This window comes from Rhamphochromis sp. 'chilingali', assembly GCF_963969265.1.
Source record: "Rhamphochromis sp. 'chilingali' genome assembly, chromosome: 3".
In the NCBI taxonomy this organism is placed as follows: domain Eukaryota; kingdom Metazoa; phylum Chordata; class Actinopteri; order Cichliformes; family Cichlidae; genus Rhamphochromis; species Rhamphochromis sp. 'chilingali'.
Genome location: NC_137931.1, coordinates 26,674,939 through 26,819,117, shown reverse-complemented (window position 1 = coordinate 26,819,117; position 144,179 = coordinate 26,674,939). Strand labels below are relative to the sequence as shown.

The window sequence follows — 144,179 nt, the reverse complement described above, 5'->3', positions numbered from 1 at the left end:
TTGGGAGGCCAGGGTGGCGTGGGATGATGGGGTGAATGACAGATTTTAAACTGTTTTTGCTGCAACTGCTGATGTAATAAATTCCCATGATTCTGACGAAACATGCAGAGTTTTCGGTTCATGTGTGCCACAAACACTAAAGATACAAATCTGTCTATATGGAAGTCTGCTGATGCCAAAATAAAGTAATTAAAAATAATTATTAGAATTAAAAATACTGTTGTTTTCCTTTCAAAATGATGCTGTATTGTTTGCAGAACATTCTTAATATAAGTGTACAAGTTTGATACGTGGGACTTTTCTGATCGTATATTCTAACTAATGGTTAAAAAGTTGCATGAAGGCTGGTGTACATCCTACTTCAGTGGTCTTTATCTTGGAGTGGACGCTTAATTAGTACCAGTGGTGTCGGAACTAACTCAGTGCTAGCTAACTAAAAGCAGCTGATCTTTATCAGGTATTGAAATTATTGTTGCACTGTTTTGTGTTTTATGTGTGATTGTTTTCACTGTAGATGGTGACTTATTAGCCTCACAAGTGGTCAGAGGATTGAATGGTTGAAAACATTTACAATCTTGTGCTGCTAGCCAAGCAGTCACATTTCCAGTGAGTTACTGAGGGTTTATGCTTCAGCAGGAAATGTACATTGTAGCGATGTCATAACTGGGAACCCCTCTGAAACCTCATGGTATAACCTGATGTGCACCTTCCTGAAAATGTAACTATACACCTGTTCAGTGCCGTCTGTCTTCTTTGCATTTCCTTTTTTTTTTTTTTTACTGCAGTTTTTGAATTGATCAGTGAGAGGATCAATCATTCTCCAGCATATAGAGTAACAATTATAGCATCAAAATAAGGATTCAAAACTGTCAAATTCCTGGAGAGCAATTGCTGAAACTTGAAATGAAGGTGAGGGAATGAAAATAAAAATATCTACCTCTGAAGGAAAAACTGACCATAACAAAGACAAAGCACCCAGGAGGGGAAAAAAGTCCCTGCATTTTATTTGTTTCAGCTGCCACCGCATATAAAACACCCAGAGATGACCAAAAGAATTAACACATAATGAACCAATGGAAGCATGAATGCTTGTAACAGGGCAGGCCACCATGTCTAAATCAGGGCTCGTCCTGTTCAATTAAAACACTTCTAATGTTGTACTCTTAAACAAGTAAGTGTGCTAATGAAAGAATCAAAATTAATGTTTACAATCTATTTATAATAGGCACACACAGACACAAACATCCATTCCCACCCTCATGCTCCGCAGCAGCAGGGAGGCCCCACACTCCAGACCGCAGTCGGACGGCCAACTCCTCCTCCTAGCCCCCCCGCTCCAGCAGGTCGCAGAGAATGGGGGTGAGAGAAGACTCCAAACCTCCCTCCACCCGCTCATTGTAATGTTGATGCATGTGTGTTCTAAGGTGCATTTAAAACCCAGGAGGGCATGGAGCTACCTGCCAGAGAGCAGCAGGTAAGCGCATGGTCCCTCCTGCTAGCCCTCAATGTCTACGTGTATTTAAAATTGAGAGGTGGGCAACGATGCCAGGGGTGGGGTGTACACCCTGATGGTAATTTGGACTCCGTGTATCGTGCCCACCCCCAAGATCTTATATGTATGTGTAATGAGAGTGTGAGTAATGTGAATGTCTAAGTTGTGGGATAAAATTGAGGCAGAGGCAGCCAGAAGGGGACAGGGGGGGGGGGGGGTAGCCTCCTCTGCACCCTGGTGACATACCCCTACTCCAAGGTCCTGCATGTGTGGGTGGTTGTGGTGGAGCGGGAAGAGGGAGGCAGCTGGAGATGGGGAGGGAAGGAAGGGAGGGGCAAGTGACCCCTCCCTGGGGCCAGCTCCCCTCCCTTCCTTCCCTGACCCCAGTAGGCACCCCCATACTCCGCGACCCGCCAGGGAAAGGGGGCCCAGGCCCATCCAGACCGGGAAAACTGGAAAAACTGTTGCCTGCTCTGATGAGACACGCTGCTGTGAGATTCAGATGGCAGGGTTAGAATTTGAGCAATATGGAAGCATGGATCCGTCCTTCCTTATATCAAAGGTTCAGACTGGTGGTGGTATAATGGCATGGGGTTATTTCCTTGGCACTTTTCCTAAACACCACAGCCTACGTGAATATTTTTTGCTGACCATCCCTGTATGGCTTCTTCCAGCATGATAGCACAAAGCTCAAATCATCTCAAACTGGTTTCTTGAACACGACAAGGACTTCATTCTACTTAAATGGCCTCTACAACCATCAGAGCATCTTTGGGATGTGTTGGAACGGGAGATTTGCATCATGGATGAACAGCTGAAAAAAATCTGCAGCAACTGCAGTACACCAAGTAGGGGAGAGCGGGGTAAGTTGTCACACTTTTCACACTGACTAACTCTTACTGAGCACCATACATCACAACGTAATAAATGTTTCACCAAATGAAAGAAGGAAGTCTCGGGCACATATGATGTATTCATTACATTTTCATATCTTATCTCATTACGGAGTTGTAGACTGTTGAATGGAGAATGTGTACTTGTGACAATTTGCCCCATCGGCAGGTAAGTTGTCACACTAGATTATCTTAAAATAAGAACACAAATACTTAATTGTGATTATTGATTTTAATTGTTAAATTCAAACCAAAACTGGAAATTTGAACAATTATGCCAAGAGAATTTGGAAAAAAACAATTATTTCAATCCAATACACATTTTAATCAAAACATTAAGTAGAAAGAAAACTTTAGTTTGAACTTTAAACTCAAATGTTCTCTGGCTTGCACATAAATCCATCATAAATGAATGGAATGCTGCAAATAACTTGCTTTACTTAACATGTTTATCCTCTGAACAAAACAGATGCCCTATTTCTGATTAATCAGACTCAACTTCAGAGTCACAATTCTGGCACACATAAATTGCCTGGCCTGAGGTGCAAGCATCATGGGCCCATTAGTTGCATTTTACGCATTTTACCCAGGTCTCTTTTGGACAACTGTTTGAAAATGGCTCCACACAGACAAGGCAGAAGCACTCTTCATCATCTGATGATGACTCTTGAATTATTTTTCTTCTTTTAGCTGCGTTGTTCTTCATAGGTCCAGATGTTTTCCCCCCTCGCGTCCCTCTCTTTTGAAACAGCTTTTTGCTAGATTCAGCCTTATTCTTTTCTTTTTCTAGTTGCTGCTTCACTGGCGTGTCGGTTAGAATTGCTGATTTGCGTTGTTTTCTTCCTTTGCTGGATGGTTTTCGGCGGCCAGCTTTTGGATATGGCCGGATGTCCTCTGGAGTTGGTAGTCCGCTGTCAGTAATTGCAGTGCTGGGTAAGGGTGAGCTCGTGATAGAGATGGTGCTGGAGCTTGGCAGTTCAGAGTTGGTGCTGGGGCCTAGCAGTGCAGAGTTGGTGCTGGGGCCTGGCAGTGCAGAGGTAGTGCTGGGGCCTGGCAGTGCAGAGGTAGTGCTGGGGCCTGGCAGGTCAGAGTTGGTGCTGGGGCCTGGCAGTGCAGAGTTGGTGCTGGAGCCTGGCAGGGCAGGGTCCGGAATAGGGCGATCTGTGATGTAGGATGGTGCAAACTCGGCTGTTCATTGAAATGTTGCAGGAAGTCAACAAAGTGTGTGTCTTTCATCCATCCAGAGGAATTTGCCCCTCCTTTGCTGCCGGGTGGCCCGTTGATCAGGAAATGGTCATGGAAGTGGACACGTGGGAAAATAAAGTATGGAGGTAAACTATTCCCTATGGCTGAGACAGCACAGGCCAGTGTGACAAGGGTTCCCCTTTCAGCAGAGGTCAATGACCCTACTTGTTTGAATCCACGTCTGGCCAACACTTTGTCTGGTTTATGTACAGTGGTGACCCCAGTTTCATCAACATTCCAAATGTCTCCTGGTCCAAACTCATATTTGCATAACACTTTCTCTAAGTTGTCAAAGAAAGCATTGACATTCTCTCTGTTGAAGCTACTTGCCCTGGCAAGGCTAGTTGCTTCTGGCTTTCTCAGTGACAATGTTGTATGCTGCTTTAAAAAGCCTGTAAACCACTCTTTGCTGGCCTTTTCTTTTTCTGCCCACAAAGGCACAAACTTCAGTTCGTGTGCCACAGCAAACTGGTAGGCAAGCTTTCTGACCTCACTTGGTGACAGACCAAAATAAATGTCAGCTGACCTAGTAATATATTCAACAAGCTGCTTTTCCAAATCAGGGGAAAAAATCTTCCTTGGCGTTGTATAACCAACCATTGTTGTTGGCATGGCTGTCTGACTTTCAATTTCTTCTCTGGTAATCTTTTGACAATACCGAGTTAGAGTACGGTAATTTATGTCAAAATCCTTTGCTGTACTTCTGATTGATTTGTTCTGCATCTTTACCTGCCTGACTGCCTTTAACATAATGTCAGGTGGTGTTCTGCCACGCTCTGTCTTTCGTTGATAATTTCGAACCATCTTACTTTCTTCCTTCCTTCCTTAATTCCTGCCTCTCCTTCCTTTCTTCAAAAACCTTATTACAAATACAAATGAATTACAATATCAATTTTTTGGAGCATTTATTTGTACTGGGGCAAGTTGTCACATGTGACGACTTGCCCCAAAGTTAATGAGACAACTTGCCCCAAACTGACATTTATGCTAATTTTGGCTAAATGTCAGGGTTAGCTCAACATAGCACATCAGCTGAAGTATCAAAAGACACGTTAATGTCTCCTCTATTTTGTGTAAAATAATAATTTGTAACATCTATACCTAACAAAGTTGTACTGACGAAAATTTAAAGTGATTTATTTTTCCTTTTAGGTCAAAAAAATAAAAAAGATGTGCTCACCTCAGATTAGAGCAGTCTTGACTACATGTGAACAGGAGGTTGACTATAGAAGAAGAAGTCACACAAAGTGGCTATTTCATTTTTGAGATAGAGCCTCTAGTGTTGGAGTTATGAACAGTGTGACAACTTACCCGTGTGACAACTTACCCCGCTCTCCCCTAAAGTGATCGTTGGATATAAACTATAGTAAAACTCTCTTTATATTCAGGCAGTACCACAAAATGTCAAAGTCACTAAATAGTCCATTATATAGTGAATAGTGAGTAATTTAGTTCTTATGTCAAACTCAAGGATGAATCCGTTCTACCATCCTTGATATCAATCTGCACCATAACTCAGGAGCTGATTTCTCTACCAGTTTGAAATTGTGCCGAGCTCCTGACTGGAATTTTGTTTGAAGCATCTCTATTGTACAGTTCACCACATTATCAATAAATGAAGCATCAGGTGCTGTTGTGACTATAATATCAAAATATGGTCATGCATAAATAATATGGAAACACAGCAGAAGGAAAAAAAGACAAAATAACTTACATTTAAGTCAGATTAGTTTATTTATATAGCTCTGTATCACAAAATACAAATCTGTACAGCCAACAAAAGCCTCCATCCTTAGACTCTTGATTTCGACGAAGAATAGGAAATAACACCTCAAAAGGAAACATGGAGGAAAACTTGACTGATTGGTGGGGGCACCCAACCACAGGGCAATATTTGGGGTCTGACGAGTATCTCGTGTTGGTTCATTTGGGACATCATAACAACATAACACACAGTAGCCATTTTCTCTTGAGACCCCTCAGGTCATTAGGTTTTAAATTAGGGCAGCAAACAGTAAGTTTGTTGTTTGCATGAGAAGACATATCTCAGTCTAAAAGTTGAGTAGTTAGAGCTTTTATGTATTAAAGTAATTGTGTTTTATGCTTAATTTCTCAACATTTTTATGTTACAAAATAAAATCTCTGGAAATAAAAAGAAATGTTAACTTACCATAAAAGTTTCTACACGTGACTGAGGTGGAAACTTTGTGCAGCTATAATGAGATTTTCAAACATTGCTGATCTCACTTCATTTGCATTTTTAATGCTATACATTCCCCTAAACCTGTCTTTTAAAGTGCTTTAAGATTAGCAAAGGTAAAGCGAGTAACAGTAGATTTTTTGTGTCCACTGTTAACACTGGACATTGCTTAAAAGGTTTTTTAAAAATAAGTTTGACTTCATTGTCTACTTTACTTAAAAGATTCAATTCTATGATGAATCAGCAGCGGGAATGAAAAGTCCGTGGAGGTCCATGTGGACAGTGGTGGGGATGGAGGCTCGGGCGATCTCCTTAAACGTTTTGGCATCGAGCACGAGCATGAACGGAGAAATGCTGGGATCCGCAGAAACAATGGATGACAGGATGACTCCTGGATAAGGAAAAGATACAATGGAAATACACATTTTGCTCTATGCACATCAACCATTATTGTGGTTTCTAAATATATAAGTTTGTGTGCTTGACAGCGTAGCTCTCACCATCATCTTCCTCCACAGCTCCGGGAGATGCGACGAACACTGGCTCTGAAGGATAGCAGTCTTTCTGCACCCATTCAACGTGTTTCCTTTCAACAATGTCAAACTTGGCGATCTGTTGGGTCATAGTGTTAAAGTAGCAGACCTCAACAACCTTAGAATAGATCATCCTAATTTTGGTTCAGGCATTCACTGTCCTCACAGATTTGAGTATTCAGCACCATACTAGGCCAACAGTAACTGACGTTTTCACTTTATTTGTTTGAAAATGCTGACTGAATGATTTAGCTTGATTAGTCTAAGATTAAGATTAAGATTGTTCATCCTCATATGTGCATCTGTGGAAGTTATAGTGCATAAAATACAGCCAGCGTCGTAGTTGTTTCTAGCACTTGAAGATACCTATTGTCGTTTTCATGTAAAGAAACAGAATTTGCGTTACTGACTGATATTCAATTCAATTTTCCTACAAAACTTACAAAACTTTACCCAAAGCTGCCCCCACCCCCATCCCCCTGTTTCCGATGTTGAAATGGAGGCCTGGACCATAATTAATCCATGAAATTGGGTACATTTAAATTGGAGGGACCTTGCTTTAATTCATTTGAATGCTTATTAAAATGTTTTGCTTGTCTTGTCCTGCTTGCATATAGGTCATTTAAGGCTGGAAGAAGGAGCTGGTTAATGCTTTGTCTCTGGCTTTGCATTTTACGCAAGTTGATCTTAAGGGAATCCTACTTAAAAACAAAATCCAGACCATTATTTTTTCAGGCGTAAAACTGGTCAAACTCAGGACTTTGGGGTTCATGTCTTAGACTAGCTGCTTCATTATTACCATGAAATTTCATTTTCAGATGCTTTATGGATGCATTTTGACAATTTAAAAGCTTGATTATTTGAAATGAGCTTCCTCCAAGTGACAACTGAGCTCACCTCCAGAAAGAGTGGGGAGCTTGGATGCCCACATTAAAAGGAACTAATTGAGGTGGTTTAGTCATGCATCCTGGGCAAAAAAGCTTCTAGGTGCATGCCCAACTTGGAATAGACCAGCAGGCAGAACCAGGTCGTGCTGGAGAGAATATTTCTCTCAGCTGGTGTGGAAAAAGCTTGATATTCCCCCTAGGAAGGATGAAGGTAGTGGCCAGTAGAGCGAGAGCTCAACTGCTTAGACTCCTACCCTTATGACCCAGGCCCCAATAAGAAGCAGAAGATAGAAGGATAAATGTTTAGGAAAAAAATCACATTTGGTGTCCAATGTTAACTACATGGAAATGTGGTTCATGTATGTATAATTGTTCACCCCAAAAGCAATCAAAAGCGATTTAATAAATCGATAATCAATAATGTTGCTTCACCTTGTTGGGATGAGGAGACCACTCTAGCCTGGACCCATAGAAATATCTGTACTTTTTAGCGTTGAATTTGTAGTTGATCCCAGGCAGCTCCAAACCTTCAAGAGGAATCAGACTCGTTAGGTGGATCAGACAGCGTTTAATGACAGTCACTTTGTGGATGACTAACCTATAAAAAGGGTGTCTGGCTGACAATAGATTGATCCGTCCTCCTGCAAAATTGCCTGAGCCGTTGTGTCAGTCAGAGTCACCAGATTAGATCCCCTGGGAGACTCCTGAAGAACAGGTACATTGTTATTTATTGATGAAATAGAATGTAAGTGTGAGTGAATCTTCACTAAATACTAACTATACCTTGTTGATGTTGAGCGGAATAACAAATCTTTGGCAGGATGGTGGGGAGAAGCTCTTATGGCTCTGGATGAAGTTGCTAGTCTCTTTTTTGATGTTCTCCAGGTAGAACATGTTGTACAGGTTGCTGTCCTTGTAGCTGATCAGGTCAAACACCACATGGCCGTCATCCTCATAGGCGTTGATGTGGTGAAAAACCACCAGGGCATCGGCATGAAAACATGTGGAGATTTCCTTTCCTGTTTTTCTATTGATGATATGAAAAAAAGTCTGGAAAAGAAAACAGGTAACAGTATTACGGAAAACCTCAAATACCTGTTATAACCAGAAATGTACTAATCCATTGTTTTTTGGTTTCTTGGGAGACTTCAAATCAGCAATGAGCAATTTCTTGTTGTGGAAAATTTAAATCAGAGTCTAGTTTTACATAATAAGTAAATCCAGCAAAATAGAAAATGACAAACTCGGTATTTGCAGTATCGCTTCTATTCTGTGTTATTTCATATCTTAAGATGATTTAAATTTGTATAAATAATTTTATACTATGTTAGTGGTGCTTTTGTGCAGTGTACTTTTGTAGTACACTGTTGCCTGTTCTATTTTTGATGGCAGTGCATGCAATTATTTGGTTGGTTTCCTGGCATTTGTTCAGGCTAGAATAGATCTGCAAAAAGAAGATCTGCAATTTTTGGTACTTCACCACTGGCTTCATTTTTCAGCCCAGACGTTTCTGCTTGGTTTTAAGGAGGCAGCATGCTTTAACAGAGTGATGGTATGTAACATTTCATGTTTTTCAATTTGTTCTGGTGCCCACAGTGGCACAGAGAACCAACATTGCACCTTAAACTACAAATGTGAAGGGCCAAGGAGAGAGCCAGGTGGAATCCCACAAATAATCAGTATATACTGTCGGTGTAGTTTTTCTCCAATGTTCCTCTAAGCTGCGCGCATTCGCAATTGCGCACTGCTGACACGGTCTCTGCGCACAGAAAATCTGCATTGCGCACCAAAAAAAAAAAAATCTACCTGAATTGAAATTAAAATTAAGACTTTAACAATTCTGTTTTGCAGTGTTAGTCAGTGAGTGACTGGCTGCTCCCGTTTGGGATTACAACAATGCCACCTTATCCCATAGTCCAGCCAATAATGCGATTTACATTCATATGCAGCTAATCAACGTTGTTGACAGGCTATGACAGCGTCCTTATGTGCGACACCGGTGTTTTAGCGAGCAAAGCGGCGTGGCTGATGTGGAGTGAAGCCACGTTAATGACAACATGTACAACAATTGGAGATGTGAGCAGGACACCTTGACGGAGAAAGTGTGGACTTTACACCAGTTTTTAAATCGTGTTGATAGGCCACGTAAAATCAGAGTTATGATAAAAGTATATGCAATGTTTGGTTTTCTTCCTGAATACTGTCGTTGTTTATATTTACTGTGGGAAGAAACAGTAAAAACAGCGTTTTATAAGTAAAACGCTCGAAAGCACTCTCCGCCTGTGAGCAAAAACAAAACCAAAAAATCCCCACCCTTTCCTGTTGGTGGAAAAATGTACCATGTCACCAATCAAAAAAATAATATGGCAACATGGCATTTATTGTTTAGGAAGGGGGAAGTTTTAGGAGTGACGGCGGTGTTTTGATATGTGAGATATTTGTGACGTTTAGCGCAAATCTTGTGTAGTTAGTGTGTAGTGTAGTTTTTGTTGTGTGTGTCAGAACAATGAGGCGACTGCTGAATGTTACAGGTGATACAGGAGTGATACATCTCCTGTTGTCAGGCCTGCAGGTATCAGGCTGTTTTTCTCCTTTAGCTCATAGTGGACAGAAATTATTTTTGGAGTGGCACAAATAATTTGTGTGGCATCAAATTTGATGCAGAACAGCTGATTGTTCTGTAAATAGTTTGAAATGTTTATTTAAAAAACCGCCTTGGCTGCTTTTTTAGGTAAACAGCTGCAAAAACCTTTGTTGTTTGCAAAACTCAGTTACTTTTTTGAAAACAACTATATAATTAATTGCCCAACATTGGTCATTATACACTGTATTTTGCAGACAGAGTTACAGGACTACCTCCCAGACCACAGACTCATACTTATAATACACAAGTCAGAGCTTTATAAAGAAAAGAAAGTTGTATTTTCAAAATTGGAGTTCAAGTTATTTTTAACTAGTGGTGTAACGGATCACGGTTGATCCATAATCCGAACCGATCCCACTCCACGGTTCGACACGCACGTGATATGAAGATTCGAAAAAGAAGGAAAAAAAGTATGTGTATAGTGTGGGTGGTCAGTCTGTCAAGCCATAGTTATGATCAGTGCTAGCGGTCCAGGTGGAGGAGCAGAGGAGTTTGCGGCATTTAAGCAGCCCTTTGCTGCCCAATCCGACCAGGCTAAAGCTATTACAAAAGCTACTGGGGTGTTTAGCTGCAGACGGGAGGTCATATTCCCTTGTGCAAAACAAGGGGTTTAAACTATGATGAACATGCTTGAGCCACGCTATGATGTCCCGTTGCGCGTCCACTTCAGTGACAAGATCGTACCGTAATTATTTTAATAAACCATGTGTGACCACAGTGCACACGTCTGCTGTTGCTCACAGTGGTCCAAGGGACCGCTCAGGGAGTTAGTGTGTTCGTTTAGACACATGAAAAATTAGAGGGAACATTGTTTTTCTCTGAGTAGATTTTTTCTTAATAGCTTAAATGACAACTTATATATAATTTCACTATTAGGAGTTGATAAAAATGTGGAAGACTTACCATATCATCTTGATCAAATTTGAGGCAGCCTCCCCAGTTGACCCCCCTGAAGTAGGCAGTGGCAAGTTTGACAATATCCAGTTTGAAAGGTTGCTCCACAAACACAATGTAGTTCTCAGTCATGCCAAAGCTGTGGAAGTAGCTTGGAAAAAGTGAGGAGCGAAAAGGGACTGAACAGATCTGCTGCACTTTCCTCAGCGCTGACTTTTTGTGATTTTTATCTGAAACAGTCAACACAGTGTTGTAAGCTTCACTTTAATTGCTTGTTACTCTGTTCACTTGTCTTCATTTCTTGATTTTAAAAAGGGAGAACCAATAATTTAAAAATCATTAATGAAGTAAATGAAAGTAAATGAAGCAAATGAAAATAAAGTGAGCTACTGTGACACACACTTTGTAAATGATAGTGTAACAGTTCATATCAACTGTCATCTTTGAGAGGTCTGATTGTGGTGTCATAAATCAATTAAACCTAAGTTGTAATCAAATGAATACGTGGCTCATGGAGCACACAATGGCAAATAAGTAACTTTACTGCTGTGCGTAGGTTTACTATATTCTCAGAATGATATCTAATTACTGCTAAATAATTTATCTTGAGGATTTAAAGTTTAGGAACAGAAATAAACAGGACAGAATGAATTACTGCAGACACCTGAGGCATCAGCTGGGACTTTGAAGATCATATATTTTGGCTGGCCAAAACCAATAATAGCAGTTCCCATATTGTACGTATTGCCCTCCTCATCGTAGTGTGGATGAGCCGTTGCTAGGTTCAAGGCAATGTGGTTCCTGTAGTTTTTCTGAAATTAATACAGGGCAGTACATTTGAGGAAGGACAAATCTTTCACAGAGATGCTTGTTGCCATTATATCCAACTGTGGTGCTAAACGAAACTCATATAGTTACTCTTTACCTTTGGGTATTCAACAGTGGACCATTTAACGAAAACCTGAACCTTTTTAAAATGTTCCCAGGCAGAATGTGCAGACTAACTTACCCTGCCGATAGTTTCCAGGGTGTTAGGGTCAATCTGATTTATGTAGTTGACCTCGGAGGAAGCGTAGTAGTCCTGACCATAACGAATTATGTTGATCAAGTTGTTGTCAGTAAAGTCAGAAATGACATTCTGGAGGTGTGTGAATGCCCTGGTGAGAGAGCGTGGAAGGGTTTTTTGGGGCACACAGCTGAAATAATTCAGTATTGGTATACATTCCTAAGAAAACAAATATCCAATCAACCAAACGTCTTTAGGTAATGGTTATGCAAGTAAACCTCTTACTAACCCAGAGAATTGCATTTTGCACTTTCATGAACTGATGAATTGAAGCAGATATTCTGATTAAAAAAAATAAACATCAGAAAAACCTCAAGTGTCTTGGTTAGTCTGTCCCAGTTTACTTAAAGTGGTCTGTACATATCTGAAATCATCAAACCCCAAATGGACCAATAACACAAGACTTGTAAGGTTTGATTCAGATTTCTATTTTCATCCATCCGTCCATCAGTCCATCCATCCATTTAGCTCTTGTTGTATGCTAGGTAAACTAACACAGAACTGTGATATCCATCCATGATAAATTGAAGCAGAGACTTTAGATGTACTACACTATTCGGTTCCAGATTTAAAATCTCTTATGTCTACTAAACATAGAAAGCTAGAGTGGACAAAAGCTGAATGGGCTGAACTTGAGCTTTTTAAGTCTGTTCTGGACTGAAACTAGAAAGATCTGAAATCTGGGTATTATATATTCTGTAAGATCATGATCTGGATGGGCTTTACCTGGAGAAGATGTTTTTGCAAGGATCAGGGTAGATCATGGTGCCAAACTCAGAGACAACAATCTTGTTTGCCTTGATGTTTCTCTTATAGGTGTCGCTCTTCAGAAACTTACTTCTGTAAGTCACCTCACCTGAAATAGCAATATCAGAACATTGAACATATTCAGCAGTTACATGGACAACTGACAGTCAACAGTTAAATGATGCTGAAGGTTTATCAAAGTCTGACCATTGCTGAAGGTGAAGCTGTGGATGAGCGACAAGCCGTCAAACCAGTGGTTGTACTCAGAGTTACCTACAGAGAAAAGCCCAGGCCCGTTCCTCAGCAGGGTGCCCTGCAGCCAGGAAGGGACAGATCCTGCAGGTCAAAGGTTACAAACACCACTGTTAATGGGCTTTAAATCCATTCTTAACACAGAAGCTTTGTGACAGCAATCTAACCAAAAGGTCCATTGTGGAGTTGTGGAACTTTTTTATCTTACTACACATTTGGGGTTTGGATTACTGTGAAGTGATCAAAAGGTTGTAAACTCCTAACTTGAAATTTTAATGGACGTTAGGCTAAGAAAGAACTGTTAACCTGAAGAGCTCAGTAAAAATAAGTGATAGAGGGCCACAATCCTAATTTCAGTGATAACTGAAGCAAAGTCAGATCCACCAGAAATTAATTTATGCAAAATTAAAGCCCCATGTGTCCTTTAAATATCTCCATAAATCCATGTTTTAAAGATACCACAGTCATGATTCTTATATATAAAATGGGAAAATGGTTCTGGTTAAGGTATTGATATAAAGGAACATTTGTATTGAAGAATTTTCACTGTGAGGTAATTTTGGAGGATAATGAAATGTAACTACTAATAAACTACTCCATGATTATAATCATTAAATGGTCAGCAACTCCAGTGCCACACAACAGGTAAATAATAATAATAATAATAATAATAATAATAATAATAATAATAATAATAATAATAATAATAAATACAGAGCTTATGACTTGAGTCATCCATTCAGTCTGACACATGCAAAGCACATACAACAAACATCTACTCAGGATTTCCTCTATATGACCAATAAAAGCTGCAAAGTTTCTAATTTAACATAAACAAAACATAACAACAAATGAACATTATAACTCTGGAGGCAGATGCTAGAAAATACTTTATTCTACAGAGACTTAAACCTACACTTGCAACAAGTGGAGGTTCAAGTCTTCAGAGTTTGGCACTGCTCCCTGTTTGCTATGCATTTATCGGTGTCACATTCTACTTGCTGCAATAGAATATGTTGGTAATGTCAGCAGACAGTCTATTTAAGCCTATTCTAACCTTTTGAGCTGTGTGTTTTCTTTTTGTTTGTTCAGGTGGAAACCTTCCAAAAGAGCAAGCTGAATTTATTAATGACTCTTTAAACCAACAGACTCAACATTTTACAAACTCTTTAATGGTTCAAACTCACCTTTCACTTCGGTTTTCACTGGCTCTGGAGTTTCACATCCATTTCTTGAAATAATTGACTGCATGCTTTTCTTCCTGAGCTACAAGCCTCCCAGAGTGCACTGCTCCGATTGAGTCCCACCTCTGATTGAAAACACAGACAGCAGCTGACTACGTGATACTTGCAGGCTTCAGGAAACATAAGTGCAGCTGATTATGTAAGTAAGCTGGAATGGACTTTACTCGGCTTTTCATAATAAAAGTCTGCCTGTTGGCTTACTTCAAGCACCATTTAGATGTTAATAACTGGGCTTATGTTGTCCACAGCTACATTACATTCATCAAATCAGACAAATCAAAAGAACTAAAACATAATTTTTAACTATATTTTACATTTTTATTTAATTTGATCTATAGGCTCTGTCACTTTTTTGTTTTTACACAAAATTCAATTGAAACAACATATTTTTTTTAATTTAAAAATCCAAACTTATTTGAATGTTTTATACTATCACTGCATCTCTAAACTGTCTTATTGCCAATTTTTCTTTTGCATTGTAGCTGGATGAATCTTTAAGCTCAGGTCTGATTGATAATCTGTAAGCCAGTGATAAGAATTCTCATTATCTAAATATGAACTGTAAATTGCTGTGTTGTTCAATAGTTATGTCTAGCTTTATAGCTAGAAATATATATTTCACTTTTACAGTTTACTAAGAGGCATGACTTTGACTAACAGCAAACATTTGGATCTTTTTGGTTTAGAAACAATAATTGTTTACAGTTGATTACAGCATTGGGTGCTAATTAAATCATTGCAGCACTAATCATCATAATCCAGCTGAAACACATTTTGACTTTGTACACTATAAAAAGTCCAACACATCCTGTTTATCACCTCCACCTGCGTGTAATGTAAAGTAACAGATGTGGGCGATCGTGGCTCAAGAGTTGGGAGTTCGCCTTGTAATCGGAAGGTTGCCGGTTCGAGCCCCAGCTTGGACAGTCTCGGTTGTTGTGTCCTTGGGCAAGACACTTCACCCGTTGCCTACTGATGGTGGCCAGAGGGCCCGGTGGCGCCAGTGTCCGGCAGCCTCGCCTCTGTCAGTGCGCCCCAGGGTGGCTGTAGCTACAATGTAGCTGCCATCACCAGTGTGTGAATGTGTGCGTGAATGGGTGGATGACTGATTGTGTAAAGCGCTTTGGGGTCCTTAGGGACTAGTAAAAGCGCTATACAAATACAGGCCATTTACCATTTAAATCAGTTTACAACTTTACAAATGCTCTTATCGGGATATTTCTCCAGGTCAGAGTGTGTCCTGGCACTGTGTCCTAGAAATTACTCAACCTAGAATAATACATCATAGTCTAACACCTATTAGAAGCTTTGACTCAGCATTTGATTGTTATATAATGAATGACAGTCTTTCGAATGAAGGTTCATCTCTTTGGCGCTGCTTCTTCTCCTGGCTGTGCCAACTTTGGGTTAAAACATCTAGCCACGCAAGGTGAGGGAAAGTTCACTCCAAACACTGTAAGGTTCATTCAAAGGAACTTTTATGTAGATGATGGACTTGTTAGTGTTATGTCAGAGTCAGAAGCCATAAAACTAGTCCAAGAGGCAAGAGAACTGTGTAGCACAGGTAAACTAAGATTACACAAGTTCATATCAAACAGTGAAAATGTGATAAAGTCATTGCCGAGAGAAGAGTGTGCAGAAAGTATTAAGGATTTAGATTTGGCACTTGGAGAGCCATTAATGGAAAGGGCTCTTGGTGTTCAGTGGTGCGTTTCTGCTGATGAATTTCAGTTCAGAATAACTGTAAAAGAGCACCCAATGACAAGAAGAGGAATTCTGCGCACAATAGCATCAGTGTATGACCCACTGGGATTTGTGGCACCGTTCATCCTAAGAGGAAAGCAAATCCTGCAACAGTTATGTCAAGAGAAAGTTGGATGGGACGAGCCACTCTCAAATGATCTCAGCACACAGTGGGAATCCTGGCTCCTAGATCTTCAAACCCTGTCAAAGGTGAAAGTTCAAAGACATGTCTTACCTGCAAACACAGACATTGCACAGTGTGAATTACACCATTTTTCAGACGCTAGTGTGACAGGCTACGGAGAGTGTAGTTATTTAAGAACAGTAACATCAAAGGGTGATGTTCATTGTGCCCTAGTCCTGGGAAAGGCACGTGTAGCCCCAACCAAGGTCACTACTGTCCCTAGACTTGAATTAACGGCTGCAGTAGTTGCCGCAAGAACAAGTGCAATGTTAAGAAATGAACTGGAGATAAGTGATCTTGAAGAACACTTCTGGACAGATTCCAAGGTAGTGTTGGGATACGTGAATAATGATGCAAAGAGATTTCACGTGTTTGTGGCAAATAGGATTCAAAGGATACGGTCACTCACAGACCCACGACAGTGGCATCATGTACCATCTGAAAGTAATCCTGCAGACCATGCATCAAGAGGACTCAGTGTCCAACAGCTACTCAACTCTAACTGGTTTAAAGGTCCAGAGTTTTTGTGGCAAAGCGAGCTACCTGTTGAAAATGGCAAGTTTACGGAAGTCAAGCCCAATGATCCAGAGCTAAAAACAGTACATGTGTTCAACACCAAAGTAGAAGAAAGGAGAACAATACTAGACCGTCTCACCAAATTCTCAGACTGGAGAAGAGCGGTTAAAGCTATTGCTCGTCTACAGAAATTTGTGAAGGATTTTAAAGGACTCACCCAAACAAAGGGTGAAAACACAAGTGTTGAGGACAGACAAAGGGCAGAACTGTTCATAATAAAACTTGCACAAGAAAACACATTCAGCAAAGAAATCAAGGACTTAACTAGAGGAAAGGACATTCAACTGAAGGATAAGACACACAAGCTGTACAGCCTAAGTCCATTTGTTGATGAGCAGGGAGTGCTCAGGGTGGGAGGACGTTTAACAAGAGCAACTCTGCACCCATATATCAAACATCCTGCCATTATTCCCAAATCAAGTCATGTGTCGTCTTTACTTATTAAACACTACCACGAAAAGGTGCAACATCAAGGAAGAGGAATAACTGTCAACGAGCTGCGCTCCAATGGACTATGGATCACAGGATGCAGCAATGCAGTTGCTTCTCACATCTACAAGTGCACAACCTGCAGAAAGTACAGGAGACATACTCAAGATCAACGGATGTCCGATCTGCCAGAGGATAGAATGGAAGCAACACCCCCATTCTCCTACTGTGGCATTGACTGTTTTGGACCTTTTTATGTAAAAGAGGGTAGAAAAGAACTTAAAAGGTATGGTCTTCTTTTTACATGTATGTGTTCTAGGGCAATACATATTGAAATGCTGGATGACCTTACCACTGATGCCTTTATGAATGCATTACGTTGTTTTATTTCTATTCGTGGACATGTAAGACAAATTAGGTGTGACCAAGGTACTAATTTTGTTGGTGCTAAGGGAGAGTTTTTGAATGCACTAAAGGATTTTGACAAAGAACAGTTGAAACAATATGGATGTGAGTTTGTTCTGAACACCCCCTCTTCAAGTCACATGGGAGGTGTTTGGGAGAGGCAAATTAGAACTATTAGAAGTGTTTTAACTTCTATTTTGGATCACACTTCTAAGAGACTTGACAATTCCTCACTCAGAACATTTCTTTATGAAGTCATGGCTATTGTGAATAGCAGGCCATTAACAGTAGAGAACCTAAATGATCCAAATTTAGAGCCTCTTACACCGAATCATATTCTCATGATGAAGTCCAGTGTTATTCTACCTCCTCCTGGTGAATTTGTGAGCCAGGACCTGTACCTAAGAAGGAGATGGCGCCAAGTTCAGTTTTTGGCCAATGAATTCTGGACTAGGTGGAAAAAGGAATACCTTCTCAATCTTCAACAGAGACAAATCTGGCAAAGAGATAAAAGGAATGCAAAGGTGAATGACATTGTTATTCTCCAAGAGGACAATTCTCCAAGGAACAAGTGGAAATTGGCAAGAGTAACAGAGATATATCCAAGTGCAGATGGAAGAATTAGAAAGGTTAAGCTTTTGCTCAGTGATTCAACCTTGGATAAGGATGGCAAAAGGACTGTCAAACCAGTGTACCTTGATAGGCCAGTACACAAAACTGTGTTATTGCTAGAAGCAGAATAAATGCTAAATTGTAAACATGTTCCTATTATAATGTTTAAGTAGAAATCACAATAGTTTTGTGATTTGGTGGGAGTTTTACTGCCTTACTTTCAGTTAATGTATTTTGTTTTGCACTATGCATATTTTATATGCCATTAGGTCATTTATTGTGAAAATTCTCATGTAGGAACTATTGTACTGCATTTTGGTTCCACTGGTGCACCTGAGGGAGATGCACGCCCATGTTGATGTGTGAGCATGGCAAGTTGAAGCAAGAGAAGCCAATTTAATTCAGAGAAAGTTGTTTCTTAAAAGTATCTGTAAAGTGCTCATTTCTGCCTCAAAGCATGGGTCAGCCAGCGAGGTATGTTTGTATGTTATATAGATCATTTTATGTCTTTAATTCACTTGTCTTACTATCTCATTGGATTTTATGTTATGTTTTAGTTCGACGGTGGCGTAGTTTGTGATCAAGGTGAAGCTGTAACAACCCCAAGATCTTACAACTAACATTAAAGCCAACTTCATGCCATCAGTAAAAGAACTCTTTATTGACTTTAAGAAGAGGTAGAAGTGATAACACGATTTAATCCAATCTACTTAGATTCTTTATTTACCTTTTTTTTCTCCTTTACATCTGTTAAATAGCTACTTTGCAGATTAAAATATTCATTCAAAATCAGAACCTCATCTTTTGGTATATAAACATCATTACAGTGATGTAATGTAGAAATGTTTTGCATATAGACCCTACTTTCACAGATGCATCAGCTGTGGACCAATACCTAGATTTGAATAAACAATTTGGCTGAAATTGATGGCAAGTCATCGGTTAGTTGAACCTCAGATTCAGGGGTTCCTGCAGGACCATTGGGTATCTGGCTTGCTGTTGTAAGCTTTGGTCTCTGTACAACTGCAATGAAAGCTTCATCTCCATCGCTTGCTATAAGGCCTATTTGTTCCTGGTAGACAGTGAACAGTCAAGGTATGGAGGGTGTCACATTTTCAGATTCTTATCTTTGCGTTTTGTGGAGGATGTAGGTCTGCTGTCTTCAACAAACAACGACTTCCACTGGGTCGATGTACTGGGATGGTAGCAGCTGACTGTAAAGTTGTTGAGTTACGAATCAGCACCTCCAACTCTGAATTCATTGTTTTCAACTGGAAAAGAGTGCAGTGTCTCTTCAAGTTGTGAGTGAGAAGTATCTCAGGTCTGTTCATGAGTGAGAGGAGAGCGCAGTGAGATATTGACAGACTGGTTACTGTACCAGTCTGTTGTGGTAAAGAGACCAAGATACCTCTTATGTGATTTTTATTTTAGCATGTCCAACTGGGAGTAGACCACAGGTAAGACCAAAGACATACTGTAGAGATTACATCTCTCAGAGGGTGGCTGGAGAAAGTCTGAGATAGGCCACCATCCATTTTCTGCCAAAGCAGATGCTGATACTTTGGTCCTGCTTTTTTAATTTATTATTTGTTGTTAGTTATTCAGCCTTTGCATCAGAACAAGAAATTAAAAATAATATTTATAATTACTTACAATGTAAATAGAGAGTAACTTCTCACTCACACACCAATGTCTGACTTTCTTATGGCTACATCAGGGGTGTCCAAACTTTTTTTCACTGAGGGCCACATACATAAAAATATAGGAGGGGCTGGGCCACTTAATAGAAATTAGGTATATAACCTTAACTTTAGTGTTAGAAAGTTAGAATAATCACTTAAAAGTGGTCAAATGTTATATTGTTGAATATAATTAAAGACAAAACTGCCTTCACCACAGCTTTCCATAAATGGATCTTTATTGATTTATTCATAAAAAGCTTTGGTAGCTCATTCTCAGAACAGCAGCCTCAGATTTCTTCTTAGACAGAAGATTTACAGAACAGAGAAAAAACAAGGGGAAAATTGTCACAGATTTGCAAACCCCAAAAAAACGTTGAAGCTGTTTGCGGTTTGGGGGTGTGGGCCACTCCAAAACCGCTTTGACCTTTCCAGGATCCGGTCTCAAGTTCCCCTGCTCAATTATGAATCCAAGGAAAGAAACAGTGGTTACATGAAACTCACACTTCTCTGCTTTGACAAAAAGGCGGTTTTGCAACAATCTTTGTAACACCAGTTTGACATGTCTTTCGTGCTCTGACACTGACCTGGAGAAGATGAATAGAATAGCCTTTATTGTCATTGTACAGAGTACAACTAAATTGGAGTGCCACTCCCTTGGTGCAAGTTTCAATAATAAATATAAATGTAAAATATACAAAGTACAAAAAAAAAAAACAATCGTAAGTACTCAAACAATAGTATGTACAATATATACAGGATAGCAGCATTAATATAATGACAGTGACGGTATGGAATAGGTTCAATTGTTTTTGTGCTTATTTACTACGATGATAGCTCTGGGAAAGAAGCTATCCCTGAATCTGTTTGTCCTGGTTTTATGTGACCTGTACCATTGGCCTGACGGTAATAGTTCAAACAGTTGGTTGCTGGGGTGAGAGTAGTCCTTGATGATATTGCCAGCTCTGCTGAGGTACCGAGAGTTTGCAGTGACCTCCAGGCTGGGCAGAGAGCAGCCAGTGATCTTCTGGGCTGTGTTGATGACCCTCTGCAGTACTTTCCTGTCCGCAGCTGAGCACCCTGCATACCATGTTGTTATGCCGTACGTTAGGATGCTCTCTATTGTGGCTCTGTAAAATGTCACCAGCAGCCTCTCCTCCAGGTTGTTCCTCCTGAGCACTCTCAGAAAGTGGAGACGCTGCTGGGCCTTTTTAACCACCGCCGTAGTATTTGCAGTCCAGGAGAGGTCATCAGATATCTGCACGCCCAGAAACCTCATGGAGTGTACCCTCTCCACACAGCTCCCGTGAATGTAAAGTGGGGCCGGGTCTGCTCTGCCCTTCCTGAAGTCCAAGATAAGTTCTTTAGTTTTTGTGGTGTTCAGTTGGAGGTTGTTAACTGAACACCACTCAGTCAGTCTGTTGACCTCATCTCTGTAGTCCGACTCATCCCCCCTTGAGATGAGTCCAACCACTGTGGTGTCATCCGCGAACTTTATGATGGTGTTTGAGAGATGGGTAGGGGAGCAGTCGGATGTGTAGAGCGTAAACAGGAGGGGACTCAAAACACATCCTTGTGGAGACCCGGTGCTGAGTGTGATGGTGCTGGACAGGTGGGGGCCGAGTCTGACAGACTGTGGTCTATTTGTCAGGAAGACCTTGATCCAGAGGCAGATGGGGGTGGAGAGTCCCAGGTGAGACAGTTTCTGGACCAGGATCTCCGGGATGATATGATTGAATGCTGAGCTGAAGTCCAGAAAGAGCATTCTCACATAGCTTCCTCGGTGCTCCAGGTGACTCAGCGCAGTGTGGAGCGCTATGGTGATAGCGTCCTCGGTGGATCGATTTGTCCTGTAGGCAAATTGGTGGGGGTCCAGCGTGGGAGGCAGACCGGCCCTGATGTGCTGACAGACCAGTCTCTCAAAACACTTCATCACTACAGGCGTAAGTGCAACAGGCCTGTAGTCATTTGGGCTGACCACAGCTGTCTTCTTGGCGATGGGGATGATGGTGGAGGTTTTGAGGCAGGGCGGGACGGTGTTTGATGACAAGGAAAGGTTGAAGATTTTAGTGAAGACTCCGGTCAGTTCGTCAGCACATGCTCTGAGAACCTTTCCATGTATTCCATCAGGACCTGCCGCCTTCCTGGGATTCACTGACCTTAGAACACACCTCACTTGATGCTCCCTGAGTGTTAGTGTGCCAGTGCTGGGGGCGGGTGGAAGTGGTGTGGCAGCTGAGGGCCTGGTCGTCTCAAAGCGGGCGAAGAAACTGTTTAGATCCTCAGCCAGTGAGGCATCAGTCCTAGATGTTGCCTGGTTATTGCTTCTGTAGTTGGTAATGTGATTGATCCCCTGCCACATTTTTTTGGGGTCGTTGTCAGCAAAGTGATCTTCAATCCTCCTCCTATAGGCAGCCTTAGCTTTCCTGATGCCTCTACTCAGGTCTGCCCTGGCCGCCCTATACGCAGCCCTGTCCCCTGACTTGAAGGCAGTGTTGCGGCTTTTTAGGAGGGATTGCACTTGGGATGAGTATATCGTCTAGGTAGACGAAAATAAAGTGGTTGAGGAAGTCTCTGAGGACGTCATTCACGAGGGCTTGGAAGACTGCCGGTGCATTTGTTAATCTAAAAGGCATGGCAAGATATTCAAAATGTCCCAGATGGGTGTTGAAGGCAGTCTTCCACTCATCCCGTGCCCTAATGCGAACCAAATGGTAAGCACTCCGGAGGTCAAGTTTACTGAACATTTTCATCCCGTGGAGAAGCTCAAACGCCGAGGTCAGCAGGGGCAGCGGGTATTTATTCTTGACAGTGATTGCATTCAAGCCCTGATAGTCAACGCATGGCCGGAGGGACTTGTCCTTCTTGTCCACGAAGAAAAATCCCGATGCCAAGGGAGAGGTCGATGGCCGAATGATTCCTGCAGCCAGTGCGTCAGTAATGTACTCCTCCATGGCTTCTCTTTCTGGCTGTGACAGGCTATAGAGTCGGCTAGTAGGCAACGGAGCTCCTGGTAACAAGTCAATGGCACAATCATAAGGCCGGTGTGGGGGAAGAGAACGGGCGCGATCCTTACTAAACACCTCCGTTAGACACACAGCCCGCCTGCCAATCAATCAGTGGGTTATGCTGCAACAGCCATGGATAGCCCAGAACCAGAGGCGTCAGCGGAGCTTTGAAAACAAACAGACTGATTAATTCAGTGTGATTTCCAGACAAACACAGGGTGACTGGTTCAGAAACATGGGTGACATCAGGCAAACGCTGTCCGTTCAGAGATGAGGCTCAAAGAGCATGGGGCAGAGGTTCAATAGTTAGGCCCAGTTTCTTAGCGAGTGATGCATCAATAAAACTCTGTTCGGCCCCTGAGTCTATCAAAGCCTTGAGTGAGTGAGTAGTGGTGTGAGCAGTGAGCTTAGCTGGTAACAAAAGATGAGGAGGGGAATGAGAGATGTTTATTTCGCCCACCAGTACCCCCGTTTCTACTGGCGGGCACGCCCTTTTGCTCGTGCGGGGCAAACGGCGATGAAATGTCCGTGACGGCCACAGTATAAACACTCACCAGCCATGAAACGGCGCTGCGTTTCCGTTGGTGTAAGCCGGGCACGTCCAATGTGCATCGGCTCCGCCTCGCCGGGGCTCACATCCATCGAGGCCGGCTGTTGTGGTGAAGCAGCACTACCGGCAAAAATCCCAACACTGGGAGCACTCTGGGAAACTGAGTGTCACGTCCCACGGCGCATTCGCAGGCGCTCGTCAACATGAATGCACAGGGACATTAATGAGCTGAGAGATGATGGTAATTCCCTCGTCATGAGCTCATCCTTCAAATCCTCCGCAATATTGTTGAGCAGAACCTCCTTTACTGCCTCTTCTCTCCACCCGGTTTCTACAGCGAGAATGCGGAAGTCAACTGAGAAGTCAGCCATAGTGCGTTTACCTTGTTTCAGATTTAGTAGACGCTGTGCAGCAGCAGAGGGCCCGCCATCCCTTTCAAACACGCTTTTGAATTCAGTCAGGAAGTCGAGGTAGGAGATATTCGGCAGGGTTTTCAATAGTGCCTGAGCCCACTGGAGCGCGCGGTCTCGTAACAGCTGAACAAAGAAAGCAATCCAGGCACCGTCGCTGGCATACGTCCTGTTCTGCTGGCGGAAAAACAGGGAGACTTGGGCAAGAAAACCCGAACATTTCTCCAGCTCACCTGTAAACGGCTCGGGGCTTGGCATCGTCCTCCCCGGGGCCTCTAGCCAGGCAGCGGGAGGGTCGGGGGGTGCAGCAGCGGCCTGGGGACTCGGAGATGGAGAGGTACTTACACGCGGAGATGGGTTTACGCTCGGAGAGGGCGAGCTTACCAGGGGTGTGCGCTGGGCGAGAGCCTGTGTAAGGGCAGAGAGCTCTTTATTGATATGGTGGAGCATCTTCTCGTGCCGCTTCCTGAGTGAGGAGAGCCCGTTGAACAGGGTCAGAATCCGCTGAGTCCATAGTGGCTGGATCGTTCTGTCACAGATTAGTAGGCAGAGGACTCACTCGCAGGACTCTGAAGTTTAGAGAGAAGGTGAGGGTTTATTTGCAATGTGACACCAAGTGAGAATATATACATATATTCAGTGGAACAGATAACACGGGGCTCCAGGGAGTAGGGCGGGGTCCGAAGGGAAGGTCCAAGACGGGGGTACACACACGCTCTTCTTCCACTTGATCCGTAACTCACTCAAAATGTCCACACCAAAAAGCTCACTCACACACATCCACAGAAATCCAGACGGCAGGGAAGACGGGCAGGGAGTCTAGAAGGCCTGTACACAGAGAAAAAAAAAAAACAATGTCAGGAGGAAACTCTAGGAGATCAGAGGAACACTTTCATAGGCTAAGCTACACTGACGCTTGGTAGCGTGACGATCCAGCGAGGAAGCAGCCTCTCTTGCCATCTTAAGTAGTCTGCCAGGATCAGTGTGAATGAGCCACAGGTGTGTGTTCAGGGTGGGTTCAGAGGCGGGGAATCAAGGTCCAGTTCCGCCCTGGTGGGAGAGGTTAAGATAAAAAATACACACACACCACGACCTCTCCAGATCTTGAGAACCATGACAAAAATGGGACGGGTACATTTCAAGCTTGTTATTTTAGTTATTAGACTTAGCAACACACCTATTAACGTTCGTTTGAAACGATTATCAACATTAACAGACTGAATTGGACCTAATAACAGGAGTCCATATAATTTTAGTAAATTATTCTGGTGAGTATCAGCTGCGCTGGGTATGTAAATCAGGCCATCCAGCTGCGGTGCTGATCGTACGCCACTTGTGCCAAAAATCCGGACAAATGTCACTTGATCAAGGAGCAGATCTGCATCAGATGAGATCAGCTGACTCTGCGTGTGCGTGCGCTGTGCACAGCGGTGTGTTAACAAGAAAAACGCATATAAGAAAGTGGTGTGCATTATTGATATTTGAAGCATGTGTACCTGCACGTGCATGCTTATTAACACATGGGTACTGTTGAATATATTTTTTTACTCACCTAAAGCGCTCGTGCTCTCGTCCACTCCCCGCAAAAAAAGTTAGCAGCTGTGCGGTGTCTGTGGCATTGGTGCTCTCATTGCATGCGATGGAGTAAAAATCAAAAGCACAGCTTTATCAGACAGTTGCAGTTTAATGTTGGCTGACGAGTCTTCGATGCGTCGCACAACTGGATTTCTGGACACGCTGACGTTGTTCAAGTCCTGCACTTTTTCCGCGCACATTATTTCGGTGACTTTAACGAGGCCGTGTTTTATGAGGTCTCCATCTGAAAAAGGCTTGCCATGTCTTGCCATGAGTTGGGCGACCTCATAGCTGGCTATTGTAGCCTTTTCCTGGACAATTTGAGCACGAAAAAGATACTGTTGCTGACCCTGCAGGAGAGATACCCTTTGCTTTAATTTCTGCTCTCTCCAGTGTCGGATGCATAGGCCTGATGTTTGGTTTCATAATGAGCTCGTACATTATACTCTTTCATAACTGCCACAGTTTCAGATCAAACAGACACACGTCCCCTTGAATTCTTTGAAGAAATATTCACTCTCCCACCGTGTCTGAAATTTTCTGCATTCACTTTCTACCTTTCGCTTCTTTGGTTCTGCTATGTTTAGTAACTTGGGGGTAAATTTCTTCTGTGATTGTCCTTTTTGGTGGAGCACCTGCCTTGATCAACAGAAGCTCCCCCTGGTGTTAAAACTAAGAAGTGCAATACACTCCAGCAAAAGTTGAAGTGCAGCCATATTCTATTCTATTTATAAAATTACTTGCGGGCAAGGGCGTAGATTTGGTTTTGGCATTGGTGGGGACGGATGATTCAACCACCGAACCCTGCCCTGTTTCTCCCCCCCCCCTTTTTTTTGTCTTTGCTTCTTGATAATAAAAAAAAGGAGAAATATACTTGCCTACATATGCTATTCTACATGCTTTTAAACCATTTAAAATTACAATTCATAGTTTTATATGTGAATTGTATAATGTTAAATTGCTTAAGTATTTTAGACTTTAGTTTACTTCAGCCATATTCCATATAAATCAGGTATCATACAAAAATAAAAATAGAGTCATGACAATAAAAGAATATGACTTAAGAAATTAACAACATTAGTTCAGTTACAGTACACCAACATCTCTTATACATTAGCACTAAGGGAACACTGAATGACCTGGTGGTTTTTGTCCATAAAACTACTCATCTAAGATTACCACAAAGTAAAAGATCTCTCAGCAAAATTATGCAACATTTTAGGCACTATTGCTCCTATCAACTCAGTGAGCTGGGATTTTTTATTCTAAACATGAACTACTGTTACAGCAACAGACACAGACTATTGGTGTCAACTCAATGTCCGCTATGTGAAGGAGCCAAACACATGCCTGCTCCTCTCACTAACTGAGATAAACTGCTGGCATATTGGTTTTACATCTATACTGTCCAGTGTCTCCTGGTGGACATACAGCAGCATTGTTTAGTCTCATTTGAGTCACTGTTGACCTTACCCATGTTTTTAGTCTTCTGAGAGCACTGAAGCTTCTTCCAGCATCAGTACATGCGTTTTATCCTCAGATTAAAATTATTACTATGTGCTTGATGTGCCTCACCTTTGGCCCTGGCTCTTCCCCTCTGACTGCACTAGGACATATTGCCACATGATAAAATAACACATTGATTCGTGCCATATAAAAAGTGAGACGTGTCAATTCAGATTCTTTGTCAAACAAACACTAATGAATCAATTTACACCAGCAGCCTAACAATTGTTAATAATTATTTAGTTGTTGTAGAGACCCACCCTTTGGCACATCCCAGCACACCCACTCACTTCACCAGATGCACCTTGTTTAGTTCTCTCACCTTTGATTGGGTGTGGTGCTTGTCCTCGATTGCACTCACCTGTCACACATTATATGTCACACATTATATAAGGACTGCATTCACTTTTGGCTCACTCTTTCTTCACTTCCACACGGGGCGGCAGCTGAGCTGTGGCAGTCCATGTGTGTCTTTGTTTCCTTCCTTCTTTGCCTTATTTATTTGAGAATAAAAGGAGAACCCTGAGAATAATTCTGAATTAGATGGCTGCTTATTCTTATTCTAACCGGATGAGCCCATGATGCTGATTGCTTAAGCCCTGAATCTTCCTTCCTTCAAAACATGGTCCTCCGAGCTGGAGCAGTGTTAGCGTCATGGATTCAAAGCAGCCATTGACTGAAGGTTTGAGAAGATCCAGTCGTGATAGTCGACCTCCTGCCTACCTGCAGCAGTATGACGTTCAGTATCCTGGAGATAGAAGAGCTACATGTGAGACAGAGAGCCAAACCGAATGCCAGCATAGTGACAAAGACACACATGGGCCGCAGGATCCTGTCGGAGAGTCAGAAAGACAACCAGAGACATCCCCTGTTCCTTTACCCACCAACCAAGATGAGGTCATGAAGGAACTCCTGACGACAATGAGGGTGATTAGGCAATTTATGGTTCAATCATCTCCTTCCCATTCTCGTAGCTCCAGATCTTCAATTCGCACAGTCTCATCTGATGGAATCAAATCTTCTGTATGCAGTTTACGAGCCAGTCCTCAAACACATCAACAACATGAGCAGCTCCCAGTGATTGATACAGCAACCTGTCAATCACCCTTCCAGCCCCCGCAGATTAGCCGTCAGTCTGGCATAGTTACAGCTGCCAGCCCTCCTTTACCTAATTCAACAATACTAGATGCTGCTATCCCTTCAACTGGTTTGCCTAGACCAGTCCTTGCTACAGAAGATGAGACTCCCTTTGATTTCCTGGCCTTATCACGGCAGGATCCCCACCAGATCTCATGTGTTCAACCTGCTGTTCCTTTAGCTGAAGACCCTGTTCAACCTCTCATCCGCATATCTGACCACAAGCATTGCCCTCCTCTAGAGCAGCAACCAGCTACATCCAATGCCTCATATGAACAGAAACCTTTGATACCCGGTACTGCTAGCTCGGGTCACTCCTCTAGCACGAGAACACATGTATATAAGCTTGAAGGTCCTTCGTTTCCAGACCTTAGTAGAGAAGACGAAATGCAATACAGGATGTTACGGATGGCCCTTACAAACCTTCTTGATCCTCATGAGACAGAGCACTTCAAATATCATGTCCTTCTTGATCACCTCAAAGTAGACCAAGCTAAATGATTAGCTCTTGCCTTTTCCTACACTCCTGACCCATACACTCAAGCCATCAAAGCCCTTGATGAGCGTTATGGGCAACCAAGACAGCTGACATTGAAAAAGCTAAAGAATATACTGGAACTGCCTCCTATCAGAGCAGGTGATGGTCAGAGTCTTGATAATTTTGCTCTTCGTGTACAGGCTTTAGTTGGGTTGCTTAGCACTATGGGAGAACAAGGACGTGCAGAACTAGATTGTGGCTCCCATGTCGATCGCTTGTTAGCGAAGTTGTCTGCAGAGCATTTCAGTCGCTTCAAACGGCATGTTTACAGGGAACAGGGAGAAATGACGTATACCTTACCTTTGTTCTCATCCTGGTTGCAAATGGAATCCAAGTGTCAACCAAGGAAGGCCAGTCCTGTTTCATCCTTCAACCAGCCACGACCTGCCCGTAAGTACACCTCTCCACTTACAACAATATTACATGGGGCAAATACATCTGATGATCCTGTGCAGGCAGCACAACCGATCATAACTAAGGCAACATGTGCATATTGCCGCTCACCTGAACACCACATTAGTAAGTGTCCCGAGTTCATTCAGAAGACAAAGGATGAGAAAATAAACTGGATAAAAGCAAACAAACGGTGTTGACCAAGATACAGCCAGAGGTTGGCCATAAGATAGACTTCTCCTCTTCAGCTGCCCAAAAAAAGGCTCTCAATCAAAACACAAACAGACCATCTGTAGTGACAGGGAAAAGGAGCCGTCCTCAAAACAGAAAACTCCCACCTGCTACTGTGGAGGAGTTGTCACTGCTATTGGATACTTTGCTGGAACACAGTAAAGCTGTGGGTCGTGGGAATGACCCATAATGTTTTATCTAGGGGTCTAGATTTATGCCTGTAGTGCACTGCTGTGTAAATAATTTGCATTTACTGAATATGTACTGACTGAGTCCCACTGTTCAAAAGTTGAATAAAGAAACAAACTAATTTTTGCCTCTTTTTTTAAATTTATTTTTTATTAAAACCACCTTATAGAACATCACATCAGTTACAGTGTAGAATCCATATCATTTATAGTTTACAAATGACAAAATGTTTACATAAAATCATGACAGTGTTTACATGATATCACCCACTACTAACATTACTTTATTTACTGTATCTTTTGAAAAAATACAGCAATTTTAACAGCACAAGACTTAAGAATATTTAACAGGAGCAGGTTTCATTTTTCCCTGGTTTTATTATCACACTGTTCACCAAACGCAGCAAACCTTCACCATCTTATCCAGGAGGGTCACCTCTTCACCCTCACATGGAAGAAGTAATCTGATTGGCATGGTGGTATGTTTGAAGCAGGTCCCTTGTGTAGCGCTGGAACCCAGTCACGATGTTTCATCCATTTCATAGGCCTGGTTTGCTGCAATAATGCCAAATAATTAGCAACTCTATAAATAGAAGGTAGTTCTGCAAAATTACTCAGTAGGATGTTTGTTCTAATTTGCTATGACCTCAGAGCGCATAGAAAATAAAACTAATAGGCTATAAAGAGTGATATGAACATATTTAGAACTTACCGGAATGAAAATGTCTGGAGCACCAACAGATATCTGGAGATGGAAGAGAACTGGATATCAGCTCGTCTCACAGCTGCTATCCAGACTCAATGCTGGGCTCAGATCTACCCCCCGGCCCAATCCCTTTTTGTCCCCCATAAACCCCCCACCAGAGCGGCCAAAGGTTCGCTATCGAGCCCTGTGGTGATGTGTGGGTGTTCATGTGCTAATGGGGTTTTGCCAGTAGGGGGCGCTGTATTTGAGAGGGCTCATGAATGCCTCTATAAAAGAAGACTGATTTGTGAATGAGATAATAAAAATGTTTGGAGCAGACGCTCGCAAAACACAAGTGGATACTGTGTAATTATTCAAAGCTATACGAAGACAACACATGGTACCAGGAGTAAAAGTGGGAGAGCGGAAGCGATAGTAGCTCAAAGTTCTGTTTGAGATGGAAAGTTTGAAGCCTCCGGAAGGACTGAAACTGGTGGGGAATGTGGACAGCAACTGGCGGTGTTTTAAGCAGCAGTTTGAGCTGTACATGGCTGCCATGGGACTGGACTCTAACCCGATGCCAGGAAAATTGCATTGCTGCTCACGGTAGCTGGTCCTCAAGCCATTGAAGTCTTCAACACGTTTGAGTTTGAGGAAGTTGGTGACAGGAATAAGTATGACAGAGTGATTGAAAAGTTTGATGCACACTGTTCACCACAGAAGAACACAGTATATGAAAGGTATGTTTTCCGATCTCGGATGCAGCAACCAGAAGAGACTTTTGATTGCTTTGTGACTGATTTGAAGCTGAAGGCACAGTCATGTGATTTTGGAGAGCTGAAAGATTCTATGTGAAGGAAAAAATGTCCATCCCGGTTTTCCCTCCAAGGCACGAGCGATAAGCAGAGTTCTGTCCTTTCCTTCTAAGATTCCTAATTATTTAAAGTAACACTCAGGTATGCCATTCAGCTGGGTTAGTTACGACGTCGGGAGCAGCTTGGGAGAACAAGGAAACACAGACTGCTTCAGGTTGTCTTCCCAAATCGACTCAAAGGTTTATTTAGTACATAACAGCTTATATAGAGGAAAAAAAGGTTCGTGTGTCAGCAAGTTCTCAGTTCAAACCGGTACAGACCAAATAAGGAAACGTCTTCCTGCCTTGTGAGCAGAGAAGTATCCTGTGTGTAGTTTATCAGTTCAGCTACAATTTATGATCATCCCAGCAAAATACACTCCTAGACATAGAATACAGAGTTCTTTCATTAGTGAATTCTGAAACAAACCACCTGGCCTTTAACGAGCCTTTTTCTAAGAGATAAAGAAAAAGGGAGGATGGGAGTAAGGAAGTGGTCTCGTCTCTGTGGTATTTTCGACCTTGGGGTACCAGCCTGTGAGTCTTACACATTAATTCTTGGGTCACAGAGAAAGAGAAAAACAACTATTAAATGGGCCTTATTGAGTAACTCTTTTCTGTATAATATCACAATAAAACAATATCCTGTAAATGCTACCATGGTATCAAAATATCACAACAGTTCTCTCCTTTTATCATGAAATGATAACATAGTATAAAGACAGAATGTAATAACATAATATAAAGACAAATCATAACTGTAACTGGTCCTTCGAGCAAGCTTAATATCAAAAATTCTGAGAGCGTATACATGGTATCACACAACAGACAATAATCATCGAAAACAAAATAATACATGCTGCAACGGTTACAAAGGCTACAATTAGTTCCTTCCATCTTCCAAACGTGTCCTGCAGTCACTTGTCTAGCCACTGACCGTGGCCTGTATCGGCAATTAGTTCTATCTGCAATGCTTCAAGTTTATTCATAGCTTGTGTGAATGAACCGTTAGGAGCGGTGTTATTGGGAATGAAAGTACAGCATACATCAACGGTCACTAGACCACAGGTACCGGTCCAATTAACAGGTAAAGCTAATCTAAGGGTATTATTGCACAACCAATAAGCGTTAGGGATTGCTCTAGTTAGGCGCGTGACCATATGTGATTTAACTAACTCCCCCCAGTCAGTATCATTTAAGACACCCTCTGGGGGAACAATGATCGATTCTCCGCTCGAACTTGAACTGTGTGTGTGTTCCTCCAGATATGATACAACTTCAGCCACAGAGACAGCTAGCCATGTCTCATTACAGCGTGCACCTGGGGAGTCAGAGAAGAATGTGTAGTTATCCTTTGTATAATCTATGTGTGTGTCTGGGCCAGTTAACTTTAGTCTGCGCAGACATATCATACTAGTATTAAAATGGAGAGGGATCTGTCCTAAGGGCAGTGAGGGCTTTAACCTATTCTTGGGGCGTTTCATTGGGGCGCAGGTCCCTGCGGTGTCATTAGATAACTTCAATAATTCGCCTAATGGAGTCTCAGGGTTAGTTGGTGTGTGTGTGTGTCTAAGTAAGCAGTCGAGAGGGCTCAGAGTCAACTGTAAAGCGTCTTTAAAGAGAGCATTATCTCCGCCGATTTTCTCTAGTCCCTCAGTGAGGGGGAAACCGGATATGGGGTATCCTACTATTACCTGTTCTGGATTAGCCTTTGAACAGACATAACAGTTACTGTTTCCTAAATCACGAGCGGCTGTTCTGGCATTTTCATACCAGGCGTTAGCTCCTGCTCTAGAGGGTGCATAAAATGGTTTATTAGTGGCGTCTATGTTGTCATTTACTGATTTTAGGGAACGTGAGGAGTGCATTAAGTAGGTGTCTTGCAAAATGGAGCATGAGGTATCGTCAGCAAAATATGACCTGCAGAAATGTGAACATGGTTGCAGTCTACAATACAAAATAGCAAAGAGAAATCCTAAGGTTAATGCGATAGATATGATAAATAACCTAAATATATAAGAAAGACAGTTCTTCAGTCGTCTTCTGGCCTGGTCCCAGGTTCGAGAGACACAGAATAAGCGTCGTATGATGACAATGGGCATTTCATTTTCTCCATTATCAGGATGGAATGAGTCTAGCTTTATCAGGTTAGACATCATGTGGTACTTCCGGCTTTCTGTTCCTGCTGGATGTTTGAGTACCTTGTTGTTGTTCTTTCAGGCGTTGTGTGTTAATCAGTGATTGTGTGTGTGTATGTACATTGGATCCTGGCGCTGGCTCGCCGGAGATGTCGTCTACCCGTGTGTTTATTTGCTCTGGTTCCGGGCGTTGGCCCGCCGGAGATGTCATCTGCTTGATCCGACGCCTGAGATGGTCCGATTGGGCTGGTCTTAACCCTGCTGGCATGAATCCACTGAGGTTGTCCGTCTGTGAGGATGCTGGTTCTTCGTCACTGCCAGTACAGTCTGGGGCTGGAACACGCGCGGCCTCCCAGAGTGTCCTTGGTTTTAGCAACTTCTCCAACACGCATCTCCTTGTCTCCACTGGTGGAACTGTGGAGGGGAAAGGCTGGGAGAGACAAACTTTCTGATAGTTATTATTCAGTGTTTCTACCAGGTTGTGAACATCAGTGGACAATGCAATATACATCACCTTCTACTAGCGGTGCCCCTCTGGAAGCTGACCATGGTGTTGGAAATAGTCTTATTTCAAATGGAAATAATTTGGTTACTGCAGATGGAGTCATAATGTATGAAATGGAAAATCTGGTTGTGGTAAATGCTGATGTTTTGCTTTTGAGCTACCTACATTAGTTCGCGCACATGTTAGACAGGTTGCTAATATGCTTTTTACTGCATGTGATGTTTTCTCAATTACAAATCTTGATTTTATTGCCCCTATTACCCCTCTTTGTCCGACATGACTCACACAGTGAAAATGTCGGGCAAGGACTGGCATCAGGGAATATGCGAGGGCAATCAAACCCTTAAGATTTTGTATAAGCCATCTCTGTCATCTAAGTTACAGTCATTATTCTCCCAATAGGTGTAATCACATGCAGAGGCTTGCTCTTGTATGAATTTTAAATCAACATTTGTGTCTAAATAGTCTGGGAGTGTAACAAGTGGCAGCTGTAGGGGCACAGATAATACTTCCTGCGGAGGTGGGAGCTGTGATGCAGCTGCAGCCTTGGCTGTCACGTCTGCTAAGGCATTACCTGTTGCTTCGTCTGTGTCAGCTGTACTGTGTCCTTTCGTTTTTTACAACTGCAACGGCCGATGGTAGCTGTATAGCCTGAAAAAGTCTTTGAACAAAATCAGAATTTAGCAATTTATTTTCCATCAGCAGATCTAAATCCTCTTTGTCTCCACAATGTGCCAAAGTCATGCACAACGCCAAATGCATAGCGGCTGTCTGCGTAAATTGTCACATGCTTATCCAAATGTAGCTCACAGGCGCGTATTAAAGCCATGAGCTCTGCTTTTTGTGCTGAGTGAAATGGTAATGAGTGAGCCTCTAGTATGATGTCAGGCAATGTCACCACTGAATAGCCACAAAGAAATGAGTTGTCATTCGGCCTTGAACAGGACCCGTCCACATAAACCGTGGCTGAGTCTGGGATAGGTGTTTGCTCTAAATCTGGACATGGTGCTGTGGATTCCTGTATACGTGTCATGCAGTCATGATCGTCAAGCCTGTCTGAGCCATCCTGTCGGTCAGAAGAACACAGCATAGGATCAATAAATGTGCTGGCGAATTGGGTGTGCTGCTCGCTTTTATGGTGAGATTTGCATATGTTGTGTAGTTATGTTTGCTAGAATGGTCGTGACCTGGTGATTGGTGTGTAGAATAGTGTCATGTGAGAGTGTGAGCTTCTCGCAGTCCCTTATCATGATAGAGCAAGCTGCTACTGCCCTCAGGCAGGCCGGCATTCCCTGAACAATTCAGGCAGCACCTTTGAGTGGCGGAGGTCAGCACTCCCTTTAATGCATTGAAAGAGGCAGTCATTTCTGTGGACCACAGTATTCGAGGAGGCTTGTCTTTTTTACAACAGTCACGCAGAATGTGGTCATGAAAAGAACAGTCTGGTATCCACTGTCTGCAATAGTTCACCATGCCCAGGAAGGACAACATTTCCCTCTGTGTAGTGGGACGAGGGACGGAGGTCACAGCTTTGACCCTGTCTGCAGTCATGGAACGTTTTCCGTGAGACAGTGTGAATCCCAAATATTGAACAGAAGTCTGACAGTACTGCATTTTCTTTGCTGATGCTTTGTGGCCAGTCTTTTGGAGGTGCTGGAGAAGCATGTGTGTAGCAGTTTGACATAGTTTTTCACTTTCAGCACAGAGGAGGAGGTCATCCACATGTGGATCAGGGTGCAGCCCTGGAGGAGTGAAGCTGTCCAGGGTAGCACAGACCACCATTGAGAAAGCAGCAGGGCTGTCTACCATGCCTTGGGGCAAACGAGTCCAAGTGTACTGCTTATTTCTATGTGTGAATGCAAATAACGGCTGTGTGTCTTCATGCACAGGTACTGAGAAAAAGGAGCGGAGCATAAATCCACCACGGTAAAATGTGTATGCAATGCATGTCAATATGCTGTGAACATCTGAAACGAGAGGTGGCAGAGGAATGTTGACTGCATTAATTTGCCTTAAGTCTTGTATGAAACGCCATACGCCAGGTTTGTTAGGCTTTGGCACAGGATTGACAGGAGTGTGGGCTTTATTACTCCTGTAGTCAATAAATCTCCTATCATGACATCTAGGGCTGCGGCTTTTTCGGCAGAAATGGGATGTTGCTTGACATATACTGGCTTGTTGTGTTTTAATAGGTGTACGTGATAAAGTGTACAGTCAATAAATCCTATATCATTCTCACTTTTAGACCACAATGTCATATTCTGGTATTCAGCTGGCAACGTAAGTGCAGAAATAGTACAGTCGATAGGGTAGGTTAGATCTATGTGACGACATGGTGTAGTTATGTCATAAACTATGTCTGAGTTATGTGACAAAATCACTGTTTGACCGTCACTTGTGTGAGCAGTTATCATGTTGTTGAACAGTGTGAGAGAAACAAAAGTGTGGCTTGTTGTATTTGTACACGTTTTTTTGGCACAGTGTGTGACATAGAGTACCGGACAAAAAGGATGTTGAGTTCATTCTCTGCTGAGGGTCCAGCTGACACAGAGGATGTTCCTTCTCCATCATGTCGGTACATAGGGCAGAGAAAACATAAGCTGTTATCAGTGTCAGCAAACATTTCACACTTTGTGTTAAATTAAATACACAAATTCATTTTTGCTTTGGGTGTCTGCGGCTGCTGGAAAACTGAGCTAAATTTGCACCTGTGGGGCCATTATTGCATGCTTCCCTTTGTTGCCAGTTACCTTGTCTGGAAGAGCTCCGCTGACGCCTAGTGGCAGGAACTTGTACTGCGTTCTGTGGTCGAGGCGCGTGTGCCCTGTTGGTGGCTGCAAAGCGACATTCTCTGGACCAGTGTCCTACCATTCCACAGCAAAAACACACATCTCTACTCTTATCCTTCCGTCCTCTGAAACTTCCTTGCTGTGCTGGAGCGGGTAATCCTGCATACATTAGTTTCTCACTTTCCTCTGAGCCTTCTACATCAAAATTCACCTTTATCTTAACACTTTTAGCTTTCGTGGTAGTATCTGCACTGGCCTTCAGTTTTACTGACCTGTTTTCTGGCGATAATCGTTCGGGATAGGGCTCCGGAAATAAATTAGAATGCATTGAACTTACAGTCCGTAAGTTGTAAACAAAGTCAGTCACATAAGCACTTCCGCATGTTCTGGATACGTGATCATGGACGTCTTCACCGATTCGCGGACGTAGGTTACACGTAACCGGAAATGGGAGTTGTACTGAGCCGTTATTTGAGACTTTATTTTGTATTTTATTAATTTTTGGTTTTACAGGTACTTTAGATTTTTTATCGGACCTGTCTGTGGTCTTTGAATTATTCTGACCCATGTTCAGTGATTTCCAGAGGGGTTTACACGCTAGGAGGATTTAGGTTAGTATTTTCGCTGCGGCACAGCTGAGGTCACTTTAAATTTATTGCTAGCAATTTTTGTTTGGGTGAGCAACTCTCACTTAACGAGCAACTTCTCGCAAAACAACAGGCAACTCCCTGTGTCTTTCTGCTTTTAATTTACTGCTTTTAACCCTTGAGACCCGTGTTTTTTTTTTTTTTTCAAAAGAAAAATTAAACAATTAATTATTATTATTATTATTTTTTTTTTTACGTATAAATGTGTTGTGTCTTTCCACTTGATTATAACTGATTTATTTATAACATTTTATATAAAAGAAAAACGAGAAGCACATTAATTCATAGTAATTTAACATAAAATTTTTGATAGTGTTAATTTGGAAAGCCACAACTCTAGCGGGTCCACCAACACCACACAAGGGTTAATTTACTTTATTCGGGGACTGAGGAAGTCGTCAGTGTATCTCTCTGGATCACTAAGTGAAACTTCGTCAGCATATCCCGTTTTTTTATGGATCGATCACTGAGAGAGGTATAATACGGTCTTTATATAAATATGAAAGAGGCATATTTACCTTCTGTCAGGTAATCCCACTTCTGACGCCAAATTGAAGGAAAAAATGTCCATCCCGGTTTTCCCTCCAAGGCACGAGCGATAAGCAGAGTTCTGTCCTTTCCTTCTAAGATTCCTAATTATTTAAAGTAACACTCAGGTATGCCATTCAGCTGGGTTAGTTACGACGTCGGGAGCAGCTTGGGAGAACAAGGAAACACAGACTGCTTCAGGTTGTCTTCCCAAATCGACTCAAAGGTTTATTTAGTACATAACAGCTTATATAGAGGAAAAAAAGGTTCGTGTGTCAGCAAGTTCTCAGTTCAAACCGGTACAGACCAAATAAGGAAACGTCTTCCTGCCTTGTGAGCAGAGAAGTATCCTGTGTGTAGTTTATCAGTTCAGCTACAATTTATGATCATCCCAGCAAAATACACTCCTAGACATAGAATACAGAGTTCTTTCATTAGTGAATTCTGAAACAAACCACCTGGCCTTTAACGAGCCTTTTTCTAAGAGATAAAGAAAAAGGGAGGATGGGAGTAAGGAAGTGGTCTCGTCTCTGTGGTATTTTCGACCTTGGGGTACCAGCCTGTGAGTCTTACACATTAATTCTTGGGTCACAGAGAAAGAGAAAAACAACTATTAAATGGGCCTTATTGAGTAACTCTTTTCTGTATAATATCACAATAAAACAATATCCTGTAAATGCTACCATGGTATCAAAATATCACAACACTATGGTTCGTGATCAAATTGTGTATGGGATCCATGATAAACGGACTAGAGAACGGCTGCTCAGAGATTCCAAGTTAACTCTGGATGAAGCAGAAAGACTGTGTCATGCAAGTGAGTTAGCCCTGCAGCATGCAAAGACATTTAATGAGACGAGCGTCGCTGCAGTACATGATAGTGCAAGAATAGCTGTGGTTAAGAAGAAAATGAGGACGAATATGTCACAGAAGCCCAGCAAAGAGGATACAGTGTACTCCTGTAAGCGATGTGGTAGCAGACATGAACCTAGACAGTGTCCAGCTTATGGCAAAAGATGTTTGAAATGCGATGGAAAAAATCATTTTGCCAAACATTGTCTGTCGAAAGCCAAACCCAAATCAGTGCATGTAGTTGAAGAGACTGACTTAAGCGAGACTTTCTTTGTGGGCATGGTGTCACTTGAGGATGTAAAAAGTGAGCATAACGAAGCAGAGGACAGTGAGCGATGCTCAGATTATGAAGACACATGGATTGTTTCACTCCCAATACAAGGAGCTTTGGTGGCACTAAGGATTGATACAGGTGCGCAGGCGAACCTAATCAGCATGACAGAGATCCATGCCATGAAACCAAAGCCCAAAATAATAAAGAAAAGAGTACCTCTAAAAGACTACAATGGAAAGTATATTGAGAGCAGTGGTCAATGCAGGCTTAAAGTGACAATAAAACATAAAGATTATGATGTATTGTTTAATGTTGTTCCAGAAGGTCGTGAATCACTGCTGGGTGGCGTGACATCCAAAAGATTGAACCTAGTAGAAAGAGTGTATCACATCAGCTGTCCAGAAACAGAAAGTGGACAGCGAGGAGCAGTTGACTCCATTGTACAGCATTATGAGGATATCTTCAAAGGTTTGGGATGTCTACCATGCAATTACAGTATCCAGCTGAAAGAGGATGCAAAGCCAGTGATCCATGCACCACGTAGAGTCCCAGCTCCACTGAAGGACCGTTTAAAGAAAGAACTTAACAGGATGTTACAGTTGCAGGTCATTACAAAAGTGGAAGAACCGACTGCGTGGGTAAACTCAATGGTGTGTGTGGATAAAAGGAATAAAAACAATGATTTGAGAATATGCATGGACCCTGGCGATTTAAATCAAGCCATAAAACGTGAGCACTACCAGATACCAAAGCGTGAAGAGGTTGCAAGTGAAATGGCAGGCGCCAAATACTTTTCAAAGCTAGATGCAGCACAGGGTTTTTGGCAAATAAAGCTGGATGAGAAAAGTTCAAAATACTGTACTTTCAATACACCTTTTGGCAGGTATAGATTCCTCAGAATGCCATTTGGCATAATCTCAGCATCTGAGATTTTTCATCGTGCCATGGACAACATGTTAGAGGGTTTACAAGGTGTTCGCTGTTATGTTGATGATGTGGTTATATGGGGCTCCACCCTACAGGAACATAATGAAAGACTGGTGAAGGTGCTGCAGCGGATGAGGGAGAATGGATTAAAGTTAAATCGTGACAAGTGTAATTTTGGTGTGAAGGAAATAACATTTCTGGGAGACAAATTCTCTGCTGGAGGTATTGAGCCAGATGAAAGAAAAGTGAAAGCCATCGCAACAATGCCACGCCCGACAGATAAGAGAGGTGTGCTCAGAGTGATGGGAATGATAAACTTTGTAGGAAAATTCATACCTAACTTGTCAGTGAGAACATCAGCACTAAGGGAGTTACTTCGTGATTCCATAGAATTTAAATGGTCAGCGAGGCATGAACAAGAATGGAATGATTTAAAAACCACACTGACAACGCGCCCAGTGCTTGCATATTATGATCCAACTAAGAGTCTGAAAATCTCAACAGATGCCTCAAAGGATGGGCTTGGAGCTGTTTTACTTCAAGCTGAAGAGGGGAGTTGGAAACCAGTTGCTTATGCTTCTAGATCCATGACTAAGTCTGAAACCAGATATGCTCAGATTGAGAAAGAATGTCTCGGACTGGCATATGGACTTGATATTTTTCACTGTTATGTTTATGGTCTTCCTACCTTTACAGTTGAGACAGATCATCGTCCTTTGGTGTCAATCATTAAGAAACATCTGAACGAGATGTCGCCGAGGATTCAACGTCTCATGATGAAACTGCAAAGGTACAGCTTTGACTTGATATACACACCAGGAAAGCATTTAGCTTTAGCGGATGCACTGTCGCGAGCATCAGAGGTGTGTCACGCAAGCTCCACTGAGAAAGAAGTAGACGATCATGTTAATATGATAGTGGAGTCTCTGCCAGTGTCTGACGCAAAGATAAAACAAATATGCGAGGAGACAGCTGCAGACAGGGAGCTGCAAACGGTGATGGAAAATATCCAAGGAGACTGGCCCAAAGGGTCTTGTTCAAAGTATTATCATGTTAGATCGGAGCTCAATGTGGTAGATGGACTGCTGTTGAGAGGCAATAGGATTGTGATACCACATAGTCTGAGACAGCTGATACTTCAAAGAATACATGAGGGACATCTGGGAATAGAAAAGTGTAAAAGGAGAGCTAGAGACACTGTGTACTGGCCTGGCATTAATAAAGACATTGAGACCATGGTCGGAAAGTGTGAAACATGTAACAAGTTTCAGAGCGGACAGGCAAGAGAACCCATGATGATTCCTGAACTTCCTACAGCGCCTTGGAGGAAAGTCGGAACAGATTTATTTCATTTTAATGGGAAAGACTATCTGTTGGTGATAGATTATTACTCTAACTTTCCTGAGATTGCTCTGCTTACAAGTACAACTGCTAATAATGTGATCACACATGTGAAGTCTATCTTTTCCAGGCACGGAATACCTGAAACTGTCATTAGTGACAATGGTCCTTGCTATAATTGCAAAGAATGGCAGAATTTCGCAAGAGAATACGGCTTTAAACATGTCACATCAAGTCCTCAACATCCACAGGCAAATGGCAAGGCTGAAAAAGGAGTGCATATCATCAAGCAGCTTCTGAAGAAGGCTACAGACAGTCGATCAGATCCTTATTTAGCTATGCTGAGCTACAGGACTGCTCCTCTTGACTGTGGTTTATCCCCTGCAGAATTGCTGATGAATCGTAAGCTACACACAACTTTGCCCTGCTATGCAGAAAGCAAGCAGAGTGAAGAAATTATAAAAAAAGCAGGAGCATCTGAAATGGAAGCAAAAACTGCAATATGACAAGGGAACAAGAGCACTTGGATTGCTTGCAAAGGATGATGTAGTGAGAATCCAAGATCAGAATGCATGGAGCAGGAAAGCCATTGTTCTTCAGGAAGCAGGTCCGAGATCATATGACGTAAGAACTGAAGAAGGTCATGTGTTCAGAAGGAACCGTCGTAACTTGCTGAAGACTAAAGAGACATTTCAGGAGGAACAATATGGTGAGGAAGATGAAAATGTTGATGTGTCACATGCAGAGATAGTGTCTGGTTTAAAACCACTGGATGGACATGAGCATGTGGAGAAAAGTGCAGTTGTTTCAGAACCTGTATTGAGGAGGTCAGAGCGTAAGGTCAAAAGACCAGTTAGGCTTAATCTGTAAAGCTACGACTGGATTTGTTTTTATCTTATATTCTGATGGTGTTGAAAAAAAATATATTGATGTAAAACAATTATGTGTATATGTTGATTCGTGGGACCTATGTTGTCAGAGAAAAGGGGATGTGGTGATGTGTGGGTGTTCATGTGCTAATGGGGTTTTGCCAGTAGGGGGCGCTGTATTTGAGAGGGCTCATGAATGCCTCTATAAAAGAAGACTGATTTGTGAATGAGATAATAAAAATGTTTGGAGCAGACGCTCGCAAAACACAAGTGGATACTGTGTAATTATTCAAAGCTATACGAAGACAACACAAGCCCCACCCTCAACAGAGCAATCGAAGTCACATTGCTCAGCCTCGCCCCCCTTAGTTCCTCCTTACCACCTTCATGCTCTGTCTCCGAAGTCTGATGTGTGATGTGTGGAGGGTCCGGGCTGCGAGGATTATGGCAGTGGTGACTTTTCCCAGGAGAAGCTGGGACCCTGTTTACTAGAAGGTTTTAAAATTTCTGTACTTTTAGGTGACAGAAGGAGACATGTGGCCTGGTCAAAACACAGAGAGCTGCACTCTAAAAGATCTTTAAATATAGTAAACATACCTTGTGTGCCACAGACTGCTCCCAAACACGAGGGGACAAGTAATGCCTCTAAAACACTTAAGTTGGCTTTATTAAACGTTAGATCTTTAGCTGGGAAAACATTTTTAATTAATGATTTAATCACTGAGCACAGCCTTGATTTTATGTTTTTAACTGAAACTTGGTTGGACCAAAATAACAGTGGAGCTGTTCTCATCGAGACGACCCCTCCTAACTACAGTTTTATCAGTGAGGCCAGGGTGAGCAGGAGAGGAGGAGGGGTTGCTGTCCTATTTAATGAATCATTTCAATGTAAGCAGCTATCCCCTGGAAGTTTTCAGTCTTTTGAATATGTGGCTTTACAGCTGAAGGCCCCATCCAAAGTTGTTTCTTAATGTTTACAGGCCTCCCAAATACTGCACAGACTTTTTTAATGACCTCAGTGAACTGCTGTCTGTGATCTGTGTTGATTTCGACTGTGTAATTATTGTTGGGGATTTTAACATCCATGTGGACAACCCTCAGGACAAAGGGACTAAAGACCTGAGTAACACTCTGGGCAACTTTGGGCTGACTCAGCATGTAACAGAGGCCACACATAATAGAGGACACACTCTTGACCTACTGATCTCCAAGAGCCTGAGCATTTCAAACCTTACTGTGTCTGATGTGGGCCTGTCTGATCATTACTGTTTTCTTTGAAAGTAAAATCTCAGCCCACACAAATATATCAACAGCAGTGATCACAAAACGGTGTATAACTGAAGACAGTAGTGAGATCTTTAACCAGGTCTTCCCATTAACACCTGACCTGTCCAGAGGTTCAGTCAATGAGCTCGTCAATAGTTTCAATTTAAAAATGTTAAATGTAATGGACACTATTGCTCCCATTAAGGTGAAGGTTATCTCTGGAAGGAAAAAGTCTCCATGGAGAAACTCCACACTAGTTTAAAATGAAAAAAGAGATTGTAGGAAAGCTGAGCGCAGATGGAGAAAAACAAACCTCCAGGTTCACTATGACATCTATAAAGAGAAACTTCACAATTATAATTTACAACTGAGGAGTGCAAGGAGGTCCTACTTCTCTGACATCATCACTAAAAACAGCCATAATGCTCGGGTCTTATTTTCTACAGTTGACAGGCTAACAAACCCTCCTGTGCCAGTGGCAGCTGAACTTCATTCAACCATGGCCTGCAATGACTTTGCCAAATTCTTCACAGAAAAAATCCAAAAGATTAGACAAGCAATTGGTACATCAACAGCAGATCCAGGATATGTACTGTGTCCACCGAAAAACAGTTTAAACACCATAAAACAGTTTCACCCTATTAACAGCAAAGACCTGGATGACATCTTAGGTCAACTGAACTCCTCCTCCTGCTGTTTAGATGTCCTGCCAACAAGTTTTTTCAAAAAGGTCTCAAAGACTTTGGAGTCAGACCTGTTACAGATCGTCAACTTTTCTTTAATGTCAAGTGTGTTTCCAGAATCACTAAAAACTGCTGTAATAAAACCTATACTGAACAAGGACAATCTTGACAAGACACAAATGAACAACTACAGGCCGATCTCAAATCTCCCATTTTTAAGTAAGATCATTGAAAAAGCAGTTTCTCAACAGCTCAATTACTTCTTAAAACAGAATAACTGCTATGATGCCTTCCAGTCAGGTTGTAGACAGAACCACAGCACTGAAACTGCTCTGACCAAAGTGTTCAATGACATATGTCTGAATACAGACAGTGGAAAAATGTCAGTCTTAGTTTTACTGGATCTCAGTGCAGCATTTGATACAGTTGACCATAACATATTACTCAAACGACTGGAGAACTGGGCAGGTCTTTCAGGAACTGTACTAAACTGGTTCAAAACATACGTAGAAAACAGGAAATACTTTGTATCAATAGGTAACTTCACATCCGAGCAGACAAGTATCACATGTGGAGTTCCCCAAGGTTCCATCTTGGGACCCCCTCTGTTTAACATCTACATGCTCCCACTGGCACAGATTATAAAGAACAACAAAATAAACTATCATAGCTATGCAGATGACACACAAATATATATCACAATGTCACCAGGAGACCGAGGCCCTGTACAGGCTCTTGGTAAATGCATTGAGGAAATCAATGACTGGTTGTGCCACAATTTTCTCCAGCTAAACAAAAACAAAACTGAGGTAATAGTCTTTGGCGCCAAAGAAAAACGATTACAGGTCACCAGAGAACTTCAATCTATACATCTAAAAACCACAAACCAGGCGAGAAATTTGGGTGTACTGATGGATGCAGACCTAAACTTAGAAAAACACATTAAGACAATAACAAAATCAGCTTACTATCACCTCAAAAATATTTCGAGGATAAAAGATCTGATGTCTCAACAGGACCTGGAAAAACTAGTCCATGCATTCATCTTTAGTAGGCTTGATTACTGTAACAGCATCTTTACAGGTCTACCTAAAAAAAAATCAGTCAGACAACTACAGCTCATTCAGAACTCTGCTGCTCGAGTCCTCACTAAGATCAAAAAAGTGGACCACATCAGTCCAGCTCTGAGGTCTTTACACTGGCTGCCTGTCCGTCAGAGGATAGACTTTAAAGTTCTGATGCTGGTCTATAAAGCTCTGAATGGTTTAGGACCAAAATACATCAGTGACCTCCTGACCCAGTATGAACCTTCCAGATCCCTCAGGTCATCTGGATCCGGTCTTTTATCAGTTCCCAGAGTCAGAACCAGACACGGAGAAGCTGCATTCAGCTTTTATGCTCCTTATATCTGGAACAAACTCCCAGAAAGCCTCAGATCAGCTGAAACACTCAGTTTATTTAAATCCAGGTTGAAGACTCACCTGTTCTCAGCTGCATTTGAATAAAGCACCAAATCCACACTTTTAAGCTTAAACTTCAAAACTTACATTTTAACTACTGATTTTATCTATTGTTCTGATTTTATCTGTTTTGATTTTTTTTTTTTTTTACATACTGTTATGTTTGTTTGTTTGCTTGTTTGTTATTTAGTTTGTTTGTTTGTTTGCTTGTTTTAATCAATTTTAAATCATGCTTTTTATTTGTTTTTGTTTCCAATGTCTCTGTAAACCACTTTGAACCACCTTGTTGTTGAATTGTGCTATACAAATAAACTTGCCTTGCCTTGCCTAGACGCCTTTGTTTGGTAACATCGATACACGAGCTGCTCATGTTGCTTCCAGGTTGGGAAAGAATGAAAAGATAAACCATTTTCAAGCTTATTCTCTTGCCGGTCGTGTGATCGAACATTGCAGCCGACCACACAGCAAATACGAACCATGGCTGTTGTGTGTGACTTCGCTCCCTTTTCACTTGCGCTAGACCCCCAAAATGGCGGATCGGGCCAAAATCCTTTCCACGCCCACCCCCGTGACATCACGCTCCAAAGCCCTATAGCGAGCCGGAGGCAAGGCTCACTAGAGCCCGTGAGAACACCGGACTCCCGGCAAATCGTTTTCAAACCCACCGCTGTCTTTCGCTGACTGTAGAAAACAGTCAATGGTCAGTACCACTAGGATGAAATTATTGTGTCACTAACATTTTAACGTTAGACATATAATTTTAACAGCCTCTGTAAACTAATATCCTGGCTTGCTCGAGGCTGCCGTTTTCTCTGATAGTTTCAATCAAAATTAGAAATGCTACTCTGGGAGACTGAGATAACTAATAGTGCTGCCTGTTGTGCAGTTAGTTTCCAAAACACGTTATTCATGGTTGCATACAGTTTTAGACTGATGTGGGCCAAAGCCTAGCATAGCCTGTAACGTTATTGTGACGGACACATTTTATGAGTGAACTTGACTTTAAGCGACTGACAGGTTTCTTTGAAAAAAACTTTCTTATATCCAGGATCTTCCTTTTTGCTGCCATCCTCCTCTCCTCCTCACAGCGCAGGTTTGCCGCTGCTAAAACTAAACAGAGCTCCCTGAAAGGCACAGCCAATCACATTGGCCAGATTTGTCACATGACGTAGGACTCCAGTAGAGAACGTAATTTAACTCTTTCTGCACCGCTGGGTGAATGAGACGTTGACAGTTGTTTTTCTTTACTCGCAGAGATCAAATTATTGGTGGGGACAATTCAATAATCGCTGGATATTGATGGGGACACGTCCCTTCCGTCTATGCCAAATCTACGCCCTTGCTTGCGGGCCAATTAAAAATGGACCGCGGCCGGAGTTTGGACACCCCTGGGCTACATCCATTTTTTATATGCAAAATATAAATGGTTATAATGTATAAATGTAGTAATTGATCCATGTATTTAAAAAAAAAAAAAGAAGTCCAGATGAAGAAGCCACATACAGACTGTTTTGGATGAAAAATGACGTTTATTACAAACACAGAGAGCTGTTAGCAGTCAGTTAGCAGCTGTTAGTTCTGTACAAATAACACTGGTTGATTGGTTAGTTGAGTTTGCCAGTCGGCAACAAGGCTGGGTCTCAAACAGCACCCTATGCCTTTGTAGTGTACTATTTTTCATCCTAAACCTTAGTACACTACCTTTCACCTCAAACCATTCATAGTGCACTGATTTCTAAGCTGTGTGCTATTTCCAAACTTATAACACCTCTATAGTGCACAGTTATCCATCTTAAACCTTTAATCATGGTCCACATTTTATTTTAAGCTTTACTTTGTAGCACCTTCATTGTGAAATACTTTTAACTTTCAAACTCTTCATAATGCACAGCTTTCCACCTGTTGGAGTTCCTTTTGAAATGCTCGGCAATCAAATCGAAACCCTTCTGGTGCACTCCGAGTTCCAAAGTTGTGACCTTGCTCATGTTTTAAGCATTTTGAACACTATAATAATTTTTTTTTTTTTTTTTTTTTTTGCATTGACAGTTATCACACTGACACAAAATCCTTTGCCAGCTCTGTAAAAGGACCAAAGTGGCATCTGTTTTTAAGGGTCATTCACCTGACGAATGTCATGTTGATGTTAAGTAGCTTGAAGGTCTTTAAGGACTCGATATTAACTTATATTTTAGACAGTCATAATTTGTATTTGCATGTTTATGTGAAGAAGTGGATGTTGGTATTTATAATGACTATTACAAGACATTAACACTGTCTTTTTCTGCTTTTTCACTACAAACTTGGACATTTGTGTAATTTGTTTCCAGTTTCCTGAAAAGGCCTGCTGCTGTTTAGCTGCAAATTAACAAGTATTTTGAAGAAACCAGTTTATCCCCAATTATAAAGGAAAAAGAGTAACTAATCATCATATTCAACATTTTAATAATAATAATAGTAAAAGAAAATTCAGTATCAGGGAGTATGAGAAATAGTTTGTATACTGACATCTGTTTCCTTAAAAAGATGAGAAACAGTAGATTGGTCACACTATACTGTTTTGTTTTACTGTTTCTCTTGTGAGAAATCAGCACTATAGTGTTTTATCAGTCTAAAATACTAAAGAAAAGAATTTACACTGCTGAACGGAAGCTCAGATACAGCAGGGATAACCGCTAGCAAGGATGTTTGTTTTTTTTAGAGAACAGTTTATTAACTATTTATTAATAAACAGTTTATTAACTATTTTTCAGCCAGTATACAACAAGCAGACAGGAACGCTTCCCCTCATAATTACAGCCACGAATTACAAACTGTTCAACAAATGTGATAAAATGTTGTGTAATTTGCAGCTAAACGTTAGATTTTTAATATAATATTTAAGAGATTTAACACAAAATTACCCAGTAAAGTAAATGTTGCCAAACAGCGTAATATTTAACCCAAAGTACCATCTTGAACCAGAAAGTTATGGACAATCTGATGTCCACCATTCAGCTTAGAAAAATATTTGAAACAGACTGAATCAAAGCTATGCTGCCAAACATAGTTTGACATTTAGTAGAAAGCCAGGTTTGCAGTAGCTGGGACAAAAAGTCTAATGAATGTCATAGTCAAGTGCCATCGGTGTGTGTTGCCCTTTAAGAAAACATTAGGTTTCCTTCAAGTCTGTCTTAATATACTAGTCCCAATCACATTCCATATGCACATTAAGAGAAGCTTTAGTAACATATTTTCCTTTGAAACCTGCACAGGAATCAGGTGTTTCTTGGTTTCTGTTGTAGCTTTTTTTTTTTTTTTTTTTTTTTTTTTTTTTTTTAAACCAAAAAAGTTCCCAAACAAATTTAATAATCTGGAAATGCTACAAGCTACCTATTTCATTGGGCATTTATTGTTTACAAATGCAAATACAGTTTAAACAGCTAAATCATAGATGGTTAATAGTTTTGAGATTTGTATTCTGTATTTGATTTCTTGATCCTTAAAAAATGATCCAGAAAGGACAGACTGAGCTTAAGCTATATGCGTATATCACCATATGTTGATGATGTGATTCTGTTTTATTACCAAATTACACAAATCACTTCAAACCCACCCTAAAGGTCCAGCTAAGTGACTTCAAAATAACTAAGGTGAAACCTTGCAGACAGCTACACTATAGTCACCTGTCACTCAACAAGGCCCCACCCCTAATAACGCAAACATTAAGCCTTAATGCAGTTTAAACATGTGAGTTATGAACTAAATTCAGCCCCATACAGTTGTTACAAAGGGGGAAACTAGACCAAAACTGTTTTCTGTAGCAGGCTGAAGTTGGACATTTTAACATGGGAGACTAAGTATAGGGACTCATTTTTGCAGCATCAAGTGGACATTAGAGGAACTGAAAGTTTTGTTAATGTTATTATAATTCTGCTAACAGAAACCAGAAAGCTGTTGCCAACAGGTTGTACATTTTTAGATCAGTTTAAAGAAGTTATATTAAGATAGACTTGAAAGAACTCAAACTTTTCCTTTAACACCAGTTAAATCATTCATAGTTTGCTTCATAGCTCACTATCCTCCACCCTAACCGCTCTTTAGTGCACCTGACAGGCTGCGCAGCTCCTTAAGGACCGGGGTGTTGTCTGAGAATGGCACCAGAGAAACAGAGAGAGAGAGAGAGGTAGAGAGAGAGACAGATAGAGAGAGACAGGTAGAGAGTGTGCTGAAGGTTACAGCTTCGGTTTTAGTAGAAACAGACAGTCACAGTAGGTTGGGCTGCTGAGAGACAGACCGGTTCAGTGTCCACAGTACATAGAGTAGCAGTTGGACGTCTGGTCTATATACAGGAACGAGAAATGCATAATCAGAATATCAAACTAACCAAAGCTGAGGCCACCTTGTTGACTGGAGAAAGACAGAGAAGGGGCGGGGCAGGAGGAGGGCGGCAGCAGCTCTGGTTTGCTATAAAAACCAACCAAACGAATAAACAAACAAAAAATGGTGTCACCGCAAACACAACGATTCGTCATGGCAACGCTACACCGGGACACCACCTAACTGTCGGTGGAAAAACACACACACACATAGGACGGCGTTACTAACACACGCACACACACGCTCTCCCTCGCTCTCATGCACACGCACGCAGTTATTAATATGACAAACATTTTCTCTCATTTTTTTTCTCTCTATTAAGGTGAAAAACAGATTCTATTATTCTTAATTATCTTCATAGTAATCTTCATCTGCATCTTCATCATAGCATTGGTGTGTGTATGAAGTGTGTGTGTGTGTGTGTCCTCAGTCTCTTTATACACACTATTAACAGAACGACGCGTAGAGAACTCAGTTCTGATTGGCTGATAGGTCTTTTTGCCTCTTCTCGTCCAGGAGGCTTTCATTTATTTATTTTTTTGACTGTCTTTTCTTCCTGGAGTCCCCGTCTGGATGGTGGTGATGATGACTGTAATGATGGTCATATGACCTCCCTTCCACTGACCCACGGAGAACAGTTTGTGAAGTCATAAGAGTGGGTTATTGGTTGCTTGGACCCTGACGGCAGCGTCTGATAGAACGAGGTGAAGAGCTGTGTTCTGGCTGAATGTTAAAGCACCAGGAATGAGGGAGGATACTAACAGTACCTGCTGCTGGGAGAGTGTATGTGTGTGTGTGTTTAAAGTCTAAAATGCTGAACAGTAATCAGGGTCTGAAACATGTCAGGAAACCTTCAGAGCATAAATGATGGCAGTGTCTACCTCTCCAGTTCCTAACCCTCTGATGGGTCATAGCACTGTTACATAAAGAGACAACAATGGAAAAAAATGTTAAGGTAGAGATTACTTTGTGAAAGAGAAAACTCTGAGCTGGTCCTGAAATCTGAGCAGGATGCCTGTTGAACTCCTCACCTTTGGGTTTTTTTTTAAGCCTAACTGAGGATGGACACCAAACTCTCTGGAGAGATTTGTTGTCTGTCGTAGGAAAACCTCAGGAGGCCCCCAATAAGAACTGGACCAGCCGAGATTAGTCCATTGACTCTGGAGTCTCTTGACACCATTGACAGTCAAAATGGAGGGAAATGTTACTACTGCTATTTGTGCTGTTTTGCTGAATCGATATGGTTCAACTTTATTACTGAAGAAAGTGATGGAGTCGGTTATGCTTTGGAAGGAAACAGTTTTCCTTATAGTTTCAAACACCGCAATCCACTCACTGTATTTGCATGAGAAACACGAGGCAAATCTTTGCTTTCCATTTGGATTGAGTTCACCACAAAGACCCACTTATATCCCCCACATGTTAACAAGATCCTGAGATTCTACATCAATCAACTACAACTCAAACACTATCTGTCCTTTTCTATTCATAGCCAACTGTGAATAGTGACCAAAGAGAGACCAAGGACCAATATTGGATACGAGGATTCAAGCAGAAGAAATTATAATAGCCCGAAGGGTCTGGACTGGATCAGGATCTTGGTCTTTTGGGACAGGCTCAAAGTAGAGCATCTATTCCACAATAAAAGGATCCACTTGTGGTTCATACATCCAACTAGGATCCCTGTTAAACACCTTCTAGGTGAGGTGTTTAGCAAGTTCAACCTTGCTACCTCTCTGGAGGTGATGCCTGAGGATATTAAGGTCTAGTTTATTCTGCTTAGTCTACTGCTATTGACTGAGAACAATCTTTAGGCATAATCACACCATTCTGGACTTCAAATAAGCTGCAATCAACTTTTTACAAAGATTGTTAGAAATTTTGAGTTAAAACCAAACAACCAACTAGAACACTAATTACACTTTAATTTGTTGATGTCAGGCAAGTATGCTCCAGCTCCACTGTTACACACTTTGAGGATCCATGAAGTTGCTATGGAGGGTTGCCCCTTGGACCCAGATGTAATATTAAGGATATTCTGCAATGCTTAAAACTTTCACATAATTCCTAATGATTGTTTCTGAAAAATCTCATCAGGTGAGAAAATGAGAAAGTGGAGGAGACATATTTTTGTCCAAAGTGTCAGACACGCAGACATTGCCATCGTCATGTTTACCTTTTTGCTGCACAAATATTTCCCAACATGCTTTTGACCCATTTTGCATTTAGTATTTGGAGTGCTGTCATTGTGTTTGTGTATGTACTAATAGTAAACCAGATTCTGACCCTGCTGCCAGTGTGTGTTTGTTCATGTGTAAATGTCAGTGTGTGTTGAGCACGCTGCGTGGCACCCAGCCCTCGGCGGCTGGCGAATCGCTGTTGGCCGGCCGATAGACCAGACTCTGACCCTGCTGGTTGGACGCCAGAATCTGAACCTTCTCCCCCCGAAACACAGAGATCTCATCCTCCCGCACCGCCACGAAGTCCTGCAGCACCAGAACCAGTTCCTGAAGGGTCAAAGGTCATATGGTCTGATGTAAGAAAGTTTTTCAAGAACTTATGGTACACAAGGAAAGTGAAAGGAGGGATTCAAACCTGATCTTCCTGTTCACTGTCAGGAGGGGGCTGAGTTGCGTGACCGTTGGGAGTTGGCGGTGCAGATGGCGGCCTTCCTGATGACAGTGGCCGTGTCACAGAGATCACGCCCTCCTTCCTCTGATACTCAATAGGAGACTGGAGAGCTGTGGGCACAGATTAGATGCAGCATGGATATGCATGAGCTGTTTCAGTGAGATTTAAGGTGATTCATAGAGATCTAGGAATGTTGGAGGGTTGTTCACAAAAATGATACTTTTGATTGATTCAAGGAGTTTTCAAGGAGGTTGTAAGGAAGACATTTTTGGGAAATTTGGAAATTGGATTCATTTGGCATTAAACAAAGATTGAACAGCTTGCAGAGGATTTGAGACTTCGAAAGGTATTCTAAGATTTCAAGGGTGACTTAAGGGGGGTTTACGTTAACACAAGCCCAACGTTACTAACATAACAGAGATGTTTAAGGGTGGTTTGGGGAAATTAAGGCTATTTAAATATGGTTTAAAGATATTTAGGGTAAAACAAAAAGTATTTGAGGAATATGAGAAAGATAATAAAAGATGTTCCATTGAGATTCAGTAGCATTTCAGTTGAATAAGAGATTTCAAAATCAGTGGTGATCCAATGACAATGAAAGGGAATTTTCCAAGGAGAATTAAGGATATTTTAGGACAGGTAACATAATGGATATTTCAGATATTTCAGGAATGTTTTTGACAAGGTTTTTACCTGACAGGAAGTTGTTCTGGGCATCCAGCAGGGAAGCAATGGTCTCTACCCAGGTCATCTTTATGCTGGCAGAAGATGCTTGGAGCGTGAAGCGCTCCGCCGACCCACGAGACCACAACACAAACTTACAGGGATCACCGTCCACGCTGTCCTGCATTGCCAGATAACTCACCTGAACACAAACAATAACACAATTACTCCTAATTCAGACCTCAAGACGGTGTCGAGTCTAAACAGTGCTGACCAGTCTGACCTTTATGCTGTTCTTGAACTGGTATCCTGGGTTGTTGGAGCCTTTGCGCAGCAGTTCGCTAAAGATGATGATCTGCTCGAACAGAAAAACTCTGCGCTCTTTGCTGCGAGACAGAACGCCTCCGTCCTGCTCCCAAACACAGAAAGTCTCCTGCTGCAGCAGCTTCCCCTGAGACGTTAGCTTTCCCTGGAAAGCACGAGGAGGTGAGTGAAGAAAGAAAGACCGATGGATAAGAGTCCAGGTACCCTGCAGCAAACTTTACATTTCCAGGAAATCAGCAAAAGTAAATTGTGTACATGCCTCATATATGTCATTGTTAATTGTTTGTATTGTGCTTTCTACACACATTTCTAATTTTTTTGAATTAATATGTGCCTGAAACAGGTAAATTGCACACAAACTACTTGAGAAGCTGTTGTTGTAGAGCTCGGTAGCAGCACCCACAACAACATTATTATGCCGTGTGTGCTGTTATCAATGTAATATGGTGTTCCTCTGGGTTCTGTTCATTGTCCTTCATCTCTGCGTGGCTCAGTTCTGCTTTTTGTCCATTTTGTGTTAGTAGACCAAAATGGAAACTTAAAATTTGAAATATTATCAAATTTCTTTCAGAGCTTTCAGTGTTAATTAGCATGAAATCAATTATGTTACTATGTTGTCCTAGTGACATGAAATTGCTAACAAAACAAATCAGCCGGACAGGTGGACAGACAGGTGTACCTCGTATCCCTGCAGGCGTCCCAGGTTCATCATGTCATTGCAGCGTTTTGGAACCAATGACATCAGCTCCACCGCTTTCTGTACACAGACCACACACACAGTTACTAAATATTACAAAAGTTTGTGTTAGTCCTCAGGGTGATGATTCACCATCTCGTGTAAATCATTTATAACGATCTTCACTATGCCAGAAGCAGCAGCAGCTCTTTGCTGTCTCCTGCTAGTTGGTTATGAGACAGAAACAGCTGTCTGCTGAAGAACAAAACTCATGTGTTTGTTGTCTTTTAGAGTTTTTTTTTTACAACTCTTAGCAAAGCTTAAAAAATAAATATCTATTTTTTACAAAAAATTTAACAAAGTTTAAAGGTCACAAGAATTTGAATGAAAATATAATAAATTCAGTAAATAAACTGTTTCCCAGAATGCAGATCCTTTGTGCCTTTGTGTATTATCAGAACAGTTTGTGGCACAACACAACTGTTTTTATATTATCAAACTAAAACTGATCAATAACAAAAAACACGAACAAAGCTGTGGTTCAGTTGTTTGATGTTTCTGAAAGTTTATGAGATGATTTACAGAAAAGGAAAGCAAAGAAAAAACTTACCTCAATCTCCTCACAGTCCAGCCCTGCCTTCGACGTATACTTGAGGAAATCCTGATGAACAAACAGAAAAAATATAAGTGTTTGAATTTCAGCCAAAGTCATAGTGTGTCCTTAAAGTGTAACATCAGAAAATATCTTAAAATACACGCTGGTATGATGAACTGATGAGTTTATCTCTGATTTCTCACAAAAAGCTCTACCCAAAAGTACAAAATTTATGCCATTACAAGGAAGGCTGTCATTGTAAACCAATCAGAGCGCACAGGTAATAACTGTTAAGGGAGTTAATAAAACAACCCACACATTTCTTGCCTGAGTTGAGTCCGAAATAATTTCTGAGTCTAATACTAAACCATGTCAAATCGTGGCTAATTTCAAAGACAACATTAGAATGAGTCAATTCAAGTCTTGAGGTCAGCTCCAACTCAAAAACAACAAATCCCAAGTTGCATCCCGAGTTGTGTCCTGAATCAAGTCCCTCAATAAAAGTTAAAAACTCCACCTGACCGAAGTTCTAATCCAAGCCTGGAGCAAGAGCCAATAGGTCTGTGCGATATGATCAAAATCTCGTATCCCGATAGAAGACATTTCTCATCCCGATAACGATATAATTCACAAAATAGTGCATTTTCTGTAAATTCTGTGAATCTCTGGCACTCGACGCGTTTTCAGCTGGGCGTCCTGTACCTGGAGTGGAGTGTTTTGACCGATGCATGAAACTATATTTATTTTTAGTTGTATTTTAAGTTGTATAAGTTGTATTACATGACATGTTGCGAGGAAAAGCCTTTTCTAACGTTTGAGTCTAAGGTTTATTTTGAGCACCTGACGGCTCTTTTTTGCTTCTCATCTGTAAACTCTCTTCATACTTTTTCATGTAATTCTTGCACTGGTAGAAGAAAAAATTCACACTAGTGAAATTTAATTTCTTCATCCGATATATTTTGCCCTGAGAGCCAACCAGTCTATAATCAAGATCAGCAGCACCGGTCAAATTCCAAATTTAGCTTGGTTTTTAGTTTTATGCCATATTTGTCAGGGAAAATACACAAACCCTAATAACCCTAATAATAAAAGAACCTCTGTACCACATTTAGCTACTGGGTAATTGTCTTCTATGGTCTCTGGGCAGATGCATTTTTAAGCAGGATATAAAATACCCAAACTTACTCCACAGATACCAGCAATTCCATTGTAACATTCAGGTTCCACCAAAAATGCATTAAATATATTTTAAAATCAATGTTTCATTTAAGCAGTTAGTGTAAACACAAATCATGTTGACAGGTTCTTCACAGACCTTGAGCAGCAGCTGGTATTTGGTGATTCTCTGGATTGGTTTGATCAGATAATCACTGATGGACATCCTGCAGCTGATCTCATGCTGGATTTCCTACAGACAGACAGGCAGAGACAGAGATAGAAGGTCTGGTTCAGTTTCAGTTTTTGGCAGATTTTTACTATTGTAAGGTCCATTCAAGAACGTGCATTTTAGGAAAGCCTGCTCTTTCGATTTTTTTCCCCCTTTTTTAACTTTTAAGATAGTAATGTTTAAAAAAATCAGGAAAGGAAAAATAAAAGAAACTATTACGGGTTGATTTGATTATTTGTTTATGGCTTGGTGAACTGAAAACAACTTTCCATTGATGTGGATAATAAAGTTATTCGATTCTATTCTATAAGATAATCATTTAAAAAAAAACAACAGAAAAGAATAGCCAAGTATAGAAATGAGAAAAAAAAAGAAAAGCGACGCATTACCTCGAAATAGGTCTCGTACTCAATGACGATGAACTCTGACCTCGGCTTATTCTGACAGTAAACCACATACATGTGTAGACGACGCTCCTGTAAAAAACAAGAAAGTAAAAAAGAAATAGTTGTATTAGGTCTTCAACACATCCTGAGTCAAGTCCCAAGCAAATAACAAGAAGTCCTGAGTTCTGTGATAACTCAAATCCTATGTGCAGACAACAACTCGAGCCAAGTTCAACCTCAGGAGCAAGTCATGAATTTAGAATTGAGCCCCATGTTGTTGTAGCTTCTGAGTTATTCAGCTCATGCTAGACCTTGACTCTCACCAGGTACTGGAACACAAACTTGTTTGGGACCAGCGAGGAGGTTCCCTCTAAGGCAGAAGGGAACAGGAACACACAGACGTAAACAAAGCTCTTAGAACATGTGGTTATCCTAACTGGGCCTTCATCAAATCAGTGAAAATGCAGAGGAAAGAATGCCAGACACCAACTAGGGAGAAACAGAACGACAACAACTTTTTCTGTTCCTGTATCATGTTTATTGGAAATTTTCTCCAAGCATGGCATCCCAGTGCACTTCAGACGTAGTAAATCTAGCAGACAAAAACTGGCTCATTGCAAGGACAAAACTCCTAAAAGCAAGATGAACATCATGGTATGCAGTGCAGTGCAGCGAGGAGGGCCTGGACCCTTTTATAGAAGAAACCAAACAGCCACTCTATAAATGTATGGTACAACATGGAGGAGTCATCTCAACAGGAAAAGACTCACCTGCATTTATAAAACATTGGTCACTCTTTCCAGGAAACCACTTTGGACTAGGAAGACATGTTCCCAGGCACGTCAACCCCCCGCTCACTTCAGTAGGTCACTGATGGTTTGAGGCAAGGTCTCACAGTGGTTTCAGTGGTAACCCCAGATCATGGTAATGATCCACATCTTTGTTCACATCTTAGATCATGTGAATATTCAAATAATCAATTGTGGGTCTAAGCCAGGACAAACAAGTCAAGTCCTAATGCAGGGACAAGCTGAGTCTTAAGTTGACAATTGAGTGAAACTTTGAACAAAGTTCTAAGCTAAGCCATAAAAAGTAATGAGCCAAGTCCTATTTGAATCCTGATTCCTATATCTTGAGACAAAAATAAATAAATTGAGCCCTGAATCTAGTTCTAAATGAAGCCCAAAGTCAAGACAAATGAGTTCTGAGTTGAGTCCCTGAGGTCTCAGGTCAGAGCCATGCTATATATTCTGTTTTGAACAAGTCATTTTGTTTGTAGAACTCACATGTCTGATGAAGAGGTCTGCGAGCAGGTCGTGATTCTGAATACAACGCTCTAACTCCACCAGGAAGAAGCTGAAACAGAAAAACACCCAGTGAGCATCTTTGTGTATATAATGAAGTGTGTTTGTTCACGTGTGCATTTGTGGCACGGACTCGCGGTGCCAGTCGTAGATCTGCTGGATATTGCCGAAGACAATCTTGTCTTTTCCTCTCATCTCCTCTGGAATCCCTCTGACCTCCAGCCGGGACATGAAGCCCTGAGAAACGTCAGCAGAGAACATGTCGTACGTTTAGATTGACATTTGTAGAGTCTTTTGGGTGGAGCGTCAGTAGGTCCTTTCTTTCAGTGTGATGTTTGTGTCTCACCTCAACTATCACTCCCAGATCTTTTACATAGTCCTTCTCTGATTGGACCATCTCATTAACGACAAACCTGCACACAGAACCACAAAATTCATGTCTCCTTAAAAATGCATTCAAAACTTGGACTTTGTAATAAATTTGGGTTTGTCTTACATGCGTCCTCTTAGTGCTTTGTTTCTCTGCTCCGTGTCTGATTCATTTGATCCCTGATCTGAGTCTAGAGCCTGAAGAAATAGAAAAGGCTGAAATTAAAAGAGTTCTGTGTAACCTCAGAAAACTGTAATCTTTTATTGATGACAAGAAAACAGCGTGAATACTGTACACAGTTTGAAAGCTGAAGGCACCGCCTTGTACTTTTAAATACACTAGGAATCACAAGCAAGCCAGTAATCTGATAGTGTTCTATTGAGGCAATACGTTACTATGAGATCTTTCAGATAAGATGGGGCCTGATCAGTCAAGACCTTATATGTGACGAGAAAGATTTTTAAATATAATTGTGGATACAACAGAGAGCCAATGAAGAGAAGCCATTACAGGAGAAATATGGTCTCACAGTTTTCTTGCTGCAACATTGTGGATAAAATGAAGTCTTTTCAGGGATCTTTTAGGACAGCCTGATAATAATTGCAATAGTCCATCATAGAGGTAACACATATTGAACTAGTTGTTCAGCATCACTCTGAGACAGGATGTTTAGAAATGTAGAAATACAGCAAGAAAAAAACAGTCCGACATCTCTTACAGTGTGCCTTTACGGACATATCGGGTCAAGATTCCTAACAGGAAGCCATGGTAATGCCATCCAGAGTCAGTATCTGCTTAGACACCATGCTTCCAAGGTTTTTAAGACCAAGTTCAGTAACCTCCATTTTTCCAAATTTGGATAAAGGAATTATATGCCATGGAGGCTTTCAGGCCTTGAAGACATGCCTGTAGTTTAATTAATTGATTTGTGTCAACTAGTTTCATAGGTACCTACAGCTGGGTATCAACTCCAACAACGAAAATGTATGCTGTTTCCTAATAATATTACCTGTATGTATACAATGAAAAGTACTGATCCCAACACAAGAACCTACAGAACTCCATGAGTAACTCTCTTTAGTAACACGAAGAAACTGAAATGTACCAGATAGATATGACTCAAACCAGTGCAGGGTATTTATGTAACTATGAGGTCCACTGGCAGGAGACATATGAGGATCACTAGTATCTTCCACTAGTGCTCTATCTGTGCTGCATGCAACTCTGAATCAGGACTGAAAACTCTTCAAATAAACCACTCTTCTGTATAAAAACATTTAGTTTATTTTTGTAGTTATTCAAAAAGTTTTCTGAAGAGGTTTTTTACCTCGTGACTAAAGCAGCAAATACAATATTAAGAAATTTATGCCACATTCATCTTCAGCCATTAAACATTTCTAGCTTTAAACAGAGCCACTCTTACCTCAGGATTGTTAGGGTCTTTGATGATCTGCATTGGGGGTGGTAGAGGGGTGTGGCTTTCTTCCTCTGGCTCCTCCTCCCCACCACTATGCCCTGCGTCCTCCTTCCTCGCCTTCTACATAATTTAAGAAGCAATTAGTTTATGTTATCATTATTACTATTTTGTGTCTTTAACCCATCATTTGGATGGGTGTCTACACACCATTTGCGCATTTCCTGTGAGGGGTGTGGTCATCTCTGTCCTGTTGTCCCGCCTCCTCGTCCTGATTGGCGGTTTCTTCTGTCCATCGGCTTTTCCCTGACTCAGCCTCCGCACCGGACTAGTCAACCAGCGCTGCAGCAACAGTTAATGTAGTTACCGTTATTGATGCCACTGAGTATTGTATCACCAAGGCTACGGTTCATACAGCTGGTACAAATGGGACTAAAAACTCAGGAGTCCAGAGTTACCTGTGATACGAGCTTCATCAATGTCACCCAGCACGTTACAAATGTGGTCATCTGGTTTTAAACTACATTTTAGTTCATAGTGTGCTGATAGGATGTGCTGAGAACTGCATGAATCCAGTCCAAGTTTAAAATATGAAGAGCAATTTGTGGAGATTTTCTTGATCTACAGAAGGTTTTCCACTATCTGTTTTTTAAAAGAGCTTCTCTTAACTATTTAAAACACAACCTTAAAATAAATTTTGGCTCTTCACCAACAATTTTACTTTTCTTTTATATATTTTTTAACACTCATTTATGCACAAAACAAGATTCAGCTATGATTACACATCAACACTCATACAATTTAGACACAATGATAAAAACTGAGGAAACATTTCCTGTGAGCTAATGCTTCCAACTTTAATAATCCATTACATTTAAAGGGGAGCTATTTAAAGTTACAGTATCAAATGCTCATTTTAACCAAAGTTTCAGATTTCATGTAATGATGTGAACATATGCAAAAGTAAATATTATGAACCCAGAGCTCAATTCTTATGACTGCTCTGAATGCTGTGTTTCCAAAATGACACCTTGGCAGCTCTGGATGCTGCCCCCTCAGCAAGTTTTCAGAAAGACGCCCAAGTAGAAGTAAAAAAGTTTGTGGACTGATGGGAGACAGAAGCTAAAGCAGACTGTCTGAGACACAAATGAACTGCTTTTCTAAGACAAAGAAGGATTATTTTTAGCTGTGAATAATGCAAAGCCACTGGAGTGGAGTCCTAGAATAAAAACAAACACAATAACTCCTCTTTAGTATTTTTGACCATAAACCACAGCATTAACAAATCACAACAAACACACAAAGTGCATATCTGCATTTCCCTTTGAGAATACCAGAGAACCCATAATTAAGATAACTAAAGCCCTCCTCAAGCCGCTTTATGTTAACACATTTGACCCAAATTCTCCCATTTCAGTTCACAGCGAGCTGTTACCTTTAGAGTGTTCCCGGTTCCAGAGCCGCTCCGCTTCGCCCCCGGTGAGCCCACAGCGCCTCCTGCTGGAGCCCCTCCCACTCCAAACACTGTGGGAGAGGTGGCACCTGAGAGAAGAAAAGGCAGGGAGGGGTCAGAGGTGAGTTTTAGTGCTGTCTTTTCTGAGTGCAATGGGTGCTCAGAGTTATTACTGTGGTCTCACTTTGGCTAGTAGTCTGAGTCTGGAGGCCTGAACTTTCAGAGCTGTACAAACTCGACTCTGCAGACACAAAGAAAAACAGATTATCAGTCGAGCAGGGCGATATGACCAAAAATATTTATCACGATATACATTTGAAAATTTGTGATAATGATATAACTGACGATATAATTGACACTAGACAAAATACTTTACAACTCCACAACTTTATTAGTGGAAAAAAAAATCAATGTATTTTCACTAAACCAAGCAGCTGTTTTTTATGTGCATTAAAGTTATATATAAAAAACAATCAGTGAAAATGCAAATTCCTTGCTGACAGTTTAACCAAAAGGCGTTTTACCCATATTCTATCGCAATATTTCATTTTCTTATCGTAGCCCAACATTATACCAGTATTACCGTGAACGGTGTGCTATAGCCCAGCCCTAATTATCAGACTGTTAACAAGAAAAAACTGGACTGGAAATACCAGAAGGTGTGAGGTTAAATGAGAAAAACAGAAACTACTGTGAAGCCCGAAAGACACAAATAACACAGTTTCTTCTTCTTCTTTAGCAGAAGACTAAAAATTGTTGTATTAAGTTATATGAACACTTCTGGAAATCTAATTTCATGCTTTTTAAGCCCTCAACAAGGAAAATTTAACAACCTTAACTCAGCAAAAAAGCATGCACACCAGTCATGAAAGATAGTTGGTTTCTTTGAAGTAAGGAGGTATGAGGGACTTACTGATAGCTAGTTACCCTAGCTTAATTTAATTTTAATAGAATCTTTCGTTTAAACCTGAAGTTTAAAGTGATTCACAAGTAAAACCCTAAACCACACAGAAAAGTGAGCAAAATAACAAAAAGGCACAGAGACAGGACTCACAAAGAACCTGACGAATGAATGAATAAACTATTAGCATAAAACTACAAACACAAACAAAAAAATCCCAAAAATTACAACTACAGGCTGTAAAAAAAATCAAGTGCATTACAATATGATTTTGAAAACAGATCAATAAAATAATATTACATGTAAATATATGTGAGCATCTATGACTTAAAAGTTAATGCTTAACTTGTGAAAGTACAAAAACCTGCAAAATAAACAATAAATAAATATACAAACTGAGATTAAAAGAATCCAGTATGTTCAGCACACATGAAATAATGAATAAAAGTGATTAAAGATAACTCCATTAATAACAATTAATACATGCAGACACACTGATTATGATAGATTAGAACTGATATTTATTTTAATGACTTAAAATCAGCCGTAGAGTAGGTGTGTGGTATATTTAGATATACGCTGCCTTATTTGACCTCAGACAAGTTGTTACAACACTTTGCAGCCAGCAGAGCCCACTGACGGCAGCGTTTTACCTCAGAACAATTGAACTCCTGCTGCCTCCGCTTCGGTGAACCACTAAATAACAGTATTTAGTGCAAGTAGTTCTGACACATGAGATCTACTGGAATCAATATTTTACTGTAGAAAGAAGAGTTTGGGCACAAAGACTTCTTTGAGGGTGTTGTTTGAAGTTTTTCCTTTAGTTTATGTTTGAATGAGAATAATTAAATATTCAAAACGACCCTGGTGGAATTTTCCTTTCATAACTAAGAAGCAGCTTCATGTAGTTATCTTGCATTGTGTCTAAGACTAAAGTTTATTTAATTCTTACGTAATGGGACAATGTTCACTACATTTACTGTACCCCAAACTAAAGTCAATAGTTAATTATTTCTTTTTTATGGCCGTCACTGAGAGCAGACAACCTTCTGATGACATTTTTCAAGACTTCCCGTCAGTGTTTCCATGTTCTGATTCATGCACGTGTATCAGATAATAACAGCAGCCAACAACTGCTCACACTGTCAAGGCAATACACCAGACAATTACATTCACGCTCTTTGGTTCTGTCCACCAGTGCAAAAGTTTTGGCGCGAGATATGTGAAGACTTATCAAAGTGTCTGAAATGTAACATTCCAACTTCCCCCTTAGTGTGTCTACTGGGCAGCTTAGATAATGTCACTTCAGAAAAGAATATAGCCCATATGATCTTCACTGCCCTATGCATAGCCAAGAAAACAGTCCTCATGAACTGGAAAAATAAAAATAATCTTAATTCTAACCAATATAGAAATTATCTATTAGATTACATTAGTCTTGACACAGCCTCTGCCACCACATTAGATCAATTGCTCTGGGCCCCTTTTATCAGCTCCATCACCTAGTGGGGGTGGGGGGTCATAGTTTGGTCCCGCCTTCACTGTTGTGATTGGTGAGGGGGTAGGGACAGGCTTAGGGCGTCGGGGGGTTCCCCGGAGGCATCTTCCTTGGGGGGCTCAACCCGGGGTAGCGGTCACGTCCGGTTGGGGGCTCTGTTGGCTCTCAGGTGACTGTTTCCTCGCGGCTGCGTGCAGCGGGGCTAGGGGAGGGTCTGTGCTGACGGACGTGGGCTACTGACCTGGCAACCTGGCTGCCCCTGGGTGGGTCCGGGATGGGCGTGAGGTTTTGGGGGCGCTCCGTCTCTGGGCTGGGGCCCGGGCCGGGCCTCGGGGGCTTGGGTCCTGGTTGGTGTGTTGCCGGGGTTGTGGGCGGGTGGGTGCATGGGGGCCCGGCCCTGGAGCAGGGTGCCGCCGGTGCGTCGAGCCGCCTGGGGGGCTCTTCAACTGGTGGGGGGGATGGTCACATCTTGCAGGAGCTTTCTTCTCTTCAGGAACTCTCTGCAGGAGGGGGAGATACAGGAGAGGTGGAGGAAGATCTCAGCCTGGGCGTTTACCGTCTTATGTAGTCTGGAAGATGTGTGGATGGTGGGGTGGGTGCAGTTTTCTCTGTGGTAGGGTTGGGTGGACTGTCCAGGGCTCTGTGGAGCCGGGGGGCGCTACTGCACTGGGCCCCGGTCTGATGGGCCTGGGCCCCCCTTCCCTGGCGGGTCGCGGAGGGTGGGAGTGCCTACTGGGGTCAGCGGGGGAGCTGGCCCCAGGGAGGGGTTACCTGCCCCTCCCTTCCTTCCCTCCCCATCTCCAGCTGCCTCCCTCTTCCCGCTCCTCCACAACCACCCACACATGCAGGGCCTTGGAGTGGGGGTATGTCACCAGGGTGCAGAGGAGGCACAAAAAAAAACCCCACTTGTTTGGGCTAAAATACAACTTCCAGATCTTTAAAGCTTTATTTCTTTGTTGCCGTGGTGATGCTTACCCGCTCTTTCTGGACAAAATCCACGCTTTTGACATTAAACTAGGTTTCTTATTGAAAGGTGACAATCGTCTCCATGCACACAAAATAAAAGACTTGAATCTGACAAATGGTTGAATGTTGCCCCTCGGCAAGCTTCCAGAAGTCCACCAATCAGAAGAAAGTGTGGAAGGGCGACATCAAAGATATAGGAACAGAAACATCTTGTTCTGGCACATCCTGATCAACAGTTTTGACCATACATTAGGAAACTTTGCTCAGTCAAAATTATATTAACCTGGCAGGTGTGGATGGAAACAGGCATTCATTTGCTTTTTCTCTCAAATTTGGTTTTATGTTGATGAAACTCTGCTGATTTCCTAACATTCATGTGGATTTAGTCTCAGTGTAAAATCATGCTTTACAAACTGTGACTGTCTGACATTTTTGTTGTTTGCCAGCTGAAAACAACAGCAAGAGATTCTTATTACGGACAGACCTCTGCTGATTATTGTGGATATGAATATGGCTGCTTAAAACTCAAACAAATCCACCAGTTAGTCAGTCTGATTATTGTAAAATAATCACTGAAGGACACACACACACGCACACCTACTGTCTGCACTGTGTTACTTTGTGTGTGTGTGAGGTCTTTCATACAAAAAAGGAAAACCTGCGTGTCCTGTTCACAACACACACACACACGCATATTCACACATCGTTCACATTCTTGCAGCGCTGTTTGCTGTAAAGGCGCGCACACACACACACACACACACACACACACACACACACACACACACACACACACACACACACACCTATTACTTATTAACCATTGCACACCCATATATTTTCTCCAACACCCGTCACTCTCTCTCTCTTTCTGTCTCTCTCTCACTCTCTCAGTGTGAACCCACCTCGCTCGTCCTCTCGCTCGGGCACAATCCATTCCCAAATGCCCGAACAATCCCAGCATGCACCTCTGCCCCGCCGCATGCTTCCACATCAGTCCATTCAGAGAGATATTAAGAAAGAGGCAGACTGACTGACAGAGGTGTTTCTCTGCTCTCAGCTGAATGACACTAAACAAGAGTCAGAGGTCTGGGGGGTGGAGCCACAGCATCTAAACCCACAGAGGGTGGGTTTAGATGCTGTGGGGGAGTGGCTTATAGAGTAATAGTAATAATAAACTAACACAATTCAATTACAATGATAAATGTAATAAAATAAATAACCTATGAATGAAAAGAAAAAAACCTTAAAATAATTTAAAATAATAAGCGAAGTAATAATAAAATGGTAGAGTAATAAAAGTACTACATAAAATCAAGTGAAGTATAAACAAAGTGAGAAAAAACACTACATAAAATGAATAAAATATAATAATAATAAAACCAAATTAAAAAATTATAAAAAATGTTTTTTTACAATAGGTAAAATGATATGAAAAATAAAACAAGTTTATTTGGAACAAAATATAAAATAAAACTCCATAAAACACAAAACAAAGCATGAATAAAAATAAACACGACTGCTAAAAAGGAGTTTATTTTTAACTAAAGCTTCTATTGTTTGTAACGAGGAAGAACACCCAGCGGGTCGCCACACACACACACACACACACACACACACACACACACACACACACACACACACACACACACACACACAGTCAGGATGATAAACTGTAGATTCCTGTCTGTGTGAAACTCCTTCAGGTCAATGTTTAACCGTGTGGGTGTGTGTGTGGGTGTGTGTGTGTGTGTGTGTGTGTGTGCGCATTTCAAACACCTTGCCAAACCAGATTACAGATTAAAGTTGGGAAAAAGTTGCCACACAGGTCGAGGCCACACTCAGTGCTGTGGTCACTTTTCTGTTTCCACTGAAACTACATAGGCATTTTTGTTCTGTGTCATGTTACTCATAGTAAAAACGATTAAAAAGGCCATACGTGTTACTCGACATGACAAGTCTGTTTCTTGTTTTGTTATGTATCGAAACTTGTGTGAAGTATGATAGCTGCTTGGATTCATTTATTTTCCTTCTGTGGAGTACTACTTATGTTGAGAGAGTTGAAGACACACATATTTCTGTAATACACCTTCTTCCAGCTGTTTATTAGATTTATAGTGTGCAAATTACATATTAATGCAATTTGCACTGCTCTCTGGCACAATGACAGTTTTACTTTTTATTAATTTTTAACTTAAACTAATTTTATTTTGTTGTTTTCTTTGGGTTTTTTTTTTTTTTTTGGTATCTGTAAAACAGTAAAAGGCCCCACTATGCATCTGTGGTACTTTTATTTTTATTCATTGTAGACTCCATCAATAAAGCTACAATAGATGACTAGTCACTCCTGTTACAATGAAGTCTGTGTGTTGGCTAATCGTAAAAAATCTACACAGCCTGTGTTTGTTGTCTGATGACAAAATTCACGAAATTATAACACACTTATTAGAGAATACAGTGAATTTTCAAAATAAAATGTTCAGTACAGTGTCCCCTAGAGACAAAGCACGTATAAACTCCAAAACACGTACAAACTCCAAAGCACGTATAAACTCCAAAGCACATACAAACTCCAAAACACGTACAAACTCCAAAACACAACGGAAGTGCTCCAGGACGCTAGGGGCAGTGTTTTGGAGTTTTGCAAAAAAAAGGCAAGTTTGTTGCAAACACATGGAGTTGGATACCGGCAGAAAACACCAGCAAGGATAGAACAACCACGCTTTATAAGAAAGGTAATGTGAAAACTGTTGTTTGTTTCATTTGTTTTTAATTACTATGAACTAGAGATGGCACGATACCACTTTTGTATGTCCGATACCGATACCGATATCATAAATTTGGATATCTGCCGATTCCGATATGAATCCGATACAGTGTATTTTTTTAATCAATAAAACAGTTTTTTTTAATATCTTTCAGCTTTTTGTATAGGTTCATACTCAAGTTAAAAAAAACAAAACACTAAAGTTATTCTGTTATACCTGTATGCAAAAAATACACTGCACCCAAAATATTTCATAGTCAGGTTAATGTTCATATTTGCAATTTAGGTAAAAATGTTCTTTAAATATTTACATTTAAAAGAAAAAGGGGCTAATCAAACATCCTAAATTTGTCTTATTTAGATCAAAAAGATGGAAATATTTCATTGCAGACTTGTGTGATGATCAGAGTTATGATTAACAGTTCAGTTTCCCAGAAGCTTATAGCCAAAGCTGCATTTTGAGATGTTTCCTCATTACTGTGGACCATCTCCTTGAAGCTCATAAAGCTGTGATGTTAATGTGAAGCGGCAGAGTCTGACAGACACAAAGCGCATTTAATTTTTCATGCTCAGCTATGGGACAAGCACTCAAGGACTCAAGTGTGTTTACAACTTTACAAACATGGATTTAAATATTTAGGTGGCACAGAGAGAGAGCGAGGATGTGGGACACATACAGCGTGAGGATGTTTAAAATTGCCTCTGGCTAAACAGGAAGTGACATCGAGCAAACAAGGGATGTGCTGCAGCAGTTTAAAAATGACCACGCTGTTGTTTTAGAAGGTATGTTTTCTCAGGAATCACTTTTTTAGATTTTTTTCCTGCAAATAGCAGTCAGAGCATCTTTAATATCTGTGATTACAGTCAGGTCCCTTTGGGGCTGATGGGAACACAGGCAATAAGTTCTCTGGGTACTCACCCCTCCCGGCGCTCACAGTGGAGGAGTTAGAGGTGGAGGTGATGGTGGTAGAGGATGAGTTGCAGGAGGAGGAGGTGGTGGTGCTTGTAGAAGAGGTGCTGGAGGATGTGGTGGAGGCTGGGAGCAGTCCCTCCATATCGGCTGCACTGTGGGAGTGCGACAGGCAGAGGGTGCTCATGGGCAGTAGACCCTCCTGTGAGGAAACACAGCAGCGATGTTAGAGGGATGGTTGAGCATCAGAAAAACAAGGAAACCCTCTCACACACTTTAACGGTACTTATGGCTATAAGTTCTTGCCTTTGTTACATGTGGGGACCTTCATTGTATTTGTCACTTATGGGGATATTTGTTGCTAATCTGCTTAACAGCCCCCTTTGACTCAGTGAGTGTGTCACTGGTTTTAATGGTTAGATAGAAATCTGAGGTTCTTGTGTCTGAGGTCATTCATTACATCAGTTGTCCAACCCATCATATAAAATAATCTGCTAATTTTCTAAGCTCAACCGGTTTGTTTCTTTCATCTAAAGTCCCTCAGTAAAAATCTGACTTTTACTGGCACACGATACTTTGGATCTATTAGTAGACCCTTTAGTGCTTTTCTCATTCCCTCAGCTGCTCTGGACCACAGCAGGGAACTTAATCCGGAAACTTTAAAGCTTTCTTACCAACTTCCTTTAATCCAAAAGGGACATTAAAAAGATCAGAACTTCTTAATGTATAACTTGAAGTAGAAAGAATTTTTTTAAAAAAAGAAAAGAAAAATGTTTCAGACCACAAGGACAGTCAAAGTTAATATGTTTAAAGATAAATTGGCATCATAGAAACAGATATCTTCTATCAGGAAGTCAAGTTTGCCAAACGCTGTGAAACAATGTGTAAGAAAAAAGTATGAATATAATTCTGCAGAGATAAATATTTTAATTCTGTTTTATTTATATAGCACCAAATCACAGCAACAGTTGCCTCAAGGTGCTTAATATTGCAAGGCAAAGACAATAATACAGGGAAAATCCCAATAATCAGACAACTCCCTATGAGTAAGCACTTGGCAACAGTGGGAAGGAAAAACTCTGTTTTAACAGGAAGAAACCTCCAGCAGAACGAGGCTCAGGGAGGGGTGGCCATCTGTCACAACTGGTGGGGGTTGATGGGGCAAGACAGGAAGTTTTGCTACATGTGGGGACATTTAGTTTGTTTATTATTTGCTGGGATGTTTTGTTTTGTCTTCTGGATGCTAATTACCTGTTGAGGTGTTTGATCTGTGGTTCTGACCAGACACCACCCGGGCCGATCTGCTGAGCGCTCCACCAGCTCCACCGTCTGACCGCAGCGAACACTGATCTCTCCCGGTCCTCCGGCAGAGAAATCCAACAACACCACGACTAACTCGCAGCCTCCTGACAGCTGCACGCAGACAGGTAGGACAGATTATTTACAGGCGGAAGGTGTCACCGCCGTGTTGTTAAACGATAATAACAGCATCATTAGCATCAGTGCTCCAAGCTCTGAGAGAAGCAGACATTCATTCTCACTCAGTATACAGAGAGGTGTCTCCTGGAGTCCATGACCTCACTCCCATGCAGCTCACTGGGAGCGTACAACCTCTATTTCTCCAAATGATAAAACCAGGAAAATTCAGAATAAAGTGAGGGAGCAGTCTGAGATATGACTTTATTCCCTGCAGACGGCTAAAAATAAGACTTAACGTGTTTCAAGCTGCAAGGCAGGAATGAGTTCCAGATTACAAAGACACTAAATACAATATAAACTATTAATAAAGAACAAAGTCTCAGATAACTTCAAGACTATGAGCTATGCCTATAAAGTTCAACAGTGTGGAGATGTTTGTCTTGATGCATGCTCAAACATCCAGGTGAGGAAATCCCAGAATGCTGATTCTGTTCATCTGAAAAAGGGTCAACTTTCTTTTCTCCTGAGAGCTAATAAGCTGCTTCTATATCTACGTAACCTATGGTCAATATGCAAACATATAGAAACATGGATCAAGCTTTTCTGGCTTCTCAGCCAACCAAAAAGCCGTCTGTTGGGTTTAAATGACTCGAACTGAGAGCTGATGAGTGAAAGTCACTTCAATTCAGCAGAAACATGACCAAACCACAAACCATGAAAGCCTCTCATATCATCCAAAAACAGCCTTTCTCTGATTGGCCCAGAGAGCAGCATAAAACATCATGTGATCTGGTCACCGTGGTTACCGCTGACTGTGAGCTCCAACACGTGGGCTGCAGCTGGAAGAGAAAACACTTGTAGCGTCCGCAGGGAATGAGACGGGTGTTCCCCAAAAAATCCAACACAGATGTGAATAGATGTGTGCGTTCAGGGAGGAAGCAAAGGTCTGTCAGAAAGGTCAGAGGTCGCTGTGTCAACTGTCACAGTGATCTCAAAGACTGACAGAGAGCCCAAAAAGTTGGACAGGACAGACGGATATATTTCCAATAAGGAACTAGGTTGCAGTACTCATATTATTTTATTCACACGTATACTGGTATTTATTAATTAATTAATTAATTTACATTCATTTAATTAGCTATAAAACAGGGATTTTTCAGAAATTTTCTAAATACTTTTATGTTATTTTATCTTTAAACATGAAAAAAAACTTTTCAGATAATTAATTTTTATATTTAATTTTTATTTTGTAAAAATTTAATTTTTAATTTTATCTTTTCTAAAACTGTAAAATTGTATTTTTTTATCCAAAGATTTATTTTAAAATAAAAGGTTTATTTAAAATACTAATTTAAAAGTAGTGTTTTCAATGTTAACTTTGTGTATAACATAATATTTTGATTATAATTTACATTTTTTATCTTTATTGAAATAGTTGTATATAATTGTTTTAATATATCTAAAATGTTTATTTTGCATTTTTTTTCTGACATCTTATTAAGATTTACCTTTTTGGTGGATTTTATTTTTCATAAACATTTAATTTTTTTCTAGTAATCTTCTGAATACTCATATTCAGCACGATATATCATATCGTGCTGAACATTGTAAGGATAAATTCATGAAAATGCAGAAATGTTCCTTATTTAAATGTTTTCTTGCTCTGATGGATCAATTTAGACTCGTTATTATTGTCGCCACTTACATGCTGTCCCTTTAACTCCTCACAGTGACAAAAAAAGTGTATTTTTTCTTTTTCACCGTGTTATAGTCACCAACGCAGTAAAAAATAAAGTCGTCCACCTTCCTCTCTTAACTGTCTCACAAATCAGAGCACAAGCCAGCAGGGTCAGAGTTTCCAAGGTCAGAGGTCACTGCCACTGGCCCCACTAATGAGAAGCGGGTAAAATAAATGAAACGTACCTCATCAGGAGAGCAGAGCAGTGAAAGTTTCTTGAAGGAGTCCGACCATGAATAGTGGAAACTCCCTCAAGCACACCAAAAACACACACCCAGCCAGCTGCAGCAGCAGTGAGGTCATACGACTGCTCGACACACCCTCTCACAGCGTGTCTGTGAGTGTGCGTGCGACTGTGTGTGTGTGTGTGTTACCTTGTCGCTGTCTGCGGTGTTTTGTGACGTTCGGGAGGCGATGGAGACGGTGTCGGGTTGACTGCTGGCATCACCCAGACTGTCTGCGTCCTCGCTCGTCTCCCTGAAACAAACAAAAACATTCGGGTTGTGTTCTAGGGTTCAAAATACTCTCACAGGTCAAAAGTATGTGGACGCTACGTGCGATCTTTTAATCTAGTTTGTTTTCCTCGTCAGTCTGCGCTTCTTATTTCTTCTACTATAAGTCTGAAGCACTTTTTCCTTTATTGACTAAGACATCAACTATTTTCTTCCTCTTGGGTAGGAAAAGTCAGGAAATGATATAAAAGGTCTGTTAACATTTCTAAAAGCTTAAGAGGTTGTCCATAACTTTCCTGATTTATCCAACCAACAGCTCAAACCCAGGAGTAATAAAGGTTTCAGATTTAACTGGCTATGTTTAAAACGTTCGGTCACTTTTATGTATGGGCTCCTGTAATTTTAAAGTAATAAGGACATTCATAAACACAATTGGAAAAAACCTTTGACCCGATCCAACATGAGAAACTTATGAATATCCTTCATGAGCTGGGACTTCGTGGATGCCACATTCGATTGATTGGAAACCTGTAATGGTTTCAGAGACCAGGTGTACTCCAAGTGGAAGTAAACTTAAGTCTGACACAAACAGTTTTTATATATTAAGCACATAAATCTTAATAGCAGAAATAAAATAAGTGCTTTCTCACTGGAGTTTGGAGTTCAAATATTAGCAGCACTGAGAATTAGGGCTGTCGATATAACAGGTCAGGAGTCAGTATTACTGTTTAAAGGCCATCTGTGTGAGCTGACCTGCGGTTGATGCTGCGCTGTCGCCCCAGCGTGGGGTTGGGGGTCTTGGGGAGGGGGATGGGCTCCCTAAGTGCCCCCCGCAAGTGACCCCGCCTCTCCTGGATCACCTGCCGAATGCTACGAACCCACTCCTGCTTCAGCTCCAAAGATGATGCCTAAAAGTAAACAAAAAGAAGGATTATTCCTTAGATCGAACCATCACTGTATGAATGTTTACTCACTCATTCATTGACAGGAGCACACACCTTTAGGACTGTCTTGTTGTCTGAGGTTGGCGTTCGTCCAACCCACAGTGCAAACTTACAGGGGTCGCCCTCTATGTGCTCTGTTACACCGAGCTCAGAGGTCTGAGACAGAGACAAGAAGTAAGAGAAACTTTGTACAATATCTTCAGCCAAATTAGTTCCATTTGTACTTTTTTGATTTGAACGGAGCAAAGCTGGACGTTGTCCTTACCCTCAGCCTGCTCTTGTAGATGTATTTGGTCCGTCCAGATGAGTCTTTGATCTCCTTGCTGAAGATGAGTGACAACTCGAACAGGAAGAGGTGTCGGTCCCGCCCCTTTCTGATCAAAGACTTCGGCTCCCAAACCAGGAAGGAGTCCTGCAGCAGGAGCTCGCCCTGAACATCCAGACCATCCTCCACACCTGCAAGATACAAGACAGTGAGGAGCCTCCAAGACATTTCTGTCAAGTTTTGCTTTTAGTTTTAACCTTTTAAAGTTTATACATTACTTTACAAAAGTCTTGAGCGACTCCCCGTTGCTTTTTACTTACTAAAATGTGAAATAGGTGCAGTGATTTATTTGAACATGTCGAAACACACATGCAAATACAGCTTTTACTATTTTAACGAGCTTGAAAGTCAATATTTGGTGTGACCACCTTTATTCTCCAGCACAGACTGAACTCTCTTAGGCAGCTTTCTTGTCATTTCTTTAAGTCGTCTTCAGGAATAGGCTTCTTGAAGGACATTCAAAGCTCTTCTTTGGATGTTTCAGCCTTTCGTTCTGTTCTCTGTCAACATGATCCCACACTACTTCAATAATGTTGAAGTCCAGGCTCTGGGGAGGCCAATCTATTAATTAATTATTAATTAATTTCCTATCTGGGTCAGAATCTGATGGTATTTTCTGTGTTGATAATTTATCAATTTTAGCACTATCTCCAACACCACTGGCTCCAAACCATGACAGAGCCTCTACCGTGTTTTACAGATGACTGTAAACTGTTTTACCTCTCTGCTGCCAAACCGTGTTATCTTTTGGTGTTTTTCACAGATTCAGCTAAAGAAATGAGAGCAGATGTGGTTTTTTAACAAAGTGTTTAAAGACATAATTTAAAATTGGCTCTCTGCTAAGTTGTCACATGAGTTTGGTGCATTTTATGCTTGAATGATTCAAAGGTCACTGTTAAGTGTCTTAGCAAAGAAGAAATTCTTCTGAAAAGCCAGGTGAGACCTTCAGAAAGCCTGGAAAACTATTGATTAAGACCACTTAAAAATAACACAAGAAAGCTTCACTTCCTGGAAGCAGAATATAAAGAAATGAGGGGTGGCTCCTTGACAGTACTGTATGAAGTTCTTCATTAGATAACGACCGGAACAATTCATAATATGTCCTGACTTCATGTGAAAAATATTCTGTGTCACCTTCCAGCATGCTAACGTGCATAGCATCGTTTGCTCTCTTTGGGACGCTCAGCATCACATCCAGGCCTTCCTTTATCTCGCCTTTTCCCTCCTCACAGCACGCTAGCAGCTCCTGCATCACATTAACACATATACAGGTTCATCAGTGTTTTCCCTGGAAAATGAAGTGCTGAACTCTGTGAGAAATCTTCACAGTGATAAAAAGATGTTTGAGTTTTATATTATAATGGTTTGTGGGTGATTTTAATTTTTTTTAAAAAGCTGCAAAGGAAGTTGTATAAAAGAGTAGCGCATTTCTCCATGTTTAAAATATATGATTGCAGATATTTTAGAGAATTAAGCCCAAACCTGCCCCCCAAAAAAGCCAGATATTCCCACAAACCTGCCAAAAAACAAAGAGCATGTCGCCATAAATACGCTAAGAAATAAACAAAATATCTCCTTATAACTGCCAAAAAACAAACAAACAACCAAGATGTCCTCATATGCCTGCCAGAAACAGTCATATGTCCCAATAAAGGCACCAAAAACAGGCCAAATATCCCCAGAAACCCGCCAGCAAGATGTTCTCCAAAGCTCACCAAAAAACAAGCAAGATGTTGCCATAAACCCACCAAACAAACAAGCCAAATATCTCAATAAACCTGTTCAAAAAGAAAAACACAATGTCCCCATAATCCCCCCCCTCCCCCCCCCCCCAAACACACACACACACACACACTGAGACAATTAGAGGTCAAGTGAGGAGTCATTTCCTCATAGACTTCCATAGAATCAGCCTTAGTTTTACAACAGAAGTCACCTCCCTCATGGCCATCAGCAAAAAATAGGGCAACCCTGCAGAAGCTTCACTTTGTATATTTCTTCACTGCTCTGGTTTGAAGTATTAAAGAGTTTGAAAAACAGTTAAAACATCACCCTGAACAGACAAAGTGGCAACATAAAGAAATGAAGCTCAGTCTAAAGGGGGTTACATGTTCGGCACCTTCAGCCTCCTGCTGCTGCTGAGTTACAACAAAGTTTTCAAACTGACACGAAGCGCTTTTCATTCATTATTCCAGGCACACACGCTGTGTCCTCTGGGCTCCATATAAAGTATTCGGGATTGAAAGCTGTGCTCAGAAAAAATCCTCTGAGGCGCCGTGTTTTCCAAACAGCCAGAGGGATGAAACATTTCCGAGGCTTCCTCTAAATTTAACAGCCTTCTAAACAAAAACAGTTTGGAGCTCTGTGGGAAACACTTCGTTCTCGTGTGTTTTGAATGTGGGGGAAACGTAAAAGAAATTCAGGGCGTACCTTGAGCAGCAGCTGGTATTTGGTGATCCTCTGAACAGGCTTGATGAGAGCCGAAGAGATGGAGTTTGCTAGACCGTGTCTTCTCTGGACCTCCTGTACACACAAAATAAAATGTTAGAGATCATATAAAAGATCATTAATCAAGCTTTAAAGCAGTCCAATAAAATTCAAACCACATTTGTTGGTGACTCACACTTTGTTTTATGGTCCCATAAGCTCTTTTTTATCTTCTTGGTTATGTTTCCTATGGTTGCACTTATTTTTATTTATTTCTCTTATATTAGTATTACAGGGGAAACTGAACCAAGTAAATAGTAAACTGTACTGTAAACTCAAGAACTGATGTTTTGGGAGCTTGAAAAGTGGATTTGTTAAATTCCAAACACATCATGAAATAGCACAAACTTGGCCTATTTTTGCAGTTTTCTTTGGACCACAGTTAGCCTTGACTGGTGACCAGTTCAAGGTGAGTCTGGTTGTCTCAGTTCAACCACAGGTCCATGTTATTTGGGCCAGAAGTCACATGTGTTGTGGCATTTGGACGATAGATGGCTAAAAAACATTTAGCAGTGCTGTAATTTAGCCACAAATAGCCCAATGTGTATGCTATCTGTGATTTAAACATGGTTTCTAACAGTGTGTTACAGATGTGGCCTATGTTCATCCATCAATATCAGAATAAAGAACCAGACAAAAGTTGTAATGCTGTTTTATTTGTTCAACTCTTACAGTTTACAGTAGGCTAGATCACTCAAAGATGCTGAGGTTGATGACTTTTGTGGTGGAAACCCAGATATGCTAAACCAAATTTCCAGTTCCTTGTTTATTCGTTACTTAATTTAAGCCTCTAATTAGTCACTGGAGACTGGAAGTCCATAAACTGAATTCATGTCAGGCTGTCGAGATGGTTCTCTGGATAGTGAAAATCTTGGATAATTTGCGTGTCCTTCCATCTGTGTTAATCTATTAACTTCCACCAGCTTGCTGGTGAACATTTTAGCAGTAGTGCTGGGTTGTGTTTTAGAAACATGCTCGAAGGTGTTAAATGTCAAATCAAGTCTCTTACAGGCATTTTGGCCTTGGAGTTCTTCTATTGTAAGATTTCCATTCAGCAAGAAGGAATTCTTCATAAAGAAGGGTAGATGTGAAACTAACTCTAAAGACACCGCCTGGATAATATTAGGAGGTTAACAAATGCTTTTACCAACATTTTTCCAAGATCTTTTTCTGTGATCCGACTTTTCACGGGAAACTGTATCTAGGGAAATCTAGACCATTTAGCTTTTCTTCTTTCTGTTGGCTCAGTGTCTAAACCTCATAGTCAAACATGGTGACTGACTGATGGAGTGTACTTCTGGTGTGATGGAACTAATCTCTGGGTTGGTTGATACTTTGTTTTGTCTCTTGGGGAACGGTAATGACAAAACTGCTAGAATCACAGATATCTGAATGTTGGGCTCTAAATGAGACAACTGATCCCAGGTAGATCTTATTTTTTTCCACAGTGAATTGAGGGACCTTGGTTTCGCCAGCTTAGTTTACATTTCTGTGGCATTAGGTGTCACATTCACAAATTTCCAACCTCAAAGTTTCAAAGTCTGCTGAAGAAGATGAAGCTGCCAGGTTTTGCTTGACATGAGTCCAGAAAACACAGGAAAGCCGTAAACATAGCTGTGTTTTAGTGAAATCCAAACTTTCATTGATGAAACTCTTATATATTTAAAAAATAATATTTGGAATGAAGATAAATAAAGTGCTACCCAACTAAACTACTGGCTAATATTAAGTTGTTAAGTTGATGTTTGTGGTGTTTGAAAAAGACCTCAAAGAACGCCACGCCATGTTGTTGGATGAGTAAACTGGAGTCTGGTTTGTTCCTGCAGTACGTCACGTACATGTGGAACTTATCAGCCTGATAGGGAAATAAACACAGATTAATCATTAGCTCTGTAGGTTTAAAATAAATAATCAACCTGACATCTAAAAAAAAAGAATTATACCCAGGTGACAAAGCAGTGTCCAACATCCTCAGGAAGCTGTTCATAGTTTTCCAGCTCCTTCAGGAAAATACTGCAAAAACACAGAGAAAATATTAATTTTCTCTAAATGCATTTTAATATTCTTTTAATCACAGTTATGGACCTATGATATCTAAACATGTAGTTTGGAGATGTTTAAAACTCATAGATGTCCTGGATGTTTCCTAATGTAATACATCCATTAGAATATTGCAGTGTTATCGCACATTTAGCAGGATATTTAGTGGTACCTGTTGTGGAACTCGTAGATATCCTGGATGTTTCCAAACACAATATCGTCCTTGTTTACAAGGCCAGGCGGGACGTCCTCTGAGCCGCTCGTCATCTCCCACAGGTATGTCTGCAGCAGGTAATCGTATTAACAGCAGAAAGTACAATTTAGTATTATGTAGTACTGTGTTGCGTCACATCCAGTAATCAGAACCCACGAATTCTGAAAATATACCTCAATACACTCCTGCAGATCTCTGACATAGACTCTTTCTGTCTGAAGGAGCTCAGCCATGATGTACCTGAGGACACACACAGGTGTTATCAGAGTACTGCAGTAGTACTGCTACCAGTAATATCTATACTAATATCAGTAATATCAGAGTACTCACTCTTTCTTGCGGGCGGAACGTCTCTTCTCATCACTGACTTGGTGGCTCGGATCGGACAGGTTGACTTCGGGGTCGGAGTCTGACAGACTGTTGGGGATCAGCTCGAGCTCCAAGTCCTTATTATCCTGAGAGGAAAACTATACAAAGTAAACTCACTAAAACACACATACATTTATATTTATTTTTAATATACATTTTCTAAATCTGAATAATCATAGAAGTACAGCAACAGATCTGCCTTCTAATTTCACACATTTGCAGCTTGTATGTTGCTAATAATTCAAAAAGCTGCATTTGTATCATATAGTCCTTCAAATTATTCAATCATAACCTGTTTTACATGGAAATAAACTTTAAATGCAAAGGTTCACACATAAGTAAATGTTGATGTGTTTATTGCAAAAACACTAAGAATCACATCTCACTCACTCACATGTTTTCGCTTTCAAATGTGGAGAGTTCCTGCTCCACAGTCAGTACTTGTGTCGTTTACCTGCGAGCAGCCTCCCAGTGCCGTCTCCAGCAGGTGCCGGTACTGCCCCATCCTGACGGTGAAGTCCCGGTAGCGTTTGTCAACCGTAGAAACACAACGACGGAGCTCAGTGCGGTGGGCGTGGCCTTTAGCCAGCATGCTCTCGGCCAGCTGTATTAGCAGGTGAACCTTTTCCTGCGTATGCTGACAGAAACAAGGTCATAGTTTAGTTAAATTCAACCTCACAACAACATGTGGCTTGCTAGCACTTTTCCTGATTTTAATCATATTCAGGACACAAAATGGAGCTGGGAAATACTTTAATATCCATAAAAATGGTTTGATTTTCTGAATTTTGTTGGGTTGTTCTACATCTCTCGTGGTCTCTTTGTAGATGTTCAGTATCTCCTTGATCACAATACGTCTCTTAGCGTTTGTTTTGCATCTCATAATGGCCTTTTGTTTCTCTTTAAGGGATTTTCTGGCATCTTTCTCTGTGCACAAACAATCAACACTGAAGAGTAAAGTGCTCACCTATTAAGACTTAGTCTGCATTATGAGAGCATACGGTTTCTTTGACTGACAGGTGGACTGGTACACAGATGGCCTTAGTTCATAGCTGTTTGCTGCTCTGCTTTTGTGAGTATCAAACAAAATATTAACAGTCTTTTCAAACAGATGCTTTGGCTAGAGGGTCATTGGCCCCTCAGCGTGTGCATCATAAGGCTGCTGAGCAATCCAAACATGAGCTCAGACTACATTAACTAATTAATTATCTTACTAGGAAGTACTGTTCATAGAAAGTGATAAAATATGATATACATTTCAATAAACTATGGAAAAAAACACACCTTGGCAGAAATGCAGAACTCCCTGTGTTGGATCTGCAGTTCTTGCGTCTCAGCCAATGTCGCCCCAGGTGATGTGTGTGTGGCCAGGTAGTGGTCCCCTGACTGTTGTAGCCAATCCAGAGCCTACAACAAAAGGACACATTAGACAGATGTCCGTTAATAACTCAAAGTCAGCATTTCCAAAATATGATGCGAACACCCAGAGAGTATGCGAGACTTTTCATGCAACACAATTACTGTGTTAACTGATTAGTATTTTGACCTACTCAACAGAAAACTGAAAAATGTATCATGCTGGACAAAACAACAGCACAATGTTTCAAATGACAAAATATTTAATTTACTATCATGTAAGATTGAAAAAGGAAGCAACTTTGTATGCTTGAGAATCCAAGTTGTTTGATACAGTAGCTTGTCTGTTGGAACAGACCACATGAGCCAGCTGTCAGTGGTCATAATGTTATGTTACACCCGATCAGTGTATATGATTTGCTGATTTTGTTGTTAATGAGCATGAATAACAGTGCTAATAATTTAGCAGACCGCATCTACCTGCTGAGCGTGACTCTGGAACATCAGATACTGCTGGCATTGATCCAGTCTACGTTTCTTTAAAGTCCAGAAATGAAGAACTCTGTTTTCTCTCTGGAGGAGCTCACTGAGGATACCTGAGTGCACAGACACATCTGGGTAAGTCAAATTACCACTATAGTTTGCCATTAAGTGTGGTGTTCCTCAAGAAGTGATCCCAGCTCCACTGTAATTCTGTATTTACACCAACAAATGCTTGAATATTTCTCATGTATATATTTTTGTTCACCTTTGACCTGTTGCTCGGGCACCCTGGAGTGCCCAGTGACCTCTGCAACCCCTGTTACCCCGGAGACGGTGACACTGTGGCCAGAGATGGTCGCCATGGTGACACTGTTACGGTGAATGTACTTGAGGAAAACTTCGGCGTTCCGTCTGGCCAGAGTGCAGGCCTGTCGATGACCAACACCACAGACATTATGAGAAAAAGACATGGCACTCGAATAAGCCCGAATATATCTATGATCGATCATTACTGCCGACAGTTTCAGCATTGTGGGAGGCTTGGCTCACTCCATCCAAAATCAAACTTTATTACCAGGTTTAGTAAAGTTTAACTTGCCATTTTCTCCACAAGCACTTACAAATAATTGCTCAAATAGTTACCAAGATGCATGCCAAGTAGAAAGACTTGATTAGGGAAGTACTTTGATAACACTTGTACGATTGGCCCAGATCATACAACTTTCATAAATGCTCTGGTCAAAATAAACAAACTCATGCTGGATGTTTTGGGACTGCTAAATTTAATACAATGAGAACTTTCCATGACCATTGAACAAGAAAACTGTTCAAAATAAATAAATGTATTCAACTTTATTCAAGTATCCTATTAATAGGATATGTCACTAAAGCCTGACCATGACCGATTACAGCAGCTGATTGGACTCGTTTTCAGCGTAAAATATTAGCAATGCTCAGCTTCTATTTTGGAGTTTGTGGTGGTTTTCCAGAGCTCCTCACCTTCAGAAACGCCTCCTTCTGTTCCATGTGTTTGCTGATGAGTGGCACCAGTTGCTCTGGCTGTCTTTCTCCTCCTGCACACCAGTCCTCCTCCCTGCGGTACTCCTGCTCCAGACTCTCCAGGACACCACACACCTGGAAACAGGCAGGTACACACTTGAAAAAACACAGTATACTACGAATTTCCGGCTGACTGTAGTTTAAATTTTAAATATTTGCACAACCTAAAAAGTAAGTTTGTAAAAACAATGTGTTCTATAGTTAAAGTATTACAATTATTTTTCATTTAAGATAATTATAATATATTACGAGTTTGCTAACCACTCAGTTAAGTGCTTGGCACCGTTTATTTATCAGACGCAGTTACAGTCTCTCGTTACCTGCTGTGACGTCCTGTAGAAGGCAGCAGATGCGTTAACTAATTTAAGTCTGTCTTCAATCCTCAGCATCAGAGTCTGCCAGTGTAGCGCCACCGTCTGGGCACAAGACCTCACTGCATCTGGGTCATAATGACCTGACCTAAGGAGGAAAGCGCAGATGTCAGTTGTTAAACAGACTAATGGCTGGCCTTCCTGAAGAAATGTAACATTTTCATCATTTAACGTTAAATAATGAAAATGAATATTATAAAAATGATTCTTTTACAGTTTGGGAAATGTGAGCTCTCTCTAACACAGAACACCAGAAGGTGACAGATGATCAAAGCTTTTGCTTTGATTGATTCATTTCCGGAAATTTTGTGAAGTATAATATAATTGTATGAATTACAATAACAGTTATGGGGTTATGTAACTTTTTCATCTGCCGTCCATGACCTTCCATCTATCCACTGCTCCTCAACCCCTCATGAACTCGTTTGTCATTATAATGTCAACCTTCATAACCTTCTTAACATATTTGCTCCCCTTAAACATCGAACTGTCTCATTTTCCCGTTCAGCTCCATGGTTTACCTCCGACCTGCGTCACCTTAAAGCTAAAGGACGCCAACTCGAACGTCTATTCAAGAAAACTGGACTTACTGTACATAAAGAAATGCACAATGATCATGTTTTGTTCTATAAGGACTGCATTGCCTCAGCCAAATCTGCTTACTACTCTGGTTTAATTAGTTCTAATGAAGGTAACTCCAGGTCCCTCTATTCATTGTTCAGTAAAATTACAAAACCTCCAGACACATTCCCCTCCCAGATGTATTCTGTTGATTTTTGCAATTCTCTTATCTCTTTTTTCACTTGTAAAATCTCAGACATTCACCGTCAACTTAACTCTTTAGGAGCTCCTGACTCTGAAGTAGACTTCCTGGTTACCCCACTGTCTTCCTGTCAGCTATTTTCAAGCTTTACTCTTCCCTCCATAACTGATGTATCTAATCTCATTAAAAAATCTAAGCCATCCACCTGTCAACTTGACCCTCTCCCTACTGTGTTAGTTAAAGCCTGTCTTCCCTCTTTAGCACCTCTCATAACCAATATCATTCATTCCTCCCTGAACACTGGGATTGTTCCTGAAGCACTGAAAAAGGCTTCTGTTATTCCAACTCTCAAAAAGCCTGGTGCAGACCCCAATAACTTTGATAATCTTCGCCCTATATCAAATCTCCCCTTTATTTCAAAAATTCTTGAAAAAGTTGTCGCCGCCCAGCTTCATTCACATCTCAATGACCATAATCTCTATGAACAATTTCAATCTGGTTTCCGCCCCAATCATAGCACAGAAACTGCTCTGTTAAGGATTACCAATGACCTTCTGATGGCAGCTGATTCTGGTCTCCTATCCATTCTCATCCTTCTTGATCTTAGTGCGGCGTTTGATACCATTTCTCACAATATTCTCCTGAACCGGTTAGCTTCCATTGGTATTAGTCATACCCCACTTACCTGGTTTACCTCCTATCTCTCAGACCGCACTCAGTTTATCCAACCTAAATCCCATTCTTCAGCTCTCTATCCTGTTTCTGCTGGTGTGCCCCAGGGTTCAGTATTGGGGCCTCTTTTATTCATTATTTATATGCTTCCTCTTGGTTATATATTCCGAAAATATAATATAAATTTTCACTGTTATGCCGATGACACCCAGCTCTACCTTTCTTCTAAACCCAATTCATCCCTCCCACCTACCTCCCTCTCAGACTGTCTTATTGAGATTAGATCCTGGTTCTCCTCCAATTTCCTCAAACTTAACAGTAATAAAACTGAAGTTTTACTTGTTGGTACACCATCTGTCTTAACCAAATCCCACAGCTTTTCCATTAACGTTGAAAATTCTCCCACCCTTCCCTCCCCTCAGGTTAAGAGTTTGGGTGTCATACTTGATAATACTCTTTCATTCCAGTCTCACATTAATTACATAACACGGTCTGCTTACTTCCATTTACGTAATATTCACCGACTCCGTCCCTTCCTTACTCCCCATGCTGCTGCCATCCTTGTCCATAGTCTTATTACATCCCGTATTGATTACTGTAATTCCCTCCTATTTGGTCTCCCTAAAAGGTCCCTTCATAAACTCCAACTTCTTCAAAATTCTGCAGCTCGGGTCATAACTTGCACTCCGTTAAGTGCTCATATTACCCCAGTTCTTCAGCAGCTTCACTGGTTGCCCATAGAAGCCAGGATAAATTTTAAAATCTTACTTCTTGCATACAAGTGTATCCATAAATCTGCTCCTTCATATTTGTGTGACCTGCTCCATATCACCACTGTTTCCCGCACTCTCAGATCATCATCTGCTATTCATCTTACTGCTCCGTCCTCACACCTTATCACTATGGGGAACAGAGCTTTCAGTCGCTCTGCTCCTCGGCTCTGGAACTCTCTTCCTCCTGCACTAAGAAATATTGACTCCCTCTCCGTATTTAAGACACAGCTCAAAACACATCTGTTTAAACTGGCTTACTCGCTTTAATGCTGATTTTATCTGTTGTCACGCTCTGTTTTGTAATTTTAACTTATTTTATGTATTTTATGACTATTGTTCCTTTTATTAATTGTGTTTTTTGTAAGGTGACCTTGGGTTTCTGAAAGGCGCCCTCAAATAAAATGTATTATTATTATTATTATTATTATTATTATTTGTACAAAGGGTTACTATGTACTTGATAAAGCATTGCTATGTCTGTATTTAAGACTTTATAAAAATGTTTTTAAGCCAGATTTTACTGGAAATTAATGAGACCAGTGGTTAATAATTTGATATTTGCAGCTAATTAGCATTAATAATAATAGATTAACTAACCTGACCAAGAGCTCTGCTCTCTGCTGCAGAGCCAGGGCCACCTGGTGGGTCCTCTGCAGGGAGTCAGCATGAAGGAGAGACTGGAGAAAAAGACAAGGCACAGCACATTCACTTCATTTCCGTTAATCCGTCGGGAGGACTTTGTGTGTGAGAGTCCCTGTTGTTGTGGTAACCTCTAAAGCTGACTGCTGTGATGGACTGCAAACACATCAGACTCATCCTCTGCATGAGGGCAGGGTCATTTATTCGCTGTCATGCAGGGTTTCCCACAGGAATCCATTTAGCTGAGCTGGTAAGCTGCTCAGATTTTGATGCATTTCATGTTGTGATAACCTGAAGTCTGAAGAACAGTCACACATATTTACATCTATACATCTATATGTAAATTACTCAGAAAGGGCAATGTTATGGTAAGGCTATAAATACTTTCTTCTTAAAATACTGAACAGATATTTTTTTAGTGTTTGTTACTGTCTTGTGTTTTTTTTTTAGAAAAACTGTTAAGAGATGTTTCTATATTTTTTTCTGTAGAGTGGAGAAAATCCATATTTATATGCTGTTTAGAAACCTGATATCTTAGCATAGTTTTGATGTAGAAGCCATTTAATAATTCTCCTTTTTATTACTTCTTCTAATTGGAGTGTACAGTTTGCATTGTGTGTGCAATAACCTCTATGGCCTGTTGGAGGCGCTCATGCTCCCTTTGCAGTTGCTCAGCTTCAGACAAACAGCTGGAATTCAACATGCAGGAAGATAACATGACCTCCCCCTCAGAGATCCAACCCAGCACCTGAGACAGATACACAGGGACGGATACAGGTCAGCATCATCACCTTTAGTCCCCACTTGGCAGCTGGCACATGTTCATCTGTGTGTGTTACCTGTTTAACCTGGCTCTGCAGGTGTCTCAGCTGCAGATTCTGTTCCAGATGTGTGTGTATGAGATCTGCAATCTGCTGCAGCTCCTTCTGTTTGTCCTGCAGGAGGTGCTGCAGCTCCTCCACCTGAGAGGAGATTCCTCCTTCTGCCTCGGACAGCTCGATACCTGACACACACACACACACATACATAGAGATACACATTTTAGACCTAGACGGCGTTTTGGCTGCTAACATCCCCACAAGTACATTAAGACAGCTGTTTGTGTATATCTCTGTTCATATGTGTATGGATGCATGAACCGATGCAAGGTTTTGTCTGTGTGTCTCCATGGCAAATTCAATACGCTGGTTTCTATGGGGACCAGCTGTGTGCTTCAGAGAACAGTTTCCATGGCAACCCCATCCCCCTTTCCCCCCTCCCCCATTATCCTCGGTGGCCCCCCCCCCCTTTCTCCCTCCTAATATCATCACTGTGTTACTGAAGTGGTCAGACGGAGGCTACGCAGGAGCATGAAATGTGCTGACTGATTTCTATTTTATTCTGCTGCATTCAATTCTCTTCTATTCTGTGGAGGTTAAACATAATCAACATGCCATTGTATTGCAACTGTCCTGCACTATTCTGCTTCGTGCCCGTTCGGCCTTTTGCCAGCTTTGCTGTTTGACGCCATCAAAGCCCTCATTAGCCCCTCAAGGAAAGCCAAAACCCCCTCAAGTACAGCTACAAGCCCTGGATTGAAACCAGAAAACCTGGAAGCACTTCAAGGACCACATAGCCTGTTTCAGTATCATCACTACCCCTTCAGTTGTCTCTGCAAACCAACCAGTCCAACAGAACCTTTTAAAGACAAGATTCTCAAAGTGTGACTGGAAACAACTTCTTCGGTCCTTGACTAAATGAAAAATGAAATACCTAAATTTAATTCAGTCACACTGCATTTCATACTCAGCAGCAGCAGTACTTTATTGCAGACATTACAGAACATGCTAAAGTTTTTTTTAACCACTTAATATTCTCGCAGTGAACAGCGACCCATATAGAGTTAGGCTTATTGTTTGGGTTTGGTGAACGTCCACACAAACTATAAAACATTTGAAATGTCTGAAATGTTATAAAACAATTGAAATGTAACATCTATTTGGCTAAAACCAACCCCAACCCTGACCCAGCTCAGTCAGTACTGAGCTGGTTAAGTTAATATATAAAGCTCGTGTAAACAAATATAATATCCACCTTGCTGGTTAAAGAAATTATAATCCAGGTCAAATATTAGAATTATCATAATAAATCATAAAGCAACCTCTGAACTGGCACATTTCAAAAATTAATACTTGTACTTGGAAACCTATTCGGGTACATAACTGTCAGGGATCTCTGGAACCTCGAGTACCTTCAAATGATCACCAGACGCCCAAGATATCTGGAGCCCCCCATGGAAATGTTAAAAATCACAACCCACAATTACTTCAGAAACTACTGAGCCCCACAGGGTGACACTAACTAAAACACTGAGGGCATGATTAACAGAAATGTCTCAAGGTCCTTTCTTTGAGGGAATATCCCCAGCCACTAGCAATCTTCTTTAGAAATCCCTTAAAGAATAATTAAATAAATAAGCAAAATCCAATTAAGGGATTTCCACAATCCCCTAAGTAACTTCTAAACACACTCAAGGATCACTAGAAAACACTTTAAGACACCTGGAGCACATCAGTGATACACTATCAGAAATCAGTACCACTTACTAATAACTATGGGGAGCTCATGAGGGCTTTGGTCTACCGTGGCATTATTCATGGTGTCCATACACAGATCTTAGAATCTCTTAGGTATTGTAAACCACATTACCCGGATTTTATTAAATACCTTTATGTCCCCAAACCCTATCTCTGGAAACTATAGAGAAAACCTCTCAGCTGCTAACAATAAAACCCCACTAATGACTGAAGAGCCCCTAAACTAAAGTATTTACTGCAGCCCATTAATAACCTCTTAAATTCAAAATTCATGTCACCTTTCATTTCTTGTGCCTTACCACAGGACTCAATCTTGGGTCCCCTTTTCAAAGCCGACATTACGTCACTGAAGAACATGATGTATGTTTCTGTCGATATGTTTCAGTTTAATTGACTGCCTCAGCCAGCAAAAGTAAACTACATGAGAGTGAATTTCTTACCTGATGCCACAACCTCTGTGATGTACTGTTGAAGGTCATGGCCTTGCTGGATGACCTCATAAATCATGTTGTTCATAGCCAGCCTTCGTTCCATGTGCCTGCAATTCAATCACCAATCTATGAATCAAAGCCTGCGTCAAGAGTTATCATTGTGTCGAGTGAGGGCGATGACATCATCTTGGCCCGCTTACCTGTGAATGCGCTGCTGTGCTAATGTTAGTGCCTCGGGGGTCGTCTCCACTAGACGTGACTGACCCAGTGCTAACTTATCCTGGGCCAGCTTGTCCTGGTTTGCATCTGCTAGCCTTGTTGATGCTATTTTCTCGGTGGAGAAGTCCTGGGACTGTTTCTGCAGGTCTTGTTTCCAGGCGTCCATTTCCCCAGTAACCTGGAAAACACAATCATGAAGTTCACCTTTCCAACCTCACGCAAGGAGGGAAAATTTGTATGGAAAAGTAGAATGTAAATGAACCTCCAGCGTGCACTGCTGCAATATGCGCAGCTGTAAGTAAACATCAAGTCGGATCTTCCTCTGATGGAAAAGTTCCTCCAACTGAACGTGAGACTCCTCCAGCTGTTGCAGCACTGACTCCACATGGGCCACCGAGCTGCCCTGGGGCCTGAAACAAACCCACCCACTCGTTATAGGAATATGTAAACATTCAAAAAGCTACAAATAAAAATGCCCTGACCTGAAAATAAATACATTCTTGCAGGATATACAAATCGAAAAACAAATGCACCTACACACATTAGTCAAATCTTACACAAAGGCACCCACCAACACCCAGTGCAGGCCTCTGAGTTTGCATGAACACTGAAACAAATACACAGGCTGCAAAACGCCATAAAGAACAAACACAAAGTCTATGTAAACCTGAAAACAAACACAACTATAATTATAATAGAAATCAGCATGACACAGGCCTCTTAACTGCCCTGTCTAGTGAAAACAAATGCCAACACAACAATTAAATCCACAAACAAACACAAGAGTGTAAGGGTCATATATAGATCATTATATACTGTACTCATGGAACATTTGGACTCTTTATTATTGTTTATTAGTTCTGTGTGTAGTAATAAACATTTTCATCCATACGTTTTTTACCCAGTCACGCAGGACTGGCTAGTTAGGACATCAATTTAAGCAGAGACTCAAAAACCCAGCTACCTCCTCCAGCACCTAGATTCTGCCCCAGGGTCTGCTCCTAATTGGACATGCACCTTAAAGGCATCCAGGAGGTGTCCTAGTGAAGTACCAGAACCATTTCAACTGGTTCTTTTAATAAAAAGGAGTAGTGAGTCTCTTCTGAGCTCCTCTCTAATTACCTCACCCTATTTCAAAGGGAGAGCCCAGACACACTCATTCTCATCTCATTATTTCGATCACTGCCCACAGCTGGTGGTCACAGGTGAGCGTAGGAATGCAGATCAAACAGTAAATCAACAGCTTTACCTTTATGGTCAACTGTGTTTTTACCACAGAGACCAGTTCATTTTCAATTCATGAATTTCTTAATTTCTCCCAAACACAGAATTTGTCTTGCAATCAATTCTACACAAACTTAACATAATCTACCTCCGTGGTTTTCAGACTTTTTGTTTTCAATGCACACCAAGGGGCAAGCGAAATTTCAAAGCTAAGATGTACTTATACCCATAAACAACTGATCCATATGATCAATTCTTCTGACTTCACTATTTAATCAAAACAGTCTTGGGCATGATACATATTTTGTAGTGAACTCTACAAGCGTGCATACACATCCTTATCACACAGTTTCAGATAAAGCAACAAACAAGCAGTCTTACTGCCTCAGGTTTTGATACAGCGAACTTTAGAAGTGGGTAAAGTTTCTCTTTGAAGAATGTTTGGTTTCCAGTTGCCTCTTAGGCTCACTCAGCACCATGTCGGCATTTGTTAACACCTCCCAGCAAATAATCCACTTCGGGTGAAGGCTGTTCTTGTGATTTTAAGCACAATATTGTGTTTTACCTCATCAGAAAATAGTTCTTCTCACTATCAATTGGGGCCTTTGATATACTAATACAGTCTTCATTTTCATGCATCACTTCTTGTACAGATACGGTAATCACTTTGTTTGATACAAATTCCTAAGGTGCACATTAACATTCTTTATAATCCAGAAAATAAAAGCACCTGCGTAATCCACATAGAAGAGAAAACAAACAAACCCATACATTTCACAAAACTCGAAAAACAAACACACACACATTCCCCATAATCCAGAGAAAACCCACACACGTTCTACGTGACCCGAAAAACACAACATTTGGTTCACAAAGTTGGTGCATATGGACTTTCTAAATAATCAAGTAAAACAAACAAAGCCACACAGACCAGACCAGACAGGTTCAGAGAGCTGTTTGCAGAACACATCTAGATCTTCAATAATGACATGCACTAGTAAGCAGTGCAGCACTGTGGCTTAAAACAAACACACCCACTGTGTATGTGTGTGTGTACCTCAGTTGCAGGATGAGGTCTTCTCCCTCTCGGATGACACTCATCGCAGCTTCCTGTAGGTCAGGGTTAGAGCTCGGGTTAGTGTGAGGGTTAGAGGTGATCAGGGGTCAGGTGCGGGTGTTAGGTTGTTATGACAGGGTTAGACTTAAGGTCAGAGGTCACAGCTGGGCTGTTACCTGTGTGTTGGCCTGTTGCTGCTGCTGCTGGCTTATGAGAGTCTGAAGAGCCTCCACAGTGTCTGGGCAGACGAGGACATCTGAGGAGAGCTGTTTCTGGAGTCCATCCATCCATGCTGAGAGCTGGAGGAGAAGAAGAGAGGAAGACCAGCTACTGTTAATAATATTACCTCTGACGAGTGGTTACAAAGTGTGTGTCAATGTGTATTACCTCCTTTGTATGCGTGTAGAAAGACACAGCGAGATCCAGCAGCAGCTTCCTCTGTTCAACACGCTGGATAAAGGCCTGTGATATGTAAAAAGTGTAAACCACACATTCACAGTATATAAACTACAACACAGCCCCGCCTTCTCCCCTCCCTTCAACAGACACACCTGCATGCGGAGCTCCAGGTCTCGGGCCGCCTGGTAAATCTCCTCCTCTTCACACTCTCCAGACTGAGCCAGCTGGTCTGCTGCCTCCAGAAGCTTCTCCGCGTTGGTGTATGTGTTCTAAGAAAGAGGAAGAAATTAGGATGCTGCAGCTGCACTTAAAGATCAACTATATGTGGGTCTTGAGCCTATGGTACCTGTGCGACCTGCTGGAAGTCGTCGTGGCGTTTCTGCAGCGCTCGTGCTCGGTGCAGAGATTTCCCCACGCCAGTGTGTTTGTTCAGGAAAACCTCACCATGCTGCTCCACCCAGTCCAACACCTGGGAGACAGACATGTGGAGGTTAACCTGAATCTCAGATCTTTTTTCTCCTGAGCTCAGAATTTTTGAATGGTACACAGCTTTGATTATACAAATGCACAAAAATATCTAAGATTTTAGATAATTTATAAAACAAAGAAACCCTAACATTTAATATAATGTGTGGCTATAAGAATTTTAGTTTGGACATTGAAGTGGATTCTTCAGAATCTGGCTCTGAATATACATCCATATTCCAAACTGGATCAGCATCTACATTTTTTGGTCATACCTGTTTAACATCCTGCTGAAACACACACAGCTGCAGGCGCTGATGGAGGCGGAGCTTGCGGTGTTGCCATGCCCTCTCCACTTCATGGTGACCCTGCAAAACAGAAGACAGTCTGTATCACTCCACGTATCTTGCTGTCTGCACATTGGATGTGGAGGATGTGAGACAGGTCACGGAGGGACATACCTGCATCACTTGGTGGAGAACTCCCATGATGCTGTGTGTGGCGGCAGTGAAGTCAGGTTTGGGCACTGATTCGTCAGAATCTGATGCTGGGCAGCGCTGGAGGACATCCAGTAATGCTTTACCGCTCTCGCTGACCTGAAGAAGGACAGGTGTTGATAAACAATGAGACAGACAGCTGTCTAGCACACACAGGATTTGAGAGCACAGACAGGCATGTACCTGTGTGTAGTTTGCAGAGATCTCTTCATTGAGCTCCTGGTGTTTTTTTACAGCAGCTTCCAGCTCTGCTGTCGCCGATGGCAGTGACCCTTCAGAGCACACTTGAACCCAGCCCTCCACCCGATGCAGGAACTAAACAGGGAGAGACAGACAAGTAGGTTTTTTGACATGAGAACATCACCTGACTGTTGCAGTGTCATATAAGAGGAGACAAGTATGGTAATATAAATCAATATGGGTCACCTGTTCTGCCCCCTGGTGGAAGCCGGTTGCCATGGCGAGCGTGTTGCTGCGCTCTTCCAGTGCCGTGGTCAGGGACTTCCAGTCTTCCTGTAATTTTGATGAAACCATGGCGATCCGTTCTGCACCATAATGACCAGCCTCTGCGAGCCTCGCCGCCACAGTGACAACACTGTCCACGTTCACGCTGCCATTCTGCACAAACACAAACATGTTGATTCAGCTCATTAAAATCACTCTGTACATAAACACACACACAAATACATGTGCACTCGCTGACTGACCATGCAGTTGGCGGTGAAGTGCTGGTGTTGTGTCTGGAGGTCTACAGCGTGCTGGTGGTTCTGACCGACCTCCACCAGGCTCTGCATGAACAGCTCTTTACTGTGACCGATCCACTCGGACATCTAAGACAGAGGGAGACAGAAAGGTTAGCATCAAGCTATCTGTCCAGGATGCTAAGGTTGATGTGAATAAAACAAAAGATTAAGAAGCGTTAATGTAAGGGACATCAAACTGAAAGTGAGAGATTGAAAACTTAAATTTGATGGACACAATACATAATACAATGAAATGCAGAGCATCATAAAAGATGGCAAACTTGGTGCAAAAGTTATTGCATTTAATTTAAGCACCATGAAACTCATTACAAACTTAATGTAAAGGATGCCAAACAATGTGTGAAAAAGCGAGGTTAGGCAATGCAAAAGTAGCTCAAAAAACCATTTCCAGTGTTACCATCCAGAGGCTCAACAGACATTAACTCTGCGAGAAGGATCGTTATAAAATCTTTATTCATTTTTGTACTTTACTCTAAGGGCTGACATCTTCTCCTGCCTGAAACACATGTCACCTAATTTGCAACCTGTTAACTGTGATTTGCAGCTTTGTTCTCATGAAAACAAACATGATGTTTGTCGACACATGGGAGAACCCCCCAGAACTTAAGTCAGTCTTTCGAGAAATGTGACAGCACGTACATTAACAGAGCAAACAAATTTTTTTTTTCATTCTGCTTCCAACCCGTTAGGTTTCATACTTGCTTATCACAACATAAACCTCACCTTGGTGGCGTCCTGCTCAAAGAGGTGTAGCTGCAGCGCCTGGTCCAGGTGCAGCTTCTTGTCACTCCAGCTCTGCAGGAGGTGGGTGCGAGCCGCCTGCAGTCGGTCCAGCAGGGACGAAACCTTTGGAGCCACGCTCTGGAAGTCCGCCCCACCTGAGAGCCAGCTGCCATGGCTGCCGCCACCCCCACCACCTTCATTAGAGGTGTCACCGTGTGAAGGGCCAAGGCGCATACGTTGGAGTAAACACCGGCCTTCTCGGTCAAGTGCATCAACTGGTGCTGTGGCAATAGTATTACGGAGACGACCATGTTCCTCAAGAAGTCTAGAGAGAGAAACATGGAGGGAGACTTGGCTTTAATGACCTTTGAAAGAGCTAATTTGCCAAGAAGGTTTGCAGTTTTAAAGGAAGTGTTCCAGATCCACACCAAAATCTAACGGGTGCTTTCTTTGCCTGTGCGCCAACTCGGAAGATTCATGAAATCTCACTGGAATTGTGTGTAATTTTGTAGGTAAGCGGTTAAGATTATATGGTAAACACGAGAGAAAAAAAAACACTCACTTGCGGGCCTCATCAACATCCTGCGGCTCTGGTATGCGGTTCAGTCCGGCCTCTAGCTGTTCCAGCTGGGCCAGCAGCTGTGTGGCGGCCCCTGAGAACTCCTCCAGGCCCAGGCGTAGCTCAGTCCACTCTACATGGTCATACTCCAATGAGCCGCCGAGGTCAGAGGTCAACTGGGAGGGGTCGACAAGCCGGGACAGACCCTCCACGGACACCAGGCTTGTCTGGAGACAGAAACAGGTTACTGCATACTGCAGGGGAATGTCAAGAACTGAGTAGTTGTACTATAGACAGGAGAACGGTGGCTAAGCTGTCATCCCTGATGGACAACATCTCCCACCCCATGCAGGAGACTCTGACAGCACTGAGCAGCTCCTTCAGTGGCTGCGGCACCCAAGGTGTGGGACGGAGAGATTTCGCAGGTCTTTCCTCCCCACTGCTGTTAGACTCCACAACAAAGACTCCAACTGATCAAACACACACATCCACACGTGTGCAATGACACTAAGTGCAATACTCTTTTTCTGACAAAGTTGTATTTTTACTCAGTTGTATAAAGCATTTGTATTCTATTTTTATGCTATTGTATATTTTATTCTATTTATTCAACGGTATATAGTATTTTATTTTATTCTATTCTGTACAGTTGTGTACAGTATTTTATTCTTATTATTTTCAAATTTTTGCTATATAACTTTTGCACTGTCCACTTCCTGCTGTGACAAAAAAAATTTCCCACGTGTGGGACTGATAAAGGTAATCTTATCTTATCTTACCTTATCTTATCTTATCTTATCTTATCTTATCTTATAGTACACACAGGTTGTAAGTAGTAGCAGTAACTTCTGTAACATGAGCACTTCATTTAGGTGTAGTGTTAGTATGTGATAAAGGGGTAATTTTAGAAGAACATCTAACATTAGTGGTTTTTCACTTGGGCACAGTAGTCAGTGGAGCAGTACTCTTCTTAGCTGTAGTAATACTTCATTTAAAAGTCAGTACACTCAGTTTAACAGTACTGCCTGTAGAAGCGCTTCAGGTGGCATCAGCAGGAGAACTGGCACTTAAGGTAATGACAGCTGATCTTCACTGTGCAGTAACGCACCTCGAAGCTGAGCTTGGCACTGCCCAGGTTGGTCTTGTGTTTCTGCCAGAAGGTGTCAGGTTTGATGAGCAGCGCTGTGTGGATGTTGGAGGAAAATGACTCCTGCAGCGTTCGCAGTACTGGCTTCACACTGTCCCACTTACTGCCGCGCATGTCCACCACCACGGTAAAGCCACGAGCACGCACATCCTCACTGACAGAAAGACACACAGATGCAAAAGCTGGTAATACGATCCAGGTACTATTTTTTCTACAAAGATTTGACCCATGTTAGTTAGTAGTAGTAGCTCCTCCAAGTCTTGGCTGGTTAAGACATTTCTTTAAAGATAGCTTAAGTCAAAGATGCTAAATACTATTTGAGGATATGACTTGATAACTGGAATTTCCTGAACAGGAATTTACACTGTTATTTTTTGGCATTTTACTGGATTTTTTCCTGATAGTGCATTAAAATTAAAAAAAAATACAAAATACAAAAGGTTTTACACAGTGCTTCAACAAACAATCAAAAAACAAAATACTCAAACAAAAAGAAAAGGAGAATAAACAAACGCCAGTGACGACTGAGGGAACATATGTAATAAACAGCACATCTGAAAGATGACAACCAGACAAGGGACATAAAAGACAATATCATTTTCAATGACAAAAACCAACTCTATAAAAGTTTTAAGCAAATTAAAGTCGTTGACTGTTTCTGTGAGGCCATTCTAGGTGGAGGGGTCCTGCAAAAGCACAATTTTAAAAGGACCCACCCGAGGCTATCAGGCCACAAGCTGGCTCATTTAGTCTCAGCGTTTCTGCTATAAGGCTCGGGGCTAGACATGCTTTAAAAGTGATGAGGAAAATCTTGAAATCAAATCTATAACATGTGGGAAGACAAAAGAGAGAAGCCAGGATCCGGGAGACGTGATGCCATCTGCTAATACATGCCAAGCTGCTGCATTTCAAACTAGAGAGGACAGAACTGCCACGGTCAAGCCTGTAACACTATAAAGGCTTGGATGTGTTTTTCCAGGTGTGGATTTAAAAGCCTTAGTTTAATTTTGAAAACAGGTCTTAATTCGACAACCGTGGGTCGGGTCAAACCGAGCTCGTAAATTTCTGGTATTTGTAAACATGGTTTCAAAGAAACTTTCATTTGAGCACTACAATTTGTAGGATTAAACAATAAGACTGAACTATCTGATTTTCAATTATTCAGCTAAAGAAAACTTTGTATCATCCAACAGTTTTAAACTACAGCTAGGCTTTTGCACAGTTCACCTGTGTGTTGTCTACATAGCAATGAAATTTAGCTGAATAGAAGCTTATAAATACAAAATAAAATAGCACCTAAAATGGAACCTTGTGTTACTCCACAGTAATTGTAACCTGTAGATGACCTTTAGTTGACTATGTTGACATAAAAGGGTTTTTCTATAAGACTGAAAGCAGCCAACACTTGCTTAAGCCCCTAAGAGCCTTTTGGCCTTCAAAACAGTGAAGGCAGTGAGTCATTACAGAAATCAATGTTTTTATGATCTATAATGGTAAAATTAACAATCCCAATTCACAAAACTGTGTCTATTCATAACATTTTGACAAAGTATATATACTACGTACCCCAGGCTAACTAATATCTAGGTAAGCTCTGCAAAACAGCTCTACCTGGGTATCGTGGACAGGTAAGTGACCAGCCGACTGAGGTCCTCCTGTTTTATTCGATCATGATTGGTCCTCGCAGGGAAGGTCAGGATTGGTCCACCTCGTTTGTCCCGTCCACCTGGAAAACACAGAGCAGTTACTCAAACTGAGTTACATGAAGACCAAGCTGGGATAAAACCTGCAGCAGTATTAGTGTTTTTCTATTTTCTTTGCTTGTTTGTTTTTACCCGATACGAAGGCCACTTTCTCTCTGAGCACCGTCAGGACATCGACTGCCCGGACACACTCGGCTTTACCAGAACCTGAAAGACAGATAGAGGAAATCTTGAGCTGCTGGCTTTTGTCTAGTCCAGCTAGAGATCTACCACCATAGGAACCCCAAATCAAAGGTGAAACACAAACACTCTTATCAACACTCTTATCAACGGCCTACTTTTTTTCTGATTGGCCAACATGTCTATTGTTGAAATATTTCTAATCACATTATTTTCAGCAGCTTTCTTCACTTCACCACCAACTTTCTATCAGTGGGGCATTGTGAAACTGGCATGAATACTGTGTCACCCACACTACCGACCACACTGGGATGCCGTCATGTAAAAATATTACTAAGAGTGGTCAAAAACTCCACACTGACTTATCGTTCCAGCTCAAGATATTTGAGTGGGACCAGTGTGGTGAAAAACACCTACAGGCTGAAAGTTAGGAAATAAAGGACAAGGAAACATCAAACTACTTCCTCTCATCTACCAAAATCAGGCTTCAGCACGAGGAGCTGACAGACATTTCAATTAAAAAGCTCCTGCAGCTCAGGGAGCATGTCTTTGTGTACTTGTATGCCTATATTTGTGAGGACTGTGCTGAATTTAAGACCCTGTGAGGACATTATCTCTAAAAAACCCCCCACAAAGGTCTGTTTTCAGGGGTTGAGATGTGCTTTTAACATTTGATCAGGTTTAGGTTTGTCATGGTGTAGGAGCCTGAAAACACATTTTGTCATTGGCGGTCCCCACAAAGCTAGGAGTACAAACACAAGTGTGTGTTGCAGACGGCCTCCCATGTGCGTCAGATCATCCTCCACAGCGGGGAGAAAGCTAATCCAACACACACACACACACACACACACACACACACACACACACACACACACACACACACACACACACACACACACACAATGAAGGCATTAAACGTCTCACATTAGCAGCTCAACGAGCAGCAATAACCCTCAGAGAGAAAACCTAAAAACAGGAAGGAGAAGAGAAACACTTCTGCAACTTAAGCTCCCTGCTTGCAGCACCCTATTTCTCCTTCTCCATCCGTGTCTGTCAGACTGACCCAGACTGACTTATTAACTAATCAGCTTCAGACCCCTGATAATCCATCAAGGGTTTTAGTCAGGCCACACCCATGTGTGATAATAACCCAAATAACCTACACATAAATTCACTGTGATAAGAATATTTACTTCAAACAGAAAGTAGAAAAGCCCCAAAAGACTATGGGAATGACTGAAGACTAAATGTGATTTAAACCATAGGCTGTTACAAAAATAAACCATCCAAATTATGGAGTTCATTTTCAATATTTTCTGCAAAAAAATCAACCAACAACAATAACAGAAGTCAAACTGTGTTCTACCTTCAGATGACTAATGAGCTGCACTGTTTTGCATCCGGTCCCCATGTGGAAAAATACCCTGATTTGGTCAATGAATCTGTAAGCAGGCCTCTTCATTTTAGCTTTCACCAACAGCTATTTTTTACCAAAGGAAGGACAAACATCAACAGCACTGTACCTCCTTTCTCTTCCTTTATGGTTAGAACTCCCTAATCTTCACCTAACGGTGCAGGGTACCTGTAGTATATCTGCTGATTTCCATGTTTGCATCCATGAGCCCTACATGGCCTGTGTAGGTTTTTGGTCATCCAGGTCATGGAAGTCTTATGCTCTTGAGTTGACAGCAACTAGACATATTTTTTGATTCTTGATTCAGAGGGCTTCTTCAGTTCGAAAGGCTCACGGCGAGTCCTAGGTATTTAAGCTCTAGTGGGATTAGAAAAGTCCCTAATTACCTATATACTTTGCTTCACAACTTTGCTCATATATTTATTAAACAACTAAGCTAAAGACAGGGTGGGTGAACGGTTATTAGGACCACCTCCAGGGTCACAACTCCACTACTGTTCTACTGGTTTTTTTTTCTTTTCAATTCTTTTTTTTTTTTTATTACTTTGTACTTGAATGTGTGGTGAGGCATAGGGCTGCTTTACTGGGTCCAGCGCTGATTTAATTTTTGTGATGTTAATTAACTGCTTATCAGTTAATTATACCTGGGATTCCTCACCAGCTGTTAGAGCTGAAAAAAACAAAAACAAAACACTTGGATGAGAAATGAAATATTTTGATGAATCTAAAAACAAGTTACAGTTTCCTTCAGTTCAAGTACTTAAAGTCTTGCTTTATCATTAAACAATCCCTTTAAGACTCTTTTTATATGTGAATAACCATGAAGAAAAACATCTTGGAAAATATAAAATTTCCCAGTGCTTAGACCCTGCAGGAGTAATTTGTAGACTTGCAGTGAATTACTGAAGACTTTACTAACTGTCTTTTGGAAATGGGAAGATGCATGTTTAATGACAATTGGGTTTAGAATAACTGTTTCTCTTGGTGATTAAACTCAGCCTTGCTGCTGAGCTACACTGTTTTAATCCTTTTCCCATGTGGCAAAATACCCAGACTTCTTCTGTTCCATAAGTCGAGTCTTATAATAGAAAGTCAAAAGAACTTGATTGTTTTCTCCATATTTGAAAGAATGCTAGGTTCTGCTTGGGTCTGAGTAACTGTAAATTTTATAATTAGATGCTGAGTGGGAGGGTCCATGTGGACGCCCACATGCCTGCCAGTTTTTGTGACTGTACAAACTCATCTGCAGAGACTTTGAATTACTATGCACCGACTATGCTTGTGCCCCAGGCAGCAGACTTCAAAAGAAATATAACAGGAGTGACTACTCAACTGTGGCATCTCCAGCTGTCCGTGTTCTCGACAGAGTATAATAAGGGCTAGCTTCTCACCTTCAGTCAGGAGCCCTTGGTGCCACATTGTACCTCTGCAGTGTAACTGTTCAACGTGCAAGGTTACCAAAGCAAACTAGAATAGTTAACACAAACCATCATCTTTACTTACATCTCTACAAGAAAATGGTCTGCACTTCATGATCCGGCAAAAACGAAGAACCTAAACAAGCAACATGCTAAAACAAAGCTGCCTGGTGTCCAGGCTAACAATCAGTCTTTCAAGTAGGTGTTTGCTCTCATCTGAGAGTTTGAATGGATTGGACCGGACATCAAAGGCTATAATGCGCTATGAAGACAACTTTCCACTGTTCTTTGGTCAAAGTAGCTAAAGGTCATTTGCTCAAGAAAGAAACTTGAGATTGAGATCAGGGGTATAGTTGCAGCTCAGTAAAAGCAAGCGGTGGTGAGCCATCTTCACTGAATCAATCAATAGTATTAATATTTTAAGGAAACCCCACCTATTGAATAATAAAATAAGATATAAAAGTCCATTTAAACATTAATTGACTATATCCACTGTATCCTACAGAGGGCAGTGGTGGGCTTGAGACTGTCTCAGCTGATGTTGGGCACAAAAGACTTCAGCCTTCAATAGATCTGCAGCAATTACGCTTGGTTAATGATTACTGGAACCAGCTAATGGACAGAAAATCAATCAGCATCTAGTTTAACATTCTGATAAGTAGTTTTTCAAAGATTTCATAGTTTGTGCTTCCCATACAGGAGAACTGGCCACTGTTCCTCAGCTGACATGATAGCAAATTACTTTTGAGTGTTAAACTCAGAAAGCAGATATTTGTTGATGTGATTTTGAGCTCTGTGAGAATCTCTGTATGGTTAATCAATCAGTCGATTAGTAAATTAATCTGCGCTGAAAATCATGGTTAGTTGCAGTGGTGGGCTTCAAGCTGTGGATCAAATACATTTGGGAATCAGTGTCCAATGTTTAAATTAAAATGCAAAATCATTCAATTTGAATTTAGTTGCATCCCATTAAAAAAACCTAAACTCCAGTTCCTGCTCTGATTTCTTTAGCCTGAGATGAGCTTCCCAATGTGCTGCAACTGATGGGTTTTTTTCTGTGATAAATCATCAATAAGAACACTGAGAGCAGGCAGTTCTTTATCGCTACCGAGTTAAACTCCACACTCCTGCTCTTCACTTGCTGCTGTTTGTCGTGAATTAGCCGAATTTGAAAAAAAAGATGATGAATGTGTTGGAGTGGGTGGACCTGTTGTTAATATATGGCAGCTCTGAGAGCAGAAGCTAACAGCCTGCAGACGCTAATGAGTCGCTGGTGGGTGTTTGAGGTCTGTTCGAGTGTAAATACAACTGAACCTGGCACGTTCCGCCACATCTGATTGATCCTCGATCGGTTGTCAATCAAGGTGACACCATCGAGATTTGGAGGAGGGATTTCCACTCTGATAAAGCTGTCTGACACCAATAAAACACTCACTCTCTGAGTCAGTCACAAGCTGAAAATAGCGGCTGTGCAGAGCACATGAAAAGCCTTCAGAGGAACTTGCTGTCAGTCTGTCAGGACTCATCACACTGATTACACAACAAAAACTAATGAATATATTTCCCCGCAGTGTCCTCTGAATCTCTAAAATGTCAGCCTCGTGGATTTGAAGACATCGCAGTCCGAGGCCAAAAATACAACATTACTTTCTTTTTCTGAGTGACCTTGGTGCCATTTCTCTGCTTGTAAAAACAGCCTCGAGACATCCAGTTTTTATGTTGCCCAAAATGAACTACACTGACATATAGCCTGATCTGAGAAAGAGCTACAAACAGTGTTACTCACAGCCGTTCCATCGTGAATGCAGCTTCATTCACAGAAAAATCACACAAACTGCTTTACAGTTTAACCATCAGCTGCTCCACAATAAAAGTCTGCCAAATACTTCACAATAAAAGTCTGTCAGCTTCTTCACAATAAAAGTCTGTAAGATGCTTTACAAAAAAATCTGTCAGCTGTTTCACAATCAAAATTAATCAAGTACTTTAAAGTAAGTCTTTCCGCTGCTTCACAATAAAAATCTGTCAAATACTTCACAATAAAAGTCTCCCAGCTGTTTCACAATAAAAGTCTGTAAGATGCTTTACTATAAAAATGTGTCAAATACTTCACAATAAAAGTCTGTCAGCTGCTTCCCAATGAAATGCCATCAATACTTCACATTAAAAGTCTGTATACTGCTTCATGCTCCTATGTGAAATAATGAAATTCTTTTAGCCTCAGTGTTTCTACTTTCCATTAGTTGCATTGTGTAACTTGCTGTTACTGACAGTGCTGTCAGTGGTTTTGCTAAAATATCTTCTTCCATAATGTTCACAGCAGCTGATTACTGTACATTTAAACCTACACTTGTTCTACTCAAACACCATTTAGCTGATTTCTTGTTACTGTAAGCTATTTGACTTCTGCAAGTTATTATTATTCCTACTTTGTCTTACAGCTATAACCTTCCTGGAACACGACACAGCCCCACGTTGGTTGCTTGCCAGTTAAAATGTGATAATGTGTGACTGAACACAGCGTAAAAGCATAAAATCAACTGATAGAGAGCCCTGAGATCATTAAAGATCATCTGGATTGTTTGTATGTAACTGAAAGCAGAGATGCTGTAATTCATAATGACGCTGATGAGATGCAGTTTTCCTTCATGGTCAATTGCCTGATAACAGTCTAGCAGAAAAGATAAGTACATCACATCCATTTAGCAGCGCTTTTGTCCAAAACATGAAGAGGCTGCTGGGACTGAGCAACCAACCCTGTGAACGATGGCCAACCTGCTCTAAACCACTGAGCTACAGCTGTGGCAAATATTTAAATTACCACAGGGAGCTTGCCAAACAGACACCACAGGTCCCTTTGGGGACCCGTGGGGCTGTGTCCCACTTTTCCCTGCTGGTAATCCAGCTTTTCCTATATCCATATGTTAGGTTTGTAGTCATTTTAACCCATGGCTGGGTTATTTTATTTTTTTTATTTATCCAACACTTTATTTTTAGGTTTTTAATATGCAACGGAAGAAATCAGAAGAAATTTCTAATTCTGCTTTCTGTCAGAAATGTTTCCCATAACCCTCAAAATTCAGGTCAGTTTGCCTGCTGAGCACATGTCCTGAACCATATCTGACTGGTGCTGCTCTTTACATCTTCACATAGATTTTCTTGCTACTATCAGCAAAACATTAGCAAGGTTGTCGAGCTATATCCTTGTAAAGCCTCCTCAGTGTTCCTTATATTCTGTACATCCCAGCATATTTAATTGGAACAACAAAGCCTTTAATGCCTTTTGACATTTGTGTGGTTCTAAAAACACAGTCTGGTTTGTCTCATGGATGGTCTGCTTGGTTAATGCATGCCTCTGTGCAACAGCCACTTTTTGCAGTTCTGTTTTATTTTCTTCTGGTTTCTAGTTTTATTGGTTGTGTTTATTATCATTAGCTGCCATTAGAAATTATTATATGTTTTATTCCTTTGAGGCACTGATTTCAGGAATTCTACTTCTTCCTAGATTCCTTGCTGGCCTAATTTTGCTCTTTTGAAGAGATTTCGTGAAGAAACAAGTTTCACTCTTGTAGCTGAACAATATTTGGCTCTTACTATGCTATGTTTGATTCACCAAAATGAATCCCAACCACTACTGAAGGGCAGCAGTGAAATTTGTGAAGCTAATAAGGCTGTTTGGTCCACTAGCCTTAGGCTTTATTATGCTTATTCATAGTCATATCATACCACAGTTTGTGAACTGTAGACTAAGGTCGCATTTCACTATATTAAATAATCTTCGGATTGGTTTTTCAACTATCTCTTCAATCTTTCGGTAAGTAAACGTTTAGAAAATATTTTTTTCAAGTTCACTGTAATGTCCTGTTTTCTCAGACCAACAGTCTGAGATTCAATAAAGGAAAGCTGCAAGTATATCCGAGAAGCTTTTATTAATTTTTTTTTAAGTGTCATTATGCACCTCCTAATTACCTCTGCCAAGGTCATGAAAATAGTTGTATGTTCAAATATGAGAAGCTGATTAACTGATCATCAAAAAAAGCTTCTGATTACTTTCATTATTCAGTACACATTCTGAAATTACCTCCGCCAAGGTTAAGTCCTCTGAAGAATTAAACAAAATCTACGGCGCCAGCTCACAGAAATGTTTGTGGAGACGTAAAGCGTGCTAAATTTTGGCGTATAAGCCTCAGTCAGACAGCCATGTGTAGCCTTTATCCACTAGTACCTACTCAGAAAAATAGAGACCAGTCGATAAACACAGAGTTTATTCCATCACTGGTGGGCAAGTGGTTGTTGGTTTACGGTACCTCTCAAAAGGTATACGGTGCTACACTAAAAACACTGATTGTGATTGATTTGGTCGCTAATAGATTGAGATGGTGGCCTACAATTTGCATGGAAAACACTGACTTGTCTGCAAAAACTCACCATTTACTCTCTGAGTGCTTTTAAAACTGTACAAAGTGAAGTACAAATCGTATCTTCAAAGTAAAAGTCTTACTGTCGCAACCAACATGTTTCAAAAAGGTGAACATTCTCAATCACAGTCAAACATTTCACAGCTTCAGTGCTTCTTGGCAAGTAGTTGGCAAGTGTTTGCAAACAAGATGGTGTTCAATGACAAACAATGGGCAACTGCAGTAATCTTAGAGCACCTAAAACAATCACAAAAAGGTTTTTGATGCACCACCATATACCGCTTTGCAACCAACCAATTGCCAGCAACCACCAACTAGTTCTCTAATGACCAGTGTTTATTGGGTCTTTAGCCGATCTCTAGGATTAAAGCTGGAGGTGTGTTTAGACAAGTAACTTCTGAATCATCTATCCATTTTCGTCATGGGGTATGCTGAATTCCTTAGATCAAGGTGAGTTCAAAGAAAAAGTTCAAACTTTTCCTGAGGCCACAATTTTTTTTTCCAGCTGGCACTAAATTTGGCACAGATGATCTTCAGACCAATCCTGACAGAAGTTATCAGATGGATTTGGGATCTCAAAAGCACCAGTCAATCACAGACAATCAAAGGGTCATATCACAGCAAGACATTACACTATCGTAACCAGCTTTAACTGGTGGACCATTTTTAGGAAGCACAACCAATTCACCAATTATACCCCCCAAAACCCTAAAAGATGACACTAGAGAACTTAATGTCTGGTTTCACTATAAATGAATCTGTTAACTCTGGTTTTATTTCATTATTTAGCCCATAAAGCAACAAGAAACCAAACCAGTTGCAGAGAAAAGCAGTAAATCTTTCAAAATGACAATAAGTCTTCCGGGCTTCATTTGCCTTAATATCACTTTTTCATTATATTAAGAAAAATTAAGACTAATATGTGCTGTATTAAACCCATCCACCTACTATACATAGTTCAGATGGACACCGTGCTGTAGTGCAGATTTGTGGTACTTGTACTTCAAGTATTTCCTTTTCATGTTAACTCGTCCCTCTACTGCAGCTTTATTTAGATCAAGCACATTTTCATCCTCTGTAGTACGAGGATTCGCTGCTTCTCCTTTTTCCCTTTTTGCTTTTTCTCAGCCACTTCACACAGCCGAAGAGGAAATCATCAGCGGATTGATCAGCGGGGAAAATAATTAGCTGCAGTCCTGATCATTAAAATAAATAAGAAACAATCACACGTTCATCTCAGAAAAGCTTCAGGAAAGACAGAAAATCCATTACATTTGCTAAGTGATGGATCATTTTTTGTGTCATTTTTAATTAAACATTTTCAGGCAGCAGCTTCTTAAATGTGGATGTTGAACATTCTCCAATTTCTGTGATATTATGTCAAATTTGGGTTTTTTTTGTTTTTAACAGCTTATCCAGCTTAAGGAGATGGAAGTTGGAGGGGTGAAAGGTGACCCAACAGTCATAATAACTGTTATGACTGCTGGGTGATAACACCCTCTGTTTTACTGTATGTCCAGATATATACACTAAAATAGTTGATTATTCCCAGATTCCCAGATGGGCTGGTAGTAGTTACCACTGGTTGGAGCCTCTCAAATATGTCCTTCGATGTTTTCTGTCTGCAGGTTTATATAAAAATTTACAGCCTGATTGCACAGCAGCCAAAAGCACAAACATGGTCCAGATGTCCTGTTCGGGGACTCCATTTAGCTGCTTTGCTGAGCTGGGCTGCCTGGGTCGCCATCTACCTGTCAGTCAAAGAGGCCACACCCCTCACAATGCAAACTTTAAGCCTCTACAGCAGCTGCAACCATGTGTATTTCTGTTGTACAGGTAGATATTTTAACATGGGAGTCTATGAGGACTGACTCACTGCTGGAGCCTGCCTCCAGTGGACATTTGGGGAACTGCAGTTTTTGGTGCTCTATCTGCATTTGCCTGGAAAGACGATTGTTTGACGATTGTTTGAGCAAACTTTGTAAAAAAAAAAAAAAAAAAGAAAAGAAAGAAAGAAAAAAAGAGACAGAGAGAGATCAAAACGAGCTGGAGGAGCAGCTTGCCTCCAACATATAGACCTCAGTGTGTTCGTGGGGTCGGTTGGGGGGGCTGGAGGTTTCGGGGGCTCCTGCACAGCTCCTGCTGCCTCCACCTCTAGATACAGTGTTTCAGTGTTAGAATATAAAATACACACACACTACATTACATCACACACATGTTCAATAAGCAAGGAGGCCTTCCCATAATCCTCCTTGGTGGGACCCCCTACACACACACATCTGAGCGACAGGACAGAGAGATGCTGACACACACACACATTCATGGTATGTAGCATATAGGGCACACACACACTGAGTCAATGGGCGGATGTGGAGGCATCATGGCGACAGCAGCTCTCTCTCTCACACACACTCACTCACACACACACACACACACACACACACACACCCTACCTGCCGTCGCCAGGCCGTCCGGGCCCGCTTCTCCTCCTCCATCCACCGGATTCATCCTCCCTCCTCCTCCTCGCGCTGCTCCGCCGCCCTCCTCCTCCTCGCGCTCTCTCCTCCGTTATGTACCGTCGCTCGCTCCGCTCCTCGCGCCTCCTCCCTGCCTACCCGTCCATCCCTGCTGCTTTACATCAGATCGGGTCGGTGCAGGCTCGGTCGGATGTGTTCCCCTCCTCCCGGTACCGATCACTGCTGCATCCTCCCCGGCTCAGCCTCGACTGTCCTCCTCCTCCTCTTCCTCCTCCTCTTGCTGCTGCTGCTGTTCTTACGTTACCGTGATCCCGCGCGGCATCGCATCACATCACGTCACCGTTACTGCCTCCGTTACCGTTACTGCCCCCGGTATCCCCCCCTCAGTCTCTCTCTCTCTCTCCTCCTGTCGGTCCAGGCGGACGGACGTTCTGTGTCGGTGTGTGTCTCAGCACGCAGGCGCACCGGAGAGATGGAGGGGGGCGCTATGCACGAGGGCTGCAGCATCTGCTGCACCGCTCCCCACCCCCTGCTCACCCCCCGTTACTATAAAGTTAAGGCTGCCGTCGGTACTACGAGCGCGGCTCCCGTTAACGTGACGGAGGCTGACGCCATCGGCTTACTCAGCCTCCACTTTATTATATTATATTAAATTATATTAATTATAATATATTTATTATATTATCCTCTTATTTAACATATTTATTTTAAACTCTATTATATTTAGAGTATTTCATATCATTTTTAACATTATTTTAAATATATAATAATTTTAGCACACATTTTTATTTTTTAATTATATTAATTTTTTGTATTTTCACTTTATAATATGTCGTATTAGATTAATTGTTTTTTCTTGTTTATATTTTCTAGATACTTTTTATTATTGCAGATTATTTTAGATTTAGGTTAAAATTTTTATATCATAATTAAAAAATATATATTGTTTTGTGTGTATTACTTTTTAAATTACGTTATGTTTACATTAAATTAATCGTATAACTTTTATCGCATTTTTTAATTATATTAGAATTTAATTTCAAAACATATATTATATGCTAATATCAATTTATTATTGTAGGCATATTTAATATTTTCTAGATTTTTCTAGATTATGTATTATTCTCATATTATAGACGTTTTCCATCATATACTTTCTTATATATTATTTTATATTATATTAACATATATTTTTTATCCATCCATATTCTTATTTATAAATTCAGGGTCCAGGGGAGACTGAAGCCGTTCCCAGCAGCCATAGAACTGGTATATACCCTGGAGAGAACCCACAGTGGGACAACACTCCACACAGACAAAACACAGTCGGTCCTGGACTCAAACCCAAAACTTTCTTGATGTGGGCCAACAATGCTAAACACTGTACTGCTCTGCTGTTTTCATTCTTTAGATTATATTCTTGTCATACTGAATGCTGTTAGCAATGAAATCCCTTTATTAATGTGCAAATAATACATCGTTAAATCATAAATGAATTAACATAAGCAATTATAATAATGATAATAACACACTTGTGAGATGTTCTCCAACAAATCAGAAAGTTAAAGATTTATTTCACATGACTCAGAAAACGCAAAGAAGTCACACACAGCTGCAAACGTCTGAAGGGAAAAGATAGCAAACCTCCTCAGAAATGAAGAGAAAATAAAGTGCAAAGAAATGTACAATAATATGTTTGAAGTGAAGCTGAGCAGCAGAGGAACCTACACAGCTGAATGAATAAAGCTGCAGCGCCACCTGCAGGAGAGAGAAGCAAACAGCAGACTGACCTCAAACTGCGGGATTAAAACCAAACAGGATAAAAGAGCTGTGATTAACAGCAACAGGGTTTCACCTTTAAATCAGTTTAGTTTCACATTTTTAATCTCCTTTTACTCGGAAAATAAATTGTTATTCTATTCATTAAGCTGCACAAGTACTTTCTTATTTTAATATCTGACCATCTTTGTGAAATTTTTAGAATATATTTCATGCACTTCTAATATTTTTCTACTCATTTAATAATTTTAATAAAAAAAAAATTTAAACAGCATTAAATATACATAAGTTATAATGAATTAAATAACAATAGACTTTCTAAAAATAAAGTTGTTTTAAACCTTATTACTAGACTCATTAATTCTTATACAGTTAATTTTTTTCTTTCAATTTGTTGATATCTTTTAATATGGAATTTTTTGTATTTTTAACTGTGCTTTATTTTTTCCACAATATTATAATTATATATCTTATATTATAATATAATTTTTTTTTTAATTTTTCACATATATTAAAATACTAATAATTATATATCTTGAAAGTATAGCAGAAGTTTTTGATGATTACTTGATTTTTACAACACATAAATTGTGTTAAAATATTTCACTAATTTCACCAAATGCCACTTGCAATATTTAAAATTATTTTTAAGACATGAAAAAAAAATATTTTCACTTTAATTTTCTATTTATATTTTTGTTATTTTAACATGTTTAAACGTTTAAATAAAGATTTTCATTAAAGTTGTTTTTTTTCCTGAATGAAACTTTACTGCAGAGGGGTGTGTGCCGTCGCTGCGTCATGACGTCATGTTACCGTAGTAACAGAGGAGTCGTTTGCTTACGCTGTGCTAACAGCTAACAGAACTAGCTCGTTAGATAATAGTCGCCGTTTCTTGAGTTTTTAAGTGAAGGTTTGTAACTCAGCGAGTGACCATAAGTGCTATGTAGACGGCTAATGTAACCGCTTGAGTCACTCAGTGGTATCAAACTGTTAGCTGAGACGACAAACACGAGTCAGGTGAGGCTCTGCAGACACACCGGAAACACTTCTGTCTGTATTAGCTTTAGCGGGGCTTTACTTTGTGTACCTGTACTTTAAAGCCACTTTACCTGAGAGCGTGTTGCACCATCACACAGAATTTCAGATGGAAATGAGAGCACTTTTTTTTATAGTGCACTGATTTCCTGCATTATGAATTTTCTCTCTACAGAGACCGAAGAGGGTCATTTCGAGACGTTCTAAGACTATAATATTTATACCCTTTATATGAACTCCTAAATAGATTTTTTTCACACTTTGGGACTTTTTTAACTCTTAAAAGTTTAACCCAAGTGCTTCTGTCAACATTTTTAATATTATTTTGTAATTTGTGGAACTTTTAAAAGGTTTAACGGTTTGGAAATATTTAAACACATTAGGAATAGTTGAACTAATATATTAAAAAACTATTTTTGGTGTCTAAGATTTAGGTATGTTAATTCTTGTAATTAGAAGTTTTAATTCTATTTTACAGTTTTTTCTGATTGCTTAAGCACATTTTTTGTAACTATTGGCTAATTTTGCAAAACTCTTCACACAAATAAGAAAACCTGTCACCCAATAATCAAAATATTGTAGTTCTCTTGCAAAAGCAAACACAGCTAGATTAACTCTTCACACCTTCGTAAAAATGGTGTTTCCGTATCAAACAGTACACACAAGCCATCATCTACTAAGCACACAATGCGCCAACTGCACACTGATGGTATGAATACAAAACACATCTGGCTTTTGCTTTCTCTGTGCACAAGGTAGGCTATGTCAGTTTGAGCTCATACTTCTGTCATAGATCCATAAGCATAGAGGGATCCAAACTTCAAGTTCTGGTGTTTATTCAAACACATCAAAACAAACACAAGTGTTTATTTCCAAGTATAGGATTATTTGCAATCGCCATAATGACTATATGGGTTACTTGGTCTGCAGTGAACATGCTTCTTCTGCCCCCAGCATCTGGTCATCTAGCAATTCTGTAAAGTAACAATTTCAGTATTTTTACATCAATGGTATCGGTGTGTTTCTCATTGGCATATGGCAGTGCTACAAATCTTTGTGACTGTACTAACCGATTCTCATTTCAAGATGTCCTTATGGTACTTGCTACAGTGTAGCGGCTCGAGTTAGGCTGGACCCGTTGGCCAGCTACCCTCAGGGTCATTCCACGGTTGATTACATGGTCCACTATTGTAGCTCTGATGTCATCAGCAATTCTATTTCTTACTCTTCCTACCCTTCCTCTCCCCCCTTCTCATCTTCCTCTCCCCCCTCCTCGTCTTCCTCTTGCTCCTCCTTGTCCTTGTCGTCCTCTTCATCCTACTTCTTCACCTCCACATCCTCTTCCTCGGCCTCCTCTACTTCTCACTCTTTCTGCTCCCTCCATTGTACTCCGCACACACAGCTTACCTGTATTATAGTGCTTAGGCTGATTGCAAAGTGAACTAATTATCTAAAGAAGTTTTCACATGTGAAAGTGTGCCAGACAGTTGGCAAATTAGTGTTAATGATAGCCATACATGTGTATACTTTTGCTAGGAGTGTGTTGGAAATTTGGTAATTGAGTGTTGTGCAGTGAATTGTGCCTACAGTTTTGCAAAGTGTGTGTTACAAAATTGCAAACTGAGTGCAAAGCAGTTTTTGTGCTTTTAGTTTTGCAAACTCAGTGAGTGGTTTTGCTATAAGTCTGGATAGTTTTAGAGATTGTGCTACAGGAATCACAGTTAGGGTTTAAGCATTCAGAAAAAACTGTAATCACTTTAATCAATTTAGCTGCTAGAGCGCCCCCTCCCCCCAAAAAAGTGACAAATTCAATGTGCTGTATATATAAATGAAATATAAGTTAATAAAAATGCTAACAAATTTAAATGAACGGAAATGATTGTAATCTTTTAAACGGTTATAGTTTATTTTACCATTTCTATCTGCAATAAAAGGTAAAGAACTCCCTTTTATTTTTAGCTTAATTTAACATCTAATGTTTTGAAAAATTTAATACAGACTTAATGTTTCAAATAAAATTACTGTATTTTTTAAAATATAATTGAAATGCTATCAAATTGCTATTTTAATGTTTTTATTATTTATCATTCTTTTTAAAAACAAAATTATGGTATTTATGTTTTGTATCAGATATTTTGGAAATTATTGTTTTGTGTTTACAGGAAGTTGGAGGTGATGGAGGTGAAGAAGAAGCCCGAGGAAGAGGAGAATGAGCTGGTGTTGGAGCTGAAGGGGCAGCTGGAGAATGAACACCTGACCCCGGTGGAAAAACTCAGACTGCTGAATGATAGCTTAAACAGTGAGAGGCTCACTTCCTGTCAGTTCCTCTGTCAAACAAAATTTCAGAATAAGAGCATGTACAACTCTTTTTATCTTACATTTCCTGTGTTAGATGCTCTGAACTCGGCAGCTGTCCACGTGAACAGTGGCGAGCTGACTCGGCTGAAGTCTCAGCTGTATCTGAGCGGCGTGCTGATCCACTGCGTCCGTGTTCTGTCTCTGCATCCCAGCAGCCTGTGGGGCGACCTGAGTGCCGCTGCTACACTGGCCCACCTCACCAGGTAACCTGAGATCACAGCTTCACTTTAAACTGAGGATTTATTTGAAGGAGGATGGCGATCCCACACCTGTCTGTCTGTCTGCAGCTCCTGCTGTGTGGGGGTGGAGCCTGGCCCACACTCTGAGACCTTTCATCGGCTCTTCCTGCCGTCAGTCGTGGATGCTCTGCTGTCATTGGCTGCTCAGCTGGTGAACCGAACGGAGGTGAGAAGCTTGATTTGGTGGATGTTTGAGCTGAGCTGCAGTCAGATTGAGGATGTAAATCTTTCTGTGTGTGTGTGTGTCAGAATGTGTCTCTCCTCAGGAAGGTGATGGACTCTGTCGGCTGGCTGCTCGCCGCTCACACTCACCTCACAGAGAAAGGTCAGTTGACTACTAAACCTGCAGCTTTCAGTACTAAAAAGACCCACGGGAACTGTGTTTAACCTTACTGTGTTTGTGTGTGTGTGTCTAGTCCTCAGCTCCATCCACTATGAGCAGATCCAGGTGTGTGATGATGTCACTGTGTCTCTGCTCTGTGTCCAGATGTGGATTCAAACCTGCACGGCCAACAGGTAACACACCACCTCCTGTCTGTGACTGTGTCGATAAAGTTTATTCAGACGGACCCCGTCTGTCACATCACTGACCTGTAAGAAAGAAGCATCTGAAAACTTTAGATTAAAATGTTGTCACTACTGAGCTTGTCTGTGAAGGTTCTCAGTCATCCAGGTCATCGTAGTCAAAGGAGCTTGCAAAGAAAAGCGTCTGGACTTCTTTAAGTTACTTGAAGACGTTTCACCTCTCATTTGAGAAGCTTCTTCAGTTCTAAGGTCAAATGGTGGGGAGTCCCAGATTTAAACCTAGTGGGAGTATCCCCCCACAGAGGGACAAAAGGACCCCCTGATGATCCTCTAATCGCCTGAGCCAAGGTGTGAAACTGGGTGTGGGTCCGAATCAGCCAGAGTTTCGGGTGAGTTCATTGTGAAACCTGGCCCCACCTTATCATGCGAATTCCTGAGGTCAGATGGCCCAGGATGTGAGTGGGCGTTAAGGCGTCTGGGAATAGATGGCAGAGAGTTGGTGTCGTAAACCACCGCCTCTGTTCAAAGATGGTCGCTCACAGTGGACATAGATGGCTTCTTTCACTCCTCTTTCAAACCATCTGTCCTCTCTGTCCAAAATGTGAACATTGGCATCCTCGAAAGAGTGTCCTTTATCCTTAAGATGCAGATGGACTGCTGAGTCTTGTCCTGTGGAGGTGGCTCTTCTGTGTTGTGCCATGCGCTTGTGAAGTGGCTGTTTGGTCTCTCTAATGTAGAGGTCTGGGCATTCCTCGCTGCACTGTACAGCATACGCCACATTGTTAAGTCTGTGTTTTGGCGTTTTGTCTTTCGGGTGAACCAGTTTTTGTCTGAGCGTGTTGCTGGGTCTGAAATACACCGGGATGTTGTGCTTGGAGAAAACTCTCCTGAGTTTTTCTGATACACCGGCTACATAGGGGATGACAATGTTTTTGCGTCTGTCTTTCTTATCCTCCCTCGCTGGTGTCTGATCTTCTTTTCTGTGCCTTTTTGCTGACTTTAAGAACGCCCATTTAGGATAGCCGCACGTTTTGAGTGCTTCCTTTATGTGTGTGTCATGGGCCGTGGTGCGCGGGCACGAAAGGATCCAGGCGCAGACTCCGAGCTAACAGAAAGACACTTTATTGAAACAACGAAAGGCGACCCGGGGAAATTAGAGAGCAAAACAGAAACTAAAAACCCGGGGAAACAATGACACGAGGAAGCCGGGATCGGGACGGCGGGGGGCTGCAATAGAAAGGGGAGATGATTACTAGGGAGCCAGGAAGCGGGGAAAACATATCAGGACTGAGTTAGAGTAGGGGCTTACGATAGAACGGGACCGTGGGAGCTCGGGAGGGAAGTGTGGCAGTCCGTGGGGGCAGGAAGTCCGTGGGAATGGCGAGTGGGCCAGGTGAGCACCGCGAGATCCAGTTGAGCGGGAGGACAGGCAGGTAGCAGACGCCGAGTAGAAACCTGGACAGAAGTAGGCAGGTTAAACAAAGTTCCAAGCAGAAGAGAATGCACACTTTTCGTGGAAGTCTGGTTACCACTGTGGGGATGACTAACGGACTGGCGTGGAGCATCCGTCAGCGCCGGATTAAGTGGATCTCCGTGTAATCACCGTGATGGAGAGCAGGTGTGCTGGTGATGGCCCAGCCCGGGGGTGTGGCTACCCGAGCATCACGCATTCCACAGACACAGGACCACGGACCATGACAGTGTGTGTTCCTTCTTTTTTCCTTCAGGCTTGGAGGGAACATGTTCTGCCCGGTGGTGTAGGGTCCTAATTACTCCAAGTTTGTGTTCCAGAGGGTGATGGGAGTCAAAGAGGAGGTACTGGTCCATGTGTGTGGGCTTCCGGTAAACTTCGATGTTGAGGTTGCCATTCTCTTCAATGTGCACAATGTGCCTCTCCTGTGTTCCAGGAAAGGCAAACAGTTGTCCTTTGACCTTAGAACTGAAGAAGCTTCTCGGATGAGAGGTGAAACGTCTTCAAGTAACTTAAACAAGTCCAGACGCTTTTCTTTGCAAGCTCCTTTGACCACTACTGAGCTTGTTCTTCTCCCTGCAGCGACTTCCTGTCTGGGTTGAGTGACGATTCCATACTTCTGCTGCTCAACGAGGCCATTGGCCAATTAGCTCTCAGTTCTGACTCTACGGTGGGAGGGGCCTCCCTCAGATTGATCCTTCTTATGGCCAGTCAGCTGGGCCGCTGCCTCCGGCCCCTCCTCCTCAGCTTCAGAGGTCAGTAGTCTCTTGAGGGCTGTGTGCCAATCCAGGGGCAGCATCCTGAATGCATCGGAAGACCCAGCCCACGTAGACCACGAAGGCCAGGTCCAAAGACCGAGAAGGCCGGAAGTGCAAGGCTGTTGCGTCACCGCTGTCTCAGCGGAGTTTAATAAACTCAGCTGTCTGCTTTTGGCTATCTAAAATATAACAGGACATTGGAGTAAATTCTAGACCATCTCACACTTCTGTTTAATCAGTTTTCTGTTTAACGTTTATTCAGCTGTGTGAAAACTATAACTTTAATCTCAGCCAAACCGATTTATTAAACAATAACATATTACTTCTATATCATGTTTAACCTGAGTAGCGAAAGACTGCGCAGGGTCAGAAAACGATGTGATGGGAGTCCAGTATTCTGGCCGGCTCTAGTGAGCCTTGACCACCTGGTCAGCTATCAAGCTGGTGGGTAACAGAGGTCTCCAAAAATGTCACAGCAATTTTGCAAATATGTGATGTCTCGATAAACCAAGCAGATATTTGAACTTTACACAGCTACATTTTTGCCTGAAAAAATGTTAAAAGTTTATTTTGTGACCCAGAAAGAGTAATATTTCAAACTCTTTAGCCTCGCTCCTCTGCCATTGCGGTGTTTGAAAAGTATTTCTATATTATTATAAAAATATTATAAATAATAATTTAATTAATAAAGGTTAATAAGAGCAATATTACAACTAAGTAGCTCCCACCATTGTTGGAAACTGGAATTGGTTGGGCTGCGCTATGAATTCTGGGCCACGAAGGATACACCCGACCCATCCTTCAAATTCGGGGAAATGAAGGATGCATTTGTTGGCTGCATTTGGAGCAGCCTTCGAACTGGGACAGCATTCGTCGCCTGGCTGTGATGTAATCGGCCTCCCAATGCAGCCTCCGAAGGATGCAGCTGAATTGGGACATAGCACATGTGTAAGTGTGTCACAGCAGCCGAAAGGTCAGAGGTCACTGTGTGTTTGTGCATCTGCAGGTCTGGACAGCCTGCTGCACAAAGACTGGAGGGGGCGGGGCTTCGACCGGGGCATTGATCAGCTGATCGCTCTTATCCAATCAGAGAAGGATGTCGTTAGTCAAACACAGGTGGGTTCGCTTTGTTAATTATTAAAGTCATAAAAATATTTTTGTTCTGACATTGTTTTTAAAGGAAAAAAATAATTCTCTGCTAAATTTTAAGTGTATTCAAAATATTTTATTGGTTTATTTAATATTTTTATTTATTTCTTAAACAAAAATATATTTTTAAATGGTTTTTTATTATTTACATTTTTTCTAACATTATATGTAAAAATATTGTGAAAAATAAAACCGATTTTTAAAAATATATATTTTTAGTATTCTTTCATTTTAAATGTTTTTATGTTAACAAAAAAATGTAGTATTTAATTGTTTTTCAAATACAAATTTAAACAAGTTTTCAATTAAATAAAATATATTAATTTTATTATTAGTTATTTAATTAAAACTATATTTTTATATTTAAGTGCCTTATTTGGGATATTAAAATAATTATTTTTAATTTCATTAACAAAATATACTTTGGTAGCTTAAATTTTTCTCTCTAATTATTTTAAAACATTTGACACTGTAAAGCTGAATATGGATTACATTGTTTACCTATTTTATTGAAATAATTATTTTATTTACTTATTCTTTTATTTGTCTCCTGGATGTAGGACAGATTATTTCCTGCCATATAAATAAATTTAAAATAGCATGAGAGAGAATACTTGGCTTGACCTCTGACCCCTGCTGTCTATGTGCAGGGGAGTAGTGAGCATGTGCGGGCGGCATGTGTGATCCAAGCAGCCTGGAGGTCGTATAAGACCAGACGCAGAGTGAAGAGTCTCAACAGAGCCGTCAGTGTCCTGCAGAGGAAGTACAGGTGACTACTTCCTGTTGTTTAGCCAACATGAGAGCACAGAAGCCCCGCCTACCTTAAACCAATTATCAAACTGGAGGTTTCAAACTGTAAGACTTCATGGCAAACTAATCTAGAATTTAATTTATCAGACAGAACTGATGGGGCCCAGTATAAGATGAATATATAATAAATAGGGATTATTTTAAACTGTTAATCATGCAAAGCTACATTAAAAGAGTCAGAGGATTAAAAAACAAAAGAGCTGGAAACAAGCAGGAGCTTGGATCAAAGCAACCTCACAGATGCCTATAGTTCAACCTGTGTGTGTTTGTGTGTCAGGGCTCGGAGAAGGGAGCAGCAGCAGCAGAAGGAGGCGCAGCTGTGGGAGGAGGAGCTCAAGTATCAGGTGAACCTTTCTGATTCATATGACAAAACTGTTAATTCTTCTATTCTTCTAAATCCCCCTTAGCTATTCCCAGAGTTACATTTTTAATTTGAAGGCTGTGTGTGTTATATTTACTAAAGCTTGTTCGCCGTGCTGTTTTCAGGTGTGTGTGAGACGTCAGCAGGCAAGGAGGAGGTTCCACCAGAAACAGAGACAGCTGCTGCAGCTGCTTCCAGCAGGTGAGAGACACAAAGCACCTGAAACCACGAGGCAATGTAGAAATCACTAAACCTTAAAATCCCTCCTGTTCAGACTCAGAGCGCCATCTCTCTGGGTTTGTCTTTAGTTTCTGTTAAACTCATGAAGTCTACGTTTTAGAAAGAAAGAATTCCTGAGAGCAGATTTTAAAATCTTATAAAGGAGACGCCTGTACCTCACAGGGTTTATAATCTCCAACTTTCCTGCACAGCCCAATATTTCTGTCATGAAGTTTAGTGTTCGTTTTTCAGCTAAACCGCTACGATGATTCATCTAAATGAAATGAATCATCAATGCCCTGCGACAGACTGGGGACCAGTCCAGGATGTACCCTGCCTTTTGCATTAAGGCAGCTGGGATAGGCTCCAGTGCCCCCCCCCCCAGCGCAAACCTGAAAAAGATAAGCGGATGGATGGATGGAAATCATAATGAAAGAGAGTCTGGGGACATTTTTGTGTTCTCATGTGGAAGATTTGTTTCAAAATAATGAAAATTTTTTTTTCTAATTTTGTTCAGTGAAGGCTGAACAGAAGTTTGATTTAGGGTTCTGCTTTTAACTGGTGGGATCGTGGTTGGTTTCAAACACCTGACTCTGTGTTTGTTTGTTCAGACCAGGTGCAGTCATACCTGCAGGAGTGCGAGAATCGAGCCGCTGTGGTGATCCAGAGCTTCTGGCGAGGCTTCAGAGAGAGACGACACTACAGCAGCACGCAGCGGCACATGCTCAGACGAGAGCGAGCTGTCAGGATGCTGCAGAGAGGGGTACACACACACACACATCTGTTAAGTTGTATTCTCTGGAGCTGGTTACTCTTTACTCCGTCTTATCTTACGTTTCTTTCAGGTGCGTCGCTTTCTACACAAACGACGAGCAGCAAAAGTCCCGCCCCTCCCTCCTTTCTGGATTGGTCAGAAAGGTTTGACAGACAGCCGGAGGGCGGAGCTAAAGCAGCAGGTGGATGAGTACATCGCTACACATCAGGTACGAGATTGATTTCAAAAAGTCCTCAACTGTTACCCATGATGTTTTGCACGCTACTGATTTGTGTGTGTGTGTTTGTGTCTGTGCGTGCGCCCTCAGTCGTTCCGTGTCTCTCCTGAGGAGTGTTCCTGCCTCCATGAGGAGGTGCAGCTGCTGCTGCTGTCAGCGCTGCAGACAGGAGCTCAGCAGAGGATGGAGGAGCAGCGGGTAGAGGCACTGCTGGCTCACGTGCACACACAGCTGGAGCTGCTCCGAGGTCCCTCACACACTCACACACAGCTTCACACATCTGGAGTTAAACTGAGATCAGTCGGATCAGTTAATAACAGTTGATCAATTAGTAACCAGTAAACATGTTGGCTCTACAGATGCTCCGCCCCTCTCTGTTGTCACAGAGACAGATGCTGACACCTTCCTGAGCCCGTCGGGTCCCGTCGCTGCTCGTGCCCGTGACGCCCACAACGCCATGCTCCAGGCGAGCCGGCTACCCTGGTGGAGGATGCTGGGAGACACGGACGCAGGTCCTGTGGATCCATTGGGCTCCACCCACCTGCCTGAGCTGGAGGAAGAGCTGGGAGGACTGTACATAAGAGGGACAGTGGCGAACAAGAAACAGACTCAGGTGGACGAAGTCAAACTGTAACGTGATCTCTCAGGTGAAATATGGACTCGCGCATCTGCTGACGAGGAAATGTTCTTATAAACATAGACTGTAAATAAAGGTTGGACATTACCCATTGTAAGTGTCTGTGTTTGGATGAGAGAATGGAATGCTAAGCTATTAACTCAGCCTACACTGTATAGGAGCATCACACAGACCTGATGCCTGCTAATTAGTGGTCAGTAACATCCAAATGAAATCCTAGAATTCCACTCTCCAAAACTGGAATATTTGGTATTGTTGTTAACCACTAAGCAGCCATGTTAGTCTATCAGAAATGCTTCAAAACGGCTCCGACAGCACAAATATGTTTGAAGGTCCGGTACAGGGTTTCCAGTTAGCTAAGGTGAAACCTAGCAAACAGCTAGAAGCTGCCTATCAGTCAAACAGCCCACACCCCTAATTCAATTAAATTCTGTTTTATTTATATTGCGCCAAATCACAGCAACAGCTGCCACAAGGAGCTTTATATTGTAAGGTAAAGACAGTAATCCTACTCTTATCTCCAAATATACTACTGCTGGGCGATTTTAACATCCACATGGACAACACATCAAATTCAGTCACAAGAGATTTTATATCCTGTCTGGACAATTTTGGCTTACACCAATATATGGACGTTCCCACACACTCCAAAGGACACATTTTGGATCTTGTTTGCTGTATTGGTGTCACCCCTAAGAATTGTGCTGTATTGGACATGCCTTTTTCAGACCATAAATTAGTTTTATTCAATGCTAGTCACCCACTATACAAAAATTAACAAAACCGCTCAATTACTTTTAGAAATATTAGGGGCATTGATCTATCAGCTCTTTCCCATGGCATTAATAATTTACCTACCAACTCTGTTTCTTTCTCTCGCTATGCGCCATGGTAGCCTACTCATCTGAAATTCGCCAACTTAAAGCTACTGGACGCCGCCTGGAACATCTCTCCAGGAAAACAGGACTTGCTATTCACAAGGACATGTATCTCAGTCATATATAACATTATAAAGAAGCTATTCATCATGCTAAATCTGCTTACTACACCTCTGTTATTGAATCCACTGAAGGAAACACTTGCACTTTGTTTTCTACATTGCATAATATTGTTAAACCCCCAGATACCTTTGCCATACATACACACTCTGCTGCAGTTTGCAACAAATTTATGGATTTTTTTTTTCACCAAGATTGAGAATCTTTACCAACAATTGCCCTCGTCCTGTGAAATGGTCAATTGTTCTGCATTTTTTGTCCTTCTCAGCTGTCATTCTCTCTATCCAATTTTGAACTTCCCACAATAACTCAGCTATCTTCCATAATTACTAACTTAAAGTCATCATCGTGTATACTTGATCCACTCCCGACAAATCTTGTTAAACTCTCATTCCCGTCTCTTGCCCCACTGATTGCTAATATCGTACACTCCTCTCTTATATCTGGTTCTGTTCCTTCTTCTCTTAAAACTGCAATAATAACCCCAATACTGAAGAAGAATGGTTCAGATCCCTCCAATCAAAAAAATTATAGGCCAATTTTGAATCTCCCTTTCCTAGCAAAAATTGTTGAAAAAATAGTGGCTGCACAGGTTCATCATCATCTCACTGGAAATAACTTGCACAAACAGTTTCAGTCCGGCTTCCGTTCATGTCACAGTACAGAAAGAGCCCTAGTAAAAATCACCAATGATCTTCTGCTTGCAGCTGATTCTGGACTTATATCCATCCTCATTCTCCTTGACCTTACAGCAGCTTTCGATACTATCTCCCACCGCATCCTCCTTCACAGATTAGCATCTATTGGCATCGATGGTACAGTACTCGCCTGGTTTACTTCTTATATCTCTGGCCGCTCACAGTTTGTGAGCGGCCAGTGAGACAGTAATCATCTATCTCCTACCCCTAGGTAATATTTTTAGGAAGCATAACATCCAGTTTCACTGCTACCAAGATGACACCCAGCTCTACCTATCCTCCAAACCCACAGCTACTCTCCCACCCACATCCATTTCTGACTGTGAAATCAAGGTCTGGTTTACTCACAACTTTCTTAAACTTAATGGCAATAAAACAGAATTCATTTTAATAGGCACCAGATCAAAACTGACTACAGTTCCAACCAGTCTTTTGTTATCCATTGATAACTCTGTTGTCACACCCTCCCCTCAGGTTAAAAGTCTTGGTGTCATCCTCGATAGCACTCTGTCCTTCACAGCACATATAAATAATACCACTTGGTCTTCCTACTTTCATCTTCGTAATATTAACCGTCTTCGTCCCTCACTCACACCACACAGTACCGCCATACTTGTCAATGCTCATGTCACATCTTGTCTGGATTACTGTAATTCTCTTCTCTATGGTCTACCTCATAAATCCCTCCATAAATGGCAGTTAGTTCAAAATACAGCTGCTCGTATTATTTCCAGAACTAGATCCACTGAACATATAACACCTGTTCTTAAACAGCTCCATTGGCTCCCAATTCACCTCCGTGTCAATTTCAAGATCCTGCTTCTCACTTTCAAAGCGCTTCATAACCTTGTTCCTCCATATCTATCCGATCTTCTTCATACATACTCGCCCCTTCCTACACTCCGCTCTTCTTCAGCTTCCCTTCTGTCTGTTCCACCTGCTCGCCTGACTACCATTAGACTCAGAGCCTTTAGTTGTTCTGCCCCGAGACTTTGGAATGGACTTCCACTTGCTCTCCGGACCGTCTCACCACTTTTAAATCACGTCTCAAAACTCATCTATTTAGAATTGCATACACCTGATCTGTCTTAGGCCATTTTTACCTTGCTCAGTTTTTATATTTGTTTTTATATTTGTTTTTATACTTTTATGACTCTTTATGTCTTTTATCTTACCATGTTTGCTATATATACATTTTTCTTATGTTTTTATGGTATTGTTTACGTGTTACTGTAAGGTGACCTTGAGAGTGTGAAAGGCGCCTATAAATAAAATGTATTATTATTAATAGTAGTAGTAATACAAGGAAAACAGAGAAAACCCCAACAATAAAATGCTAATTTATTAGCCTTAATACAATTTAAACAGGGGTTATAATGGGCAGGGATAGCTCAGTAGGTAAAGTGGTCGCCCCATGATCGGAAGGTCGGCGGTTCGAATCCACTTAACGGCTACCCTGAGGTACCCCTGAGCAAGGTACCGTCCCTACACACTGCTCCCCGGGCGCCTGCTTAGTGGGCTGCCCACTGCTTCACTGAGTGAATGGGTCAAATGCAGAGAAAAACAAGTAATTTCCCCATGAGGATCAATAAAGTATCCATTATTATTATAAATAAACTCACCTCGTGTACAGCTGTTCTGAAGGAGGAAATTAGCTTTAGACATCAAAGACGCAGATAATAAACTCTCTGTTTAAAAGTCCTTGTAAACCATTTTCCTACACAACCCAGAATGCACCCTGACAGGTTGGTGGAAAACATCCACTCAGATTTTTTTTATTGCTGCTTTTATTGCATTAATCTTAATCAGACACCAGAGGGAGCCACTCCTACAGCCCAGCAGCATGCTGGGAAGAGGATTTCTCTCCTGGCTGAAAGAAGGATGAAGAAGAGGAGGGTGAGAGGCGCTTGTTTTTTCTTCCCTGCACAGCAATCGAAGAACGGCGTTTGTTTCACTTTTTAAAGTTTAAAATGATTGAAGTCATTAAAGTTCCTCAAACAGCTGGAGGTTTCAGGAAACTCCTCCTCCTTATCTTTCTCCTCCTCCTCCTCTTCCTGATGCGCTGTGATGTCAGAGGCGCTCCAGCATGCAGAGCCGGGTATCGATCGCTCTCATTGATTATTGACCGAGCCTGACGGGGAGCAGGGGCTCAACAGATGTTACATAAACAGTTGTTGAGCGTGTTGGAGGGAAACAGCTGCAAGAGAGCGACGCTGCAGACGAGCAGGTAGGACATCGCTTTTTATTTTACACTGCTGTCTTCATCATCATCTTCAGTAAAACTCACATGTGAAAACACTTCTTTTACACTCATCTACAGTAATGTGAAGCTAAAGTACAGTTAATAAATCAGCATTTATCATGAAATCCTCAATCAAAGCAGGACTTTTATTAATAATAAGTTTAAAAACATGACTTTTTGACCCATGTGTTATAATATAATACATATATAGGTAATGCTGTAAATACTAGTTAGTACATCTTTAATTTCTTTTCTTTGTGTTTTTTACTTAATTACCAAACCAAACGTTTGTGGGGAATAAATGGAAAATAATTGGGGTCAAGATTTTCAGGGACGCAAACTTTGATTGGTTCCCTCATGTTGGGCTCTGCTGAGGAAGTTGGTGTATCAGAGCTGCAGATCTGAAGGGGTTAAATTCAGAAGAATTTTAAGAGGCAGGCTTTTCATTTCAATCCGTGTTCTTATTTCCCTTCTCCACCTCTCCCCATCCACAGGTCTCCTCTCCTCTTCCTCAGGACCTCTTCTTTTTTCTCCAGAGATGCCAGGGACTCTTCCCAGGTTCCCCAGCTTGCCACGGGGGGTCACCATGCCAGCACTGCTGAACTCTTTGCCCCGAGGCATCAACCCTCCCACTTTACCCAGAGGAATCACCATGCCCAGTATGCCCACTCTGCCCAGTTTACCCAGTATGCCCCGTGGCGTGACCATACCCAGCTTGCCCAGGGGGATGTCGCTGCCGAGGGCTGCCATGCCGGCCGTAACTGAGGCTCCAAGGCGGCTGCTGCAGGACTGCTGCTCTGTGCTGGACCACCAGACACCCGGAGGTAACGGATACAGCGAATACACTGGCTGCTTCACATTACGACTCCAACAATGTTTGTGAGGAAGACATCTTTGAATCAAACAGATAAAGGATGGGTGTACTTTTAAATTCTTAAAACAGAAGCCAAAGCAGAAGTACCTTTAATTTTCTTATTAATATTCCCCATGACCTTGGTAAACACTTTCCTGATGTGTTTATACACTCAGTCCTTAGTTTTGGGTCTAACTAAATAAAAAAAATGAAGTCCACTGTGTAAACTTTGATCTCAATAGAATCAGGAAAGAGGAATAACTGGCTAACAACTTAAGACTTATGCAGGAGACTTAACTGGGATAAATAGATGCAGCCAAGCCTAACAAGAATAACATATAATATTAGGTTTAGTGCAAGTTATTGTTGATAAACAGAGCTTTTAAATTACATCCCACTGTGGACCAACAGTCTGTTGATAGCATTACTTTCATGGTCCAAAGTTCTGGAAATTAGATCATATAATATACAAGATCAGCCCAACTCCTGCTCCGACTCGACTTCGACATTTTGAATGAGCATCTAACACTTAATTATCTTTTCATATTTTTACTGAATATATGTGGATTTTTTTTTATCACACTAGATCTCAACACAACCCAATAAAACTACCATCAGACCGATTGTCTTTTTCAAAAGAGAAAAACATCAAATACTTTCTGTCCTAATACTGTCTTTTTCCCCCACATGGGCTCACTTATTAAGTCTAAAACATGTAAGCAACATTATATTAAACAGCCAGAAAGTGAGCGATAATTTAAGAGAAGAAGACAAATGAATGTCAGTTTCAGTTTTGTTCCCTTTCTGCAGTGAAAACAGAGCAGATGAATGTTTTCAGTTCTGCAGGTTTCTGATATTTATTTTTTTCATTTTCGGTTGGAATGATGAATAAATCCAGAGCAGATTACAGAGCGCTGAGCTGCTGCACATGGCCCGGATCTCTCTCTCACACACACACACACACACACACACACACACACACACACACACACACACACACACACACACACACACACACACACACACACACACAGAAAAGTCTTTCAGGGTTAAGAGCCTGTGGGAGTATAAATACTACACTGTTAAATCTGTCTTATTTCATTTTAACAAACTCGTTAACAAACAGCATCTTTTTGTTTTATTTTAAATCTTTAATCTGGAGTTAAACAGCTAACATGCAAAAGCGTTTTCAACATTGTCCTCTGACACTTAATCTGACCATCGAGATACGAGCTTTATAACTGACGGTGAATGAAAGGAGGCGGGGCCACATCAGTGTGTATGTGTGTGGAGGATTAACCACAAGTGTGTGTGTGTGTGTGTGTGGTGTATGTGACAGTGTAGATGTGAGCTGAACGAGTCATCCTTATGTACGGTAAGAACAATTCTTTTTATTTATTAAGCCTTATCTCAAAATAAATAGAAATAGATTTAAAGATCAAACAGAGGCATAAATGAAGCTTCACTTAGTCCTGAAAAGATGTGCGACAGTTCACCTCTGCATCAGCTTCTCTCCTCAAATCTACCTGTTAGTCATGATGTCAATGTATTTTAAAGGGACAACTTACTGGATGTGTTTTTTTCTAGTTTAACAGTTTCAAACAAATGTTATGAAGGCAATAATAATAACATTAATAATAATAAAATTAATTACAGCTGCAAGCAGTGATAATTGGGCGTATCAAGGCACGCTGGGATTAAAGTGTTTCCTGTAGGCATGCGGATTTCTGATTGGCTGTTGCAGAAACGTAATGTTTATTACAAAAACTGTGTGACATTAAAGGAAAGCCCGCTAGTTGTTCATTGTGTTGCTGTGAATAATGTTAACATAGTGTCACAGCAGTACCTGATAGAGTCACAGCCTTTAATGTATTGATTGATGTTTTTGGACACGCCCCTCACAAACTGAGACCCCAATTTGAGCAAATTTTTGAAAAATTACTTTTTAAAATAGTATTCGATGTCATTAAAACAATTCTGTTTAGAAAAAGTGTTAACATACACTAGCTACCACTTCTTTTAAAGGTTTCTTGATTGCCATGGTGATGGCTCTCAGAAGAGTGTCTTTAACATGTTGGAAGTATGACCAAATTTCATACATGTACCTGAAACACGGCAGCAGGGCCCCTGTGTTGTATAATAAAATAGAGACATTTTCACAAATCACAAAGTGCAAAATTCTGAGCATGTTAAGCCAGTAGACTCCTTTTCTTCAATGCAGATAGAGTTTTTTCTTATTTTAAGTTGAATGAATGAACTACTGATTTGAGTCATTAAAATTTGGTTCATTTTAATTGTGTGTGTGTTTCTTTTATTTAATTATCCCTAATACGTCAACTGTTTGTCAATTTATCAGTCAGGTTTTGCTGGCTGTAGTGTTTAATTTACTGAAGCCTAAAATATATTTGTGTTTATAATATCAAATAGTTCAAGAAAAGAGTCTTTGTTACTTTACTTAATTATGTGAGGATCCGTAATCATCTCTCAATGATCTGACAATGACCATTATTCTTATTATTCTTATTAACAAAACAAATAAAAACCAAACATACCACTCTCATGGGATTTATCATATCATATATTGTAACTAATAATTCATCTGAACAACAAAATAAACAGTAAAAAAAATACAATTTAAAACCAACTCATGAAAAAGCTCTCAGAAAAGTATGATCTGCTGGTTCTGCAGGGTCTGAAGGTCCAAGCATGCCACCTGTCCTGGTTTTTGAGACAGAACAGCATGCTCGCAGTGACAGTGCGGATTCTTTAAGCTCTGCTAACTAAAAAACACAAACAATATAAACACATTACATAACAAACCACTGCAGGATTAAGATGTGTTCTCACTGCTGCATTGTGTGTGTGTGTGTGGTGTGTGCGTGCACTCGTAGGCCTGTTGTTGTGAGAACCACATCTTTTTGCAGAGTCTTCACTTTAGGACAGTGTGGTTTACAGATTCAGGTTTGAATCAGGTTTATGTTCAGTGTGTCATTCAGGGGCCTCGTAAAGTCAGGAAGACGAGCGTTTGTGTGTTGTGCTGGCAGCTGACCAGTGGCAGATCTCTTGTCTCCTTTAATCCCCCAAAAGCCGTGACGCCGAACATGGAGAGAGATGAAAATCAAAGAAAATCTATAAACGTCCAGTACAATCCATAAACTCGACTGCCCACTTTAGGCTGTTACAATCATTTTTTAAAAACTCACTACTGAAAACAGGTTTTTATTATAATTCAACCTGCTTTATAACATTTTAAAGAGTTTTTGTGTCTTTCTGTATTTAGTATATTATATATTTACAAACTAATGAAATTACAAAAATTACTCCACAGTTTTCTAGCTCCAACAGAGGCTGAATGTTATTATTATTAACTATCAAAAACAATGGAAAAGAAAAAATTCTCAATTTCAGAATTCCTAAAAAAAGTCCATTCCTTAATAACTCCTAAAAATTGTGACTATTTTAAATCAGAGATCAACATTTTAATTTATTAAAATTATTAGAGGACATTTTAAATATGGAAATGTTTCTCTGAAGCCTGCTGTGTTTCAGACTTTGTTTCAAATACATTGTAACTGAAGGGGGAAATTGAAACGTGTCTCTGTGTTCAGGGCTGTGTGGTTGCTGCTGGGCCCTTCGGCCACGCTACAAGCGGCTGGTCGACAACATTTTCCCAGAAGACCCTGAGGTAAACACCTGTACATCTACACCGCACAGTCTTTACATTTATTTTAGTGCTTCAGTATCAAATGTAATCAAAATCCAAAAATGTCATCTTTATTTCACATATTCATGAAGTTTCAATAAGCTACACAGTAACAACATCTCTGTGTGTATTTGTGTGTGTGCGATCAGGAAGGGCTGGTGAAAGCCAACATGGAGAAGTTGACCTTCTTCGCTCTGTCTGCTCCGGAGAAGCTCGACCGCATTGCTGCGTACCTGTCAGAGCGTCTGACCAGAGAGCTGAACCGCCACCGCTACGGGTCAGTACACACAAACACACTAAAGCCCACACAGATGGCCTTAAAATCATTATGCTAACTGGCAGCTTAAATGAATAAAATTCTACTTAAAAATCATTGAAAAAAGACATTCAGAAGTCAGGATCTAGAGTATCCCTGTAAAGCAATCAGCAGTTCAGGTCTTTTAAGTATTTAAGATCTTTTAAGTATTACAAGCTTCACACTTCTCTGAAATCAGCCCACCATCTCTAGAGGAGTGACTGATCTCAGGGGTTTAAAATATGACACACATGTTTAACAGCAATGGGATTTTTTTTCCCGCCCCTCTCAGGTATGTGTGCATAGCGATGGAGGCGATGGAGCAGCTGTTGCTTGCATGTCACTGTCAGAGCATCAACCTGCTGGTGGAGAGTTTTCTCAGCACACTGCGTCTACTGCTGGAGGCTGACAAACCACACCTCCACATACTCGCCACCAACTCTGTATGTAACACCCTGCAACAGTGGACAGCATTTAAAAGCTTTGAGATCTTGGTAAAGTGTTCATGGGTTTGCAGTAAAGGAAACATTTACTAATCACAAGCTGCAGTAGTGATGTTAATTTGTTAATGGTTATTTGTTCATTTGACCATTCACCAGTCTTTTAACATTCATTAAGTTTCATGTATTATGAGGAACTGCAAGCATTTCATCTAATGAAGGAATGTAAAATCTCTTAATGAATTTTACAAAGTAGAAGTTGTATCACAGTAGGAATGTTTCTCGGAACTGTCAATTAAAAGGTTAATTAATTATCCATAAGTTTAATTAATTTATTTGTTTTTTAAGTAGATCTAAGTTCAAATTAAAGGGCAAACTATAAGTAAAATTTACATTTGAAATTTCTTTTAATACTCAAAATTGAGCAGTTTTACTTCTGCTTCTAAATTTGTCATGTGTAGTTGCTTTTCAGTGTGTTTTGATGGATTAAGAGGCTCATTTTGTGTGTTGCGTAGTTTGTAAAGTTTGCAAACATCGAGGAGGACACACCGTCATATCACCGGAGCTACGATTTCTTCGTGTCTCGCTTCAGTGAGATGTGTCACTCTGATCACGAAGACCTTGACACCAGAAACAAGTCAGTTCTGAGGTTTAACTTTGACTTGATACGAACTCACAGACACTATTTAAGAAGGGTATACAATTGTGAGTGCCAGAACACAAATAATCAACAATTTTAGTAATCAACCATTTGATTAGATATGTAAGCATCCTCAGGTTATGCCTTTTCATATGTTAAATTTTTTTTTATATCAGCAAATTATTGAATAGTATTGATGATTCATGCACGTTTCTCTCTGTATAAGAGGAATATTGTGGAATAATCCAAAATTATGAACATAAAACAAACATCAAAACAAAACTCAGCTCCAGAGTCTGGAGATGAACGTGTACTTAGTGTGTTTGTGGGTAAACTTATGAAGTTTGTGTGTGTTTAGGATCCGTGTGTCGGGGATCCGCGGGCTGCAGGGCGTGGTGAGGAAGACGGTAGACGATGAGTTGCAGGTGAACATCTGGGAGCCGCGTCACATGGAGCAGATTGTCCCTGCCCTGCTGGTCAATCTGCAGCAACACTCACAAAACGACAGGTATAGACATGTATTAATGTTAACACTCTCGTACACCTACACGTTTTACTGCTAGATAAATAAAGTGACATCTGTGTTTAGGATTATATTTAAAAGCACTGCCGTTGGTTCCCACATTCAGCTGGTGACATTCTGTTCTAAACATCAGCTAATTTTGAGATTTTGTAAAATTGATAAGAAATTTAATACGTTTGCTATGCTGTTTATGGTGCTGTTAAATCATGTGGTCAAATAAAACAAAGCCAAAAGTCACTGAAAGTACATTTAAACAGTTAAATTACTCAGAATATTGTATGAGATTTGGTTAGTGGCTTGTTTTCAGCATTTCCCTCTTTGTTCAGCGGATCTCCAGCAGAGCAGACAGAGGTTTGTTTCAGGGAGCTGCTGTGCCGAGCTGCTTATGGACACATTAACAACGCTATCAAACCAGTACTCATGTAAGATATACACTATATTTATAGCACAATAGTAGTATTACTCCTTACGAAAGCAGAGTGCTTTATATTAAGTACACAGAAACAGATTAACAAAGATTTAATAATTTCTTTGAAGTATGGAGTCAAAACATCAAACACTCAATCAAAATAGATAGAAAGAAAGTATCTAACTTCCTTCGACTCTATCTGCTGATATTTACACATATTCATATATAATACTGTTGGACTCTTTGAAGTTCAAAATGATGCTTATTTATCTTGCACATACCTTCATGCTCAACCTCTGTTTATTGTTTATTCTGAGTAGCTGTACTAATAGAGGTCAAAATCAGTAGTAGCAGCAGTATTTATTTAGTTTCTAGTATATATGATATGCTATAATAATAAATCATTACATACAGATTGCTGGACTGTCTTTCAGGCACCTGGACAGTCACAGTCTTTGGCAGGGACGAGGGTTTGCTGTTCAGTGTTTTCAGATCATCATGTACTCTATTCAGGTTTGTTATTACACTGATAATCCTGTATATACTGCACTATAGTAATAGTTGTCATTTCATACAGCAAGTTAAATTAATACATTTAAATTACCTCAGCTTGAAAGTAACATATATTTAAATGCCCTTCAAAGGAACTTAAAGGAAATACTCTTTGACTGTAAATTTAAATATGTATCTGTAGAAAGAATGAACTTACTTATTTTAACTGTGTGTACTTAATTTGAGTACTTTAGGACGTGCTTTAGCTTAAACATAATTACTTTATTCAGTTTAGTTTTGTAAATGTATGATAACATAATTTTAAATAAAATTTAACTGCTGTTATATTTATGTAACAATAATGTCAACTTAATTATGTTAATTTCTTTCTTAATTATTAGAAAGTATTGTAGTATTTAATATTATAGTTTAAGTATTGAAAAATAAGAATAACAAGTTTAACCTAAGATTAACTTAACAAAATGCATTTGTTTAAGCATTTAAGCACAATTACTTAATCTTAATCTTACTGTAGAGTAACTGAAAGTTAATTTAAATGTATTTTCAACATAGTTAAATCTACAAAGTTGAACTAATAATTATTATTTTAAGTACAAAATGTGGGAAATAAATAATAATAAACACTGCTAATGGTACATTCCTTTTACTCATCCTACATTTACCTCTAAAGCACTTAACTGTCCCCAGCTGTACTGGCTATATTACGTGTCACTCCACCTGTTATTCTGTAACTGAATTGAACTCTTGGTCAGTCCCAGCACTCCCATCTGGTCATCCAGCAGCTGTTGGGTCACCTGGATGCCAACAGCAGGAGTCCAGCTTCAGTCAGAGCTGGGATTGTGGAGGTCCTGTCTGAAGCAGCCGTTATAGAAGCGACTGGATCTGTCGGTGAGCCTCCAGCTCACACACACATCTGTTTATATATACACAGAAATGCTTAATGTTACTTATACTGTACTCTGCAGGTCCCACAGTGTTGGAGGTGTTCAACACGTTACTGCGACAGCTCAGGCAGAGCGTGGACTACCAGCTGACTGGTTACTATGACAATGGTGGTAAACATAAAACCAGCTCGATTGAAGAGAAAAAACTGCAGGACGCCGTCATTAAAACTATTGGTGTGTTCATGGTGGTATTTTAGCACTTTTTTGCATTAAAGGTGACAAACTTTTCTTTGTACTTTTCATTTTATTTACTTCATTTGAGCTGATGTTACCTCATGACATTTCAGGATCCTTTGCCAACACACTGCCTATTTACCAGAGGTCAGAGGTCATGCTGTTCATCATGGGGAAGATTCCTGTTCCTGGTATCTACCCAGCCTTGGGTTCACCCAACTCCGGGTACCATTCACATTAACTTTCTGTGCTCTCTATTGCTTGTAGTTAACACTGTACTCACCTAGTATTTGACAAAATACTTGTAAAACACCTTAATTTTGTGAAATAATATTCTTGACTCAGGTTTGAAGGCAGCAGGATGATACAGGTGATGCTGCTGAAGTCTCTCCTACAGGTGAGGTCTCTTTAAAACCCTCCAGCTCTGCTCTTACCTTTTGAAAGCACACAGTTAAAATGATAAAGGAAAACCTGGAGAGTCGGTGAAGTGCAAATTTACAGTGGATTTTGAGATAATCAAAATGAAATGGTGTTTTGTTTATTGGTTTATCAGATAAACAGCAGTTGATTCTACACTCGCTGATTAAAGTCGTATGACTGAATAAAGCTGAATAACGTATGTCTCCAACAGTTGATTCTGTTCATCTGGACGTAGTGTTTTGTGGGAGAAACGTTTCGTCACTCATCCAAGTGACTTCTTCAGTCTCAGCTGACTGCAGGTTTCTCTAATCTTATAAACAGTACATTTGCATAATGACTGAAACCAGCCCACTGAAGGAACAATGGGCTGGAAGGTCAGTTCCTTAATCTTAACTATGCAAATTCTCATGACCATTGATCAATTGACCACTGACCAAAACCCACTGATCAATGGCCATGAGTACCATTCACAGAGAGTTGGGGAATGGCTACAATCACAGCATTGTAAGATGGTGACAGATGTACCCTTAGGCCCCCTCCTCGATTCAGAGATGGTCTTTCCCTTTTCACGTAAATGGCCTCCTTGACTCCGCACTCAAACCAGCGTTCCTCCCTGTCCAGGATGTGCACATCCTCATCATTGAAAGAGTGTCCACTGGCCTGTAGGTGTGAACAGACTGCAGAGTCCTGGCCTGACAAGGTAGCTCTTCTGTGTTGTGCCATCCGCTTCGCCAGAGGTTGTTTGGTTTCCCTGATGTATAAATCCTGGCAATCCTCCTGGCACTTAACAGCGTGCACTATGTTACTCTGTTTGTGTCAGGGACTCGATCCTTGGGATGGACCAATTTTTAGCACAGCGTGTTTTGGGGTTTAAAAGCCACAGACACCCGGTGTTTAGAAAAAATGCGTCTCAGCTGTTCTGATACTCCTGACACTTATGGGATCACTACATGTTTTCGCTTAGGCAGCGGTTGTCCTTCTCTCCTAGATCGGCTGGAGCTTTCTTTTGGCGCCTTCCCAGCTTTGACAAAAGTCCAGATGGGATAACCACATTTACTCAGGGCCTTCTTGATGTGCTGTTCTTCTGCCTCCCTGGACACTGTGTCTGTGGGGATGGTGAGATTTGATTTTCACCCAGGTGTCATCCACATATCTGAACCAATGGCTTGGTGGTGTTCCAGGGTAGGATCGCAAAGCCCTCTTTTCCACTTCTTCCATGTACAAATTGGCCATGATAGGTGAAACTGGGGAGCCCATGGCACACCCATGTTTCTGCCTGTGGAACTGACCCTTGTATGTGAAGTAGGTGGAATGAAGACACAGTTCCAAAAGCAAACACACTTGGTCGATGCTGAGAGTGGTCCTCCCACAAAACGCTACGTCCAGATGAACAGAATCAACTTTTGGAGATTTACTTACCTGGATGATTGAGCATGCATCAAGATGAATAACGTATGGTTCAAATAAATCAGAATTTACAGCACTTGAGGCTCATCTTTGTAATCTTTGAAGCTGTATTCATGCAAGCTTAAATAACATTTTCCTGTCAGTCTGACATGCTCGCTGTCCCTCCTCTGTGCCTCAGGTGTCAGAGCATTACGAAAGTAGCAACCTGCTGACGGCGCTGCCCTCGTCTTTCCTGGAGCCTCTGCTGTCCTTCACGCTGATGGAGGATCCGGAGATCCGCCTGCTTGTTCTGTCCATCCTCACCTCGCTCATTGACAGACGCCACAACGCCTCCCGGCTCACCACAGCCAGGTCACACTTCCACAGAGACAACACCACTACTACCAGAGACTAATGACCCATGTGGAGAATAATGAGTTGTAAAGAGCTCCACCCTGTGGCAGGGGGATGTCACTGCAGACCTGCTGATTGTCTTTAGCTTGTGATGAACATAATGTAAATACTTCCACTTTTCTCTCATTAAAAGATGATCTGCAATAATCATTTTAAAGGAGGATCACATAGCATTGTTGGTCATTCTAAAAAGGTTGGAGGCGTTTCAGATTATTTAAACAAAGATACTGCTTTACACACATTTTTACAACAGGCTTGAAAGAATCTGTGAATCTGCCTTATAAGACTGTTGTTCAGTCTCTACCTTAAATTCAAAATTAAAGTCATGGCCAGATGCATTTTATTTAAAGTGCTCCTATGGTTCCCTCATCCATAGAGCCCGCATGGCTGTTCATTTTGATCCTACCATTGTGGATTTATTATAGCAGAAAACTGAAAAATAGCATTTGTCTAAAGGCGTTAACTGACCTGTTGAGGATCGATAAGTTATTGGTTATGTGTCTACAGTGTGGCATTTGATGTCTCATCCTTGGAAATGAAAGAGGACAGATGCTCTCGACAGGACAACCTGTTCATGAGGAAGGTAAGCTCACATCATCAGAGACACCACGAATGATGTCACTAGTTCGGAGGTTCGAGGTTGGAAGAATTTATTTCAGAGATTTACACCAAGATTTGATCAGATGGCTTTTAAAGGCAGGGATAAAACGGGTGGTCTTAAGTGTACATCATGATATTTGCACATTTCAGCATGATGTGTTTGTGTTCATGCAGCATGCTCAGCGTCTCTACAGACACGTCTACCTGGCCTCTAGGGAGGAGAACAGTGGACGCAGCCACTACCAAGCCCTCTTCACCCTATTGGCTGTTCTAAGTGTGGAACTGGCCAATGAGGAGGTTGTGGTGGATCTAATTCGACTGATCCTGGCTCTGCAGGTAGGCAGAACCTCTGTGATATGATTTAAAGGCCCGTGTAGGGGCAAAGCTTAGTTTATTAATGTTGCAGTGTGTGGTGTTTACAATAAACAATAAATAAAATAGCACATTGCTTCTTCCTCTCCCTTTAACTTTCCTGTGATTGGCTGCACAGGAGATGACTCTTTCCAATCAGGAGTGTTTGTCAGTGTTTAATCGCTGTGGGATCCACGCCCTCTGCGCCGCCTTCCTCAACTTGCTGTCACAACTTGGCCCGCCTCCAACACTCCACCAGCACATCACTCAGGTGAAGTCGGTGTAAGTGTGTGTGTGTGTGTGTGTGTGTGTGTGTGTGTGTGTGTGTGTGTGTGTGTGTGTGTGTGTGAGAGAGAGAGAGAACATGAGAAACAAAGGTGTTTGTTAGCACAACATCACAGACTGTGTGTTTGTTTTGGATCTTCAGGTGATAGAAAGTCGACAGAAGGATGCTCCTCACCTGCTGCCCGAAGTCATGTTTTGTGACAAACCCAGGTAGAGCGAGAGGCGCACTAATTGATTGTATTAAAACATTATAAAATTTAAAACTTTAGTTAGAAATAAGAGTAGAAATTCAACCAGACACCCACATATTTACATAATCGAAAAGCAGAATAAATATTGCCAGGTTAGCCCCATTTTAAAGTTAAAAAACAAATAAAATATAGTATTTTGTGTTATTGAGTTATGTAATTACACTTTACTAAAGTGTTGAAACTCTAGTAGAAAAAGCATAAAAACATCAACTATTAAACAGTACCATGCTGACCTTATATTGTTCTCAATATTCTTAATAATATACTTGTTATGGTTGATTCTGGTAACTCGCAGTATAGACAAAATCAATCCAATCAATCATGCAACTAGTCAGCTCACGACTGTGGCAACTGTTCCTCCTACATATTCTCTGATCCGCTGCAAGCCGTGGGGTTGCCAAGTGCTGAGGCAAACAGTATGTAAACGTCACTCTGCTCACTCAGTAACTGCAGGGCTCCTAGCATTAGCATCACCACAAAAGTGTACACCAAGGGCTTCATAACACAGGTTTCTGTTGTCAAGCGGCTCCTGTAGGTGTAGTGTGCAGGTGGCCCAGTTCTTCTGTCCAATGTACATTTATACAGATTCAATTGTTTAGCTTGGTTGTACCTCAGCTTTGTTTGTCTAGCACCAGGATTTTTAAAGTCTTGGTGTTATAACTTTGTGTGTGTGTATCAGACTCCCAGAAGGTGAGCTGAAGGTGGATGAAGCTTTGCTGTTCATCCAATCAAAGATCTGCGAGGCCCTGGCAGGAAGCAGCTACAGCGCACACTGTGAACGCTTCAACACACCGTACACACCTCAGTTAACAGGTACTCAAACTAGGGTGACCAACCATCCTCTTTTCCCCAGACATGTGAACTTTTCACGTTCTGTTCGGGGCATCCGGGGGGATTTTCAAGATGGATGAAAATGTCTGGGTTTTCCTATAGGCCTATAGAGGACCCATATGTGCAACGTCATCCTTGAACTGCTGTGTTGTAAGTGGTTGTTCCGTGCTCACAGACGGGACAGAGTGCAGAGCGGCGTGTTGAAAAGATGCCAAAAGATGCCAAAGTGCAAGTGCATCTTTTCAGACAAACTGCAAAAGAAATTTCCCTCGTATCATAAATGGGAGGCGTAGTGCACTGTGTGCAGAGCTGGCACTTACGTTTGTGTGTCTAACAAAGGTGCCGGAGATCTTGTTGCTTACATGGACACAGAAAAACATAAAAAGGCTGTGCGAGGCGAAAATTCATCTAGTAAGTTGATGGAGTTCTTTGTTACACCTGGGAAAAATGAGGATGCTGTTGTATCTGCAGCAGAAGGTGCACTGGCATTTCATACTATGAAGCATCACAATAGTTACAGATCCATGGATTGCACTAGTGTGTTGCTTAAAAAAAAAAAAAAAGCATTTCCAGACTTTAACACAGCTAAAAAGTTCAGCAGTGCCCGCCAGCTATTGTCAATGGTGTGATAGTGCTGGATTCAGTGGAAGTCACTCTTGAAGCTCTTTCTCAGACTTAAGTAACCAACAGAGAAAATATTCCCAATCATACTTCGACTGGAAGAATGGTGGCGTGCAAACAAAATTAATTGAAGTTAGAAACGTCAAATGAGACAGCAGAAACCACTGCACAATACCTTACTGGTACCTCACTGGTAATTTTTCTTATACAGATGAGGCATTATTTCTGTAACATTATTTAATTCCAGAGGTTTTTAAGTTATTTTCTTTTGCGCTTGTTGACTTGTAAAAGCCTATAAAACATTTTTGATTTCAACATTTATTAACAGAGAAGGCATCTTTTAAATATGTTAAAAAATACTTTAAACAAACAGTATTATTAAAATTCTTCATGACTGGGCCAAGTGTCCTCTTTTTTGGAAATCAAAATATGGTCACCCTAACTCAAACACACCCTTAATATTAAATCAATTTATCAAAGACCCAAAGCTTCACACGGGGTTTTTATTTATGTCATTTTATGTAATTTAGACTTTGTGTTTGGTAGTAACTAGTATATACCATACTCAGTGTAATAATATATAAAAGTAAGTAGAAAGTAAAAGCAAGTAAGTAAAGTTTAAGTAGAACTGTCTTGAAAAATAGTAGTTACGCAGTACTTAACAATGATTGTTCAAGATCCCAGTATGGACTGTAAATAAGAACAAACGATCGAAAGCTTTGTTGAGAAGCTGATGGTAATGTTTCTCAAAAACTGCAGGTAAATATTTAATAGCAGTGGGTTTGAGGGTCCACTTTAGCAGCAGTATGAGTGCACTGATAGAGGCACCAGTCTCATAGCATTCAGACTGAATTACTGTTTTATTGTAGAAGAGGATCGTCTGTCTAAGAGGAAGAGCATTGGAGACGCCGTCTCTCTGCAGGTGGACATGGACCTTCCGTTCTGTCCTGATACACCACAGGTACCCATCTGCTGAATGTACCTGTCCTTTTGTCCATCGCTTTTTTTTGTGTCTGATCATATCTCTGTGTGCAGAAACCTCAGACTGAGCACATCACCTTTGAGACGCTGAAGAACGCCATCGGTAGGCCATCGATTTCAAATCAATAGTTTCACATGATTTACTTGTGAACATCTAGGAAATATTCTTCAAATTGTCCCCTTCAGCGTATAGTGACAATGACTTATTTGTATAATTTTATTTTCATTAAAATTAGAATTTTAACAATAAAAAAAACCCCATTTAATTTAAGCCACGTAAGTGAAACTGTTAACAGTGAAATTCAAAGTGAAGCACTGGGTTAGCGTCAACAAAGAAGATCTGTCTTTGATCTGGTTTTTCTTTCTGTCAGAGGACAGAGGCGTGGTCGAGGAAGAGGAGAGGAGGAAGCGGATGGAGGTGGTGGAGAGGTTTCAGACAGCTCCCTTTGAGGAAATTGCTGCCCAGTGTGGAGCCAGGGTGAGCAGCTTATTGTACTCTAACAAAGCAGCTGAAAGCACCACACCCACGCCATCGATGTGATTCTCAGCCAATAAGAGCTCACTTTAGTTTAGTAAAGTTGTTAAAAAAATTTTCATCTAGATGAAATGATCTGTCTTGATGTGATTAAAAACTGTTTTTTAAAATAATGCCTTTATTTGTCTCTCCAGACATCGTTGCTTCAGTCCAAACTCAATCAGGTCTTTGAACTCATCATACGTCCTCCTCCTTCTCCCTCTGGACATTCGGCACCTCGATCGACTCCGGTCTATGAGATGAAGTTTCCTGACCTCTGTGTCTATTAAAGACATTCAGCAACAACCTCGTGATGATGTTGAAGCACTTTGTTTGGTAAAGAAACGAATCAGTGGCTGTGAGGGAAAGAGTTTTACATTTTAGTGATTTAGTGTGGCTGTTTCCTTTATAGCTGTCAGATTTGATCTTTTTGTATTAGAAATGGACTGACTCAGTGTTTGACTTCATATTTCCCAGTCTGCCCTTCTGTTTGATCCTCCAGTCATGAGGTGCATCTGTACACAAGTATTGTTAATGGTTAAATGATGCTGCACTAAATAAATAGTACATGTTAATTTTATCGTCTCATCTTATTCACACACAGCAGACCTCTCGCTGTGACAAGCAACAGTTTGTTTTCATTTTCATTTGTGCAGCCCTGCCTTATTTTGAAGGTTCACACACAATTGATTTGTTTTTTTCTGTGAACCAAGGCTTCTACTGTAGCAGTATTGAGTCATAGACTTGTTTATGTAGTTATAAATGTTATACTTTACCTAAAAATGTACGTACAGGTTGTTCTGAGGACAATAGCTGTTGTTTTTTTTTTTTAGATTAGTTCAGTGATTCGTATTTCTTCCATGACGCTACATGCTCTTTTTTTTAGCACTTACCTTTTCTTTACTTTTTTCTGGCCCAATACTTTATATTGGTCATTACGTATTAGTTTAGGAGTTTTGTTTAATGTGGATTTTTTCTTAGCAACCTTTTGTCTTTTTATGATTTCACTTTCTTTCTTACCTAGTCTTCTTCTTCTTCTTCTCCTTCTCCTTCTTCTTCTTCTTCTTCTTCTTCTTATTATTATTAGCCCTTTAGAGCTTAAACCATGTAGTAATTGACAGAAAATGCAGTTACCATAGGGCGAGCTGGGGTATACCCTGTACAGGTTGCCAGTGTCTCACAGGTCTAAAGCTGCTACATATTTGCTCTGGCATTTTTATTTTTTACAATATATTGCTTAAAAATGTTTAATTGATTTTGTTATTTTGGGGGAAAAAAATCCCACTGATCATAAAGGGTTAGTGCCACCATTGTAAGTTCCTGCTTATTTTATGAGCTCACTTTATTCTGCTTGATGGACACTCCTCCTTTTCAAGACTGACATGTAAAGACTTTTCACGTAGAGCATTTTCACCTATTTCAGCAACTGACTTCTATTAAGATTTATCGCTGTTGTTACTCCTTCTTTGAGGAACTCAAAGTGAAGTTTGTTATTGTGGATGTGGATCACAGGTAGCAGGTGTCTGGTGTAGATGTGCATGTGTTCTGGATTCGTGCATTTGTGTAGAGAAAAGATGTATCTTGTTTTGCTTGCAAATAACTTTTTATAACTCATTTAATAATTAAAGTTATTTACATATATCAATACATATCAAAACATCTTTCTCAGACTCTTCCCCTCTCCATCACTCAATCAGGATCATGTAACAGATGGCAGTTTCAGAGCTTTTTTATTGGTCACTCTGTTAATGGGAACTCTTTGGTGTCTAATTGCCTTGGAAAACGTTTCCTCCTCCTGTCACTCCTCTCTCCACTGCCTCATCCTCTTCTCGTCTAGTCTCACTTCTGCTGCTGTCCTTCTTTGTTGATGACGTTCTTGAAGAGCGTCAGCAGTGGCCTCTGGCTGTGCTCGTCCCAGCTCTTCATGAAGCCACCGTAGCGTTTGCTGGTTGGCGGGCCGCTCCAGCGGAAGTGCTTCATCTTATACGAGCCGTCTTTCTTCTCCTGCACCCCGTTCAGGAGCTGCTGCTCCTCCTCCGCCTCCTCGACCATCTCCTGAGCCTTCTCTCCTTCCTCTGCCAGCAGCTGATTGGTAAGCTCTCGTCTCCTCATCTCTTCGGGGAAAACTTCAGCAGACTCCTCCGCCACGCCGTTGGAGGTGTACACTTTGACGGGGCGGCGTTTTCGGCCAACGGGCTTCCCCCAGCGGAAGTGCTCCATTGAGTAGGAGCGCTTGGCCTGAGAAGAAAGTGAGGAGGCGTCTGATGGGACAGCGGGCTGGAGGTGGGCGTTGCCGGGGATGACAGGGGTCTCGGCGGTGAGGTCAGAGTGACAGAGCTGGATGCACTCCTGCAGGAGAGAAAGAGAAGAAAACGTGAGCTTCTGGGTAAAAAAAAGGAAGAACCTCCCATTAAATCAGGTCTGAGTGAACAGTGTGTTTGTGCGTTTACCATCATGTTGCTCTCAGAGCTGAGCTCCTGGCAGCTCGGATGCTCCCAGCACTGGCTGACTACTTCTCTGGCCCCGCCCACTACCACTAATGCCACCAAAAGCCACATAGGACACATCCTCCTGTTGACCAATCAGAGAAAAGCACAGACAGAATGTTAAAAAAACCCCTCATGTATACATTTTTTTGTTTCATTTTTGATTTGACATATTTTTATTTAATTTATGTTACATTAACACTACATATATAACCATAATGTGACTTACAGAGTAGGTATACAAAACAGATATCACTGTGAAATTGATCAAATAAATAAATACATCCCATGTACATAAAAAAAATCATAATAAAGGGCATGAAAGTACCTGTAATCTCTTTAGCAAAATACATTATATTGGGTTAAACAACACATTACCATTGACTTTATATAAACTTATGCAAAGTTACATTAAGTTTATATTTTGTTGATGCCAAATCCTTGTTGTCAGTTCTGAGATGAAGCAAATGTCTTTTTCTCACAATTTATCTTAAAATATATTACTCAGTATTTGTTTTAATTTATTTTTTTTTAGATCCAAGTCTAATAGAATTGAGTCAATCATTAGAAATTCATCATCTGTGAAGAACTAAAAAGTAAAAGTTAAAAAATGTAACAATAAGTGATTTTCAAGCATTTTAAGCACTTATTAATTTTAATATCATTATAAAAAGTTATTAAAGAAAATGATGATTCTCACCACACTTTTCTGCACCTCTTCGTCCTCTTATTGCTGGTGTTTTCCCGTCACTCGGCCGCTGGATGGAGGTTTTTAGCTGTTGCTCTCTCCTCTTCTGTCGCTTTGACCAGCCGACTGATTTTTATATCCTGCCAGCCAAGGACACGTGCATGCAGATAACGTCATCACCAGCATTTGCTCCTGCTCGCAAACGTGGACTGTTTCTAGAAAACGGACAATTCCATGTTTTCCCGCCTCCTCCTTCCTCCACATCAACCTCTCCTGCCCCTCAAATATTCACATTTTATATGGAGAAACTGTTTTAACTTCATAACCTCAGCTCTTCATTCTTTTTCAGGTTTAAATCTTCCTTTTGTGAGCATTTATAAAAAGATTTCCAGCAAAGTTCAGTTTTATATTCACAAACTTCAACAGCCTGTATTTTTTAATGGCAGGGTTTTATGATTTCTGGTTGTTTATTATTTTTTATATATCTTAAGATTCAAGATTCTTGAATTTTTCTTGAGAAAATTGGATAAAATATAGACAAATTCACCCTTAAATTGAGCTTAAACTTTGCAAAAACAAAACAAAACACACATTAAATCTAATAAAGACTTTGGGGGAAGAGGAAGACCAACCGCGTAAATATTGGCTTAGCACCTCACTGCCACTGTCGTGTGCTAAATGTCAGATGGCAGGTTTGGCAGATTAACATTGAGGTGCCATGTCATCATTGGAGGGAAGACGGGAGTCAAACCTGCAGGTCAGGGTGTACAGTTTCAAACTCGGGCAGCTGCTGCAGCATCACCCCTTTATCTGAGCCCTCAGCGGCACTAATGATGATTCTACAGAAGGTTTTCACCGACAGCTGGGGAACAGACGTGAGCATTAAAGCCTCTACCTAAGGCCTCAGGAAGTTTCATTTCAATGTCTAGAACTTGGAGTGGTTTTTAAGCTCAGCATAGACTATACATAAAGACTACATATAAAGAACAAAAACAAACTTCTGAAGATCTTCTTTTAAAGAAGAAGCCTGGACAGGCCTCCCTTTTAGACTCTATTTCAAATTCAAATTCAAATTCAAATTCAAATTTTATTTGTCACACACACACAACCATACACAGTATGACATGGGGGTGAAATGCTTGTAGCTGTACAATGCCCGACCATTAAATGACAGGAGAAAAGTTTTACAATATTTACAATTTACAGTTTGCTACAAAAATTTACAAATTAACTTCGGAATTTACAGTAAAGAATGTGCAAATAGCAGAAGAGATTATAAAGATAAGGATTATAAATTATAGGAATTATAGGATTATAGGAAATGTGTGGTGGTGCGTGTGGTGACGAGTGTGAGAGTCCAGTCTTATAGTGACGTGTTTGGGAGAGTCCAGTCCTACACCTGGTTCAGGGCCCGAATAGCCTGGGGGAAGAAGCTCCTCTTCATTCTCTCTGTTTTGGCCTTAAGGGAGCGGAAGCGCTTCCCAGACCTCAACAGTGAGAAGAGTCCATTGTTGGGATGGGAGAGGTCCATCATAATCTTCCTGGCTTTGGACTTGCACCACTTGGTGTAGATGGACAGCAGGTCAGGGAGCTCTGATTGAATGATGCGTTCTGCCGAGCGCACCACCCTTTGCAGATCTCGTCTGTCCTGCTTGGTGCTGTTCCCAAACCAGGTGCAGATGTTTGCCGTCAGGACGCTCTCGATGGTGCAGGAGTAGAAGTTCTTGAGCACCTTCAGTGGCAGATGGAAGTCTCTAAGTCTTCTGAGGAAGAAGAGACGCTGACGGGCTTTCTTAACCAGGGTGTTGATGTGACAGGACCATGACAGGTCCTGAGTGATGTGGACACCCAGGTATCGGAAACTGTCCACTCTCTCCACTGGCGTGCCACTGATGATGAGGGGTTTGTAATTCCTCGCCTGCTTTGTAGTGAAGTCCACGATCAGCTCCTTAGTCTTGCTGATGTTTAGGAGGAGGTTATTCTCCTGGCACCAGGTCTCCAGGTTCCTAATCTCCTCCAGGTAGGCCGTCTCGATGTTGTCAGAGATCAGGCCCACAACAGCAGTGTCGTCAGCAAACTTGACAATGGAGGTGGTGTCGGATGTGGTTACACAGTCATAAGTGTACAGTGAGTACAGCAGGGGGCTTAAAACACTGCCCTGAGGCACTCCAGTGCTGAGTGAGATGGAGGGGGAGACTTGTTTTCCCACCCTCACTGATTGGGGTCTGTCTGTGAGGAAGTTGATTTCACCTTTTTATTTCATTTTTTTGTTTTCTCCGCATCTGTTTAGAAGTTTTCTGAAAAGATGTACATGTAGTAGCCTTGAAGAAAGTAGAAATGTCATGTAGAAGTCGCCTTTCTTCGTGTCATTAAGAGATCTGCACTGATGGTCTAGTTTTCCTCAAGAACCAGCAAAAGCCTCTTTTTGGGGTTAAGGCTCTGCCCATCTAAAGGCTAATTTTAACTTCATCCAATGTCTTATAAGGGCTGTTCTTCTACTTGCACCTGCTCTTTGATGCTATCTTTCCCCTGAACAGTTTTATTCAAGGGCTTTTAGGGTTATGTGTAGACTGGGGATGTTTTACTTTTTGGAGGCCTTTTGGAGCCTCTATAAGAGGTTTCTGTTAGATAAAAGCCCTGATGTAAAGTTATATATATCCACTTAATACTTTTCTACAAAGCTGTAACTTCAAAGGAAGCATCTTCTAAACAAACCTAAGCTTTGAATTTTGAAACTTGGTTTATAACCAATGCTCAGTTGGTACTAAAGAAAATAAAAACAAAATAATTCGAAGGAAGAAAATACCCCCATGCATCACACCACCAGCAGCCTGAACTGTTGATAGATGGCGGGATTGATCTATGCTTTCATGTTCACACCAAATTCTGACTCTACCATCTGAATGTCACAGCACAACTCGACACTCATCAGACCAGACAACATTTTTCCAATTTTTTGTTGTCCAGCTGTTATGATCTTGTGCCTACTGGGACCTCAGCTGACACCTGGTGTAGTCTACCTGCTTCAAAGTTTGACATGCATTCAGAGATGCTCTTCTGCACAATTACAAGTAACGAGTGGTTATTTGAGTTACTGTTGTCTTGCTATAAATTGGGAGCAGTCTGGCCATTCTCCTCTGACCTCTGACATCAACAAGCCATTTTCACCCACAGAACTGGATATTTTCTCTTTATTGTTCTCTGTAAACCTGAGAGATGGTTGTGTGGGAAAATCCAAGTTTCTAAAATATTCAGATCAACAACCATGCCACATTCAAAATCGCTTAAATCACCTTTATTCTACATTCTGATTTGAGCTTCAGCACGTTTTCTTGACCATGTCTACGTGCCTAAACAAATTCAGTTGCTGAAATGTGATTGGCTGATTAGATATTTGCATTAATGAGAAGTTGAACAGATACACCTAATTAAGTGAGCCTCACTTTAGAGCTACATAGTCATATTTTGTCAGTCATTTGGAAACTCACACATCATTGCAATGCTTATATTTATTATTAAAATAGTTTTGGTACAATTTTTACTTTTTACTTCTTTCACATTTATAAAGCATAGAAAATAGAAAATAGGCCAAATTCTGCTGGTGATAATTTTGTATTTCTGATATTTTTTTTGTAAATTTCACATGTGAAAATGAGGACTTTACATTTGTAGCTCATATATTTTATTTTATCCTATTTTTTGTTAGAACTTCTTCCGGAGCTATAGGGAATTCTACTTCAGGTGATTCAGATGGTCACTTGTGCAAGGAGCTATTCATTTTGTTTTTCTAATGGACTGATTGAGCTACGTTTGGAGGCAGGCAGGTAAATATAAACCCATTAGACGGCTGCCACAGCCTTGAACATCCATTCAAGCCATTACACACAAACACAAACACACAGGTATATTCAGGAAGAAAGAGGTAATGGCAAAAGTCAGATGAGCTGAATTGAAAGAAAATACCCTTTTAATGACACATCATTGGAAGAGGAAGCTCTCTGCTCACCTGCTACAGTCATGACATTTCTGTCCATGCGTCTAATAAATATTTTCTCAAAGCATTTATCATTTTCTATGTCCTGACTTTTCATTAATATAATAATAATAATAATATCAAAGCCTTTATTTA

General features: G+C 41.0%; 6 protein-coding genes and 1 long non-coding RNA gene across 10 annotated transcripts in view; 3 read left to right on the top strand and 4 right to left on the bottom strand.

Annotated features, from left to right (window-relative positions):
* eif5b (eukaryotic translation initiation factor 5B) overlaps positions 1-215 on the top strand; it is a 14,539-nt gene extending 14,324 nt beyond the window's left edge. The window contains exon 26 of the mRNA XM_080876942.1: positions 1-215. This exon is cut by the window's left edge and continues 635 nt beyond it. The gene's annotated coding sequence lies outside the window, so the exon portion shown is untranslated.
* Positions 216-6,060: 5,845 nt separating this feature from the next.
* On the bottom strand, positions 6,061-14,104 carry bco1l (beta-carotene oxygenase 1, like; the record flags this gene model as incomplete). Its single annotated transcript, XM_080876977.1, has 11 exons — positions 6,061-6,221; positions 6,331-6,442; positions 7,683-7,777; positions 7,849-7,954; positions 8,034-8,300; positions 10,798-11,018; positions 11,453-11,600; positions 11,798-11,945; positions 12,581-12,710; positions 12,809-12,937; positions 14,041-14,104. 11 exons carry the CDS (start codon positions 14,102-14,104, stop codon positions 6,061-6,063), a joined length of 1,581 nt encoding a protein of 526 aa, XP_080733103.1.
* A 32,489-nt stretch (positions 14,105-46,593) lies between these two features.
* LOC308393285 (kalirin-like) lies at positions 46,594-105,888 on the bottom strand. 4 transcript variants are annotated; one of them, XM_080876937.1, is made up of 57 exons: positions 105,431-105,888; positions 95,680-95,754; positions 95,456-95,570; positions 93,806-93,998; positions 92,701-92,924; positions 92,139-92,463; positions 91,359-91,481; positions 91,078-91,269; positions 90,835-90,966; positions 90,616-90,750; positions 90,430-90,522; positions 90,036-90,158; positions 89,842-89,958; positions 89,678-89,752; positions 89,467-89,589; positions 89,291-89,343; positions 87,272-87,419; positions 86,991-87,187; positions 86,800-86,897; positions 84,623-84,786; positions 84,412-84,531; positions 83,742-83,821; positions 80,886-81,024; positions 80,506-80,640; positions 79,772-79,934; positions 79,504-79,619; positions 78,952-79,074; positions 78,122-78,304; positions 77,629-77,753; positions 77,472-77,538; positions 77,257-77,366; positions 76,988-77,057; positions 76,810-76,899; positions 74,988-75,080; positions 73,692-73,803; positions 72,498-72,688; positions 72,287-72,388; positions 72,042-72,196; positions 71,211-71,313; positions 68,931-69,092; positions 67,689-67,881; positions 60,822-60,878; positions 60,620-60,726; positions 59,395-59,526; positions 59,194-59,307; positions 57,897-57,967; positions 57,747-57,813; positions 57,534-57,637; positions 57,383-57,452; positions 56,100-56,186; positions 55,639-55,731; positions 54,339-54,389; positions 53,732-53,809; positions 53,012-53,197; positions 52,759-52,930; positions 52,030-52,175; positions 46,594-51,941 (listed from the first exon to the last, which is right to left on the bottom strand). In XM_080876937.1, the coding sequence occupies exons 1-57, from the start codon at positions 105,483-105,485 to the stop codon at positions 51,756-51,758; spliced, it is 7,113 nt and encodes a 2,370-aa protein (XP_080733063.1). In that variant the 5' UTR covers positions 105,486-105,888; the 3' UTR covers positions 46,594-51,755. The 4 variants fall into 4 exon arrangements, with proteins under 4 accessions (XP_080733063.1, XP_080733064.1, XP_080733062.1 ...); XM_080876938.1 differs by having other exon boundaries at positions 59,194-59,304; XM_080876936.1 differs by having other exon boundaries at positions 90,616-90,966.
* A 2,162-nt stretch (positions 105,889-108,050) lies between these two features.
* iqcb1 (IQ motif containing B1) lies at positions 108,051-117,877 on the top strand. Its single transcript, XM_080876969.1, has 15 exons — positions 108,051-108,253; positions 110,434-110,570; positions 110,664-110,832; positions 110,917-111,034; positions 111,118-111,193; positions 111,285-111,384; positions 113,447-113,619; positions 114,629-114,738; positions 115,422-115,540; positions 115,859-115,925; positions 116,068-116,143; positions 116,773-116,924; positions 117,007-117,144; positions 117,244-117,400; positions 117,513-117,877. The coding sequence occupies exons 2-15, from the start codon at positions 110,447-110,449 to the stop codon at positions 117,785-117,787; spliced, it is 1,854 nt and encodes a 617-aa protein (XP_080733095.1). The 5' UTR covers positions 108,051-108,253; positions 110,434-110,446; the 3' UTR covers positions 117,788-117,877.
* LOC308393321 lies at positions 112,500-113,439 on the bottom strand. Its single transcript, XR_013970961.1, has 2 exons — positions 112,703-113,439; positions 112,500-112,620 (listed from the first exon to the last, which is right to left on the bottom strand). It is a non-coding gene; the product is annotated as an uncharacterized lncRNA (long non-coding RNA).
* Positions 117,878-121,477: 3,600 nt separating the features above from the next.
* Positions 121,478-138,382, top strand: LOC308393301 (protein EFR3 homolog B-like). Its single transcript, XM_080876968.1, has 23 exons — positions 121,478-121,713; positions 122,223-122,552; positions 126,190-126,266; positions 126,434-126,561; positions 126,872-127,022; positions 127,535-127,656; positions 128,018-128,167; positions 128,509-128,604; positions 129,026-129,104; positions 129,857-129,992; positions 130,070-130,222; positions 130,336-130,447; positions 130,568-130,619; positions 132,228-132,400; positions 132,950-133,025; positions 133,217-133,378; positions 133,533-133,664; positions 133,821-133,888; positions 134,609-134,742; positions 136,251-136,342; positions 136,417-136,465; positions 136,734-136,840; positions 137,032-138,382. Exons 2-23 carry the CDS (start codon positions 122,267-122,269, stop codon positions 137,164-137,166), a joined length of 2,670 nt encoding a protein of 889 aa, XP_080733094.1. The 5' UTR covers positions 121,478-121,713; positions 122,223-122,266; the 3' UTR covers positions 137,167-138,382.
* A 333-nt stretch (positions 138,383-138,715) lies between these two features.
* Positions 138,716-139,443, bottom strand: LOC308393313 (pro-opiomelanocortin-like; the record flags this gene model as incomplete). The annotated part of the gene is made up of 2 exons (XM_080876988.1): positions 138,716-139,225; positions 139,327-139,443. 2 exons carry the CDS (start codon positions 139,441-139,443, stop codon positions 138,716-138,718), a joined length of 627 nt encoding a protein of 208 aa, XP_080733114.1.
* Between the last annotated feature and the right edge of the window lie 4,736 nt (positions 139,444-144,179).

Bases quoted from the DNA above. Each gene is read 5' to 3' on its own strand.
- LOC308393301 (XM_080876968.1), top strand. From the start codon at position 122,267: ATGCCAGGGACTCTTCCCAGGTTCCCCAGCTTGCCACGGGGGGTCACC. The intron at 130,620-132,227 runs GTGAGGTCTCTT...TCTGTGCCTCAG, and splicing joins TGCTGAAGTCTCTCCTACAG to GTGTCAGAGCATTACGAAAG. The intron at 134,743-136,250 runs GTACTCAAACTA...GTTTTATTGTAG, and splicing joins GTACACACCTCAGTTAACAG to AAGAGGATCGTCTGTCTAAG.
- iqcb1 (XM_080876969.1), top strand. From the start codon at position 110,447: ATGGAGGTGAAGAAGAAGCCCGAGGAAGAGGAGAATGAGCTGGTGTTG. The intron at 114,739-115,421 runs GTGGGTTCGCTT...GTCTATGTGCAG, and splicing joins ATGTCGTTAGTCAAACACAG to GGGAGTAGTGAGCATGTGCG. The intron at 117,145-117,243 runs GTACGAGATTGA...GTGCGCCCTCAG, and splicing joins AGTACATCGCTACACATCAG to TCGTTCCGTGTCTCTCCTGA.
- LOC308393285 (XM_080876936.1), bottom strand. From the start codon at position 105,485: ATGAATCCGGTGGATGGAGGAGGAGAAGCGGGCCCGGACGGCCTGGCG. The intron at 69,093-71,210 runs GTAACACACACA...GTCTGCGTGCAG, and splicing joins ACACCGCAGACAGCGACAAG to CTGTCAGGAGGCTGCGAGTT. The intron at 57,968-59,193 runs GTAAGAGTGGCT...CTATTTCTTCAG, and splicing joins AAGACCCTAACAATCCTGAG to GCTCTAGACTCAGATCAGGG.